Source organism: Haliaeetus leucocephalus, unplaced genomic scaffold (genome assembly GCF_000737465.1).
Source record: "Haliaeetus leucocephalus isolate CR32 unplaced genomic scaffold, Haliaeetus_leucocephalus-4.0 Scaffold830, whole genome shotgun sequence".
In the NCBI taxonomy this organism is placed as follows: Eukaryota; Metazoa; Chordata; class Aves; order Accipitriformes; family Accipitridae; genus Haliaeetus; species Haliaeetus leucocephalus.
In genome coordinates, this window is record NW_010973266.1 from 3,470,331 (window position 1) to 3,614,509 (window position 144,179).

A 144,179-nucleotide genomic window follows, 5' to 3' on the forward strand; every position below is an offset into this window, starting at 1 on the left:
GGGCTCCCTGCCCTAATTAGTTTAGAGTGGCCTGCAGATAAATCAAGGCTGAAAATTCATAGCTTGCCTTAGCTTTGAAATTACATCTGAGGCACATAGTTATCCCGCGGCTTTTCTACCGGGCTCCAGCAGCGCTATCTTATGGCAAGAGCACATTCTCCCGGTTCCCACTGAATGGCCGTTCACCTGAGCCTGACACTGGTGGCAGCCCTGGAAGCAGCAGGCTGGGGACCTGCTGCAAGATTAATTCCCTTATCAAGGGCCTTACGAGGTGAAGGAGAATCCCAGACGGCTGCTGGCCTCTCGTAGCATCTCCGCGGTCCAGGGGAGATGTTGCACCAGCACCCGGACAGATTTGTGACTGATTTCAGCTTTCCCCGGACCATAAAGGACATAGATGTGGAACCCCAACCTACAAGGAGAATTGGGCTATAACACACACGGTGAGACAGGGCATGAGGGGCTGGGGGGGTTTAATGTATGTTTTGTCAGATTTTGTTTTCTTTGAGAACTGGGGATAATTTTGCATTTTGACCAGTACGGTGTAGTTTCGTGCTGTGTTGTGGTAGCAGAGAGATGCCAACCAAAAGCAAGACTGTGTTCATAAGTGTCCAGTATCGGACCTGGAGACTTCTCAGCTGATCCCTCCAGCACCCTAACACAACAAAGCATAAGCACAGGTAATTCTGCAAAATTTGATTTCTCAAATTGTCCTTCAAAACTGACAAATTGTCCTCATTTAATTTTGCATTTAACTGCAATTGCAACAGTTGACTCTTTCGTATTAGTGATATTGGATTAAAAAGGCTTCTGTCTACACAAATTGGGTAACACATCCTGCCACCTTATTTATGCCCACAAAAAGGCAAAAATTCAAGATCTCTGTACACACATTTAAAGTGAAGTTGGAGGTGGTGAAGCTGTGACAGAGATATTGTAAAGATAGGGGCACCGAGTGGAAAAGGCATATGCGTAAATAAAATAATTAGGGAAAAAGTGTCAGCATACAAAGCAGGGGAGGGACAGAATAAGAGAAGCAAAGCAAAATGCAGCTTCATTGGGATGGGAACACACAGCAGGTGTTTGGACAGCAAACAGGCAATAGTAGATGATTTTATGGCAACCCTACAGTGAAATGAGGTCATGCTGCAGACGGAGGCAAACTAATGGACAAAGATGGAGGCCTTTAAAAATTAAGATGTACAGAAAGAGGTTATTGGAGGTAGAGCTGGCATAAAACTGCAGAGGTGGACGGAGAGGTATCAACAAAGAGGCAAATGGTAGGAAAGAAGGAGAGGCAGTGTATCACGTACTCCCTGTAGAGAAAACGATTATCACTTTTAGATAACTTTAATAGTCCAAATCCTTGAGATACTGTTATCAGGAGAAGGAGCTTGAAATACAGCACTAGATAAAAGCAAATCGGAGCTCTGACACAACTTCTGTAATAGCATCTCACCTCTGTAAGGCGATGCTGAGGAAGTTCAGATTTTGATCTGCTGCTGCACTGCGCTGGGTGTGATCCAGCACTCCAGAAGTCAACACAGTTTGATGCTCAGCGTACAATTTTCATTGCACTTTATGTCTAAAGCAAGGCAACTTTTCTGGGTTAACAGCTTTTCTCTGAAAAAGAGAAGTTGGGGCAGGTCACCTGGAAGTGGTTCGAGGACAGAAATTGAGGGGTTTTGTTCTGATTTGCTATGAAGTGGGTGTGCTTCTTTTTTTCCCCATTTGGGAACCAAAATCCAAACTGTTTGCAGAGGTCTCTTTGAGGCGGTTTTCCTCACTTTGCATAGTTTATTTCTGTATCTCTATATTTGCATGTAGGCGGATTACATATATAATATAGGTATAACTTTATAAATTATACTGCTATAAACTATACTTCAGTACTTCTGCCCTACCTTTTTAGCCTTTGTTGCCTCTCACACATTTATTGTTTATTTTCCCTTTCTTTTCTCACTACATGGTGATCCCAGCTATCTTCTAACCTGTAATAGCATTCATTTTTTCTCCCCTACCTAGGGCATTGGAAACAAAAAAGCTATTGTCTGAGAAGCAATCACAGAAAATGCACTCTATGAGTTAAATGTATGGCTCTGTCTAATAACCGTGTTATCCCTTCTGTTCTGAGCACTGAGCCAATATTTGATGTCCTGCAGGTTGTTTCCATTAGGGAGAGAAAGTGATGATAGTGTCGTGTGGTCCTCTGATGAGCCCCTGTTTGTTTGTAGGGCACGTTCACACTCCTGTTTCCCGGAGCGCAGCAGGGCTCGAGCTGTCGGAGACCATTTCCTCGCCCGCCGCACCGATCCCCCTCTACTCAATGTTCAGTACCAGTGATGTTTCCTTAGTTTTATCTCTGGGCAAGTCCGCAGCTCTTCTGTGGCCCTGGGTAATGCCCCTTTGCTGCCTTTTCTTGGTGTTTCTCCACTTTTTTATCTCTTTTTTTTTTTTTTCCCCCAGTGCACAGAACATCCCAAAGCAACCTCAGAAATCTTTGCACCTGTGTGTGCTTGGCACACAGTGGCGGTTTGCATGGAGGCTGCTGCTGTTCACCCATTAACCCAGGTACTCGTATTACTGAGAGAGCTTACTGCGTGAAATATTTTTCTAAAAGATAGGGTGGGTTTTTTCAGCTAGTGAGTTAAACCAAATTTAATCCAACCTACAAGAATAATCTCTCTGATTTGATACCTGACCAGGCCTGGCTATCATTGCTCCTTGTTACAGGTATGCTCCTAATAATAGTAAGGGCAGGGTTATTACTTCTTTCTTTAATTTATATATTTCTAGTTTCTATGCTATCAGTCTGAGTAGCCAAAAAGAAATGTCTTCTGAAAGCTAGCTTGTACTGTGGGCTCTTCCCTAAGCAAGGTGGAAAATCCCTCTTGCAAATCATGGCTGAGTATGTAATAAATGTCACCTCAGTGTTTGCTTTGCCATAAAAGGTTGCAAACTCACCTATGAAACCATCTACCAAAGCAATCCGCTATGGCAAATGCTCATAATTCACACCAAGGGTATGTTTAAAATAACACAAAAAGCTGAAGATTTGCGATTGCGGTGAGATGCTGCAAGGTTGCAAAGAGAACAGCTAGCTGCTCGTATCTCACAGCCAAATCCTATGGCTCTGATGTGGCCATAGGACCACTCTTTATGGGAATCTGTGCTTTATCAGAGATATTGAAAACCCCCTCAGGTATTCAGATAGAACAATAACTCTGTATCTCCCTTCTTCCCAGTTGCTGGCTGAAATGGCTTGATTACTTTGTAGTTTTTGTGCTGTCTTTTTGTGTAAGAGTTTGACAGTTGTAGTAAGGGAAAATCAACTTGAGGAGATAGGCGTTGCAGTCAGTTGTGAATGCGATGAGGTCAACGGTGAGGTCATTCTCACCTAGTTGTAATGTGTGCCACGCTCCTACCGTGGTATTTGCTTGGGTTGTCTCCTGTTCTCACAGGCCTCCTGGTCTTTGGCATAGTTCTTTAAAAAAAAAAAAAAAAAAAAAAAATTGCTGAAAAACCCCAACATTAAGTAGCTAATAAGCTAAAATGCTCATTTTTAAAAAGTGGTTCATGTTTATTGTATAATGAAGAGGAAAAAGTCCTTTAATTAATATTAACAATTGAGAGAAGATTAGACCACAAATACCCTATTACCACTTTCCCTAATCCACCTATAATTGTGTACCAAGCTATCAGGGAAGCATTTAAAACCTGAAAAAACCTTAGTGAGAACCAGAAGGTAATTGTCCGCTTCAGGATCTCCAACAGTTGGATGTGGATGTAATCCAGCTACTATTGTCTTTTTTTCTGTACTTGCAATGCTCTTCACAGTCCTGCAACAGTTTGGGCTGTTAAACGGAGCTCGTGTGGTGGAGTCGAGCACCTAAAATGCAGAAGCTGCCACTGAGGGGGAAATTTACTCCAGAGTGATAGGAAAAAGGTTGTCCTTCTCTGGATTTTTGCAGTAGAGAGCTATCCTGTCTCCCGTGATTTGCCCCTCTGTATTAGAACAAGTACATGTTTCAGTGTTATTAAAATAATTTAGATCACTTTGCCTGGAAAAATGTGGATCTGATTACTGCTAGTTTGCATCACTTTTTACTTAAGTTTGGAGAAGGCAAAGCTCTCCAGTGAATTAATTAATTTCAATTTTGACAGACCGCTTAAATCAGCTTAGAAAGGCCACAGTTGAGTAAACCCAGCTAGCAGTTTATGATTGCTTCTTTTGGAAGGACCTGCTCAATACCGACAGCAACTGAAACAGTGCATTAAGGAGAACCACTTAATTAAATAACTGTTACAAGAGCAGACAATGGTAAAATGTGTACAATTCCTATAAGAAATTGATACGAAGTTTTAAAGAGCTATAAGGAATTTTTTTTACATACATACGTTTACCTTCACGATCTAATGGAAGATGTGCCACTGTGTCACTGATCTGATCGCGCTTTAGCTTTCCAACTCTGTGTGTATACACAGTAGGCTCGCATCCTGCAGACAGAAGTTTGCAGCTGTCTTTTTGCAAGACTGGAAGATATTTTGTTGGTATGTAATTAAATATATATATGTATTTAACATACAAGTTTTGAAAACTTCAGGTTAATTAAATATTTTATCTCACTCTTTAGCCCTCTGATATATATTTCACTCTTTAAAGGTCCATCAGCCTTTCATGTGACAGTCTGGCATGAACTCTGTCCCAAAGAAAATATACATAAAACATCTACATAACTATGAGGATGAGCCAGCAGACCTCTACACCAAAAGTGTCTTTCCATACTGGTCTCAGTGGACACAATCTGTGGACTGTCTTCTGTAAAATATGGATTCCGTCCTTGCCTGCCATTTAATTGTATTTTTAAGTGCAGCAAAATTTTAAGATGGAGTCACGGCATAGTTTCTTAAGCTAACAGACCCCTCTGCCTTTAATTTCTGCAGAAAATATTTTCACATTCTTTTTTTTATTGGGAGAAAAAAAATTAAAATGCAGTCACCTACAACTTAGAGATGGCAATAGCATTTGCGTTGTCCTTAATCACTGTTGTTTTTTCCCGAGTTCCAGTGCATAACCATAGCCATCAACCTCATTGACCTGTTTAATTTTTAATTTACTAGAGGCCTGCCACTAATGTGACCTCTTCAGAAATGACACCCCTCCTCGGAACAGTTGCGGTCAGATAAACTTTTGTCTTCTCCTGGTTCACTCTTCTCTTTTGAATTATTTACAAAGGTCATGAATTTCTTAGGAAATCAGGCAACAAGATGCTGAGAAGTGAAGAAAGCCCTTTGTAAGTTTATATCTGGGAATTAATTTACTTACTTGAATTGGGAGGCAGCGCTATGGCCAAAGGGAAAATGTGAAACTCCATACACTACACAATGAAATTACTTCTTGTTGCTCATTGTTTCAGGTCAAGCAGGTTACTGTGCCCGTAAATTTCTTTTATATGAGACCCAGTTGCTGCAGACGACAAAGTCATCAGAACCTATACACCTCGGGGAGCCTTAGCAATTTACATGGCAAAGCAAAGATGATATAGGATCATACTTCATAGCAGCCGATGGGAGATTTTTCCATCTGCTCCAATGAGGCCAAGATTTCATCCAGGATGGCTTTGAAGGGCTCCTGACTAAAACAGACCCAAAGAAAAGGTACAGCAGTAGGAAATGGTGATCAGTAGATGAGAGTGCAGGATACGGTCCTGGGCTTGCTCTGATGCTTCGTGGTAGCATGTACATTTTCATAATCTTATTCGAAAAAAAAATAATTTCTGGCTTTAAACTATAATAAGAGAACTGAACAGCCCAGGTAATACTAAAATTGTGGTCTAATCCTATTCCATTATTGAAGCAATTCCAAGGTTGTAGTGGGCAAGCAGGATGTTTTTTTTCTCCTCTGTCTTTTTGTATCGTGTAGATTTCTGTTAGAAATCAGTGCAGCTGCTCAGGCTGCGAATCTGCATGTTCCTGAGCAAGCCAGCTAGATCTGCGGATTTACCACGACGGAGGGCAGAGGAGCGGGGGGACGGGCTCCCCGGGGAGGCTGTGCCATCCTCATCCTCGCAGGTTTCAAGACTCGACGGCGAAAGCCCTGAGCAGCCGGGTCTGACCCCGGAGCTGGGGCAGGGGTTGGACCTGAACCCTTCTGAGTCCTTTCCCACCGGGATTATTCCAGGATCCTGTGAACTATGTGGAGAAGACAAGTTGCTATACATCAACTGAGAAATTTTATAGATATTGTAAAGGCTTGCTCCTGATTCACATGTACCACTTTTTTTTTTCTGCTGACCTCTCTTGTGAGCCCTGAATGAAGCCAGGAAAATATGAAAGGGAAAGCGTTAAATTGATCCGGTCTGAAATGATCTATTTATTTTGGTGTGGCTGCCAAACTGAGAATCACGGTCCCATCTGTACTGCAGTACGGGCCAGGCGTCTCAGCTCATTGGGATAGGCACTTAACAGAAACTGAAATGTGGTAACGGTGCCAGAGAATTTACTGTCAAAGTAAAAGCTGGGAAAATATGGGTGGCTCTCACAAAAACTGGGAGAAATACAAGGTTACCATGAGGATCACAAGCACTGTCCTGGGACTTCAGTTCCTTGACAGTTATCAGGTTGTTTGTTTTTTTTTTTTTCTCTGCAGGAGTCGCAGCAGAGGTGACCTTTAAGGGAGAGTTTGAAAGAGGAAAATCGGGTCTCCTTTTAGCTTTTGAGAGGGGAATTCTTTCAGGCCATTAAGATTGGCATGAAATGCAATTCAGAACGGAGAGGTATGACACAGCGGCAGCCAAGCCTGTGTTAGTGTCAGAGCAGAGGCAGGGATCGACGTCTCCGTAATTGTTTGAAGCAACAGGGAAGAGCAGCCAGTGGAGGCTGCGAACAGAGGAGTCATTTGGCTGAAGCAATGAGCCAGCAAAATTATCTGCGAAGAAGGATGGCTGTAAGTGAGGTGGTTTGGGATTTGTCAGGGTCAGAGAGATATTTCTAATAGTCCAAGGCAGAGGTTAATCAAGACCAATATGAGCACTTTGCAATGTGCAGTTAAAAAGCAAAACTCTTACATTTGCTGTCTAAGAAAGACCTTAGAAATGTTGTGCAGGAAAAAGCACAGAATTTGACTCCAGTGGAGCTTACATCAAATTATGTGAACTAATGGTAGGACTCGTCTCTTCATAAACCTGGATAATATTGCTTCTGGGAAGCAGAGGCAATATTAAATTGTTGCATCTATGTAACAGATCGTAACTTCATCTCCCTCTTTATTCTCATTTAAGTGTTTAGGATTCTTTAAAACTGTTGGTGATACAATGATGAAGATATAATCCAAGTCCAGCAGCACTGCTGATCAGGACCCATGAACAGCACAGCCAGTTACCGAACACAGTTTTATTTTACTGCTTGAACCCAATTAATATCAAATGGTTTATTAGCAATTAAATAGCTTATGTTTAAATTTTAAAAATGTTTGGGAGATAAATATTTGAGGAAATAGAGGCTGTTACAGGCACTTTCTCAGTTTAGATACTTGGCACATCAGTTTATTATTCTATTTATTGCGAGAAACTAAAATGAGTCAAAAAAACAAATGCTTCCTCTTTGTACAAATTGCCCATGAAGCGAATCATTAAGTGGTGCGCTGTATCTATTGTACAGAAGAGCTGCTCTGTGCAGCTGATTGCTACGGTCCAGGCAGTGCAATATAGACAGTTCTTCATAATAGTCTGTGCTGCAATAACAAAGAAGTATAATGAAGAATTTAGGTGGCATTATTTTTTTAATAACAAAAAGGAAGGCATGTTTCACTCCAAGTTTTAAGGACACTTGTAAACAAAGCCTCTTGTTTCTGTCTTGTGTCTGTGAATATGATGTTGTCCTTTAGCAGAGTTCGCAGTAAATTTAATATGAGACACCCTCCCTGATTCCTTGTCCCACTCCAGTGGTTCCACTGGGTCTTCCCTGGCCATCAGGATTTTTGGCAGTGGGTGTCGGACGAGGCGTGGGGCGTGTGTCTCTCCCATACTGCTGATCTCAGGTCCTACTTCTGCAGCTGAAGGCAACTGCAACTTCTCTTGCCTCTTATCTACCACCAGGTCTGAAGTTTTGTTCCTTAGCTGAGGTGGCGGTGATTAATGATTTATTCAATAAGTGCTAAACAAAGAATGAGGGCCCATAGGGATGGGCATTGTGGAGGTCTGTAACAGAAAGATATCCCTTCTATCGAACTGAAGAGTCGATGGCATTAAAAGGATGGGGCAAGTAAAGCTTCTGGTATAGTCTGGGCAAAGGTGTGGGCAGATCCGCTATTGCCTCTGGAAGAGCCAAGACTTCACCTGCTTTGTAGCAGACCTTTGGGAAAGTAATTCTTAACTGCAATAAAATACTTTGCTGATGTTTAGAATTTTAAAGTCCATGAGAAAGGTATTCGAAGATACCAATTGCTATTTATATTCTTAAAATAATGGTATTCACAGAATGATATCTAAATGAAGTTTAGAGAAGTAACTTAATGAATAATGATGGGAAGAAACCATTGCGGGAGCAATTGCTACAGAATTGCGGAGGACAAATAATGCACAGTTAGCTTGCTGTTGCTATATGAATGTTTATCAGGAGGACATTTGCCATCCACATTTTCTTGGTGATTTTGCAAAATTGCATTGCCTCTCCCTTCTTCTTTTACCATCAATCCAATTTTTGGATTGTCTATTGATAAGTTAAAGAAACTTCATCATCTCTTGAGATGGCTACAAAAGGCTGTGGGAATTTAGGCTCCCCAATTGAGTCCACTAATGAGAATTCTGAGCCCTTTCTCTTGAAAAACTACTGCCTGAGACTGCCTGTGACAAAGGGGGCTTGCGAGAGATCCAATGCTGGACTGCAGCCAAAAGGGCTCTGACTTGTATTGTGAAAAATACTGGGTCTCTTCGTTTCCCACTGATTTTAATGTACTTGAATGTGCTCAGTATTTTGTAATGCCATGTTCTACTATAGGGGAAAAAAAGTTAATTACACTCCATACAAATATTTAGCCACTCTATGTAATGCATCTGAAATGTGAGGCAGCAAGCTATCCCCTCAGTCCACTTATCAGTATTTTTTCCTGACTTTCTAACTTCAGTTATTTTCTCATTATTGCACTGTCCTTCCTTAATGCATGGATTACATGATAGAACAGAAAATATGTTCTTGTTTATCCAAGGGAAAAATTAACACAAGTACTTTTATTGCACGTCTTTATAAGCAAAGCAACTTGCTTTCTAAAGTGTCTTCATACATTAGAAACAGAGGAATTATACAAAAAGAGTACTATGGTATTTATGAACAGATGATATTTTCTTTCCCTTTACTCAGTGCTGATGCAAAAACAACCTTGCTCTTAGGTTTAATTTATGCTTTAATTAGGTTGTTATAAAATCACCTGTGACTTTATTAATCTTGCAAAAATAATAGTTTTTGCATGTACGTGGTGGCTGGAGAATAGTAGTTTGTATTTGTTTAAACTGCTTGTCTTGTTAAATTAAGTGCTTAAACTAATTAAAGATATTTTTGGGGATGTCTCAGCTTTAGCCTAATAAATGAGAGGCACAAGAAGGTACACATAGATACTTCCTTATTGCCCATAAATCTGTACTTATTACAACTGTAAACTCTGGAATGGAGTTCTATGACTCCCATTTCATTGAAAACTATATAGGCTATTACTGATGCTAGATATTTGAATAAGAGCAATTTTGAATTTTGGGCTTGATTGCTTTTAATTGTGAATTATGCTGAAGCTGCTGTAGTCATTATCTTAAAAACTATTTAATTAAATGTAAGTATCCAGCTGTGTGTATTTTCAAAGAGCCAAAATGCTCTAAGATCTTGAACAGAAGAGCAATGTATATGTATGTATCACAGGGTTTGCAAAAGCCTTCCCTCCTCAGTTTTCTTAGAATTTCCTTTCTTTGGGGTGTTTCATTTGCAGCCTTAATGATTGTTTTAGTCTGTATTTCTTGTGTGTAATTTGAATTTTTGAAAAAAAATAAGCAGAAATTAAGGATAGCACCCAGCTAGCAGGATCAATATGCAAAGTGTCCTGGACAGAGAGAGGAATGGAGACTTGAATCCTGTTCCTTCCTGACTACCAAAGAGGAAAAATCTAATATGCCCTGACTCTTCTGTCCACTGCCACCAAATGTGAGCTTTTTTTTACCTCTTGACTTTTCTTCTTCCGTCTCTCACAGTCCTAATTATATTCCTTCCCCTCAGAGATTGTTGCCCTCCTTCCATTTTTAGTCCAGTCCCCATCTTTGTGCCAGGTCGATACCAGTTGCTCTCCTCTCACTCTCTGATTTTTGGTTTTGGTTTTTTTTGTTGGTTTTTTTTTCCCCCCAGAATTATTCCCTGTCTTTCCTGTCTGAACTTCTTTCTTCCCCTGGTTACCTTTTAACTCATGTCTTCTCTCTCAGGTTTCTCATTTGTCAGTGTCCTTAATCTTTTTTTTTTCTGCCAGTCTCTGGGATGAGCTTATCTCTTCTGTCCCCTCCCTCCCCCTACCTAATTTCTCAGGAAATCTGTCTCCTGATTGCCCCTCTTTTTCCCCATACCAGTGGCATCCAGCCTCTTATCTCAGCCAGTCCCGGTTCCCCTCCTATATTCATGGACGAATCTGTGCCCCCTCAGATGTGCGAATCCTCAGCCGGTTACACAAACCAGCGCGAGTTCAGCTAAGGCTTCTGCCCAGACTTCACGCATGCCTCCGAGTTAATGACTTGAGTTAAAGAATCAGCATTAACTTTGAATTTTCTGGCTTTTGACTTTTCTTTTCACAGCTTGATGTTTTTGTAATGCTTTGTTTTTGTGGTACTTCAAAAAAAAAACCCCCAAAACACAGATGGGGAATAATGTCACAGCAGAATGCATAACCCTGGCTTTGGCAAGCCTGCCACCCCATTACCGTGGCTCTCCAGGGCTGGTTAATGATGTTGTCCTCGGTCGTCCTGGAGCCGTGTGCCAGAACAGCCACCGTTCGGTGTCTCGTCCCAAAGCCAGCTTGGCCACCTTGGAGAGGTGCCACCTTGGGTAGGTGGCAGCTGTAGACTGGCCTCCCAGCAGGGAACACGTGGCCTGCCACTGGTGCCAAGGACAACAACAAGAAAAAAAACCCCCAAATAACTGAGGTGACACGCTGAAAGACAGCCAACAGGGAAGGGTCAGCCCATGGGCAGAACAGAGAATTGATTTACTAACCTCCTAGATGCATCTCACTGATTTTCTGCAATACCTTGACAGAAACCAGATGCTACAGTGATAGCTAATTTAAAGGTATCAATAGACAGTCACACTCCAATCTCCTGCATCCCAAATCTTTTCCGTAGTTGCACCATCACCCTGTCCCTCCCCAGCTACACAATATGCTTAATCTGTGTGATATTATACATGTTGTCTTTGAACTGTGACAGATTGGGGCCGTCAAACCGTTTCAAAGGTGTGATGCAACTTAGTATATTCTAGGAATGATTTCAAGTAATTACATACATGGATGCAACTTTGCACAGAGGCATTTTTTTTTTATTTTACAAGCAGTGGAGATTTACTAAAGGGTTGTAGCTCTGATGGTCACCACTGGAGCACTACGCGCTGTATCTCACAGGTAAGTGGGAGGCTGTGTAGCTCCCCCATATCCACATCCCATCTCAGCTGCCCAGGGGAAACAAATGGAATTAAAAGTGCTTGATTTGAACTGAATGCCACCATCTGCATGTTTAAAATGGAATGGAATCTATTTGATCTGAAAAAGTAAATGATAACAGAATTGGGGATTAAAGTGTTATTGGGTCCTCCTGAAATGCAATTAGAGAGATACTATTCATGTTGTGAACAGCACACCTTTAATCTTAAACTATTTCAGAAGCTCCATTTGTGTGGGTTTTTTTTGCTCTGCATTTGCAGCAAAGTTCCAGCCTAGGTTAATAATATAGTGGCAGAACTTCACAATGCTCTCCAACGTACAGAAGTAGCTATTAAACTGTCAACAGCACTAAAAGATGATATTTTGATGGCAATGGATAGGAACCCCATCTTCCTGCTCATGCTACTCAACATTTCTGTAGCTTTCAAGCACAGTCAACTATAATTTGTCACTGACTTGCATATGTGACGTTGGCTGAATAGGTAGTCTGAGCTACAACTGTGTCAATCAACTTTTCAGGCAAAACTCACATAGCATCAATAGACAGCTATTCCCTTTTCTTTCTCTGTACCTCTTGCACTCCTTCCTGTTCACCATCTACCTGGAGACCTCTAGAGAAGTCGCAGGACATGTCAGCTTCATTGCTGAAGCTGTTCTGCTGATACTGACCTGCATAATCCCCTTCCGCAGCTGCAGCCAGAGATACCATTATATATACAGAATGAAGAGCAAATTCGGTCTCGGTACATCCTGCGGGGAAATGTTTCCCAGGACTGAGCTGGCCAGTATCTGTCAGGCTATCTTCTCCCTTTCTGCCTAACCTTTCCTTTAATGTTGCATGTATCCTAAAGGATGTATGTTCAGCCACCTCCAGGACAGCAGGGCTCCGTCACGCATAACAATTACTTGGGAAGACACTTGCCATCGCTCCAAGCATCCCTCTTTGTTCTTCTTCCCCCAGTTTTATATGCTGAGCAGGACGTCCTATGGTCTGGGATGTCCCTTGGGTCCGTTGGGGTCAGCTGTCCTGACTGTGTCCCCCCCCAACTCCTTGTGCCCCCCCAGCCTCCTCGCTGGTGGGGTGAGGAGCAGAAAAGCCCTTGGCTCTGGGTAAGCACTGCCCAGCAGTAACCAAAACATCCCTGAATTATCCACACTGTTTCCAGCACAAACCCCAAACCTAGCTCCATACCAGCTCCTATGAAGAGAATTAACTCTCTCCCAGCACACAACATTCAGTGCAGGTGAAGAAATAGCATTATTTCAGGTGAAAACATATGTTTTGGCCATTTTTAGAAGTCCACCATAGGAGGGGGTGACCTCAGCAGTGGTCTCTGTAGTCACCACCTCGAAACCCTGCCTCACCTGCAATCTGGAAGAAACAGCAAATTCTAGTTTCTGCCAAAATCTAGCAGATTATCACAAACTCTTCTGTCCCTGCTGCAGTTTTAAGCTGGTGATCAAAGTCCTGAAAGCCATTCAATTCCATTTACATCAAACACTGAATAAAGTTGTGCTTTTCTCAGTCTAAAACAGTCTAGAATAAGAATATTAAAGGCAGAAGTAAGCTTTACGTGTAAGTTCTCAGGCAAAATCAAATTATTTCATATCCTTGTGCTCTGAGTTGTTTTTCTTTCTTGCCTTAATTGGAATGATGAGAAACTGATGGGAGGAAAAGTGCATCCACCTGGGTTATTCTAGAAAGGCTCAGCAGCAAACATTATGAAGTCTGCCATGAAACATTCATCAGCCTAATTTGCACTACAATGTAATGGTTCTCTGGATGAAATCTTGACATCATTGCAAAATTTCTTGATTTAAAGATTACCAAAATCACTATAAGCAACTGATAGGCAGCTCTGTATTATAGACTTCAGTGAACTACATGAACACAATAAAATGCTAAAAGGATTTTAAGGACTTTGTTCTTATGTTCTCTACATTTTAAGTCTTTAAACCTGTTCTGAGTCTAGTAACTTTTTGTTGTTTGTTTGGCAAAGCCATATCTTCTAGAAAGGTATCTAGGAAATGTAGAAGTCACTAGAGTACTCAGAAGATTTTTGTAGTAGGTAAGTAATCACCTTCTCCATTACAAATATGTACCTCAGAAGTACTTCTATTGGAGGTGTTTTCTCCTTGTAAAGCCCTTTGTACACTGTAGTTAACTCTCAATATCCTTTTTGACAGCAAACCAGCTTGAATCACATATTTTTAAGACCTTTTTCCTTAGAGTTCAAATAATTTCTGCAGCAATTTTCTATACTCTCTTATTTGCCAGTGTCCTATTTAGCATATGGATACAAAACCTAATACAATAATCCAATGCTCTTCTTAACAGTATCAGATAAAATGATAAAAATCTGTGTTTATGTCTCAATAATGCATTATATAACCACATAGGTAATTGATTAAAAAATCTTTCATTGCATTCAATTATTAGTTTCATGGCCAATTAATCAGAATTATGATTATTTGGTTGTTATTATTTTCAGTTATTGTAGATTTCTAGATGGTAAATGTTGAAGAAAACAGTGGTGCTGCTGCTATTTATTTAAAAAAAAAACAACAAAAAACCATTAAAATACCACATTGAAAAATATCACCACCACAAGCTTCTTTTAAAAACAGCACTGCAATGTATGACTATTTTTTAAAAAAAGTAAATCATAAATTTGCTGGTTTTCATTGCAGGTTTGGTTTTTTTCCCCCATATCTTGCACTTAGAACACAAACATTTTGGAATCCAGGTGTTAGCTATTTAGCAGTCCAAGAGGTCATTACAGAAATAGGCGCAAAACCACATGCGAGCAGCATACTTGGGGATTTCCTCTTAACTTTGCTCAAGAAGCACTCGGAAACAAAGAGCCCAGCTTCAATATTTAAGTCAAGAAAATGAAACATTCATGTGCTGTAGCTAGATATTGTTGCTGGAGCCGAACAACCCGCGCCTGCCTTAAGGTTGAGGATGCACAACTGAATTTATACTCTGGCTGTAAAACCTGCATTTAGGGACACAAATTCCAACCAATCAGACTAAATAAATCAGCGGGCCCAGGTTTTATCATCACAGATAACCCTCGCTAATCCAGCAAGCTTTTCCCGAAGACAAAGGACAAAATGAATTGCTTCATTGGAGCTGCCTGAGCAGCATGCTAATGCGGGGAGGTGGAAGGCATGAATTATTCATGCCCTTACAGCTTGGGCAGGCAGATCCTGGCTTTCCCTGTTACCATTGCAACAAGTGGTGGCTGGCCTGGCCGCGCTCGGGCCGTCGCGCGTCCCCGCGGAGCCCCGAAATGCCTTCTGGAGAGGGAAAACCTCCGTGCCTCCGCTGCGCCCGACACAGCCGGCTGGGTTTTCAGGTTAAGCCTTGTGCAAAATGGACCCAGGAAACTCAGTCTTTCGTGACTCAGATGTGTTTGACCATAAACTACTCTTCTTGGAAGAAGATGGGTCGCTTCGGTAAGTTTGTGCAACTTTTGACGCTTTCCGAATCCGCCGTAAGCTCTTTTCGGGTTACAGTAACTGTGATGTGCGGCGTTTTACCAGTCTTTCTAAAAACAGTCTGCGTTCTTTTTGCTTTTAAAATGGGTTAAAGCAGCCTAAAAAGGCATGCAATATCTTTATTTTTAACTCTACAAAATATGTAAACACTATCTACAGTACTGACACTAAAGTTACTATCAAGCCTTCTTATATTGACTTGTATTATTTAAATTTTCAAGTCCCTGTAGCACACTACTAAAACCAAATATATTTATGACCCAGGTCTGATTTCTTGCAACCAAAACTCAGACTAATGTAATTCAGTGTCAAACTGGAGAATCTGAAAGAAATTGTGTTATTTTTCATGAGATATGTTGTTTTCCTCTTGTAAGTGTAACTTGTGTTGCTCGTTATTCAGCTAAACACATTTCTGACTGGGTTGGGAACAGGAACTGGCACCTGCACAACATTCCTACCGTGCATTAACTATTTTGCTGCATCATAAAGTAGTTGAAAGGCATTGGTAACTTACCCGATTTTCCTAAGGATAAGAAGGACATCTATTTCGTATGTAAAGCATATGGAAGTGATGAACTAAGGCTAGATTTACCACCTCTTTGTGAGGTGAAAAGCCTCAAAATGTTTTGCTTTATTATTCATTAGCAGTATACCTACCTAAAATATTTGTTTCAATTGTTTGTCTGATTTTTCTTATTTTCCAGTAGTGATACTGTCATTGCCTGAGAACTCTCAGGTAACTCGCTACTTGGCACAGTTATAAAAATTGATATAAATAATCAGCTCCCAAGAGCAGAAGCCATGGATAGGAGCATGAATATGAAATGAATCATGAATAAGTTTTGATTGTGGATAACAAGGTCTCTTTCTTTTTCTTTGTTTTTAATTACATAGTCCAGAATCTGCTGCTTCTACTTTATTTTCTTTGTTTTGATCATAAAAGCATTTTATTTGACATCCAAAAGACAGCCAAATTTTGAAGGGATAAAAGTACAGCATAATGATATCTAGTGCTAACAGTAATTAAATGCCTTATGTTTTAAGAAAAAAAACAAGAGGTGAAAATAGGGATGTGTAAATAAGAGGAGATATGCAAACAATGGATGTAATCCTGCTCTCCTTAATCATGGGAGTAATCCTTATTCACCTAAGTAATCCTGTTGGTTTCAGTAGACTCACATCAGTAGGTGCTGTAGCATAAGGCCCATATTTTTCAAGGAGATAACAGTGTCTGTTTTACCTGTTTTTTCTGTAATGCAATTTTAGCAACACAGTTTTTAGTGATGTGTTTGAATGCATTAGCGATAATATTAAATTAGACTTTACCAAATGTCTATTTTGCTTCTAAAAGTATAAAAGAGAAAAATGGAATAATGTATTAGATGTGTCAGTAAGAAGGTACAAACCCCACATATGTTATTAGAGTTGTGCTTGCAGTGGAGTAGCACTGCTCACCCTGTTGACCGTGTTTGTAGATTACTTTTTGGTACCTGAGGTATAGAAGCTTTGCTTCTTTTAGGACAGGATGCAACTCTACCAAAGAACCACTATGTCACCCAATGTCTCAAAAAGTACATTGGGGTCTCCATAAAAGTGATGTTGATAAATATTGTTCCTCTCTCTGATTTAAATACGTGGGGTTTGTGGTAATGTCCGGTGAATATTTTTATTGCTGTTATGGTCTCTGATCTTGCCAAAATAACACCTGCAGTTCTGCCTTGGGAATAATGCGTTTGTGTAAATATTGCAGTTGTGTTACCCTCCTTGGCAGCCCAGCTTGGCATTTCTGAGCTTTCCAGTCCAAGACCACATAGGGCTGCCCTGTAATCCAGGATGGGGCTTGGCAGCACCTGTGTGCCCTTCCCCAGGCAGTGCATCTGTTAATGAGGGAAAACTAATTACTTAAAAGCTTTTGGTACAATGGGGTTGAGAAGTATAAATAGTCATGAACTGTTCCTGGTGCTCTGCAAGCCACCAGCCTGTGTTTGCGCTGGCTGCCAGCAGTGGTAGTGTGGATAGGAACGTTACCCTGTAACTATTGCAGTCGTTGCTGTGTTAAGATGCTTCCTCTGTGGAAATATTCTCTTGTGTGCACCCTGAAGGGGCTGAAATAGAAATGATGTAAAAATGCAATTTTCCAGATGGCGTACAAAACTTGCACTTCAGTGTAGCTGGTATTAAGTACCCGTCGGCTTTTTGTTGGTTGCATTGAGATACCGAGAATGAACGGATTGTTCTTTAACTAGCTTCGTTACACGGCAAAGATTTTGGTGGTTTGTATTTGCAAATGAGGTATACGACGTCACTAGTATCTATTTGCACAGAGATATCGTATGGGGGCAGTTTAATGCTGAGGCTACATGGCTCTTATGGCCAGTAGAGTGCTGGAGGCAATAACAGGACCAGTGCCAAGAGGCTGGAAGGGCGGACTGGCCGCTGCTGCCAGGGGAGAGACTGGAGCGGCTCTTGGCAGCAGCATTTCTTTTCACTTCATGCATTACTTTCACTTACTGGGTCCCAGCAAAAGCCTTAAGTCTCTCCAGGTAAGTCGCTTTCTGTCCCCTGCCCCCTGGCCATGGGGTCAATTCCTACTCCTTGGAGAACTCCACAAGCGTTGGTTGCACATTAACGTCAACTTTATAACCACAGTTTTGAGGGTACTTTTTTCTACATCTGTTCTCCTTTGCTGAATTATAAAAACAAATCATGTGCAGCTATTTTTGGTTAAGGATCTCCTTCCGGCAATGGGCAAAGGTCAGGTGTCCATTTTAATTTTTACTACCTTTTGTGAATTTTAGAAGTGGCGGTTCACACAAATTTATTGAAGTATTTTTAAAACTTGGCCAAAAAAAGTGCTCTAGTATGGCTCAGCTCATTCTGTATCAAAAGTCATGCGTGTGGCAATTTGGAGCGGTCTAGGTTTTTGTTTTTCTTTTTCTTTGTGCATACAAACTACGTACAGTAAGAGGTGTTTTCTGTAATCCCTGACATGTCATTCTCATGTCTCTTCTCATATGAGGATACCCGTGTCTCCTTGCTTCCCACCCAAGGCAGAGGGCAGGGGGATGCGTAGTCTCCGCTATTTCCCCAGGTATAGAAACTCTGCGAGAGCAAAGCTATGGGTGTGCGTGCTGCGAGCGATAGTAAGAGCAGGTTCTTCGTGGTTTGGCGGCATTCCCTCCTTTGTGTAAGACGTGTTTTGCTGTTCTCTGGGGTTGGTGCCACAAAGGCGGTGCATTGTGGCTGTTCTGCCTGGCTGTGGGCACTGCTGCGGTTGATGGACTTTGCTGCATCAAGGTGGAAGCGTGCTGAGGTTTCCTACTCAGGGCTTGCATTGCAAAGCTTTTATAAATAGTAGCTATGCTGGGCTAAGATACTTGAAACAATACCAACCTCTAGTTCTAAGCCCAAGTAATGCGCAAAATAAAAGGCAAGTTTTAAAGTACGGGTAAAGGAAATTTTCTAGCTGTTGTTTTGCAGCTGTGGCAGAGAAAGCAGAAAGACTGGAAAAGCCAGCGTGCCGATTGAGCAAGGTCTGGGAGTATGGCCCTGGGAAAGCCGAGTGCTGGCTGAACACCAGCCACTTTACTGGTGCCCCAGGTCGGAGGCATGTAGAAAACTTAAGCTAATGTAGCATGATGTGGTCGCTGGCTACGGAGCAGAGCCTGGAGCAGCAGAGCTGGTCCATGGTCCAGAACGTCCTCGTGACGGGACTTGCCACCTTTGTTGTGTAGGACCTTGGCGACAGCAGTGCCGCCTGCGTGACTGGGGAACAGTCTCCAGCAGAAGGGAACCACAAGACATAGTGGATGAGTCAGTTTGATCTTTGACCTTAAAAAAAGACTAAACCAACATAACTACCTTAATTATATGCTTATTAGTAGCTGCCTGGTGGCTTCTAAGTGGAAAAGCTGAGTTGGTATGACTATACATATTAAATACGGCAGCAGCACAGATAAAATTGCAATGCAGATGAACTTCTTTTTACTTGTTCTCCGTGTGTTCCTTTGCTGTAAATCCCGTACTGTGTCTGAGAACAGCCAGGCCTGGAGGAGCAGCACTCCTTAAGCCCTTTGCGGTCCAGCCCAGCTCCAAGCTGGTATCTCCCCAGCGCATTTTTCAAGAGTGTTCTTCTTTCATACAACGTTGCTCTTGTTTCATGTGACATTTCTGTCCCTCTGTCTCTCCAGAGAGGGAGAGGTGAGCAGAGGACAGTCACACTCAATCCTCTGTGTGTGGTCCCAAGCCCAAACCTATCTCAGATTTCCATCGGTCGTGTGCAACATGCATTAATCATGGTTGTGTAATGGTGTAACACGTCAGTCACACACCTGACAGTCCACCAGGAGCAACTGGAAAAGTTCAGCGTGAACTACTGTCGGCCATACGGCAATGACCACTGTGGATTTTGAAGATGCATAATCTTTCCTCCACTCTCTGCAAAGTATACACAGCCTCTTGCTGAGTGTTGTATCCTGGCTTGTTGATGGTGTGTTACCATTAATATTTGGGGTCCTGCATAGGGATGTATCACAAACAAATGAAAATATGTCTTTGCTGCCTTTATATAAACCTTTCCTGGTGATTAAAGACCATCAGTGGAGGCTTTATAAGGGACAGAGGATGTAAAGTTGTGGAATAAATATGCAATAAACAGTGATGAAATTAGCTATTGCCAGCTATTTTGGCCATCTTTTGGAAGATGAGTAACTGAGTCAAGAGCATATAGATACAATTTCCCTTGTATCTGTAGTATAGCCCAGCATAAACATATGGAAAAAAAGTGTTTTTAACAGCAGAAGACTGAGCGGAAGATAACGCTAGCTGCAGTCCTCGTGGTTGGTGTGGAGCATCTCTGGGACTGCATTTCAAATCTATCTGTTTGAATTCCATTGCTTGCATTTATTTTTATACTTCTATTGATCTAGACTTCTAGTGTCTCTTACAGCCGCATACATGTAAAATAAAGCTGGGAGGTCAAGTACACAACAACCGGGCAGGTTGGAGAGATATCTTGCACAGCTTGGCTCAGAAGTCCTGATGGGGAAGCGAGGGCAAGGCAGGGCCCGTGGGCACACACAGACAGGTACTCTGCAATTCTTCTGCCTACTGTCTCTTCTGAATCCACCAGCTGCTGCTTTTTGGATGCTGAGAAGGACCCTGCTCTCCTCTCCATGTCAGCAGCGCAGTGCTGGTGCGGCTCTCCTCGCATCCAGCATTTCGGCCACGTAGATGAAACAAATACATTCACAGCTGTCAGATGATTGTACGTGTAAATCAATCCTACCCATAGCTCTTCTGCGTAGTGAGGGCTATTTTGGAAATGCATTTAAAATGATTTTGTTTAATGGTTTTTTTTCAATAATATCAGGCTTTAAAAGGCAAAATTGCCCTGCAAAGTCTTACAGAAGGAGGGCTTTTTTTTCCCTGTGTAGACACTTTTTGTTAACAGGTCCCCTTTAGGCTAAATTATACTGAAAACGAGATTTTATCAACAACCATGTGGCTGGCTCTCACTTTGCTAAAATTTCATTCAACCATCTTTTTGCTCATGTGATTGAGTGAATGAAAATGAGACACTCATTAAATTGAAAGTGGGTGCTCACCTTCATTAATAATATTGTGCAGTATTGCAAAACCAGAAGAGCAGTCTGCAGCAAGGTTCCGTGCTAACCTGCAGATAAAATTTCTTAGCACAATTTTAAAAAAGGAATTGAAGCAGTGTGATTTCATTCCCGCTTTCTACATCTAGAATTGGATGTGGATAATACAATGTGCATTGTCACACTGAGTATGATATACCACAGGGTGCATTGTGGAGATATATGTCTCATACAGTCCTTTCCATACAGAATAAAACGGTTGGATGGAGATACAGAACTTAACGGGAGAAAAGAAAAGCTGCATACCAAAATGGACATAGATTTAGGAGGGTTGCTATGGTTTCTTTTAAAAAAATCTCCCAGCCACAGAAATGACTCCTGCAAACAATGCTGTATGTAGGTGTAAAGGAACATATCACACACACAGCACCAGCCCATGTGTACAGGGGCAAGCACACCAGCGAGCGTTCGGTGCTTGGCGGGTGCTGAACATCGCCAGTTCAGCCATTCCCTGTCCTCTCCTTAAAATTAAGTTGTCATAACGCAAACTGCCTAGTGGTAACAGCCTTTGCTTGGTGAAAAGGTGAGCGTGTAGCTAAATCACCCTATCTGTTATTTTCCTATTGTATCCTCCTCTTTTTGCTATCTCATATTTCTGAATTTCTCAATGCTGAAATTTTTAGGGCAAATGCTGCTTGCTTCCTTTTCTTTTTTTTTTTTCTTTCTTTGCCTGCGTATTGCCTTGAACAACAGCTCATGACCTAGTTCTGTCTCTTAATTGCTACTGCAATATGAATTTTAATTCCAGCTGGAGTCCAGATGTATTGAGGATATGCAGCACGTGTCAAGGCCAGTGGCATTTATCTTACAGGCCAGTGTTTCCCAGCCCTTTGAATTCAGGGAGCCCTTAACCTTTTTGGAAAAAATCTTAAACAATCATCAGTATTTCACTGTTGTCTGGTGATGGGAAATGGAGATAATAACTGTTAATCTAAATGCTAATATGTATTTTCTCTTATAGCTTAGTTTGTTTTACTGCTCTTTAAGCTTTGACTGAAAATACTAATGAAGATGAATGTTAGCCTTGTGCTTGCATCCTCCAGTGCCCAAGTGAACCTGGCCATGGGTACTGACAGTTTCTAGGAGCCCATCTCTGCTTACAGAAACTTAAAATTTGCTTCTTTTCATCACCTTTTTTAGGTGACTTATGGTCATTGGTGGTAGAAGATGAGTGGGCCATCAAGAACTGTAGGTATTCTGCATCTGGTGGAGATCATAACTTGATGAACAAGGTATTAGATTTAGCATGCTGCAAAAGAGCACACTTTTTGGAACAATGTAAACTTTGTTCACAGAAAATATCTTTATTTACTTCTCTGCACTTTAGAAGAAACACTAACTATGTTTACTGCATTTTGAGCATCCCACAGGTTTCCTCTACCAGTTGACATTTAGCTGTTTTGCTTAGCTAAGATTTCCCTCTTTTGCTCCACTGAAATGGGTAGTGAAGGCAAGTTATCAATATGCTTTCTACTGACTGCTCCAGAAAGGGCTTAATTTTAATCATTCTATGATTGCAGCTTGTGAAAGACACTGGCATCCTTTGGCAGGAAAAAAAAAAAAGCATGTATAAAAACATAAGCTGTTTTAGGTTAGATTAGATCTTGAAATGCTGGGATACACTAGTATTCAATCAGCATAGAGCTTTAATTGTTCATATTAAGGAAGCTGGAAAATGGAGAAAAAATAGCAGTTTCTGATGTACACATAAGCATGCCCTATCCAAAACATACTGATATAAGGCACACGCGAGCCGAGTTTTGCTTTATATTATACCAGGTGATGTAGAATGCAGAAAAGGGGAGTCGATAATACTCTGGAGAGCCAGAGGAGGAGCAGAAAGCTGAGGGGACAGCCTCCTACAAGCACTGGGAATGTGGCTGGGAGGAGAAACCCGGAGAAGGACGGCACATGGGTGCGTTTGAGTTGAGTGCTGGTGAAAGCTGGACCTCGGAGCAGAGCAGCCGCCTGGGCTGTGGCTCCATGGGCTCCTCCATAGGCAGCCAAGGCTTTGCATCATCTTGGGGAAGGTGCATGGAGGAAGGATCCTTGTCTTCATCACTACAGTATCCTCTTTCCCCAAAACTACTTGCCAGACCCTCGTGCTTGCTAGTGACTCTGCCAAGCAAAGCTTTAAAAGCACAGCTGCATCAAATTGTTATCACAGTGCTATATTACAGGTACGGTGTATACTGCAACTTGTTCTCACAGTAGACATAACGTTACTGCCTTGTATTATTACTGATATTTGATACACGATACAACTATATTTAATTAGCTAACTAAAATGCTTTTTCTGCCAAAGATACGGTGAGCAGGAGGGAAAATCACCTTCTTGGAGATATGCCTCATAGCAGGATGACTAATAAAAGCAGAAAATATCATCAGAGAAACAGAAATTTAGTACGTTAATCCCAAAGACCCCCCAAAGCTGTGGATTCTTGTACTGAGATTTCAGAATACAAATGAGCTGTAAAATATATCTCTTCAAAAGAAAACTGTCACGATATCACCTAAAAACATTTTAGAATAACAAATGGAATCTAAAGGTTACAATTAAGATAGCAGAAAGACGCTTCTGTGCTCAAAGGATAAGTACTTTTCTGTTGGGGAAAAAAGACCTGTTCCTCACCCAAAGGGCTGAAGCCTTGCCTTAAGTGCAAAATTCAGCCATGGCCCGGGGAGTCATCCCTAATACAACCACGCTTACATCGTCTCCTTGATACCCACATTCTCGGTGGCAACACGAGATCATTAAATAAGGTTTGATCTTCTTTTTGCATCCTCCGTGGAGGCAGGAGACCAAGTTTGTTGGCCAGCAATCTGCGCCGGTCTCTCGACTCGTCTTTGTGCGGTTGATGGCAATTTCTACTCTGCCGTGCTGCCCAAAGCCAAAACCTCCGTCGGCAGCGTGCAGAGCCTTCCACCAGCAGCTGAGCTATTAGCAATTGCTTTCATGTACTTGTCTCCTGTGGGATGTGTGGGCTGAGTCGGTTATTGTACGTGGGAGGAGGATGCGAGAGCGTGAGCCAAACACCACTGCCGGTCCCTTTTCTCTTGCAGGTGGAAAGCGAAAAGGGCTGGTTAATGGGTCTCTGAGCCCTCTTCCATAAAACCGGGGGGTCTTTTCTTGCTCGGGGCTCATCAGGGGGCTGTGAGGAGGGCCCCCTCTTGCATAGCCTCTGCGGTTTTCCCCCCGCGAGCTTGGCATAGGGTGCAAGGGCTGCAACCACAGGTCCTGCAGCGCCTGGTTGGGGCGAGTCTTGGATTCCAAAACCGTGTTGTTATCTGCAAACCTCTCCCTGAACAAACGGGACGGCACAGGGAAGGCTTGCGGGAAGCATCCAAGGAAAGAGGGCTGGGGGAGCAAAAAGATCCAAAAAAGCAGCCAAGGAAAGGGTGAGCAAGGGGTCTTTCCTCATGTGCTGGGACTGCCTTTCCAACCCTTCAGCCGATAGATCATCACAGGAGGTTACTGTGTAATGACTTAGTCTTAATCATCTGTGCTCATTTACTGTCTGGATCTTCAGTGAGCTGCTCTGCCTCTTACATCCAAATTCTGCTTTATTACTTTTAACGTTTTTTTCTCTTCCCCTTTGTGCTCCTCAGGTAGCAACTGCATTTTAGCTTGTTTTCAGAAACCAGCAATAATATTTCCTGAGACGATTACTTTCTTGAATTTGTTGTTCTGGTGTCTGACACTTCCCGCTTGTGTAGAGCTCTCCCTGGACTCCAGAGTCTCTCTGCAGTACATGTATCTTGAACGCAGTTTATTTTAATCAGGGTTCCCAGAATTCGGCAATACTTCAGGCCAATTTCTACGGTAAACCCGAACACATTCAGCAAACCCGTGTGCAGCCAGTGATCAGACATAATTGCCAACAATTTCGCACCCACAGAATCCTTGCTTGACTAACATTCCTGGAGCCCCATCTTTCCCATCACCATTTCAAGCAGGAATCTCACAGTTGCTAGGGGATGGAATTTTTTATGCACTTATATATGAAATATTTTTAGCATGAAGTAGAGAATTACCCATACAGTTTTCTGGCTAATATTTGCTGTATTAAAATGGAAGGACCAAAATGCAGTGAGAAGCAAATCTCTAGAGGTCTGGAGGCCAGGTTTGATACAGGTACTATCCAGGCATTCAAAATATTACTTGAATCTGTGTCTGCTGAATTTAACTGGAGCTCTGACAATTACAGGCTGTCACAGGAGACTTCCACTTCTACTCCTGACTCAATTACCAAGTCTCATGCTTCTCATAATATTACCATTGCTGTAAATAAAGTCAAGTTCATTCTCCTTTTTCTTTACTATTCTAAGGAAAAAGCATGTGGCTGACTTCTACCACCCAGCATCGAATTGAGCCCAAGCCTCAGAGGAACTCTTGGTTGAATTTGAATTAAAAATATTTTTTCAGCAAAGTTGTGGTTATTGATGCACTGAATTTAAAAAACAAAGCCTCCCCTATTTATTCCCCATTCCCAAATTCTCACTATAAGAGCACTTAATACATAAAGGCTAAAAATAACAGATAGACCTAAACAGCTTAGGTCCCCTTAAAGTTTTACAGATGAGAATCAGTAGTAGACACGGTACTTTAGCATACCACTAGATTATGTTTAGTGCTACTGTATTTTCCATAATACATTCTGTTCCTTATGCAGCCTAATACTTGTTTTCCTTTTTTGCCTATTCTTGCATGCTGAAAAGATGTTTACTTTAGGCTGTTCGTGACTCTTGGTCTTTTTCCTAAGTGATTAGTTGATTGCAGCTCAATAATGTTTGAGTAGTTCAAATTATTTCTTGCACTTCATGTTTGTAGTGATCTGAGTCTGTCTATATACAACTTCTGAACTGTGTCCAATTCTGGGACTCATTAAATGTGCATGTGTCAGGCAGGCTCCACTTCCAGTGTAAGTGTTTTCCTTCTCTTGCTTCGCTCCTTTTCCAACTGGGGTTGCACAGGCTGATTGCAAGAAAGAGTATCAGCAGAGGATCATCCCTGGAAATGCTTTCCTGTTGAAATGAAATTCTCTAAACCTGGGATTCCCAAACTGTGAAGGGCACACCATAGTGCTACTAGAATATTGAATGGGTTGCTCCCAAATGCCTTCGTAGAAGTACTTAACCGAGCTATATGAGATGAATGCCTCTATACAGGCAGTATCTCAAAAAAAATACCCATATCTTGTAGAGGTCCTTGCTGCACCCTTATGACTCTACCCCTCTTCCAGCTCAGGTGAGCTCCCCCTCAGACACTTACCCCAATTAGCTGCAAGGCATTCAGGCTGATGCATGAAGAAGTGGGATTGGATTTGACTGCTGGATGTCAGGAGTGGTATCGAGGATTGAGGTATATGAGAAGTGGTAGGAAGGTTGGGAGATGGGAAATATTTTGAGGTCCTAGGTAGATGTGTAAGGTTTTGATATGGTTTAATAGCAGAAGCAGCAATTGATGCATATCTTGCACTTGTGCACACATGCGTCTCTGGTACAGAACATATATCTTTAATCAGTTTAACCAAGGAAAATAACACAATGTTAAGAAACAGGCGGTAGTAGGATGGAAACCCCATGGAAGAAATGTGGTTTAGCAAACAAGTGTGTATTCCGTGTTACAGAGCTTAGTGCCACCTATGTTGGTTTTACAGCAGCAGAAGGGAATGTCTGGGCTGCATTTCTGGGTTCTTATTTTTTAATGTACTTTATTAAAGTACTTTTTGTAGTGCAAAATGCATGAGCAGTCCCTGGAGCAAAGAATTCCTTTTAGCAGTGGATTGCCTTCCCTATTCCTTTATGTGCTTTCTTTTATCCCATGTACCCTCTATTGTTTTACCTGGCCCACCCTCCCACCTGGATAATGGGTTTGTTCTGGGAACTGGGAAAATACACTTCTGAATTTCAGGTCTGGAGTCCATCTCCTGTTTCTTTAGCCCTTTCATGAGCCATTTACTTATCACTAGAGAAACTAGCTGGGACACCTGACATGAAGGAGTGGGTTTGAGCTGTGGATCCCAGCATCTGGGAAGAAGGTGGGAGTTGAGATATGCCCTCCCTCTTAGCCCATCAGCTGGTTTGAGCCCTGTCCCCTCCGCCTCCTCTCTGAATCCTCAGACCTCTTGTCTCTAAAGTGTGAGAGCTTTTCCATTGGTTTATGGGACCAGGGCACCTCAGAGGATTCCCCTGGCTCGGTGTTGAAGCCCAGTGAGTAGGGAGAAAGTCTTCAGCACAACGCCTTGGGTGGAAGACTGAGGCATGGTGGTAAAAGGGGACTGTCCGTGCAAGAGGACAACTGCTACATGAAAATGAAGCTCCTCCAAAAACCATAGCTCAGCATAGACGTCCAACCTCCGCCGTGCACCACCACGGACTGCGCATCCATGTGCCCAAAGACACCATCACCCACAAAATGTCAGCAGAAAGAAAATGCCGTACTCACGTACTTATTTCACGCAGATTCTGCCGCTTTCTGGTAGGTGCTGCTGGGCAGAGGTGAAGTCTCTGTCTTTGAGAAAATAGTGCCATCACGGATGCTTTGTATTAAGAGGGCTCATTAACTCCACAGTGCTGTTTCTGAAGATGAAAAGTCTTCTTTTCACAGTGCAGGAGTTTTAACTGTGCCCTGGCTAAAGATTACCTCAACCTGCTATAAACGGAGATGTTTCACTAATTGGTTTCTTGGTTCATTAGCCAAATTGTGTGTATGAGGGAAATGGAAAAAGCTCAGAATGAATTTCCCTTGCAATTCTTAATTTAAATGGTGAATAATAATTTTGTGTTGAACAAAACATGTTATGTGATATGCAGTGGTGGAGTTAACTTTTTACTTTGGGATCATTTGCCACCCTTAAAGCTTTGTGGGAAAATGATCCTCAGCTGTGCCTTATTCTGGCACAGCGTGACACCAGGTAGGAAACTATAATCATTGTAGTATAATGTAATAATCTCAAATTTTACACAGAAACACTTAGTCATGTCCGCCTCATAGCTTTAAGTACTAAGATAACAGAGCTAAATAGCAAAAATCTTTGAAAGTCAGCTTTACTGCAATGGATGCCGTGGCTCTATTTCCATTACAGCCATGTAAGTAACAAAAATACGATGTGTTCCTAGTTTACTCTTTCCAATGCAGTGCACTCAGCTAAAAATCAAAGATTAACTCTGAGCAGCTAAAGGGAACAAATTCCACTAATTCATCAAAGCAAATGCTGTAGAATTTAATCTGTTTTATGAATTTTCTACCATTGATTGTTATGGCATGACTGGGGCACAGGAGGTCATTTGTGAGCACTGAATTGCTAGTTGTGTGACAGCAAAAAAAGAAGGCTAAAAGAAAGGTTAAATTAAAGAAGCGGCTAGAAGCTGTTTTTTGTGAGATGAATGTATATTATCTAAATTAATGACAGTAAACCTCCAATTAGCTGAATGTTGATGCAGAATTACAGCTTTATTAGGTAAATACATGTTTTCTCAAGCCAAAGGGTTGGGTAAGGAGTTGTTTAGCCTGCAAGTGTAATAGGGTTACAGGTAGATGAACATTTTCTGTCTGTTGGGGTATGATGACCTCACTGCTGTTGCTGACAAATCTTTACAATAAATCTGTCATTGCTTCCTAACAGCAATACAGACTATGAAACTTATGACCTTGTTCTTTAGCGTATCCTCCCATAATATGGGATGGGCAAAAGCCTGGAATGTGCTGCTTTGTTTTTCAATAAACAGCTTAGCTTTTATTTTAGAACAGAGATTTCTTCTTTGGCCCAGTGCATGTTGTTTTGGCACAAATAAGTTTGAAGTGGAACCTCTAAACTTGTTTCTGTTTTGTTAATTTATTGAATTCTCCTGTAAATATACATCAAAGAGAACAGCAGCTATGAGCAACTTTTGGTGTGGTTTTTGCAATTTGTACATACTAAAATAATTGCATAATGGAGTTATTTGAACAATTTTCTCCTTGGAAAGGGTAGAATTTTCTTGCAGATTGTCTTGATGTGAAAGGTGGGTTAATCTCCTAGATGTGTCATCTCACAGTAAAACACTGCAGTTACATTCATGAATACTTGCAGTATACCACTTAGCTGTGTATAGGAGTTTACTGTCATTATGGCTTTGAATATCAGCAAAATTTACTGGTCAGTAAAAAAACCAAACAAAAAATTCCTAACAAACAAAATCCTACCCCAACTCCCCAAAACAACAAAAAAACCCCATCCCAAAACCACCTTTACATTATTTCTTAAGGTCTTATTTTCCTAAATATTTCTAAAGGATGCCCACAGTGTCTTTTATATACATGCTGGGAACATAATAGCAACACTGGGTCAGAGCAAGGATTCAGTTACATCATTATCCCGCTTCTGGTCATTTAGGTTCACAATTTAATTAGTCATTGTGCAGAAAAAATACCTTCAAATGGGCGTGTATTTACCCAGTAGTTTCACATCTCCCCATACGTCCTCCTATGCATTTTATGAAAGCTGTTTGTGATTTCTGTAGATCTCTCCCATATTGCTTCTTTTTTGACTTTTGCTGACAAGTGCCAACTTCTTTAGTGTCAGTATGTTGCAGTAATGGTCTCCTTTCTGGGCCATTCTGGGAAAATATCAGTTCTTGGTGTACTTCTGCTGGTTTAGGATGAAAATTGAGTTTAAGGAGATTTTGAGGTACTGCTGTGTGTATTTTGTTTATTTACCTAGTTTACTGTATATTTTCCTTGGTTCTTGGCTCTGCTCCTTTGTCAGCCTGTCATTTTTATATAATTTATACTGGTTTTTTTTCACATCCACTGATTTATCTTAATCCCATCATATTTCTGAGATGCCTGTGATATCACTATCCCTTTTTTAAAAATAAGCAAGCATTCAGGTTTACTCAGCGCTTCTACGCTACGTATTCTCATTCAGACCCACACAGTTAGTATTGCTTCGGTTGCTATTTTTACGCTCCATGTATAAATGCAGTCTTCCTTGTCTTGACTGTTCTTTGCAATTTTTTTTTTTTTTTTTTAACCTGAGACTCTCCCTCTCTACTCTGTCCAAAGATACAGAGGCTTTTATAACCAACTTTTCTTTAGCTTTTAGTTGGAGAAAAAAACCCAAGGCAAAAAAAAACCAACCAAGAAGACTCTCAGCTTTAAAAGCATTAACTGTGCTGTTCTATTCTGGTGTAGATGGAGCCAGGCTCTCTTTGCAGGCCTCCTCCTTAGTCCCCAGGGTTTTCCCAGTAAAGCTCTCCTCTTCCCTTCCCTCCATTGCATTTTCCTGCACAGGGACTGCTCTGTTAGGGTGGGACTACTTTTTCCTGTGAGGGTTTCCCTTTTTTTCCCTCTGTGCACCTCTGTCTTTCCCAGTTTGTCTAACTGACTATATGAGGCGAGATTGCTCTCCTGCTGAAAGCCGAGTGGTATTTCCAACACACGTAATCAAAGACAAATAGTTACGTATATATTACTTGACCCAGATCACCGGCTGGACACCAGCCCACCTTTTCCTTAATTCATTTTTTCCTAGCTTTGATCCCCACTGTTGTTTATTTTACATTTCTAGCAATCTCTAAGAGACATTTAGCAAAGGCTTTGTATATAAGATGAATTCCAAAATCCATAGCTTTTCCTCATATTGTATTTTCAAACTGAAATCCTCTTGAAAGGTCACTTGAAGGCTTGAAATACTGGAGCATTTAGATTGTTGTTGATTTTTCTCGTGGTGATTGACTAGCCATCAAGCTCATCGTGCTCTTCTACTAAAAACAAAGTGGTTACATTTTCTTTTCTTGTAAGGAAGGAGTCCACTGAACTTCTTCGATACAGCTGCTGGTGGAATTGCATTATGCACAGATGGATATCCACAGAAACGACATAAGGAACAGACCAAACAGTGTAGACCCTACTGTGCAGAGGAGAAACCGTTTCGTATGTGTGCGCTGTAGTTAAAGGAAAACACTAATTAGTTTTGAAATGCCGGTGGTGGCTGGTTCGTTTTCAGAGACCAGCATGGCAGCCTTTGCGTTACGACAGCTCTGTACATCCCCAAGGAGATGCCATGGGGACTTCTTTATTGTCAGTGGTTGGTTTGTATGGGGCTCTTTTTGTTAAGTGAATGGTCTTGGTCATCCTGTTAATAACATGTTTTTAGTTGTTGTACAGTTGACTGTGGATGTGTTGTATGGGATAATGTATTTGTAGCTGGAGGCTTGGTTTGATATCCTTTCACCAAGTCTGGCTGAAGTAAGAATTATTGAGTTCACAATTCTACAGGCAATCCCAAACAGTGTATAATTTTACAGACGTTTTATGGTAGATTAAAATACTGAATTGACTCAGGAATGGCTGAAGATGGTTCTTTTATAAAATAAATAAATTAAAAATATAGCCCCACCACCATCATAAGTGCAAGGATCCAATTGTTTCTAAGACTTTTTTACAAATGTAGGAAAAAAAAATCACCTGAAGTTTTTGGCTAGGTGGTAACTTCTTTCAGCGTTGACCTGCCTACATATGAATTTGATGCCGTTTTAATTAGTCTTTTTTCAGCAGCATGATGAAGCGTATAAACCTACATGTGTCATCTCGGTACTCTTTTCTCCTTGAGATCAGTACATTTCTGTTGATCCACTCTTTGTTCATGGCCTTAAAATACTTTTCCATTTAGCTTCCAAGCTTTAACGATTCAGCTCTGCATTGACAAAATGCAGAGTATTGAGTTATGGTAGAAAAATATTAATATCATAGAGTGTGGGTTTTTTTTTTTTTCCTTGGGAGAAGATAGATCATGTAAATGAGGCAATCATTGCTGAGAAGCTAACTTAAAATTTTTCCTTTCTCCGGTACAAAGTGCCAAGCCTTTTTAAGAAAATGGAGGATGGTAAGTGCTTTATGGAACTCAGTAGCAAAAATATAATAGCTCTGTGTATCCCTATTTGAAAAGCTGCAAGTGTGTTTTTTTGTAATGAGTGAAAAAGTAAATTGTATATTATTTCTGCAAGAGAATTAGCTTTTATTTATTTAAGGCAATCAGTGTTTATTATAACATGCATTTTGAGAAACCGATTTAAAAAAAACATACTCTCTTGGATTTACGATGGGGGTTGTGTGTTTGGTTTTCACCACAATTAAATAAAACCTTATCCTTCCGAAAAGAACTATTAAATATTCTTCAGTTCTTATTAAATGTTCTTCAATTCTGTATAATCCTGTATCATCCTCTATTTGGCAGCTGCACAGCAGCTGTTTGCTCACTGTCTTTTGATTAATTCTCTTACTGTTCCGGAGTGTAATACACCTAGTTTGTTTAGAGAAAGGGAATATGTTCATATTTAAAAATCCCTTTTACTGCAGTTACTGCATCTTTGCAGATTTAATTAGGTCTCAGTCCCCTTCAAATCATGTAAGTCAAAGGTCCCATCTTACTTGTCCCTGAGGCATCATTACAAAAAGTCCCCAGATGGAGTCTAGTTTCTAACTGATGACTTTACCATATAGGGGCTAATTACTTCTAATCTTACACATTGATGAGACTGTATTTTATGTCTCTGAGCCACTGAAACTGTAACTGCCAAATTATCCTCTCCTGTAATATGCGGGTTATTTCTCCATTAAATGGACTGGCTTCACAAATGACAATCCCTTCCTGCCAGGCTCTTGCATTTTAAACCATAATTATTTCTGGCACACGGTTCCAGCCGATGAGCCCATGTTAATCCATGGTATGATCTCGGCTAAGCTGCTAGTGCCCGGTTGATTTAAGCCGGGAAAGGGCGAGCAGAGCGAAAGAGAGGAGCTGGGAGCCCGAGTCCCGGGGAATTTGGGGAGATGCTCTCTGGGGCCGTGGCCGGCCGACCGTGTTTCTCTTAGCCCTACCTTGATCCTCCAGCATTTTCTTTTTCTAAGCAGTAACGTCCATCAGATCTTTAAAAGAAATGACTCAACATTTTCACCTTCTGAGAGGGAAAAAATGTGTTTGGAAGTCTATAATGCATGAAGGTGTTGGAAGCCTAATCTAGTATAAACTGCCTTCAGTCAGCCCTCTTAAGCACCGGGGAAGAGAAATGAATATCTAAAAAGCAGCAAATAACTACAATTGCACTCTGATTTCATGGCTATATGTGATAGAGGTCAGTAACACAAGGCTGTTTATTTCTTCATACAAAGCAGCGGCTGTTATCATAACTTGCTGTAGGCAAAGGTATTGGAAAATCCTCATTCGGGGAAATACTGTATTTTATTACAGCATTACTTCATACCATGTAGGCTTTCTTCCCTCCTTCTTTCTCCATTAGTTTTGACCCAGCCTGATGGAGCTAACCTTGGGGTTGGCTCCCCAAAGGAGGAGTTTATTCCAAGAATCCGAGCCTGAAGTTATAATAATTTGGGGTTAGTATATTCCAGATCTTAATCCAGCTCTGCCGATAAGTAACTGCTAACTGGAAGCTTTGGTAGAAGAGCAGGGGTTTTGGAAGAACAAATTTTGGACATGGTGGAACTTTCCCTTGGCTTCCATAGTTTCAGGGAAGTCAATAGCACCTTATTGATTTAGCTATTACTTTTTAAAAGCAACAGGGAACTAAGTTGGCAGTGCTGTCTGGGGGGAAAAAAACCACCAAAAACCAACACCAAAAAACCAAAACAACAACAAAAACCCCAACCTTGAAAATCCTAGTGTTACCACCATGGCTACCACAGCCAGAAACACTAACTTATACCCAAAGTACAGAAACATTTTGTGCTCAGTTTCAGTACTTTATTTAAATTTTTAAAAACCAGCAACAACCCACCACCACCTAATTGTGGATTAATAAACTTTCCTTAAATGGTGAATGAAATATATAAATCTGTATTTATATACTTATCAGCATTAACATTCTGGCCGAGGCGTTAATCCCAATATTACTGTAACTACTGCAGTAATACATTTAGAGTAATAAGATGGTCCTAAATCAGTATGACATAGACTAAACTGATCTTCCAAAATAATGCTTTCAGTTTAGGATATGAGAAAAATTTTTGCCCTTTTATTTAAAATACCATGAATGACTTGCTGAAAATTTTGTTTCTTTTTTTTTTTTTACATCATTGATGACTTCTATCCCACTAAGCATCCAAATAGTGTACTTACTTACAAGCATATTTTAATTTTATTCTTTTTAAAAAGGGCACTATCCTGAAAGCCTGTTTTTTGATCTGTTTAAGGAGGCCAAAACCTTTAACCCAAGTGAGCGTAAGATTAAGCATGCTGTTGTGCCTGCCGTTGCAGGTATCCCTGCAGTGGCTGTCTGTGTGTAACATCAGTATGAGCTATAGGATTGTGATTACCAGAATATATGAAGCAATGTACAAAAAAGGACCCCCTGAATTTGCTTTTTCTTTCTTACCATTATTTGAGCTTAGTCTTTTGAGTGATTAAGGCAGCACATGAGTCTTGGCCTAATCCTCTAAAGTTGGCTTCAGCTGGTAGGATTTTAATTTACAGTAAATACTTCTGTTGTAAAAATTGGCCTTTTATTCTCAACTCTCCTGAATAATGCAGTACTGTATAGATTGATACCTGTGTATACACATCTGATTATCATTCTCACTAACCAAATTGCAGGTAAGTATCACAAGAAACAAAATACAGGATCTCCAAGCTCCAACAGGAGAATAGACATCCACAGTTTAAAATAAAACGTTACTGGCTTGTGACCCTGTTTGCCTCCTCGTGGTGGGGCAGCTGTCGGAGTGCTCTCAGCACACATTTCGATGTGCCCCAGCAAAGGCCAAGCTCTTCTCCATTTTGTCTTTGGACGTAAAAGTTACCAAGGTAACTTTTTTGAGTGGATGTAAAAAATGTCCATTACAAACCAAAAAAAGCAAACAGCAGAACAGCCAAAACGCCATGCCATCCTAAAAAAAACATTGGAAGTTAACCAAAGTAACTTCAAGTAATCCCATAAAGATCTACCTGAGCATATCAGTCCAAGAAAATTAGGATAAAAAGATGTAGTTGTACTGTGAGAAAGGAGGAGAGAGGGTACATGCCAATCAGAGGGGAAGTGAAATTGTTATTTCTGGAAGGAGGGACAGCATAGTTGGTGGAAACGAAGTACTTCACTGGCCTGTCACAGCTACCTGCAGTGGTTTTGTGGCAGGGAATTTAGCCAAAACACCATTCTAAACTGGGAAAGTGTGGGCCCAGCAGTAGAGTGACAGACAAGAGTGTCCCCTCAGTAATGCGTTCGTTACCTGAGGCTACCCCAGGGCTATGGGTGTGGGGTGAAAAAGGGTGGGAGTTGTATTTTCACAAGGATTCAGAAGCTGGGTAGAACTAGTTATTGTAGTTTGCCAATACGCATATTAACTAAATCAGTTAATGCAACTGGCAGTGAGTAATCCACTGTGCCGGTGTATGTGCAAGTCCATCGCAAGGAGGTTGGGTTAATAATTACAACCTGTTCCATAAAATGCTGACTGTTTCCAAGGAATTTTTCTTTGGTGCTTTTGCTTGGGTTAGAGAGGGTGAGGGGGGAGAGTTGTGTTGCATCGCGAGAGAGTTCAGCTGGGAGCCAGCCCAAAATGGAGAGTGGAGACCTCAAAATACAGCTTGCACAAGGGCTGTAGCAATGCAGATAGGGTGTAGAGTTTTATGTCTACACTAAATTTCCAGCTGAAACTTTCTAAAAAGAAAATTCCACATGAACTTCTCCTTTGCCAAAACGTTCAGGCTTGCACTGCCTCTCTGCACAAGGATGAATCTCCCCCACTCCTAATGCAAAGTTCATTGCTCTCAGCTTCAGACAGATCATCCCCTGGTCACGTCCCACCTGAGCATCGGTGTCACCAGCACGGGGTTGCGAGCTCTTAGCATACTCCTTGTTAAGCTTGAAAATTCTCGGTAATGTCCTATAGGTCATTCTGCAGCTTCTAGCTGAAGGATTTAATGGTGGTTAATGTTAGAGAGAGTACCGATAATGACTGAAGAGGTTTTTGAAAGCACATTCGGCAAAGTCTGTCTCCTGTAACTGGTGGACCTGAAGAGACCTTTGGGATCAATTCTTGTCCCAAAGCACCCAGTGGAAAGACCAAAATTGAGAGGTGCCAGAATCTGGCTGGGGGAGCTGTGCTGGATGAAGAGTGCAGCTAAATTATTTAATGGCTTATGCGTTGGCTCTGGATCAGAGATCGTCACTGAACAGAACAACTGTAGGACAAACAAGGTGGTGGTGGTGGTAAACATCCATAACTACTTAATTTTGCCTTCGATAGATAGTTACTTCAGCATTTCATTATACCAACCCAAGCTGTTCAGTTATTACTTTACAATGCATTATTCCAGGCATTCTCTGTAGTAAAATCTGGATATCCAATGCTGTTTCTATCATAGCAGGCACATTTAAGAAGGTAACTACTCCAGTAATGATTTGCTATGTGACTTTAAACAGGACAGATGTTGTACATGCTTATGTCTAAGGTACAGCAATACTGGGGTCAAGCAGTTACAGCATCATTAGACTGGCCTCCAGCACTTAACGTTTCTTTACGCCTCTCAATTTCCATAATCTTAGCATGAGATATCCGTATTTTTTTTAGAGAACGAAGACAAAAAGATGAAAATAGAGGCTAACAAGAAAGAGGCCATTTCACGAGCAGCAGAGCTGATGAAGCCTATGAGTTGGTACCCCAAGACCCAAGTATCGCCCTGGTTCTCCTCCCTCCTCCTCGCATCTCCTTGCCCACCCCCTCTTCTATCTGCCCACCCCATGCCTCCTTGCTGCCCCCAGGACAAGGAGCAGCACCCGTCACGAGCGATGCGGCACTGTGGATGTCCTGCCCGGCTGGTAAACTTGTCCACGGATCATACAGGGGAGAGCCGGTGAACTTCTCTCCGTGGCAGCCTCTCGTTTCTACAAAGCCATTGATTTCTGCAGTAAGCTTGTCGGAGATCAGCTATCGACCCTTCTGTCATGTTGCTTGAAACAGCCCACAAGCTCAAAAGCCCCAGGTTGGACAGAGAGAAGGTTAGGGCATAAATCAAATTACTTCTGGAAATCAGGCTAAAAATTTGATCCAAGTAGAGAGCATAGTGCAAAAGGGTTGTGGGGTTTTTTGTTGTTGTTTCTTTAATTGTTTCACATGCAGTAACTAATAATTAGGAAGAAATCAGGACTTCTAAAACACAGGGACAACTGTCCTGCAAGCATAGTTGTGTCATGCTATCCAGCATACTCATGCCCACGGGAACATGACCCTTTGTGTTTGGCCCTAAATCAGTCTTAGTGACCTCATCATTAAAATGTATAGGTATGTGAATGACTTTATTCATAGAAGTAGCCCTTCTAGGGGACAACTATTGTGAAAATAACTATTCACATACTGAAATAACTTTAAGATTGGTCTCGCATCAAAATGTGTTGGGGGATGTGTGTATGTTTTACGAACGCAACGCTGTAGAGCAAGGAAGTCTTGCAGCAAGTAAAGGAAAATGCGTTTTCTTATCGATCTGTTGCAGCTCTGATGTTGCCAAATGCAATAATTTGGGATCTGAGCTTTTAGTTTTGCACGAGAGATGGAATATACAATCATGAGTTTTGGGTTGTTGCTAGGCAGCAGGTTATTGCTTCTTGGAAAAGCGGCCACGGCTGCCGGGTCCGGCCAGGCTGCTCGGCCAGTGGGACCGGGTGGGTGCTGACAGCTCCCAGCCCTGCTCCTTCTCATCCAGGTGACATCTGCAGCCAAAAGAGAGCTTGAGAACTCCAAATTTCACTCCTTGCCAACCAGTATTTCAAAGGTGCCAAAAGTTGAGGTTTTGAGGGCTTTAACACTCGATCATCAATTCCAAGCTTTTCTGCACCCTCCATTTCTGAATTGAAAGCCTGAGTGATTAAAAAAAAAAAAAAAGGCAATTACCAATTATCTTTTGTTGAATCTGGTGATGAAACCAAAATCCACCATGCCCTGTTTTATGTTGGTATTATTACGTTTTTGTTTTAATCTCTAGCATGATCTGTGTTTCTAAACCTGTTGCAATGGAATTCAAAAGAGCTCATTCCAAGATCAAACAAATCATGGCTGCGTGGTAAAAGCACGCTATGAATAGAGATTTGGTTTTTACTTTCCCTTCAAAAGGCAAACGTAGGTGATATTTCACCAACCAAAAAGTTTTACATGGTAGAATAATTACTAAGTTCAGCTGCGTGGAGAGTTGTTAGACTTAGAATCGAAGCAGGTCAGTGGCAACCGAAATTAGTGGGAACTGCATAGTATTCTTCGATTCTGCAAAATAGAACTGTTTACTTTGTGATCAAACTAGTGACCTAGAAACTTAACTTTTTAGGCTTCATACTTATTTAAATCTGAGCTATTGTGTTTTTATCCTGTGAACACCGATTCTTTCTCTTGGTTTTAGCTGACTGCATCCCCTATTATCAAGCAGTTTCTGATGTCTGTAATCACAGCAGTTAATGTGAAAGACTTTCCAGAAAGAAATAATATCCCAAGTATTACACAAAAAATGAATGCTTCTATTATACAAAAGTAACATGAAAAGACTATATTAAATCTGGCATGACTGCTGCTCCACTGAGTTTAGTTCCGTTGTACAAATCGTTCAGTGTCAAATTTGGCTCATGTGAACATCCTGTTTCTTTGTTTTGGAAACAAAATTGGACTAACAGAGATGTGTTTTGGAATCACTACTTTGATGTCTTGACAAAAGCATCTGTACCCACAGCACACATCATTTTCTGGAGCCACCACTATATTAAGAGTATTAAAAGGGGGGGGAGATCGATAAAGCAGATACCACAGTTAAGCAAAAGCATGGTGAAAAATCCCTGCAGCAGGATATATATTGAGTCATGAAATGCATGCATAACAGACAGTGCACAGGTTTTCTCCTGTCCTCTCTACAGCTTCTTGTCTTAAAGTTATGCTCTTACAAAAGCAGATAAATGTAAGAAATATTGAACTGCTGAAGCCAAACAATTACCTCTAGCTCTTATTATGCATAAGCAGCTTTAGGCAAATGTGCACATTTTGTAATTGCTACCAGTTCTGAGTAACACGGGTGGAATTTTTATTTACAAAACCCATTTGTACCATCAAATTCTGTGCATGTTATGACCTTTACATGAATACACGTAATAGCAGTAAAATAACTCTTCATAAATATACTTTTTGGCTGCAGAACTGCTTTTCCTTTGTTTGCTTATGCATAGTATTTGTCATGTTTACAGTCACTTAAGAATTTTTTGGCTATCTCAAACATTCTTGTACTTTCAGAAATGGACGTGGTCACTAAAATGTGGATGTCTTAATAACATGCTGTGAAGGGAACTCTGAGAGTGGTGGAGGATCCCTTCCAATAGCTCATTCTGTATGAAATGTTTCTATTAGTTACGTCTTTATTTTGAGAGCACCTTAGGTGCTCAGTGGTCAGTAAGCCAAATAATGTTACAATAGGTCCTAATGCATCTTAGTGCAAGGATCTGAACCAGGAATAGTACTCAGAATGCCATAAAATTAGAGATAAGTGGAACCTGAAAAATTTAATTGTTGATGCTGCTTGGACTCGCCTCCTTTCTTTGTCTCTGTCTCCTGTCTACCTTCTTTTCTGTACAAACGTCTGGCACATCTAGTGTTCATATTTCAATGTTTTATTCAAGTTTGTCTAACCCAAAAGTCAGTGCTACATATTTCTACATGAAACAGCCTCCAGCAGCCGCGTTGCTCTTGGCTTTTCTCCTCTCCTGCCTCCTGTGCCATGCCAGTGACAGACTTTCAGAGCCTGTCACCCTTTCATCTCCATCTTTGGTTGCCATCGATCTGCCTTTTCTCGCATGGTCCCAAACGTCACCTTCAGGACAAAGCCCCTCCCGGTGATTCCTCTGCAGATGCTGCAGAGCTGCTGAGACCTCACAGGAGGACTTGTTTAAAAAATCCCAAATAACTTTTCGGTATCAGCAGCTTTCCAAAAGAGTAAGCTGGCCACCAAACAGGAACTTGGACAAGAAACCAAACGTGTCATCTCCCCTGTGCTGCCCTTTGCCTTGGTGTGAGGACAGAGCATCTCATACAGGAATCAGAATTTGCCAGGATTACCTACAGAGGAGACCTCTTCTCCAAGGAGAGTTTGGTTTTTTGCTACTCGTGCATGATGTCTCACTGTTTTGGAAAATCCTCCTAGGAAAATGTGTCCCAATGATACAAAAGTATTTATGTCCCAGAATCATGGTGAAGTATATGGACAATTTAGCATTGCTTTTAGCAGTGCAAAGAGGTGGGTGGGAGGCAGTCCTACCAAAGTGGGGGGAACCATGGAGCTTCAAGACCTCTGTCATTTGACTCATCAGCATTGGGGAGATTGATGGCTTGCTCCTTGGCTCCAGTTCTTCCTCTCACTGCCACAGGAATAGGAACCTGTAACATTTATGGCATCTCTTCCATTTCTACAATGAAACTACTGGAGAAAAATTATGAAAGGGTATGATTTGGCTATTAAACCTTATTATCCCTCGTGATCTACCCCAATTCTCCATGTCTTACAGATAACCTCCCCCTAACACCCTGTTTTTGAGCTCCCCATTCTGCTCCTACTACAATTTATAAAGATCTCAGAAGAGCTCCAGCAGGGAGCTCCAGTGACAGACCATGTTATTTGGGCTGAAGAAATCAAACCTATGTCAGTTAAATCTTCCAGTGTACTCCCATTTGAGTCCTTGGCCTGAGTTATGTCCACACAGCTGGGCTTCAGCAGTTTTGGTGAGTTAGTCACTGCTTCTAGGGACTGAGATTTGTTAGTGTAAGCTTATGCTGCCTAGAGAAACCTACGAATGTGTTCCTCCCCAAACTACTGAAAATTTAAAAAAAAAAAAAGAAATAGAACTTGGAGAAGGAGCAGAAAGGGGAAAAGGAGAAAGTGAAGAATCTACTTAATTTTGTCTCTGTGTGTGTGAAAGATATGCTGGAGGTGATTCTCCACTTTATTTTATTAAGTGAAGATAAAGAATAATAGCGGTGCATAATGAAAACACAATATTTTTTTCTCTTATGCATGGGTTTCAAGATATAATTCCTGTGCTCTTTCTAGCCCCCTGATGAGCACCTTGCTTCTAATGGCACGGATAATGAGAGATTTACGACTTCTGGCTTTTCGATTGCAGACCAGAACTCATTTGTCCATTCCATGGCGGATCCTGTAATCATCTCTGCAGGCAGCCAGCTACAGCTTCAAGGTGTGCAAGCAGGGAAAGATAATTCAGTTAACAAATCTCATGATGCTACTTGTAATAGAAGAAAATCCATCCTGACATCTTAAAAAAATATTTTTCTATTTTGTTTACATAATGAATCCTGTTCAGTCCGAAATGATTTCAGCCTGTTCTGCATACTCTGATTTGAAAATCTTCCCAACAAAGCTGCCTTAAAATAATGTTATCTTTGTGCAACTGTGTTCAAGTACTTCCTTTTGTGGCAAAGTACTTGTTTGTATTGGTTTGGGTTTTTTTCATGACAAGAAAGATTTCAAGTAAAGAGTTGGCAGTTGCTTTCTCCTCCTTTAAATCTATATTGCTGTTTGACCCCCATTGTAGGTAGGGGCACGCTACTTCTTAAAAGGAGTTCAGCAAAGATGCTTTAACAGGACTGATGCGCTCTCCCTCTGTCATCCTCTCTTGATGGCTAAGTACAGCGTGGTTTCTAGCTGTGTTCGAGCTATCAGGATGACATCATGTGCTCCTTAAGTATCTCGGCGAAAGCTACTGTCTAGTCTTACATGAAGGTTGCTGAATGTCAAATCCTGCAGAGATGAAAGTCAGGTGTGTTTTTATGAGACCATAAGAGATTAAAATCCACCTGTGGCTGTGGGGCTGCCTTCCTGCCCTGCCTGTGCCCCATCTTCACTGGGACGCTGCCTTCAGACCGCTGCCAACACACCACCTCACCTCTTCCTTGAACTTAACATCACTTCTGAAGGCTCGGGAAAACGTCCTTGAAGGATGGCAAGGCTGTGCCTGTGCCAAGGCTTTCTGGAGATGCATCGCTCTCCCCGTTAACAAGTAAACACAACATTCACCAGCAGATTCCCAATAAATCAATTTAATATCAGCAGGGACTTCGGTGTAAGGTGGGATTTTCAGCATTCGTCTGTCTCTGCTTTTAGTACCGGGCATGTGAACTTTAGATTTATTGTTCAGTTTTATTTTAGATGACAATAGTCTCTGCAATTTTATGATATTCTTTCTTTATGACACATGAAGAAGACCAGAAGACGTGGATTTGATTCTGGTGTTCATTCTGACTTAGCTTTCATCTTAGATGTGTCTGTAGTGTCCGGATGGTTTTTCTGGATGACTCACTTCAGATCTGAAGAAGTGAATTATGATCTCTCCCAGCCTTACTGAGAGGGAGCATGGTGAATCTTTAATGATGGTACTCTTTTCCTCAAGGCTTCCTTAGATATTTGAATTTAAAAAGTCACAAGCAAATTTAAACAAATCTAATGTTTTAAACAGAATAAAGTATCAATTACTTCCTCCAAGTTGGTTTTAATAATATAGTTTATCTGCTGATAATTTAGATAGGAATAATGCATAGAAGGAGAAAAAGGCTTAAAAAAAAGTTTTAAGTGATGCCAAAGACATTGTATTAGCTGAGTGACTGCTCTGATGCCTGACCCTGCAGCCAAGCCATTAACGTCCTTTAGCTACCAGGTCCCACGTGGGGAATTTGAGCATTTTTGGATAATCAACAGTGCTGACCTGGGGGCTGTAGGGACCCTGGCTGCCATGGACCTGAGAGGGAGCCTGACTCCCCTCACAGGTCTCTTAGTGGGCTAAAGATCAACAAAAAAGATCTTTTTTTGGTAAAGTGGGGAAATTTCCCCCTTTCATACCGGCGTATTTGTTCTGCGATGCTGTTTATGGTGTTTTGAGGGAAGCGCTGGAGGTTCCTGGAGCCTCTGGAGGAGTTCGTTTTGAGGTGACGCTGGTGGGTCGGGGAGGATGGCAGACGCGGTCAGTGCAGAGTAAGCAGGGCTTGGAGCAGAGCGGAGGAGATCAGAAGTGCTGACATTGCGTTTGAAGTTTGTCAGCATATGAATAGCAAATGAATGCAACTTGCATGACAAAACCTGGAGACAAGGCCAGGGCCCATGGTCTAAAGTCATCCCAGCTCTGCCCAGTGTCACTCTGGGTGTCATCGAACAACCCCCCCAGCATGGCAGTCTGGATGTGTCTAGCAAAGACCTGAAACACTGGCAGAATAGCATTATCCATGGACTGTTTTCATGTGCGTCTCAAGTTTTGTACAAAACCTCAGCTGGCTACAAACTGGGCTGTCCTGTGCATGCCAAACACTCGCACTCCGCTATTTTTCACCAGCACCCTCACCTTTGCAATCTATCTGTGTTTTAGCAAGCTGATTTACAAGTACATCTTTTCTGAATCATTATCTGAGCCGGCTGCCAGTTGGCCCGAGGCAGACATCCAGGCACTCGAGACTGGGAGAATCGGTTCCAGCTGCACTCCGTAATTAGGAAAACCCTGGTCTGTAGCCGGATGTCCAGATGCCTTGCCAAGGAGCGTATCATTTGGTTCAACAAACAGTATTTGTGAGGAAAAAAATAAAAAGGGCAAAGATGTAATAGGACAAAATTCATATGCCAGCAATTGCTCCTCTATTCCTCATCGCATCTCCCGTTCGTAAGCTGGAGAGGTGCTTCACGGTGGGAAGGGAAGGTCCGGGGAGGGTAAACAAATCCTTGGGATTTCAACTTGCATAAAAATAAGTTTCTCATACTCCCCACAGAGATGGAAAGTACTTGAAATGCCATTTCTTTCATGCTTTCGCACCAGGCAAAAACTGAACTTTGCATTTCATTGTGTAACAAGAGTAACAGCGCGATGTGTTTTGTCAGCAATGAGAATTTGTATGAAAACTCTGTATGTGACATATCTCAGCTAAACCCTTGTGCTCTCTGAAGTGTCTTCATTTCAAGCACGGATTCAAGCTCATTTTAAAGGTTTGGGGTTTTTTTGCTTGTTCTGTTGACATGAATTAACAAATGTGAAGCTTCCAAGAATAGATTTAATAATATCATGAAAAATACCAGAGCTTTTGCCACCAATGCCATTTAATCTATCTTAGCAACTAGATTAAATGACTTGGCAAAAGTTTGAGGGTTTTCCAACAATAGGATTACCATAGTAATATGAGAATGTCATTGCACGGGATATGGTACAAAATGCAATGCAAAACTCCACTCTGGATGATCTAGCAAAGAAAATAAACATTTCCTCCTCTTCTTCTTCTTCCCACCTCACTTCTTTCTATCTCTCCTGCTGCAGAAACAGCTACTTTTTAAAGCTAGACAAGCAAGAATTAACCAATCTATTCCAAGGGATCTGTGGGAAATTGGAAGGTCCTACCTACAGATTATTGCTAATCACAGGAGGTTACTCTGATAAGAATAACTTGTATGTAATCTACGGCATGGACTTTGACAACTTGTTCTTGTCTGACCCTGTAGTACTCAGTCTTTCTCTTGTGCCGAAAATACATTTGAATGAAATTCATGAAAGGCCATCTGGCAAAACATGCCTCTCTGGATCTGATTTATCTCCGGCCAGCCTTCTGGATTTCCTCGTGCAATGGTTGACATTCACAAGCTGATGTTCTCCTGTTGTAGCTTTCCAGCTCGATCTGAGACAACTGTGGTTTTCTTACTGTAAAGCATTTGAGGGAAATATTGATAACTTAGTTGAAGTCGCTTTAATTACATATTTTTTTTTATCAAACATTTGGATTTTTTGAGGTCTTGCCTTAACTCAGTCCAAGAATTTCTCCTTTATCCTTCTCTGCAAGTTATTCCCTGTTCAGTTGTTTTAAAAAGTAAATAAGACAGCATATGTAGCAGCTCTTCATTGTGAGGGTATTCACGTGTAATTCATCGCACTACTGATACACTGAAAATAACCTTTCCGTAGGGCTCACCCAGCAGTTACCCCATCCCACTGCTTGTGGATGCAGGTGGATTTTGTCCTTCACAGAAAGCACAGCACCTCCTTCTCTCCGTGTACCACCACAGGGTGAGGAGCAGGCGCCAAGGGCATCCCACCCCTGGTTTGTGCCAGCAGTTACCACGATCCAGTGCTAGATCAGGTTCATTGCATTTTCACTGATTGCAACCGTGCATTATTTCTTTGCCAAAAAATGTCTAGTGGGCCCCCTGCTCTGGCTATTTTCTGGATTCTCTTTTTTTTTTTCCGTACTGTGGCTAATGAGTCCAGCTGTTTTCTCTGTTGCTCAGGACTTTCTGTTGCTCAATGACAAAAGCAAACAGCTATGCCAGCTATGAATATACGCAGTGGCCTTGGCATCTTGGAGCTGTGCCAGTAAAGCATTAAAGTATACTTTATTAAAGTAGAAGGTTTGTCAAACCTCCCGTGAGTGTTTTGTGATTTCTGTGCTGTGGTGGGACTCAAGGAGATCTCTCGCTGGGGGATAGACCTGATACCTTCCTCTTCCTCTCCTACTCCTTAGCTGCACCCACGGAGATGAAGCCAGGAAGCCTGCTATGGTGGATATGCTTTAATGAACACTTCTTAAAGTGGAGCTGATTTATGTTCCTTTGTTAATATAATGTTACATGGAAACTGAAATTCCACTTAGTAAAAAATTATCAACTTCTGTGGCAGGCTGCCTAAGTGAAAGAAACAAAATACAAAAGGTCTTACTAGTGGTGTGACTTGTTGCTATAAAGCAACAGCCAGTAATGTCAAGAGATTTCAGCCCAAACAGAGAATTTTTGAAAATTAATTTTGGACACTTACTACAAAATAGAAAGTAATGTAATTTCTGGCAAAACTGTTGACAGCAGATGTAATGCATCACTGCAATAGCCCAGACTCCATGTTGTATGGAAATTAGCTCTGTGTAAAAAGCTGCAGGCAGGCTAGTGCTCACAGAAGACAAAAGATGACAAAATCAGAGCGCGATGTACTGATGTAATAGTATCACTGAACTAGAAAAGTTATGATGTAATAGAATTTGTGAATATGATTTAAAATTACTGTAGTTCTTTAAATGTGAAGGTGGCTTAGCTCAAATGAAAACAAACTCGTAGCATGCAGCCCATTAATGCGCTCATTTGTGCTCCCAGTTCTGCAGACTAGACAAAAGTGACATTTGTCGAAATCCGCATTTCCCATCTTCCCCGAATCCTCCACACTCACACCTGAAGCCACGGAAGACAAAAGCAGACATATTCAAGTTTTGGATCAGCCCTGAACACACTGTGAGGCAGTCCACACACACATTTTCACAACAGGGTCCCAGGCGTGTTTTGAGGGAAGAGGGAGAAACAGGATCATCCCTCCAATAACCAGGTCCTAGGGCAATCAGATCATTTACAGTAGCTCTTTCCTTCCTGCTTGGTCTCCATTTAAACCCACGTTTTCTAACTCATCGCCTCCAGGACACTGAAAATAATATTTCTTTCTCTGCATTTTTTCCCCAGGAGTGACACAAAAGCAATGGGGCACTGACGGTCAGAGGACATGCACAGGCCTTCAGCGGGAGAGTGCTGGGGAGAGAAAATCAAGCTCTACCAAGGTAAAATAAATAAATTGTGTTTAGATAGCAGTCAGCAGAATGCATTCAGGTTTAAAAAACAGTCGCTGATTGCTGAGCAGGGTATTTGATTTGGTTTTGTTTAGCTAGGCTTAGCTTAAGCAGCAGAAAAGCCTAATAAAATGATGGCTAAATGTTGTGATTCTGTGAGCTCTTGGTAAAGGGGAAAAAACTGCATGTTTTGTGGGGGGAAAAAAGTTGTTAAAAACACGCCAGGAGACTAAATCAAGTGGTATCCCAAATATCACTACACTCTGTCTAATGTTCTCAAGATAAAGCCTGAGGTTTTCAGTTCACCACAATTACTTTGTGTAAGTGCATATTTTTTTTCACAAGATGCAGTGAAGCTTGAAAGATCCCAATGAGTATAGGATCAGCAGGTCAAACCTTAAAGATACATTTCTTTGCCAAAGATTGGGAGGAGGGAAGAATGAATACATATATTCAAGCAGAAAAAGGAAAAGTAAATTATTTAAAATATTGGTGCTTGAGTTTGAAGCTAATCAGGAGCATTTTTGACATGCCTTTGGACTCTTGCAGAATGTCTCCATCTGTGCAGCCCTTAACAAAAGAAATAAATGTCAAATTAACTACTGGAGTATGAGAGATGCATCCAAAATAAAGTATTTCAAAGAACATTCTTTTTTGGTGTGCTGTTGAAATCTTGGGGAAGTTGAGAGTTTTGGAAGGCATGCAAAGGTCTTAAACCTGTAGGTAGAAGTAAATGCAGTGCAGAAAATATGAGGCAAATGTTGTTACAAAGCATGAAAGAAACAAAGAAGGAAGAAAATGCTTTCCCTGGGGCTGTGAAATTATTGAATTGTCAAAACCACAGGCAGCTGGTTTAAAGAATTGATAAAATTTACTTGGCATTTCACCTCGTTAATAAACTCTTGATCTACCTCTACCTGTTTGGGTCCCCAAATCAGCCTTCCCAAGAGTCACAAAGGAGCCTGTTTTCTGTGTTGTTTCCATGCATGGAGCCCAGGAGACCAGGAATGGTTTTGGTTTTCCCCATGGGCTTTGGTGCCGTGTCCCGACTCCAGCACCCAAGCCGTAAGAAGGATGACCATGGCACCCAGGAGGTCACAACTCTGTCACTCACATAGTCTTCCTAGAGGAAGATGAATATTATGTTTTGTGAAATGCTTGTCAAGTACTGGCATTGATTATCGGATGATAGACACCCAGAGATGACTGAGATGAATTTGTAACAAGCAGGAGCAGTACAGCTAGCAAATGGCACCTAAACCCCAAATGAACTTGGATGAGCTTTCATTATGAAGCTAATCCTCAGATTTTTGCATGCCAGTTCAGTGGTTTTTTTTTTCTATTAGAATTGGGAGATCTAGGAACACAGGGCAGGAGCAATCTAATCAGCCAATTTACAGCAGCAATGAGATTAGGCCAGATGCTTTATTGCATGTGACTTATGTGACCAGCCATGTGGATAATAATAGCAGGAGATTTTAAACTCAGGTTAGCTTTAACGTAAAAGCACCTCCTTTGTCACATCGAGTGAAGTAATGTACGGTCTATCAAGATAGATGTTTCCTGTCACGGTTGGAAAAATGAATCTGGGCCACTGTCAATCACTCTTGGACATATGTAGTTTTACATCATTGATAGATGCCACCAAGTAATCACAAGTAAGAGGGAACTAATGAATTAAAACAGTACCTGGAGCCCTTATAGGTAATTATATCACTTTTGTGGGAGAGAACATGGAGAAGTTTTTCCATGCTTTATAACCGGTGAAGTTGTAGAGCAGTCATGACCCTGGTGCCCACATGTCCTCTGCAGCATGTGATGGCACATGTGGACCTTCAGGATAATGATCTGTAGTATATTTAAATGCATTTTAAATTCCAGCAGTCCATCATGAAAGAGCACTTTAGAGTCTGCAACTGGCAATTGCCTTTGACATGTCCATTTTTAAACAAACATAGCAGCCACAAATCCCAGCTGCGACAATGGGTTAAATACTGAAATAATTGTATAGAATACACATTTTTAAATTTTTTTGCGCCAGAGTGATAAGGTTTTCATTGAAGTCTCCCAGACATTTCAGAGCTGATTTCAAGAGCCTGTGTTTTTAAGTGACAAAACAGTTAGTATGAATAGAAAGTTAACATGAAATCTCAAACAAAACTGTCTGGTGTGATAGACGGTACATGAGAAACAGTTACATATATTATAATAGAGTACGTAGACAATATGAATCTTTTCCTTTGCAGGAATCTCTGTCATCACAAAATACAACATTGATTTCACCGATGATAGTCATTTCACAGATGACTGATGAGAATAAATCAAAAGAAAATTGGCCCGCTTTGCCTATGCAGTCCATGATCCCCCAGCCCAGAGCTTATCACACGAAGCAATCTTTGGCTAACCATGGTTCAGTCGGCATTAACAGAGTATTTATGGTACTTCCCAGCAGATTAGAAATTCAAGCATCTTTAGACAATGCCACTTCTCCATTGGACTCTCCCATCGCAGAGGAAAAACAGTGTCAAAACCAGCAGAAAGGGTTTGCCTCCATAACTATTACTGCCAGGCGTGTTGCTGTGGGCTCCAGCGACCCAGCACGTGGACCCGGGGCTGTGCAAGAGCCCAGCACCGTGTCCCCAACCTCAAGCAAAGTCCCTGCTGCCTTCCGTTGCTGGCCTCCACCCGGCAAAGCAAACCAGTGTGCCTCTCCATTAAAGATTTCTGAATCCTGCTCACAATTAGGCGAAGAGCCACGAAAACAGCTTTTTGACCCTGGAAACAAGGAGAACGGCGTGGGTCTTCAAAGCAGTGATGGGAGAGAGGGAGTACCACCTTCTTTCACCTCGTGTGTCCACCTTCAGGTTTCTCAGCAGTGTCCAAATACCATCTATTATTTAGACAAGTCGCTCAATGTATGCATTGACCAACCTCGAATTAACTACCAAAAAATTCATAGATCAGTGTTGTCCTTCCATATAAATTGCAGTTCGTCTAGATTAACAGCAGATGGAGTAGATGGCATAGCTAATGGAGAGCCAATAGAGGTGATATTTCAAACAAAGCTCCTAGGAGAAAACGAGACTCCACTCAGATCAAACTTGAGTGCCCACTTAACAGAAAATAATGTGATTAATAAAGAGAAAACAAATGAAGGCTATTTGGGTAGTAAATACCCTTTGCAAAGTGTCTTTGTTTCTGAACTTCCAGCATTTGTGGATATACCCAGAGGACCTAATAATGTAGCAACAACAGAGAAAGATGATGGTAAGCAGTCTGGCAGCTATCACGCTACATTTTCTCTCCAGCTTCCTAATTCAAGCGATGAGGCAGGTAAGTAATTTCCACAAACCTCAGTCTGGTGGAGCAGAGGTTCAGGCTGGAACAGACCCACCACAGTGATTTTATGTGAGCAGATAACAGTAATCCTTGCTTCTGCAAAGGCACGGTGAGTCAGAGCACAACCCAGACATTTTCAGTTCCAGGACTACCATGAATATATTTGCCATGTTAGTGTTGCATGCTGCTCATCAGATGATAGAGAAAGCTCTGCCTGTGTTTTCTGCATTAAACCTCTACTTTTAACCATTTATAATTATAATTTATTTTTCTTTCTCCCAGCAACATGCAAGCACTTAGCCTCTGAAAATAATTAGGTCTTTCTTTGTATAAGGGCTGAATTTCTTTTTTAAGAAGGAGATGGCTGCACTGAGCTTGGCTTCGTGCTCCTTGCAATTAAAAATGATCTTCTTTTCAGCTTTTATTTAGAAGGCTATAGTAATAAGCCTAGGCTTTTATAACTAATGGCTCCAGGTAAATGGTTTGCAAATCTTTAACGCATTTGTTTCAGACATCTCCAAGCATTTTGCAAACATAAGATTTTCTTTGCAACATTGCGCCCGGGGAAGGGAAAGGTACCGTGGGGATTGCTTCATGCCCAGAGTGGTACAGCTTCTGCTGCACTGGGCTGTAGCAGCTATTTTACAGTGCACTTGAATAACCACAGTGAAGTTTATCGACTCTCCAGGAAGGGAGTGTGGATGGGAAGAATGTCAATGAGTGAGTCTGGTTTTTACCAAAAGCACTAAGGTTAAAACTTACCCCCCATGTATCTCTGTGACCTTGGGCTACATTTAATTGCAATTACCCCGTTCTGATGTGGGCGGTTTGATCTAAGGGTCAGTATATGAACATAAGCTACTTCCTAAGATTCATTTGTACCTTCATTTTCCCAGTGTGCAAATGGGAAAAAAGCAAAGGATGAGAAGCCGCGTGCTGTCTCAGGGGCAGGACAAGGTACAAAAACCCAGGCTGCCCCATTCTTTTGCACCTTGGTGTTACCCCACTGCCATCAGTGGGACTGCTCCTGCGGTTGTTGAGGTGCAAATGGTGAGAAGGTGTAATCCAGGTTGTCTGTTGTTGAAGGGGAGATGGCACAGTGGAGAGCAGGAGAGGGGAGATGCCAACCGGTGCTAAAGGGTTTAGGGGGAGAAAGGTAAAGGGGTGAGGGTTGGTGAGGACCTTCCACTGACTGGCACCAGCAAATTAAGCATTTCAGCTTTGGACTTCATTGCATACCGTCCTAATTTCAAATAACAATGTCTTCCTGAAGTTTCTGTAGGAAGAACTTATGTATTCAAGGCTTTGTCCAACACCATCTAAGGTCTCTCTGTGATGTACCGCAGAAACAAGGATTAGAATAATATCGAGCCTTCCCTGGGCTTGGTGATACAGTGGTGGCCATGAAGGAATCACTTTTACTAGAAGTAATTAGAAAGTGAAATAGGACACTGCTCTTGGTTTCACAGTTTTACTAAAAAGAGGAAATAAGTGAGGTAACCAGCTCAGAAATACTGGTTTTTGAAAAAGGACTTCCACCATTTGTATACACAAGAATACAGGTGTAAATAAACATGGGAAGTGTTACCTTTTTAACTGCTTCCACCTTTTGTGTAAGCAATAATGTAGAACGTAAAGATATACATTTCTCTTGATCACACCCTTTGTAATATATATGAAGGTGTTTATCAGCTTACTACAACTTTCCTGTGTGAAATTTGTATAAACAGCCAGAATAATGCTTCAAAACAACAGTCTTTGTCTCCAGGATCCCCAAAGTAATGAGCTCTTGCATAGCCATCAGCCATTAAATGTGACAAATTATAAGAAACTTAGTTAAATGCATGAGACATCCTCACTGCTCATTAAAATGAAAGGCAGTTGCTATGATTTTAACCTGGGAGAAAATGAAAAAGTGAGTTCCCTTGGGTTCCGAAAAAGGGTGAAGAGAGGCAGAGAAGTGATCTCTAAGGTCCAATACTCCATTCTGGTGCAAACCTGCTACAGCCTGTTATATGGTTTTTTTCCTGGACTAGTTTTAAATATCTAAAGAAAGTTATAATGGGACACTGTTTCCTTCCTGCTTTTTGCTGTGGCGCTTCTGTGTATACAGCTGAATATTACAAGACCTGTATTGCAAGATGCTGCTTTATGAACACCGCAAAATAACTACCCCATCAGCAAAGTTGTTTATACCATTACAGATTCCCAATTCTTTTAGATATTTTTTCCTCCAGTGTATGCTAGCTCAAATCCATTCATATTAAGCTTTGGTGCGCTATATGTTTATGCAATAAAATGTTTGTGAGATGAAATGTTTAAGAAGAAGGAAGAACTAGCAAAGAAGGGGCAGTGAACAACTTTTGACACTGTGTAAATACTTTAACATAGTTATCTTATGGATGAAGGAACTGCGGACAGCACTTTGTCCATCACATTTCTGATGACCCAGAAAGTTTGAGTTTATATTAGTTTGCAGCTGTAGGCAATAGCTTCCTGCCAGCAGAAATACAAGTGGTAATAACATCACCATGGCAAGGAAAAAAAAAAAAAAGAAAAATTACTTTCGAGGCTAGACTTTTCTGTATGAAATCTGTAAATGTAGTTTCCAGGATGTATAGGCTGCCTTTTTAGGATCTGAAGTGGAATGGGCACCCAAATACTTCTCTGCTTTACAGGTACTGGGGCCAGGTTTGCTGTTTCCTTCCTATAGGGCCAGTTGAGTTATGGCCTCTTTGGAGTGTCTTTTTACTAATTTTTCACGTGGCTTCACTAAAGTAATGATGACTCTACTTATAGCATTACTCATACTACTTCATGTTCAAATCCAAGTATTCAAGACTTGGCTTTACGTGGACCTGGATAACCTAATCTAAGGCCCTGCTTTCAGCAGGAGGTTGGTCCAGATAATCTCCAGAGGTATATATTTCCACAATGTGCCACATATGAAAAGGATATTTTAGGAATATTAATGAAAAGTAAATGTTGGGCTATGCTCCGAATGGTAATTATACTTAGAAATCCAAATCTCTCAGACTCAGTTAGCGTTCAAAGCCATGTTTCATGCTATAGCATCCCAAGGATGGAATATGATCTTGTGATTTCACCGCTATGGACTGTATCTTCTACTGGCTCCTTTGCTTTGGGTATTTTGCTTCCATTATCTGGCAAGAAATTGGACTGTAAGTGCTGGAAAATCTATGTTACATGTGAAGTCAGACTTGAAATGTGGGAGGACATAGAGTGGTAGGACATAATTGTGCTTATTTTTAATGAGTGGACAGTATTTCAATCCCTTGGGCAGCTTAAGGAACGTGTACCCGTTAATGTGAAACAGCCCACTGAGAGCCACACGACCTACCTCAGAGGTATGACCAAGGGTAAGCCCAGGCCAAGCTCCATGAAGTCCTTGTCACAGGTGATGGATGTGCATCACCCTGCCTTCGGTCATGGCTTTTAACAAGCTGTCAGAACTTGCTAACGCTGCTTTTAAGTGAATGCTGCAATTTCCTTTACTGTCTGTAGCTGATGTCTCATAAATACAAGTTAAGTTAAAAATGAAGAGATTAGTCTTGTTTCTGCTGAAGACAGGAGCATTTTTAATCCCAATTTCTCTCCTACCTTTCATGAAGAATATATTCCACATGAACATCTAGTTTTCCATCCATCTTTTACAATCTATTACCTACTGGGCTCTACGCTGAATTATTAAAAAGGGGCAAAGAGAAGAAAATGGGACAACTTTATATTCATTTTGACCTCTTGATTAAACATTATCATCACTTTACTATGAAAGATTATAAATGCTAACATCTAAATTTATCTGTATAAGCTTAGATAATCGTAAACGCCTTGATGCCTGAGCACCTTCACAAACCTCAGCTATATTATAAACCTGAATAATTTCTGCTAACACTTCAACTTTTATAGCATCTACACTTTTGTTTTTCTTTTGTTGTCCTGCCCAAAACTGCTGTGCAGGGTTATTAAGGAAGAATAGCTGAGGTGGAGACAAATGTAAATCCTGTTTTGACAGTAGGTGCCCTGCTTGTTCCTGCAGCCCTGCATTGCGATGGAGAGGATGCGGAGGATGCGGCACTCAGTGCGAGGAGGGTGGAGGGAGATGGCAAAAGGGCGTCTTGTGAATCGCAGTTGTACGTAAACTACCCAAAAGTAGGGAAATCGGGATTATGAGGTATGCATGAGTCAGCAAAGGAAGGTGAATATGACGCGACGGTGATGGGCGTGAGCAGGGGCGGCAGTAAGCGCGGGCGCTGGGAACCAGCCCTGGCACAGGGGGGTTTGGGGGGACTGTATTGCCAGCATCACTTCTCCTGCAGAAGTCAGGAATGAAGCACTCAAGATGGAGAAGAACACACTTAAAGCAGTGAACAAGACAGATCAGAGAGCTGGTATTGTAGTTGCTTATACTTTTTTCCCAAAGAGAGTGGCAGGTGACTTGAAAGCATAATTTACTTAATTAAAGAAGCCCAAGACAGTGAATGGGAAAAACTGAGATGGGATCTGGGCTTTTGGGATGTTGAATGGCCCCAGATGATTATAGGCTTCTGTGTCCTTCTCAAACAAGAGTTTTATTAACAAGTGCTGAAAGGGTAAATAACTAAACTTTAATTTGTTTCAAGAGCTATTTTAATTTTTTTATGTAGTGTGCATGTCTATATATATATATATATACACACACACACTTGTACTGGATTAAAATCAGAACAGCTGGCACTGTGGGATTTCGATATGCTGCTACCTGCAAAGCAAAAAAATGTTTTTGTTTTAAATACCCATTGAAAAGCCCCTGGTATTTGAGGTGTTTGTATATCAAGGAAATATTTTTAGGTCACCTTTAAACTAATATATACTCATGGTAATCAGGATGGGCTAATGTAGGCTATCTTAAGACTGAAGACTATTAATAGTATTTACTTTCAGTTATTAAATAGTATTTGAAATATTGCAATGAATGAATGTGGCCTATCTGGTGTTCTCACCTCATCTTCTGTTTATGGGAAAGTCACCACTCAATGACCCAGAGTACAAGATTAGTGTGTGTGGGAAATATATATATAATGTATACATGAACAAGATATAATTAGACAAAAGCTGTTCCTTACAATATGGAATTTATTGTATAGAAACTTGAGTAGCTACAGCTGATGCTAATTAACTCTCCATCCTGAGAATGTGTACAGCAGTAGTGATGGTGAAGACAGCAGAAATGTGAAATATGGCACAGAAGATTTTACTTTAGCTTGCACCTGCTAAGGATGAGGAGCCAAATCTTCAGCTGATGTCAACCAATAGAAATATCTGCCTTCAGAGGAGTGACACTGATTTACATCAGCCAAGAATCTGGCCAGGGACGTTACTGACTTGGCATTATGGACATAGCAGCTGGTGCCGACTTGTTAAGAACAAAGGACCACATGCCAAAAAGCCCATTAAAAGGAGCTCCTTTGATGTTTCACTTCATCTGGTATAAATTTAAAATGGAGGAGGCTGTCAATTTTCCTTAGTCTAGACGTTTTGTGTCGTTGGGTCTGTGTCACACTGCAATGTGACCTTCATGTACTGTATCAGATGCTGAGAAATTGAGGAGTTGGTCCTTACAGATGCTGAAAACTCAGTGAGGAATTGGCAGTCCTCAGTTACGAGTGACTCTGGAAGATGCTGCCAGCCTTCGAGACAGACCCCAACCTGTGTGATGGGCAATAGGAGTTGCCTCTCCTTCTCTTGGAGCTTCTTTATTCATTTTTAGAAGGGGGGGATGCCTTCTCTTCTCTGGAGGGCCCTGGAGACAGAAGGATGTCTGCCCTGCTAATGATGTTATGGATAATATTTCTATGAGTTTCACTCATAAATTAGAATCATTTTCCCAGAGATGATCATATTGTCTGCTGAAGATCCAAATTAAAGTTCAGCTCTCTTTGTTTTGGCATGTGAAAATTAAGGGTTTGCTTTTTCTGCTGTTTTCCATCTTGTTCAGGGTGGACGTTTCTATCTTGAGCTGTCAAGAGTTGGTAAGAATGTGAGACAATTTGAAGTGAAAGACTCTGGAGGGGGCAAGTCACTCATTAGCACTCAGGGCAAGCAGTGGAGGACTGAATACTAGAAACATTAGAATAATGATTAAGAGAAAGAGATGGGCTATGTGGATTCAGTGACCGCATAATGCCACTGGAGTAAAGGGCCTCATTTTCCCCTTATTCACACTTGGTTTAAACGAGGAGCAACTCTTCTGCAGTCTGTGAAATGAGTACTTGGCTCAGGCTGGCTGCGGTAAATTATCAGAAAGAGCTGAACACCTAGGTGTCTTTTGACATGATGAGAATACCAAGTGGTCGATACATTTCTTACCCTGCAAATCACCATTTAAATGTTCTGAATCATCCTGATTTTTTTTTTAAAGCCACACTGCACCAAATTACTCCTTGAGTCACTGCAATAGTGCCTGATAGCTTCCAGCATGACATCCTTGAAATGCAAACATGGATGTCTAACTCTGAGATTTTTGTTATGTGGATGTTACAGAGAATGTCTCAAAAGCGCAGCAGCAAATTTCAAAGTATTTTCAATAACCACTTCCATGGTTCTTAACAATATGAACAGAGATCATCTCAGTCTAAGGACTAATTGTCTGAGAGTGTTGGGTTTGTTAAAGATGCGGCTTTGGTATAGCACGGCCAAAAAGGCATGACAAGAAAAACAATGATGATTTGAGACATGAGTCTGAAATCTAAGACTGATTATCTTCAATGAGAAAATAATTACCAGGTGCTTGACCAACCTCCAAATTATGAAAGGTTTAATGAAAAGGGAATATTTTTCCTTTTAACCTGTCCCAGCACATAGGAAGCAAAGGGGAAAAATGTTAGCAAAATATACAAATGCTATTGTCGACCAGCTGGGTATTGGGAACCCACTGGTGCAAGCAGGCAAATCAAATCATGTGGGTGGATTCTTTCCTGACCACTAAAATATTCTGCAGCGATAATACATTCTCGTGATCAGCGTGTAAGATGATCTCCTGCAGGTGCCAGGCAGGAACATTTCCTTTTTGTTCGTGCCCTCATTGCAAATTACGGTCTTCTTCCACCAAGCGTCTTCATGCGCAGTTGGCGTCGGTGCGTCACATCCTGTCCCGAGTAGCACGTTGCTACCCATTAGCTCCCTGAAATAAGTGGCGTTCCCTTATTTAACACCAAGAGAGAAGTTTGATTAATTATTTGCAAAATGTTTTGAGAAAATAAATTGGCAGTCACCACTGAGAGACTTATTGTTAGGTGCCGTTGATTAGCTGCATTATGGGATTGTTTGCTCTGAAGCCAAGTGTCGGACTACACTAATTTTGCCAAAAGCCTTCTGTAAACAAGCTGTTTCTTGACATCAAGAAGCTCTTCCTACTTTGGACTGATTATAGGTTTGGAGCCTAATAGCTCTTAGGTACACTTGATAAGCTTTCTCTTTCAAACGTGTACAACTTTCTACAGTCAAATATTAGCTTTTGCAAAAAGAAAGCATCATCCTTCTGAGAAATGTGTTCACAGCTGTCAACACCATTAAAAACAAAACCAAAAAAAACAACAAAAGAGCTAGCTAGAAAAAAACCCAACCTTTTTTGTTAGAGATAATTTTTTAATCTAGACTCTTAGCTTGAGGTGTTATTGATATAGCAAAGATAATTAAGCCTTAGCTTCACCAGGCAGGGCTGTTTGAAGAAGCATTAGTATAGGTACAGTGACATGTTCGTCAGGAGTAACAGTCTGGCTGATTCTCTCAGTTCAAGCTTGCAAACTTGCCTCGACTTTGGGTCTTGACAATTCTGGGAATGGAGCTAAGGACGTGGCCCAGCCCTGTCCTTCAGGATCCAGCCCCAGGTTTTTTTATTGAAAGGTAAATCCAAGACCTCATTAAGCATTGCATTTGGATCAGGGAGCATGGGAAGAGCTACACTACTGTCAGGATTTTTTGCAATTCGGAGAGTTTCTATGGGTGCTAATGCTGAACAGCGGCTGACACTGCGTCTTGCAAACGAGTCATTTGACAAACATCAGAAGGCGGTTAGCGACAGAGGTTTCACTGCTGGTCAGCAGAAATTTTAGTAAAAACATCTGAATTTTGTAGTACTCCTTGCTGACTGCAGCTTGTTGACTGATCAAAAGTGATGTCTTTTCCTTGGCAGTGATCTGAACAATAAATTATCCATCCTATCTTCCATCCCTTGACAAACACTGAAATAACTAATAATATTGTCAATGCTCTCAGTGTTTCCATTTTTCTGTGTTACCAGGCTGTTGAGATGATGTGGCCTGTTTACTTACATCTGAGATCGTATGGCTTAGGAGTGGTAATACTTGATTCATGATAGGAATTGAGTCATCAGTCTTTGTCATCAGGAGGCTGGAGTCTTGGTTGGGATTATGGATCGCTGCCTGCCTGCTTGAGCCGTGTGTGGGCTCTGTACAACCTACGCCTACATACACCTGGGTCTAAATCTCGAAGAAGGTAGAAGTTTCTTACAGTAAAAGACTGTTAATTGCTGCTCCTCTCTGCTTGGGGTATTGGCAGCGTTAGCTCCCCTCACGGAGGTCTGGGAGAGCTCAGCAGCCCAGGGCATGGGGCTTTTATGAAATTAAAAAAAAAATAAATCCCAAAACCCAAACCAGCAGGTGGTCTATAACGTAAAGCCTACCTACAGTGGGGATGTCTGATCTCGTTAATGACACACAGTGAATCAACGCTGTGTGTCTCCTTCCCCAGCCACCTCTTGTCAGGCTTGCTTGGTGGTCGCGGAGGATTTGTGGTGCTGCGCATCTGTTAAAATGAGCTTTGGCCAATTCCAAAGCAGCACTTTGTCATGAATTGTTGAAAACCCACGCTGAAACGCTAGGAAGAGTGTTATGCGAAAGTATGAAAAGCTGCATTATCCCGCTGTAAAGTGAAAAAAAAAAAAAGAAGTAACAACGGAAAAGGGTATGTTTGCCTGAATTGTCCGTGTTTCAAGGAAAAGCAGGTTTAACCTGCTGTAATGCAGGGTCACTTCCTGTTAGCAAAACCCCCTGAAGGGAGAGGGAGGAAAATGTAAAAAGATACTTTACAGTAAAACAATATACTTATTTTGCTCAGAGATCAAGGACTCTTTAAAAAAAAGAGCTTTTGAAAACCTACTCCTGGTTTTACAGAATATTTTTAACTCCTCCAATATCATATGGTTTTCACTAAGGCATTATTTAAAAACTGAACTGTTGTCTTTTTCTTTCTTGCATAGGGCAATAATGACTTTTCTCTAAATGTAATTATGATGTTCTTCCTTAACTTTTTCTCCTATATGCAGCTGAATTTTTACAGCTAGGGTCTATATTCACTGAATTTTATTAACAGAGTCATTCAGCTTTCTGTTTCGTCAAGTTTTGTTCTCCTGTATCTCCCAAAGCATTACACTTGCATGTCTTTGTTCATTAGTTTTAAAGTCTTTCTTCAGCTGCGATAATAGAAAAAACATATATTGCTAGTCATCCAGTTGCAATTCTAGCTGTTCTCAGAGGGGCATATATATTTCAAGTTTGGTGCGTGGGGATTTAGATATACAATTCCAGATAGTCTTAATGAGAGTAACAGTCCTAATTCCCCACACAGTATATTAAAAACGATTCCAGAATGTACAGAGTGAAACTCTGTGATCTTACCTTTAAGTACCTTTGCCTTTTTCTTTTTTTCTAAATATCATTTGCATCTGCATTTGTTAGTTAAGGTAATTGACAGCTGCTCTGAGGATGAGGGAGTTGATCTTTGGAGCCCATGTCTGGTTTGCTTTGCTGTGTTTTCCTGGGGATTGGCTGCACCTGGGTGTACCTTTGGAAGTGAAAGGTTAATTCAAGAGGGAGTTAGAGGAAAGAATTTACCAAATTGGCTCCATTATTATTCTGATTGCCTTCCATGTTAGACAAGAACAAAGCTGCACCTTTTCTTATTGCCTTAATTAACTACAAAAAAAAAAAAAAAATCCCCACCATACTGTGAATCTAATAAGGATTCAGATTTAGTTATAATATTAGTACAAGATCTAAGGAAGACACTTTTCATGCAGAAAGGATGCAGTGGGTTTATACCTGAATTTCATAAGGAATCTTGCTTTAATTCTTTCTTAGACATCCTTTTGTTGTCATGAAATGCTAAGAAGTAGCCATCATCTTTTTTTTTAATCTTAGACCCCATTCCTAGTTTTGTTCATGGCTTGCTTTTCTTTCTCTCCAATCCACATCTTTGCGGGAATCCCCAGTCCTTACGGGCAGAATGTCACTGGTGGCATTTCTTTTGGCAGGGAAGGGGTGCAGTGCAGGAAGGAAGGCTGTCTCCATTTGCACTATATGTAAGAAAATTCCTGGGGCTTAATTCTCAGTTCTTGAAGGTTACTGTACTTACACTTGGAAGCCAATATCCACAAATAGCTAGTTTGGTAGTTAGGAGTAAATGGAGTGTGAATACTCCAGGCAACTCTTCTTTCTTTTGTTCAGATCCATATTCTAAGACGTTAGAGAGGAGAAATGTGACTTACAGACAACTCCTTCACTCACTCCGGTCTCCACTGTTTTATTCTGGTACCTTGCAGCCCATTTTCACCACCCTGTCGATGCATTCTGTAGTTTTGGATACCAATGCCCAGCCATAGCAAATAACCTCTCTGGGGACACAACAGTGGTTTGAGCGGTCTAACAATCTCAGCGAAGAAGCTGTTTGGCTTCACAACACACACATTTGTTGCACAGACCGTTTCTTGATATGAAAGCAAATTATCTCCTAGTGTGATGCTGCCTTGGCTGAGCAGAAACTCTTTTCTCCTTTCCACTTTCTTTTCTTCTCCTCTCTGCTTTCTGCTGGCCAGTAAACTACTTTAATTTAAAAGATGATTTAAAGAGATAATCTGTTTTCCATTCAAGTTCTTTCTGTGGCTTAGCTCCCCTCTTTTTTTTTCCCCTCTATCCTTCTAGTATCTTGGCTGCCTTTGTGAAAAGACTTCCTTCTCTGCCGCTCTGCAGTTACTTAATGCTACCTGCTGCTTTCTTCATCTTCTACCATGCTGCCTGTTTCTACCTCCTCCCACAAACACTCTTTGATGCCCATGACCACATTAATCCGTCCCAAGGTTTTTTCCCTCTATATGTCACAAAGCATTTGTAGAAACACAGCGTGTAACTGCATGTATGGGATGGGTGAGGGAATGAGGGAACAGGTCACTGTATACGCATGAACTCCAGCTAAGTGTATGTGCAGGGTAGGGTCTCTCCAGTTTGTTGAGAGTATTTGCATCAAAACTAATTTCATCTGAGAAGAGAGCTAAGTTTTGACAAAAGATAAGGCAAATATTTGCAATGTGTGAAAAGTGAGGAGAAAAATAAGTTATACCAGAGAGAAGAGGGAGAGCTTGGATGCTAGCCTAGAATTTGGGAGCTCTGTGTGAACTTCCTTGCTTTGACCAGATTTTCTGTATGCCTGTGGAATTGCTTAGGATGGGAGTTATCTCAGTGAAGTTAATTAGAAAAAAGTTAATTTTTCTGTCTATGCTGATCTTTAGGGATCCCTCACTAGAGAATCCCCTGAGAAGTTGACTCCTGTCTGTATGGTCAGTCCAGTTTACAGAAAGAAACGTAAGATGTTAAAAGCTTTCTAATCTGAACAGAAAGGGAAAACACTAGATGTTGTACCTTAATGCCTCTGATTTCCCCAGAAATACCAAAAGGATGACCAAAAAGAAATATAAGTCATTCAGATCACTAAAATGCATACTAAAATAATTTTGTGGCAAAGAATATTTCTCATCTATTGTGAGTGGACTAAGGACTGGGAAAGTGAACTGAAAACTTCCCGCACCGCACTGCAGGATCCAATTTTACTTAATGACTATGAGATAAGGAAGTGTCTAGCGTGATGTGCCATCTCACCCTTTCTCATGGATTGGATCAAAGGAGAAAAATACTTCTAATCTTCCTTCTGTCCTCAGCCAAGACACTGGAAAGAAGTGTTTAGAGAGGGGCAGCTGCTGAGAATGAGTCAGCAGAGAAAAGAATTATGTGGCTGCTTTTTAAAAAGTGTTTCCCATGAAACACCAGTCATTTATTAAACATTTTATGTCCACAATATCAAACGGGACAATCCCTGCCTGGTTTGTTTAGGTTTATGGTTAGGTCTGAAACCAGTTGGTTTTTTTTTCCTTCTTTCAGAATTTTTTAATAGCTGTTGAATATTTCCATCTACATAAATCTTTAGGTCCCGGGTCAGCCTGCGACTAGGACTGCTAATAGGCAATTTATGCACGATTAAGAAGACAGAGCAGAGTCATGCTGTGTGCATGGCCTTGTGGGTGCCTGCCTACTGGGAACCACTGCCAAGTGGTTTATAGGGACATAAAATAATTCCCATCTGCTCCTTCTTTCTCTCCCGCTTCCTGATCCTGATGCCCTTTCTGTGCTGTCCGTATTTCTTTGGATTTCATTTCCTGATTTTTTTTAATTTTTTTTTATTTTTTTTTACTGTTCTACCTCTTCTCCCTTCAAAACTCTGTCTAAAATGTGCCTTGAAAAATGGACACTTCTGTGCGCTTATTTGCCCACACTCTCAGTTTTCTAGGGTTTTGCTGGCAGTAGCGGTGGTCAGCTTGAATCATCTGTCAAGGTGTGCAGAGCACAGAGCTTACCCAGCCAGCTCTGTCACCTTTGACATGGCAGGGTCCTGCAGTTGTAGCTGCTGTGCAACATCCTTCTCAGCACAACGATTTCAGGGGAAAGCGTACCTTGTACAAATCGGACCTTTTTGCTGCTGGTTCGTGCTGCAGCTTTGCACAGAGGTAGAACAGGGACTAGAAAGGTTGGAGATGGGTGATGCTTCTGAGGCAGCCACTCCGCTACCGAGAGGTGAAAACCCTGATCCGAAACTACTTGGACCTCAGTTTTCATCATAGCCACTCTTGGATCTGTAATTATAATCTTGACCAGGTTTAACCAACCTAAAATGTTCCTTTCAAGTGAATAAGAGACAAGACAAAGACACATAGCATACCTTTTATGTCAGAGGTATCTTGACTCCTTCCATGCTGCCCATCGGAGCGTGTATATATTATTTAGAACGGCAGTTTATTTTTATGAAGAGTATCCTCTGTGATTATTTCTATCGGTAACATTTTGTTGCAGTACAGCTGCATGGCAGCCATGATAAAATTTGTATCAGTTACAACTTTTAAAATATACGACTGAAAGCAGTTTTGCAGGAAATAAAAATTATGAGGACTAGAGGACTGAGAAGAAAAATGTTCCCGTGTTACAGAATTTGGGCTTGTTTTTTCTGTCTTTCACAGAAATGCTGTCAGGAAGCAAGAAGAAGCAACGGACCATGGGCAGGAGCAGCGGAACGGCCTCTGGCTCTCTTCCAGATACAGCATCCAGAAAGGCAATCGTTGCTGCTACCGATGGCTCATCGAAAAAGAGAGATCCCTGCAAAGACACCTCCAGATCCAAAGAGATCCAAGCACAGGGCATCCTGAAACCAAAAAAATCTGTCTCCAGTAGTATGTGCAATATAAAAGCTTCATCAAGGATCCTCTCGGAAGAAAATGTTCACAGGCAAAACCAGCTCCTAAAAAGTAAGGTACAAATCCTACTGTGGTTGTTAGGAATATGGTTTCAATAATAAGATGAGATCAGTCTCAAAGAAAAAAGTGAAATAATGGAAAGTCAGTCCATTTTTGTCCAGCTTTAAGTGCTGAGTATGAGTCATCTGGTGAGAGATCAATCAACTAATCTGACTGTATACATTGCTATGGTTAATAGAAAACAAGATTAAAATGAGAAAGATAGGCTTACTTTGTAAGAAGATTCAATAAAATCTTGAAAAAACATTAAAATTGCAGAGTCAAGCATTCCCAGTCCAACCAAGAAACACCAGAAGTGAGGTTATTTTTACAACCTTGTTCTGGTACCTTTCTTTCACTACTGCAAACTTTTTTTTTTTTTGACACAACAGCCTGAACTATGTGGTGCACAGGCATAGCACGAAATACCTTGTTTGGAGAGGTTGTCATGAAGAAAAAAAAAAAGAAAAGGTTTAACAATTGATTATCAACAAGGTTTCAGCATGTAAAACATAATTTCTTCTAGTTCAGCACTGGTTGGGATGTCTTACTTCCAACATTTATTGACATAGCTAAAATGGAGATGGCACAAGCAGCTGTATTCATGCATAATGTATTTTTGCAGAAGACAACTGCTAATATACTATAGATTAATTTAGCTTTAGTTTCAATAGGTTTGTGAGAAATTTACTCCAAGAATAACTTAAAAATTCTATAGTGGTCATATAGCCTTTTTTTTTTTTTTCTTACAGCATTTTGTCTTACAGGTTTTTTGTAGGCAGGTAGGCAAAACTTTTTCATTACTGACTATAAAGCTACTGAATATAACACCCGTTTAGATGAGAGAAGCCTACATTCTGCTTTCAGTGCCTGAAGTTAAATCATGCCATTTCACTAACTGGAAGTGACTTAATTTTACAAAAGTAAAGCAGCCACCGAGATCTATCAAAGATAAAGTTAATTGACATCTCTGTAAACCTGGCTTATCGAGCGGTTTAATTTCATGTTCACAGGTTTCACGTTTTTTTCCAAAATGGTAACAAGAACAGTATTAGGGAGGAAATACAGTTCAAACTTTTATAAGGCAAATGTACCCAATGCAGATCATTTTAATATTTTTTATAAGTACAATATAATATGTACAATATGTCATAAAGAGGAAAATATTTTAAGTTTATTGTAACCAAAAATTGAAATAAAACAGTAATGGGCTTTATTCCCAGATATTTAGTTCTAGAAATCAAATTATTTGGCAAGGAAGAAGTACTCCAGTATGACTTTTCAAAATAGTTCACATGGAGCTCTTCCGAAGTTCCTTTGTTATTTTGGATTAATTCTGTCCTCTAAATGAGAATCTGTCAACTCTGATTTTTGAACACATAGCCTCTTTTGGTCCTAATTTGTGCAGGGAGTATAAGTCATAGAGCATTAAAGCTTAATTATAAGTGTAGAAAATCTTTTTTTCTCAATGTGAATTGACAGCTTTCATAATAATATGCTATAATGCACATTAACCTTTTGTTTATGTTTTTTTTCATGGACTCTTTCCACTGGCTAATGAATATATAGAAATGATAGAAAGCAAACCGTATTATCAGCAAATAAAAAAACAAGACTAGTGTTTATGAAAGTCTCAGTATGGTCAAAGAGAGACGATATGTGATTAAGGTCCATAACAAGATGTTATTTCCTACAATACGTGCAATAAATTGAAATGAACTCAAACTGCAAGTCGCAGCATGATATCCTTTGGTTTCCATGATGCAACTGTGTTACAGAAGTGTCTTGCTTTTGGGAAGTGAATACCCGTGGAGTTAAGCATCCGAGCGCTTTAATTATGCTTCAGTGTGATGTCTGGCTTAATGTGAAAGATACTCTTGGTGTCACAGGGCAGTGAGTAGCACCTATGATTAGATTTGATCTATTCTGCTTAATGAGGCCTATTAATAATACCTTGGCATTCTTATTTCAGAAATTGCCCTCTATGTCTAATGAGGTGGAGAACCCAATAAAAAATTAACCATGCACTCTTAATGAACTTTTAAATCTCTCAAAGGTGATTATGAATTCTGCGGTTCAAGTGACAAAATAAAGGAGCACAAGGAGGAGGATGAGCGGGAGCGAGCCAGCAGGGTAACACTATCCACAGCTCGCTCGCCAGATGTTACTCGAGAGAAAAACGATGCGCTCACCCGGCCAGAAACTGGCTCCCAGACTGAGAAAACTCCACCAACCCCACAGACGCTGCGGGTAAAATATCAATTTGTTGTTATTGCTGCTGTTAATATGGGGATTGATTTTTATTTTTTAATTTTTTCCCTTTTTTCTTTTTTCTTTTTTCCTTTTTTTTTTTTTTTTTTTTAATGGATGGTGTTTGTTCCCTGGGAAGTGGCTGAGGCCAGAAGTTCACATTTCCTTGATTTTTCTCCTTTCCAACGAAGTTTTGGTAGCTTGCATTAGCTGCCAAGACTTGTTTGGCTGTCTGGTTGTAAAAGCTCCCCATTCTAAGCCCCACCTGCCCATCCTGTAGAGGAACCTGGTAAAAGTTTGGCGATTCACAAATTTCCCAAAGGCACTTTTGAAATTGTACCTTGAAACTGCCAATTTCCCCAACGCGCACGACATCCCGCGCCACGAGTGGTGGATGTGGTGTGGATGTGACCCCAGGTTGATACGAAGCCCCAGCAGCAGATGTGTTTTCGTGCCTTCTCCTCTGGCCCGTGTTGCAGACCAATCTCCGTTCCTGTCTTCTGTCCTAAGACATTCCTAAATGTTGAAGCAGCCTTTGACTGGAAAGCATTTTCTTTCTGGATCATTCATGAATAGATCTGCATGACAATCTAAATAAACAGGAAAGTTTGTGAACTGTCAGTGACAAGCTGCTTCGGAGATGGGGTGAGACAAGGAAATAGGCAAAACATCAAGGACTTGAATTTGGATAACTTCTAAAAATACGTAATTCAAAACCTTTTGGATAGGTTTTCTGAAAGTTGGGGGGGGGGGGTTCAGAAATTCTCAGTTGTCTGATCTGGAAATTTCACACCAAGGCAGCTTTCTAACAGTAAAAGGAAGTCAAGACAGACGGGAAGGCAGATTGCTAACTTTCATACGGACAAGCAATCATTTTCTTTGATAATCTCTTACTGAACCCAGTTAGTTGCATACCTCATTTTTTCCTTCTTTTTAATTCTTTTAAAACCAAGAAGCGGTTTCTCTGTTTCATTTAGGAAGCGCTAGAAACCCATAAGCCTCAGTTCATCTCTCGTTCCCAAGAAAGGCTGAAGAGACTTGAAAATATGGTCCGGCTGAGGAAAGCCCAGCAGAGCAACGCTCCTGCAAGCAACCAAGGAGCGCTTGTTTGCAAGCTGTCCTCAACATCCACTGCAAGCAAAAAAAAGCAATACACCATTCCTCACCCTCTCAGCGGTAAGTTGAATGGTGACCAGCACCAGGTCTGCAGCTGTCTTTGAAATCTTGCCACGTGTATCGCATTTCCATATTAACTTTGTGAAAAAATATGAGACCCGCTGCTCCTGTTTCACCCTGCTCCAGCATCCATCCTAATGCTCAAAGCAGAAAGTCTCTGAAGCACAGAGACGGGTTAGTGGGGATGAGGTGTTGTCCATGGCAGTGGTAGAAGACTTTCTTGGGGACTTTTTGTCATTCTCACGTGCAGTGGTGTTCTTCGGCATGACACAACTTACTGCTAGTTATGGAGGTGATAGCAATAAATGGCATTTCATACCTCTCACAGCTCACAGAAAGACCAGTTTGGGGAGAGAAGTGACAGGTAGGGGGACGGGTGGAATTTGGGAGTAGAAGCCCCAGTCCGGTCTTCTCAGCAGCTTCAGGTGTGGACTTGCCACTTGACTCCTGAAGCCCTCAGCAGTGAGGTAGCTGTGAGACAATGCTTGTCTGCCCAGCAGCTCTATGCAAGGCTGCTAAATCAATGGATCTAAACTCTGTGATTCCCTAATTCAGGTTGATTAGGTTGTTTTATTACCCTAGTGGTAAACAGACTCGATATCCAGTGAGTAAAGCAGTTCTCTCTGAGAAGTTCCCTCGCAGCTCCCTCCCAATAGCACCTCTGTAAATATTACCTAGCCGCAAGACGTTAAACAAATTACTTCTGTTTTTATTTTCTTTTTTTTTTTTTAATTGCCATCTGGCTGTTATTTAATTCAGTTGACTAAAGAAAAAGATTTATTTGTTTGGTTGGCATTCCTTTTTATATTTTCCTTTTAAATCCCTGGCTGTTTGAAGCCATCTTATTCTACTGAAAAGTAAATCAATTGAAAACATTAAACAACTAGATGGGTCACCTGGAGGGAGCAGGAAAGAAAATCTTTGATGTCCTCAACACTGGGAAACATGTATATGTTTTTTTGCTCCCTGGGGAATGAGACTGGGTGCAGGAAAGCTGGGCGCAGTCCCCATCTGGGGGCTCTTGGCATGCTTTGCATTGGAGAGTACCAATTTCTATCACTACAGCTGTGCCGTTTATTGTGGTATGACAGAGTCTACCTTCCATCAGATACGTAATAGGTTGTACAGTAAGAGCTAAAGAAGCATAAGTAAACAAAGCACAAAACATGAATTATATTTTAAAGAGCTGATAAAATTCATTCACCACTTCAATTATCCAAGTTAATTTACTTGGGTTCGGATCTCTCAAGGCTGGGCTGCCCTGGGCTGTTGGGGGTTCCGCGCCAGCTCTCCCAGCAGGCAGTGGCACAGGCCAAGGCTTTGTCATATATCTCAGAAGAAGTGGTAAGTATCTCCCCCTTTGTTTGGTCATCTTCGAAAGTCCCCCAAACCACTCTGCAAATACTTTACGAAACAAAAAAATGAAGGCTTAAACCTATTTCTCCTTATATTATAATTAAAGATTAATCTTTATGCTTGTTTAATGAGTAATAAAAGCATAATATTGAAATATATTCATTAATTATTCAAGTAAATTACCATTTCCCTCTTTTAGTGCTTGGTCATTAAGGATAAATTTGTCTAAAGAGAATCTTTAGTTTCTGTAACTCATCTGCCTTCACGTAGCCACATGTAATATTCTGTTTGTGAGATCTTACTATTTTTATAATGACAGAAGTGTCACATGTCTGTTATTTAAGCAGAACTGTAATTAATATTGGAAATCCTAGATCCCTGATAAAGCACAACTGTGTAGGCTGTTGTTCAGAGGGCTCTGTAGGAGTGTACTGAGTATATTTAATTTGCTCTGAGTCCTGACAATTGGTATTTTAGGACTTCTCCTGGTGGATGCTATTGTGCAGAAGGATTACTATCATTAATGAGTCCCAGAGTGGGGGATCTTTGTTTCCTACAGATGCTCCCAAGCTTTTCTAGTTGCAATGCCTCTTGCAGAAGAGGCGAGAGCTTTCCCCTCGTGCTCGCCAGGAGCACTGGCTTCCTTCTGATGTCTCTGCGGATCACAGCGGGGTCACAGCCTTCTCCTTCCCTTCTGCCTGCCCCCAAAGCTGGAAGCAAGAGAAGTTATCGTTTGTTGTCATCATTATTCTGTATTCTCTGGAAAAGCCAGTTTAGCCTGTAAAATGTGCTTTTAAAGCAAGGATTTTGTGTTGTGTTTTAGAAAACAAAAGTAAAATGAAAGGAAAACGTAGCTGTAGTCCAGGTAGGGATGCAAGCACAGTTTCATTTACTGAGATGGGAAGTGGACATCAAAATCCCAGTGATTTAAAGATGCCATTTCACATTACGACCTGGTGTGAGGGAGGCTGTGGGCACCAGCAGCAGTGTCACCGCCTGCTCGGTCGCTGTGCGTGGCCCATCTGCGCCCCCATATTTCAGCTGGATCTAGCAGACGCTGCTTTTTAAATTAACTTTTTTTTTAAATTAGGATTCCCTCTTTGAGTTTTTATCAGATCAAACGACCGATCCAGCTCGTCAAACCGTTGTGATGGGATGAGCGGGCGCGGGGGAGGCGAGAGGGAGGGTGGGAGATGGCGAGGGAGGAGAGCAGCACCGATTCCCTTGGGACCAGCCTCCCATTTTTATGGGTGTACCGAGACCATACCCTTCCCAAACAGAGCTCCAGGGCTGCTCGTGTACCACACCCATGCACAGATGACACCAAAAGCTGTCTGCCAGCCAAAGCCAGCTGAGCAAAGGAAACATGGCAGGGTTCATCCCTGACCGTGTATTTCAAAGCCAGCTTTTCAACAGGTAGAGACCCTAGGATCACAAAGTGCCCAGAAAAGGAAAAATATCCTCAGTTGTGTCTGTAGGTCCAAACACAGAAAGTCCTGAATGCCACCTCCATCTCCGGCTATGCCTGGTCGTGAGTTGGTCGTGGTCCAAGAGCAGCTGACTGTGACACCAAAGCCGGGGACAGGGGCTGGTGGCTGAGGCTCAGTGTTGTGTTATCCCAACCAGTGCTTTCCAGCATGGTCCAGCTGCCTGGGGTGCACTGGGTGACATCAGAGGGCACAGACCTGCCGTACATCCTCCCTATGTCACCATGGATATTCCTGTGGTCATCTGAAAGCCTGTGTCTGTTGCAGTCACTTATAAAGGCCAGAACAGATATTAGACCTCAGCCGTCATTAGAAGTCAAGGGAACTGGGCACCTCACACTTCTGTGCACGCAGGGCAGTTGCTTTGCCATGTCCTCATAGCCGCTGGTATTTTATTTGGTACTAGTATTACTGGTTCTCCTGTTCTCCCTGCTAGTCTTAAAAAATCTCTGCCAAATGCAGCCTGCCTGCAGGTTTCTTGGTCTCAGGACGCCAGCTGCTCTTACACAACATCACACATTGAAACAACATCTGAAATTAAGAACCCAGGAGGGTAAAATGATAACCTGGAAACTTGCTTAAGTATACAGCATTGTATTGATGGCACCACTAGGCTTCAGGGTATGATCTTGTGGTTGGTTTTTTTTCAGTCTGATAGTTTCCTCCTTTCTCTTTTTTTCTCTTTCCTTATGTCTTTGGGATTTGAGGAGGTAGAGGTCTTTATGGCTCTGAGGTTCATAGGGCTCATTGCCAGCACACCCTCATACGTTTTCCAATGGTCTTTTTTGTAAGAGGAGGTTGTTCTGATGAGTTTAATTTCCACTGACCCCGACACAGTGACCCCAAGGATGGATTATAAGCGCATTTGTGGCCGGGCAGGAGTCGAGTGTCTCTGTGCAACCCCGAGGTGCTCGCAGAGCAAGTCGCTGCAGCATCCTTGCTGCAAGCACTGGCAATAACATTAGTTATCCGATTAGTTTTCCACCACCGGAGGATATTCCCTGACCCAGTTCCCCACGTACGCATCCGTGCCCGCACGGGAAGGTGGCACAAGAAGGGGAGAGGTGGGACTGCCTCCTCGGGTGGCAGCCTGTCTTTATGCAGGCATAAATGGGGGTTAAACCGCAGCCCAAGATATTTGCTGCAATATCTCTCTGAAATAAGCTTGTTACATGCACTTCACTGTGGACTTGCAGCTTTTATTTCAACAAAATAATTTCCAGCCAGAGCAATGACCTTCAGAGATTTTTCTTCCCCTGAGATTATTCTGACTAAAGTGTCTTTATTGATAATATGAAATTATTAGCTAGCACGGTTTTCCAATGTTTTGACAGTGTTGTTGCAACTTTCGTTTCTTGTAGGAGAAAGAAATAATCGCTATTCAACATCATTTCTATATAAATACCAACATCTGTGCAGTTTCCATTTACCTTCTCATCCGCCAAAAAAAAAAAAAAAGTTGTTTACCATTTTTAGTTGTAATTCCTGAGCAGGATTTTACAAATTCTGAAAGTAATCTTAGAAAAACAAAAATGTTTATCCGGCAGAAGATTTTATCATCACAAGAGCACTTTGAAGGCGGAGAACCTGCAACTCTCACGCTAGCCTTTGTGCTGTGTAATGTGTACTGCTAAATTTCGAGAGTGCTAATTAGTCCAAGATAGACTACTCTGCTGTTGACTATGTCGAACAAATTAGAGATCCCACTGTGACGAACTGAATAGAAACAATGTTCAAATAACTGGATTTAAATCTCTAAAACCGTAATGTAATTACTTCAGTGACAGGACTACCAGCTGTTTATAGGCCCTTAAATCTGCATAATGAACAGCCTTGTGATCTTAGTGTACACAAGCACTTTCCGAGGTTTAAAAAAATTTCTCAGGCACATATGGTTTTTTCGTACCTTCCATTTTCCTTTCCTTTGAGAGGGTGGTGGTTCATTGGAAATGGCAATATAAGTTGAATGTTACCATTCAACCCCTACCGCGGTGCCTGCTGTGTTTCTCTGGATTTGTATCCAAATCCTGTATCTTTAGTAATATTTTGGAAACAATTTTATACCTCCTCAGTGGTGCTTCTAAACCTTTCCAAAAAGCTTTATTGTAACTGCAAAAGCCTGGAGGGCGAGGATTGCTGTTTGTTTGTTTGTGTTTTCAAGGGGTTGGTTTCTTGAGAAGCTCTACGCCAGGGAGGTTTTTATTGGGACTGTAGAGAGAGGAGAAAACGGCAATCAGAGAATTTGCAATAAGCGTGCAGCCGGCAAATCCTGCAGCTGCTAACGTGCATCCTCCTGGTCTTCGGACGCCATTGGCGGCTGAGGAGATGTTTGCAGCCACCAGCCCATCGCTGTTCATGTGTGACTTTAGTTGTGCCATTTCTCGGGTTCCTTTTCCCCATCAAAACTCATAGTGCCACTGATCCTGGAGGCACCTGGCCTCTTGGTTAAGGCTGACAGCTCTGAATAAAGACTAAGCTGCAGTCAGGTAATTGAATTAGGAAGAGGAATGACCTATTTTTATGATATTATTATTCATCACGTTGATTAGAGCAGTGCCCATGAGTCAGCTAAACAGGGCAGCACATTGCAGGTCACTGGGAGTGGGTGACACGGTCCCTCGGGAGCCTGATGCTCGGACTCCCTGGGACGACAGGGGAGGAGGTGATGCTGTGAATGGGGTGACCAGCATGTCCCTCCCTGCCCTCATCCTTGTGAAGGAGGGAGATAGCCAGCCTCTGTGCAAGAAAGGTGGCAATAAATTGGAAAACCTTCAAATAAGAAGATTTTTCTGGGTGGATGACGACAGCATTGAAACAATATGCCTTATAATGGGTGACTCAGGAAGTTCGGTCAATTTGCTGGGTGATCATTTCATTGGAGTCTTGAAGCAGCCAAACAGAAAAATGAAATTTTGATGATGGTCTTTTTAATCCAGGAGTAAAAGCTCTGATTTCGCCCATGATTAGAAATTGAAACTAAAGAAGTGGGGATTAAGAAGCTGGTGGAAATTTTACCAAAGATTAAATTAATCTTTTGATGAATTTACCAAGATCTGTCACACCTTCTACATTAATTGCTATTTTTTGAAAGAAATTTTATGCTTTTTAAGACTACATGCTCTAATCAAACAAGAATGATTTAGGAAGGCCAGGTGAGATGCTAATTCATTTTTTTCTGGAGGAAATCCATGAATCTTCAAGTACCATTTAGTCAGAGGCGACTGAAATCTCCTGCATCATGCCCCAAATTAATTTAGTATGAAAATATTTTCATAAACCTGTAAACTTTACAGCTTTTTTAGAGATACTAGTGATGTTTTCCATTGTTAAGACTGAAATATTAAGGAGGATCAGAAGTCTCAATGGCCACAGTGTAGGACAGACCTGAACGGCTGGAAAGCCCATGAACCACCTTCCTGTAGGTTCTCTTGGGTGAAGGACCACTTTTGAGCTTCAGCATTTCTCTGAGATGAACAGAAAGTCCAGACAGTCTTACCATCAAACCTTTAACTAATGGGTTATTGCATTTTTTATAAATAACACCAAAACCTCATCTGTTGACTGCAGCTGAAGTAATTCATTGCATGAAGTCATTGACATACAATGTGCAAAAGTTGGGCAGCACCCCTGGGTGTAGGCACTAGTTTATATTCTCTGGATGAATTCCCAGCCAAGTGCTATGGACATGCTAAGCTGAATGCCACCTAGACATTTATCTTAGATTCAAGGCTAATTTATTTTTTAGGGGACTGTTGATTTAAAAAAGCAGTGTTTAAAAACATCTTTTAAATCTTAGGACTTCTCTGGGTGAATGGGTTTTTGGTGAATTATTTTTTCAGTTCAGTAAAAAAAAGCAGTTTAATTAGAGAACCACCACTACCAGTGCTTTGCTTTTCGGGGACTAGAAACACATCCTCAAAGGCACGTTTGAGCTCCTAACAAACTTTGAGAATTTGCATTCATGTTAGGGGAAAATGTATGTATATTCTGACAGGCAGAGTTTAGCCTTTGATACATTTTACCACTCTTTTTCTTTTTTAAGTGTTTCAGTGATTCAGTGGTAAATAGTAAGTCAGGGGACGGTTCCAACACAATCATTTTATCTGTTCTCTGTCTAAACATTTACTAACTTCCCGAGCAGGAAAGTTACTCATCCTGCCTGAGGTGCAGTTTAGCATTAGCTAAAATATATTACAGTGATGACCCATTTACCTTCATTTACAACTTGCTGAAATGGCTTCTTTCTCCCACTGTGGAGATGTCAGACCACTGTTGCACACAGTGCTGGTATAAATACCAGAAGCTCAGTAGTTTCACAAGGTTTGAATAAAACACCAATGAAGTGTTTCATGCCTATCTGTCCAGACCTTCTTCTAAGTAACTGTGGCACATCACTGGAAATGCTGAATGTCTGCTTTGAAGTCCCTTCTTTTCTATACTCCAGAATACTTTTCTCCAAAAGTAATACAAGGCTATAAAATTTGATAAGGAACTTTGATAAGTGCAATTTGGAAGACTATCAGCCTGGGGAATTGTCCACCTTATGCCCCACTTTGATCTTCACTTGGTAGGGGAGAATGTTAATTCAGGTCTTCGTGATGTGTTTGGCAGGTTATTATAGCTCTGAATGTGTGCTGCTCCTCCACTTTGAAATATACCTTCTTGTCAGTATTGAATATTAACAAAATTTAAATGCATGTATGATTTTTATTTTCTCATTTAGACCAGTTTTTATTTATTTTTCAGTTAATTTTTGAATTCTAATCCTAAAATCCATCAAGGATTAGCCTTCTTTCTGCTTGATGCTTGCATGTGATTTTTTTTTCTTATACATAGTGACCTGAGAGTGAGCTGAGAGATAGTACACCAATGTTTACCCCTAAGTGTTAACCTTTTGACTCCAAGCTGCTTCACAAAGGGTATTTTTATAACCAAGGTAGATTCTTTTTTTCTTGGAGGATTTTCCCCAGAGTCTCTTTTTAATCCTTCCCTCAAAGCCACCCGCACAGCCACATTCCAGTTCCAGGCAGGATCACGGGCAGTGATGGGTCTGACGCCCTTCAAGACCATTTTTGTGCCATCAGGAGAGGAATATTCTGGAAGAACAGCCGTACGCTCCGGTACCCGCACAGCTCTCGACCTCTGCGGTTCTTCCCACCGACTCAAACACAGAGGCCAGCCTGTCTTAGCGTCTCAGAAAAAATACAGATTAGCTTGTCATGCTGTTTACAAGATAGGTCGCAGGCCTGCAGGTCCCCAGCTGGGTTTTTCATCCCTCGCGTGTTCTGGTGGCTACGCACGGGGGTCTGGAAATGTTGATGTGTCATTAACAGCTTTTATTTAGGAGAAAGGCAGGGGGATCCCTAAAACAATTAGTTTTATTCCAGAAATCCTACATCTGAGAATTCCTGGAATAAAAGCTCATAAATTTGAGCAGATGTCACTCGCAGTACATAGGAAATCCCATAAAACCCAGGCGCTGTGCTGGCCGGTCACGCTGTCTGACCGTATCGCACCTCGGGAGAGGTCCGCCTCGACTTACCGTGTGAGGGCTTGGGGCAGGTAGTGCAGGTCTCTGCTGGGGGGTTATTTCCAGTGCCCTCAGCTGCTTTTCTGTGCCCAAGGACGTGGGAACACGCAAGGAACTGGTTGTGGCACCAGGGATCTCGTACTGAGGACCGTATTAGCACACAGACAAAAAAGATGCCCGAATTTGCCGTGCAGCAAGAAGTGCCTCCTGTTTTTGTTTTAGCACTGCAGAGAGCCCATAGTGATGGTTTTACATGATTTCAGACTGATACAGTGCTGTTCTCCAGGTTAGAGGACATGCCTTGCGGGAGGGGATGCATCCTGCAATCAGGAGCTGTCAGAATGAGGTGTGCAACCTCCAGCAGCAAGGGTCTGTGCTGAGGCTGCTCTGGAGTGTGCTGGGATCCACACTGGTCCCAGAAAATCAATGACCCTGGACCCTCATCTTTCGCCAGGACTGTTCAGGCCACGGGCAATCTGCTCTCTTAAGTTTCAGGGTTATTTGGACAGCAATAGCATCCAAGTGTTTATTCCTTTTAAGTTAATCACCATGTAAACGAACATAAAACCGCTAATAAATAAAAGGCAAATTATATTTTCCTAGCAAATTGAGCATGTTGCTTGTGTGTGCTGAAGATTTAATAAGCATGAATAAGTGTAGACAACCGCTGAGTGGAGAAAAGTTAGTCCTCATGCAGAGGAGGCTTCTCAGCCTCCCTTCCTTTCTCGATCTGTGTTTTGAAAACTGTACCAGTTCAGAACAGGAACCGCTGCAAAGCTCCCTTTTGTTTTTACATCGAGGTACAACAGTGATCTTAAAGGACATGCAGCGTTTTCCTGAGAAACTCGGTAATCTGAGTATGACTTTGCCTCTAGGTGTAGCCCCGTAAGCTGCTCGAGGCTGTTTGGTTGCTGAGACCTCTCCCATAAATATCCCTGAAACATTTGGTGTCTTAAACAGCGGGGAAACAAAGCTGGTGGGGAAAGGGTCTTTTTTTGGGCAGTGGTTGCTGGGTCCGTTCAGGGCCAGTGTCTACACTGGGCAGTTCTGGAACGAATTATTCTCTGTATTTACTTCTCTGCCTTTGTTGTATTTTGTCTCTTCAGTGAGATGGCAGAAAGAGGCCGGCGTGGTGCCTGCTGTGATATATATTATCTCTTCTAAACTTCCTTGGAAAATGGAAGGGCTTAAAAGTTTGCACATATATTTATCTTCTGCAACGATACTGGCAAATACCTTTGGTATTCAGATTAGTGTGACTACGCAGGGCACCATACCCCTGTCCTCAGTGCCCAGACCTGGCTGGGCATAGGCAACGCTCTGGTCATCCTTGTGTTCAGAGACCAGAACGTAAAACCATTTCTTCCCTACACCTGGACTGGGAAGCTGAAGTTACAACTATCCACGTCACCTGTGTGCATCAGGGCAGCAGCTCGTGCACCGCAGGGATGTTCCTTCCCCTCCTCTGGATGTGTTGTGCCGTACGGAGAGGGGACCCTGCCCCGTCTCCCCACTTTTTCTTTCATCGTCCTGGTGCAAATCTAAATAACGTAGCTGTGCAGGCAGCAGTCCTCTGCTCCCTCATCTCCCTGATAAATGTGGTTAGGCACAGTCTCCTTCATCAAAAATCAGTTCTGATTACGGATTTACTGGCTTCCCACCTTGTACAAACACCATCCCTTCCCGTTCAGAGGCCATTTTTGCAAGGAAGGTGTTAAAATTACCTATTCCTGAGACTCACCGACTGCTAAGATTGGTAATTATTTTCCCATATCCAGGGAAATGCTGATTGGAATTATTGCAGATATCTTCATATTTGATCAGGAAAGAGTAATATAATTTTCCTCCTCCTAATGCTTGGCATAATTATTCATAGCCCTGCAAAACAGGTGTAAATTGAATCAGAAATGATCATACCAGGCCAGGTTCCCAACACGCATCAGCTGAGAATGCAACCAGTGTGCACGGGTGCAATTGCTTGCATGAGTATGTCGGGAAAATGGGTCACTTGATACAGCAGTAATCTTCGCTGGCTCGTGATCTGAATAAAGGGTGTACACAGCTGCATGCGACAATGAAAAAAGTCACATCCATTGAAATAAATGAACTTTGCAACGAAGCTGGTTGCTATGGGTCTTCTCCATCCTTCCCTTTCTGTAGGGCAGCTTCAGAAACCAATTCAGCTCCAGATGAAGATGTTAAATGTCTTTTTGTTGAAATATGGAGATTTGGATCCAGCCTTGTCATCAAAAATTAATCAGAAATATTGTATCATGACTACATGGAACGTGACATTTAAAATTTGAGTAAACGCAGATTCCTCCAATATTAACTTTATTTTCCCTCTGCTAGATAACCTCTTCAAACCAAAGGAAAGATTCATTCCAGAGAAGGAGATGCATATGAGATCCAAAAGGTACAAATCATTTCGGTTTAGAGTTCACTGCAAATCACTGCCATCTCACGCCTAAGGCACTGTATTTCCATGTTGTCTTCATACGCTGGAGGGCTGGTCTGTCACGCTGCTTACCACGTGTTTGTGCAATGCTCATGGTTTTCTTCCACTGTACCAGTTTGATAGATTTGGGGCATCCCTGCCCATTGAGCACCTCTTTTCTAGCAGTTTCAGACATCAAGGGGTACCCATGGCGTGCAAACTAAGTCCCTGACAGATACCTCATGTTGGATATTCGAAAATGTAAGCAGTACAGTCACTTTGGGTGGTTTTTTTTTCCACCCTGGTTATGGCAGATAGTATGGGAATTACAGCAAACTATTAGGAACGTGGTATCTGATCTTTAAGGACATTGCATGTCATGCCATCATTTACAAGGAAAGCTGCAAATGGCTACCATGCAGAATTCATCCTGGTTTTAAGAGTGCTCAAGATGTGTCCCATTTCTCTTCTCCAAAATACAATCTCCAGCCAAACCAGGCTGCTTCAAGAACTCAGTATTGCAAAACATTATGAAGAAAAATCAGAACTAAACAGGCTTTTTATGCAGGCAAAAAAACCAGGACTGCTGCCAAGGAAGGTCTGACTTTCTTTTCAGACCCCTGGGAATTTTATCATTGATTTCTATGGTAAAAGATCAGACCAGAATTCTCTGTTTTGAGGGCAACTCACGTTATTTTTAAAATGGACATATTATGTTCTCCTTGGTAAAAAGAGTTCCTAATGACAGTGAAAAAATATTAACAGTCTACAGTCTAATAATGATGGTTTTCTTGTATTTTAGAAAAAAACCTGAAAATTATTGCTTGGTATTAATTTTGTGACATAAATACAAAAAAGTGGACAGGCCAGATTCTGGTTTGAATTATGTTGCTATAAATTGAAACCAACTCCCCTGAGCTCATTAGAAGCTAAACCAGAATTACGCTGCTGCATTGAGATAACCTGATCCCATCTCTTTCTTTACTTTTTGGTTCAAAATTAGGAGTGTTTTTCAACAAGTCAGATTTTATATAAAAACATTATTGTAATCATTTATAATTCCCATGTCATAAATCTAATTCATGTACTTAGAGATGCCCATTAATGACAAGTATTGCATTGAAGGCAAACATTTCCTATAGGAAAAACAAATTATTTGAGTCCCAGAGATGACACATGAAGTCAACTTTTTAAATTCATTCCAGGATTTATGACAATTTACCTGAAGTAAAGAAGAAACAAGAAGAAAAACAGAAACGGATCATCATCCAGAGTAACAGAATGCGTGTTGAGATCTTTAAAAAGGTACGGATTTACCGTGAATGCCAAGTATAGTTTTGTAACCCTTCTTTACCTGGGAATGGGTCCACAGAGGCAGCACCTGCCTGAGGAGCCGGTGCTAATCATGTGCAAACCTGAGAGCAAAGGATATTTTTTCAGTCTTGTCCTTGGGGTTAGGAACTTCTTTAAACTTGAATTAACAGCTGAGCCTTGTGTTGGAATAAGCACCCTCGACTTTTGTTTTTTTAAATATGAGTCATTACTTGTGGTAGAAAGCTGCATCAGCGCAGTTAATCCAGGTGCAGGTCTGAGGCATTCCCAGATAATCCCACTCCACGTTGCACACAAGTACCAGTTCTTCCTTAAGTGCTCTATTCCTGCAATTGCACCCTTCCTGTCCAAGTAGGAAAAGCTTTCAGTGCCTTTTTTTTTTTTTTTGAGCAACGTAGCCAGTAGATTTGAAGTCTGAGAATGCTAATACCATCTCACCTACAGTATCACTGAAGATTTCTACAGTTAGAGCCACCTCATGTATTTTAACGGTATCTTAAGGCTGTTTTGCATTGTTTTTTTCCTAGCAATTACTGGACCAGCTCCTTCAAAGAAACACAGAGTGACAAAGGATACTCTTGCCCATCATCCTAATTGGATCTTGAATGCCTTTGACTGCTAGATAAGCCATAAAATTCACTGTTATCTCAATTACCGGGAGGTATTTTTCTTATCTTTGGCTCTTTATATGAAGAAAGATCATTTATATTTCAACTGAAATTTTAGGGCAACTTTCAAGTAATCGGAAACAGTCTGAAAGGGAACACAGCTGTTTCAGAGCATCACCTTTTGGTCAGTTTACCCAGAGGAAATAATTTTAAGAATTTTTAATGCAAATACTGAAATAAGGTGGTATTATTTATCTTAATCTTTTAAAAAGTATTTGTCTCTGTAGCAATAGGACTGGGTTTATAAGATCTGGAAAACTTATTTCTCTGAAGTATTCTATTAATTGATTTCCTGTGAGTTAAATCCTTGAAGTAAAGAAAAATGAATATCATTATTTGTTATGTTTAGAAACTAGCTGAAATAGCATGACCACATAATCATAGCAGCAGCAGTTTCACATTAATACTTAACATACCAAAAGGGACCAATATTTTAGCTCTCTGAAGAACTCTATTCCTGTTTATATAGTGAATCCGCATAGCAAGCTTACCTGTTCAAGAGCAATATTTAAAAATCTGATTATAACACTGTTTTTTGTGTTTTTCATTGTAATATATATTTTACTCCAATTCTGTGAGCATTAAGTATTTATAGAAATGGCATATTAAGAAGTGGTGCCAAGAAGTATGTTTGCATCAAAACTGCAGAACTAAAACCATCTGTAGTGTTTCCTCCAAAAAATATTTAAATCTTTATTTGTACATTTTGGAAGTAAAAACAACCAGCTTACAAACCAATGAAGTTTATTTATGGAATAAAATATGAATATAATATTGATCCAACTGCTATGTTTTTATTTGGTACTGTTAAATATAACACAATTATTGAAACTGCTTGAGAAGTCATGCCTTTGTATGCCACAAATCCTATGGTAAAAAATATTGCCCATAAAAATCACTGCAAGTGTTAACCTCTGTTGCATGAACACTCAGTTGAGTGTGTTTGAACGAGGCTGGAATTTGGCCTTTGATATCTATGCTTTATTTTTCTAATCCAGCCTGCGATGTAAGGTCAGGTTTTTTGGAAGAGGGATGTTTGTTAGTTGGGCTTTGGCCACTGCGATAGCCTCCAGCTGTGTGACCTGTGCTGGACACAGGGAACCCAGTTATATTTTGTACTCTGGCTGTCTCTGCTAGATTACTTTGCCTCTTTGTGTTTCAGCTTCCCAGTTTGTAAAGTAGGATTAATGATGTTAACTTCTGCTCGCAGACAAGATAGCGATTTGTTGAACAAATATATTGCATTCCAGATAGGTATCTTTAAAAACTCGTCAATTAGTTCAATGCATTTTGAGAGGACATGTAAGGTAAGGTAATGCTGGCTGTAAGGAAGAAACCGCCAGGGTTCTTCCCCCAGAAAAGTCTTTTTAACCAAGCAAGTAAAGCTGTACTGGAAACCGAAGTCGGGGCTGGACCACAAATGGCTCCAAGTAGAATTTGTAAAAGGGGCTGCAAGAAGGAGCATCCTCCAAGCTTCGCAGCTCAGCTGCGTGGTAGATCTGCTCTCCTGTGGGTTCATCGATCCCTCTTGCTGCTCTCCAGGAAAAACATGTGGCCTGCCTTAAACAGGAGGGCCTTTCTCTCTCTGGTGGACTTCTGGGTCTCCACCACAGAGTGATAAATTATAGCCATAAACACCCCCACACACACAGTCTCCTAGACTGAATCTGAAGGAATATCTTTCAAGCTTTCGTCCAGTTATAGCTCACTACAACTACTAGAGACATTTCCTATAGAAGTCAGTGCCAAAATCCCCTTTGAGTTCAGTAGGAACCTAGCATTTTTCCCCGCTGGTTCCTTAGTCCCTAGTTTCTTGACTTCAGAGAAATGCAGCTTTGGTTCATCAACCTTGTACCCTTCAGGAGCATTATTTCCTGCACACATCCATAGAGAAATACTATATACTTTTAAGCCTGCTTTACTGTACACATTTAAGCCTGCTTGTAGTCTTACCCTAGAGCCACGGCAAGACATTTTGGTATGGAGACAAGACATTTGGTATTCAGTATCCATGGAGCACACAGCAAGATACCCACAGCCTGGGGCTGGGATGTCCCCTGGTGTGGGACTGGCACCTAGTGCCACCAGGAGAAGAGAGCCCCAAAACTTTTCCCACTTCTTCTCTGGCAGAGTGGAAGAGCCGGAGTCTTCCTCGCTGAGAGTGAAAGAGTATTTTACATGGAAATCAGATATTTGTCCTGCAGGATGCCTGGGAACTGAAGGGAGATGGCTTAATCTAACTGCCATAATATATGCCTCCTCCACGCCCATACAATTTTATATGCATCTGTAAATGCAGGTAAATATATATACATATTTGACATGCTTCTCACCATATAGCTGGGAATATCAAACAGAGGAGCTGATCCTCCTTAGAAATCACGGCACTTAAGTCCTCTTGAGGAAATGAACCGCACGAGCAACTGGGATGAATGGCACGGGCTTGGTGTGACACGGTTCAGCCTAGTTTCTGCCCCTCGGCACCCCCATGGGCACATTGACCGGGGCAGGACACGTCTCAACTGACCTGGTTTCCTCTCGTTTCTGCTGGCCATCCTCGGAGGCAGGGTACCACGCTGGCCTGCTGCATCTTCACCGCCCCTGGCTCATGAGGAACTCCACCTTCTCACAGACTTAGAGCCGGTGCCTGGTTCACAAATTCTTTTGGGTTTGTAGAAGGGTTATTTCCAAATGCTTTTATTTTCTCTAAATGTAATTTTCAAAATCTGCAGGAAAAATATGTGGCAATTTGAGGTGGAAATTCTCTTGTATACATAAGCTTGGGAGTATACCTAATGAGCAAAATGCATAATGCAAATCACTGTCTGGGAATGTTTTATATGATATGAAACCTTTGCTTCAGAAAACCAAAAATGATCTCTGTTGCAAACCTAATTTCTTTTTCTGGGCCTCAGAAAAGAAGGTATCTGGTAATGTATCCAGCAAACAATTCTGACATTCATTTCAGCTCTACAATCCAGTCATTGTAATAGAAAATAGACTGTACAGGAAAATGTTACTTCAGAAAAACATGAGCCGTGCAGGCTTAGTCCTATACAAGCAGGCATCAACTTAATGAAGTTTAGAGTTAGGAAAAAAATTGGCGTAATTTCACTTTGGACTTGCAGGCGTTTCAAAGTAAAGAGCACATTTGCCATCGGATAGTATTTGACACCGAAAACTCCCCAGCCTAAATTAGAGATCACCCACACTTGTCAAATACTGGAATTTTCCTTCTTGTTGGATGCTGTTCGAGTTCGGGTTCTCTGGCTGTCAGTCCGTGCCCCGTGTCTTCAGGAGGGACACATTTTCCTGCTGGTACAACTCCACAAGGATTAACACTTCTGGTAATAGGCATTGCCGTTCATTCCCCATCTCCCTCGTTGGGTCATCTCTTTTCCCGCTGCTGATTTGTATGTGCCCGCAGAACTGTATTTAGTAACAAATGTTGGTTGGGGTGACATGTTGAGATGGTTTTGGGGCGTTAAGGCACGGAGCCTGCGTAGGCTTGCCAACACGTTGACTTGGCATTCTCCTTCTGAAACAAAAAGCCTCTCATTAGGGTTGACATTTTGCATTATTCAAAATGGAGCCCACACGGGGAATGCACAGTGTTTTAGGTGTGCAAGACATGGTGTTTGTTTGCTTGCTGGCATCATTAATTTCATCTGACAGAAATACCTCATTAAGGGTTGAAAGTCATTGCAACGTAACGCACTGAGGGTTACGGTATTCTGGGGATTTATTTTAAACCCAAATACTTTCCTGTGTATGTGTACGCAAGTCATTAGTTACTTCTTCGAGTTTACTCAGCTGGTCAGATAGATGGGGAGACTGTCTGGGTAAGACTTTTTAGGAGTTTTGTTGTTGAGTATCTGGGATTGGTCATGTTAGTGTAATGTTTTCTGTGAGAGAGCTGATTTACAAGGAAAACAACACAGAAAAGCAGGGATAAAGTTTCTGGCAGCTCTCTCCAGAGGAAACCATTCCCCGATACAGGCATCGCAGTAAGAGCTCCACGGCTAAAAATACCCCAGCTTGCCTCGTCTGTAGAGAATTTTGCCCCTTTGACTTCAGGGACAAAAATGCCTGTGTGCTTTGATGGGTGGGTAATTATCTTTCCAGGAGCATTGACTGGCCACTTGTTCACTGATGGAGTAGATCAGTCCACAGGGTTGTTCCACAGGGTCATATTTCATCAAGCACTATGACTTAAGCCTGTGTAGTTTATTACTCGGTATGCTTCTCGCTGAGCTGGGTTACGGCCGGCTGGATGCCTGTGAGATGCCCTCACTGTGCTCCCCCGCTGGCACGGCCACAGGTCAGCACGAGGCACTGGGGGCTCGAGAAGACCCCACCCCAGCTGAGACCATTCCCAGTTTGCCGTCTTCTGAATAAGAGGTGATTAGAAAGCAGTGGCACCAACTAAAATGCAAAGACACCTGAGCATAAAAATGGATTAGGATAAAAGAAGATACAGAAAATCTTTCATATATACCGTAGGTAGAGACGCTTAATGCGCAGATGGAAATATTTATTAAGCTTTGATTTAAATGTGTGTCTACTGATATCACAATCACAAAAATCCTTGCCCAAAATCCTTGTTCGGAGGGAGGAGGCTGTGTTGCTCGTTGAGTGGTGCTAGTCTGCCTATTGATAAAGGCAGCGTGTTGGGCTCTGGAAGCGAAACTTGTCTCCCAGCTGAACTACCTGGAGGAGTTTTGGGAGGTCATGATTTTCTCTCTTGAATCTCTGTTTAGCTGTGGCAAAACTGTTGAAAGAAGCATGTCATGTGAAAACACATTTCTATGTTGAAAATAAGAAGCATCCTCTTTTTTAAGTCAGGCATCTTATTTTCCTAGTTCTCCTTGGCTCCGTACCAAAGCTGTAGGAGGCAGAATTACTTAATATCCATTTTAGATGACCCACAGAATAAGATAATGAGGTGTATCATCTCCTTACCAGCTGCAGAGTGATTTTAAAAAAAAAAGAGGAAATTGCACAAATGTGCTTATGGTACACAAAATTACATAAAATTAGTAAATAGGAAAAGTGCAATGAAATGCTTGAGGTTCGTGTTGCATAGATAGGAATATGTAAAAGAGACCCTAATTGCAGATTATTTTTTTTTAATTGGTCACAGTGATGCATTTTTAGACTTCATGTGTTAAATACTTTTATCTTCTACAGTATCTTACAATGACTAATCTTTAGTTAATATACGATTATAGAAAGATACTTATGCAAGCGCCTATTACATGGGAGCTGCTCCGTGGCTCTAGAGTTACTGCAGGTCTGCAATTGGCTTGAGAAATTGCCAGTAGAAAATGGCAAAGACCCTTTTGAAACCATTTTAGCTTCCCCTTCTCACTCAGGCCATCTGTTAATACACCCTTTAATATGCTTTTGCAGCTCTTGAAGCTGTGCTTGAAGAATGGGGAGACTTCCATTTTTATTTCCTGTTTCTGTGGGCTTTTTAGAACTTTTCATTCCCTAAGGTAAGTGAGCACCTTGTATCCCCTTCTGGGGTAATGTGGGGAAAGTCAATAAAGATTGGGACCAAAGGGTGGTCTTGAGAATGGTGTCCAGTCTGAACTTGGACTAATCTTCTGATGGTGTCTGAAAGAAAGGTCCCTCAGCAAACATTGTAATGAATTGTAATATATAACTATGGCCAAGGAGTTAAAAAAAAAACATATTCAGGACAGAAGTCTGGTTTTGTAACTGGGCTGTCCTGTGAAATTGTGTCACTGCAGGAGGAGGCAGGGAAATAGGCTGGAGACGGACACGTGCCGTGATTTAGGGAAGAAATGATGAGGAAAGGACAATGCTCTTCTCCACGCATAGATAACGGGCTGGATGCACGGCGCAGCCGCCTGAGGACTGCCCCGCCAGGGCTGCTGAACCCATTGCCCTCCGCGACAATAACACAGTGTATTTTGAAGAATGCCCCAATGACAGCGGTGTGGTCTTCAACAGCACTGCAGTGATGTCAGGGAAAGGGCATTACCAGTGTATTCTAGACTGCTGATTTATAGACAAATAAACCAGTGCTCAAATATTATATCCACATTAGTTCTTCGTGACTAATGTTGTTACAATGAATACCAGAGGAATTAGTAATGAATACCCACTTACTGTAAAGTGTCGCCAAATCTATACTTAACTTGTAATGCTACTGGGAGCGCATATATAATTTTTGTGTTTGTTATTATGTAAAAATATAACTTTGAGGGCTCATTGGTCTAAATTTAATTATGTAATGGCATGAGTTAAACTGCATGAAAGATATATAATTATGGGCTGACTGTTCTATCTAATACTATTAGCTGATGTTACAAAACCAACATTTTACTTCTGTTTTGGTTTTGAGAGGTTTCACTTGCTGTGTTTGTGACCCAAAGCAAATGAAATTTTGCAACAGAATCTAACAATCAGAAAATGCCTATAAATGCTTCTTTTAAAGCTCTGTTTCACCCTTCCTTTCATAAATAATACGAGATTAAGACCTAATTGATTTCATTCTCCCATGATGTATACCACAGTACTTTTTAATGATTTCTCTCAAGTTTCCCATTAAGAATATTTATTTTTCTTTAAAAACAAAAATATGCTGTCCTCCTAATTTACTGTCCCAGCGTTTATGATGATGGATGTTGCATTGTTTTGTGGTTTGCAGAGGGCTAGACAGGAATGTTAAAAATATATGACTTCATAATTTTTAGTCTGAGTTGAATACTGTCCTCTTGTGAGACATGTAAAAGCTTGTGGGTTTTTTTCTTTCTTTTGTTTTCAGGGAGACAGTGAAATTTGTAGCAACAGATCAAAGTGCTTATTCTCAGTGTCTGGTCTGAAGTTAAAAAAACCATATTTAATGGATTATTTGTCATATTTAAAGGGATTTTAGCACAGGACACCTTCCTGCCATGCTCTCAGAAATGTCTTGTCCAATATAAGGATCCTGCTGGAGAATCATCACTTCTCAGAATGAGTATTGAAATTAGTAGCAAAGCTTAAAATGACGTTTCTTCCGCCATGGAAAAATAAGGATCTATTCAGGTGGTCTGAAAAATAAGGAGCTATCCAAGTCCTCAGGGAGAGGATACAGGATGTCCAGACCATCAGCCCAAATTACTCTGGTTTGGACACTTTCAGGATTTTTCTGTAGCAGGCTGTTGGGCAGGAAAACCTTGGTGCTTCTTCCTACGTGGCAGAATTCCTTCTCGCTGCAGTAAATAAGGGTTGATCAACAACAGAGCACCAAATGGGAAGAGAGTGCAACCATTTTTTTAATTTTCTTTTACAGAATATTAATCCCTGTCTGGTAGCATTACCCAAGCTGGCTTGCCACGGGTCCTTGCTGGGCACTGCAAGGGAGAGCGGGGCTCATCAGTTACCGCAATAGGTTTGAGTAAGAAAATGGCAACACCAAGACGAAAAGCGGAGTTTTAGGGCTGCACAGACATGCTGAAGAAGATCGTTTATTTATTTATTTATTATTTACAAAGATAAGTATTTGCCCATGCATTACTAAACCAGAAGAAAGCTTAGCTAGTGTGTTTGTTTTTTTTTTTCTCTTCCTGGAGAAAGGCTGGAAGAAGAAGGAGATGTCAATGGCTGCTTCGGTGTGGGGTGAAGCCAGGAGCTGAGCCCTACATCCCACCCGGGGTCTTAAGGCTGTTGGGTCAGGGTGCTGGGGGCCATGGGGGGGTTCCCACCAGCAGGGAGGGTGCCCCAAGGTGGGGAGGGTGCCCCAAAGGAGGTTCAGCTGCTGGTGGTGGCTGTGCTCATGGAGAGCTCTGTGTTTGCATGACCGAGGGTTTATGCTACAGGAAAAGAATGTAACCAGGGACCGTGTGAGGTTTGGGTTTTTGTGTTTTAACTGCTGAAGAATTTAGGGGGTTGCTGTTGTTGTTGTTAAGGTCCTGTATCCTTGGAGCGGTGGGTTTCTTTGTTTGCTCTTGCTTGAGCTCCTCCTGGCTTTTTCACCCTTGGCCCTGTTACAGCAGCCTGCAACAGTCTCTGTGTCGTTTCCCTATAAAGTAGTATATAGAGCTTAATCAGCATTAAAGCAGAGCTTACTCCCCTGCTTTGTTAGAGGAAAGGAGCTGTTTTCCAAAATGATGTTGCAGTGGAGGGGTAGGATGAACTGGGCAGAGCAGGCAGGGGGAGAGGAATGTGATGAGCACGTACCACTCGCCACCAGCCCTGCTATCCTTCCTCCAGGTAGAAAAGATGCTAGCAAGCTGTGATCTCCGAACACCGTTTAATGGAAGGGGCTTGTTCCCTCAGATTACAGTTCATCCCTGAGATAGAGCAAAAATACTGCATCTCATTTATTAAATGTATAAATAACTTCAGGATGACTGGGTCAATTTTACGTCTCTTTGAATATAATAGCGCTTTATCATTCAAACAAGGTAGGGGTTGGTTTAGTTTCTTCTCTATCAAAAAAAAGGTATCCAGAAACATTTCAATTTGGGAGTTCTGCGTTCCATGATAAAATTAATTCAGTATTATATCCTGTCAATCAGCTGTAGCAGTTCAAGGTTCTCTACCAGTACAAAGGACCATGTTACTTCAAATAGCTCACAGATAGGTCTCGGAAAGAAACAGTCTCCACTCAACAAAAACCCAACTTTATAAGCGTGTCCCTTGCATGTGTGCAGCAAGGGAGAGAAACTATGTAAATCCTTGGTTCCCAAAGTCAGGAGAAGTCTATCGCCCTAATTAAACTGAGCTCAGTTGAAACTCATGGGGCACCAGCTGGGCACTAGGAATCCATCGACTTGGACAACTGGGCAGACCACGGCTTCGTGGCCGGCGGAGAGGAGACACGAGGTCTGGCTGAAGCACGGCGCTGGCTGGTTTGCCTTCTGCTTACGGCTCCAGCTGCACTGCCTAATTCAAACTTTGGGACAGAAATGTCGGATGAATTCGATATTATGGTACCTTTAGGACAGGAAGAGAAAAAGGTCATAACCAAAGCAGGGAGCTGCAAGGGGAGTAGAGGGGAAGGTAGGACTATATTTATTGGTAACAGAAAGGTAAGATTGCTGACCTTGCATTGCATTTTATGGGCTTAACGACTTGGTTCGGACTCGCTGTGCCGCTCAGGACAGCATGCCGGCCGGCTCGGCACGGTGTGCTGGAGCGTACGCTCATTAAAGATACGGAGGATGGGAACTTGCCCGCGTAGACTAGGAAATCTACAGAATGCAACTTCTCTCAAGTATGTGCAGTAAACAATATTTACAGCCAGTATTTTACTTCAGTGTGCAGAGCTGATGGATGCTATTCTCGGGAGCATGCTATTTTATGTCTGAGTGTTGTGACAGAGGTCTATAGCAAAGCTCTGTGGCTAAAGGTCACGCTGTATTATGCTATATCTATGCCTGTTAATTATAGAGGACTGTAATCTGCCACTGCAGTCACAGTTCAGCAGGATCTTGATTTTGCAGAGAGTTAATGAAGTGAGGGAGGACTGGAGACACAAAGTCTCAGCAGCTGACTAGGGGACACACAGATTTCAAAGGGAAAAGCTTTTTTGTTTTGTTTTGTTTACTCTAAGAAGCAAAAACTTCAGCCTGGAGGCCCCAAAAGTGGAGATCCCTGTAGCTAAGCCCAGACAAGTCTTCATGCATTTTGGCACATATGGGAATAAAAGGACTTGGATTTCTGGATAACACTCGATGCTGTGATTACAGTGAGGTTCCCTGGATATCCAAAAGGAGATCACGGCTGATCTGGGAAGATGTGAGAGCAGTGTTACAGAGGTGCTTTCTCCCCACCAGAACCTCTTATCTTGAAATTGTTCAGCTATCTGAGGCGGTTTATCCTCTCTTCATTTAACTCAGGCTGTAACACAGGGATGCAATTCCTGCTCTAGCAAAGAAGGGTAGCAGACACAGCTTTTCCTCTTTTCCTTTTCTTATACTCCATACCCTATAGCATACCCTGATTCATCTCACAAGTGCCATACAGTTTGTTACAGTGCCTTCCATCTAATGTCACAAAAGCATACAGTATCATAGTCTGGAGGTTTTAAGCTTAATATATGTTCTCTCTACTCCTCTTTTTCTTTTCTTTTTTTTTTTTTCCCCCATATTGTCTCCATCAGTCACTAATTCCTTCTCAAAACTCCTTCTTTAACCAAGGGGAAACTAATGGAAGTTGATGTTTCCCTCAGCACATCGTCCTCCTTTCTGGTGTCTGTACTAACCCATATGTCAAGCTTGTTTCAGGGTAAGTTATTCCACACTGCTCTCTTCCTTATCATTCTCTTCTGAATTGACCTTTTCAGTGCCATGTGAACTAAAGCTCCTGCATGAATTAGTAATTTGATTAACTAGAGTCCAAGCCAACTGCCTGTATTGTCATACAGTCAAATATTAACTGTTAAAAATCACGAGTGCTCTTTCCGTCAAATTATTTTCATATGTAACTGCAAACTGAATGTTAAGCTACTTCAACTTGACCTATTAAAGTGACACAGTGACACAAGTCAGAGGCAGGTATAAGAGTTGGAGACAAAAGGATGCGTAGCTGTAGCCCCGCTTTGTGAATGACGAGAGGTAACGATTAATGCAGGACACATTCCTGAGCACCCTGTAAGCATTATCAATTCTCAGTGTCCTGCTGAAAGAGGCATGTTAAATGTTTCCAAACCACTTCGCGGGTAAGTGGGGGTGATGCAGTTGAAAGACGTGCCCGAAGAGGGGTCCTGATAGGATCTCAGAGATCCTTGTCACTTCATTCCTTCAGCTTTCCTCCAGCCACAGGTGACCCAGAGCCGCGGGGTGAGATATTTCATCCGCGCATTTCAAAGTACAGAGATGCTACAGCAGTGGGATCTGTGCTCTTCAGTTTGTAGCTAGTGGTTGGCTCGCTTTCCCTGCAGAGACTGAGGCTTAAAGCCAAGTGCAAACCAAGCTACCAGCATGTGCCACCCTCTCTCTATAGTAATAGAGAAGAAACAGCAAAGTGTTAGGTTTCCCTTTCCCGAGGAGATAAAAATTAAGAGCAAAAAGACCATTTAGCTGTTCATGTGCTATTTCTATCGCAGGGTAGCCCTAAACTAGTGTAGAGTGGAGTGCATGCTTTGGAAAGAAAAGCTACTTGTAGTTGAAGTAAAGAAAAACTAAATACATAGAGTATGGAGGATGAAAATTGGGGGGGGAATAAAGAAGCAGTAGCAACAGATGCAAAGGTGAAGAAAACCCCAGAAGCAGTGAGACCCCTCAACGCAACACCCTCTACCCCCCCTTTCCTCTCCCCCCTGGCAGAGCTAAAGAACAAAGCTGGGAAGGGTGGATGGAGAGCCATCGCCCGCGGGAATAACCTGGAGAATCGGGATTGTGGCCCCCTTTGAAGCAGCCACACAACCTGGATGCAATTTTCATTTCCTGCAGGGAAATTCAGCCTTGTTCTTCTGAAGTGGATAAAGCAAGCCTCGTAAAACTAATTGTGGGAGGTGGTTTGACATGAGAAATTAAAAGTCAAGGTTTGGCCTCTCTTATGCATATAGTAGTGAAGCAGGGGCACTTCAGATTATTTTCCCTTTTCCTTGAGGTTTTTTTTCCAAAAGAGTTTTGAAACTGCTGTGAAATTGCACTGTTGTTGTAGCCAAAGGTAACTAATTCAGTAACATTCCTACGTGGATACTGTTAATAAAATATTTGGGGCTCTTTTGTGATAAACTATCAATTTATCAACTTCAAGTCCATAAAATTAGTGTGGTTAAATGCAAGTGTTATTTTCTGGTTAAGTTGGGGGGGAGGAGGAGGAACTCTGATAATATCTAGTTCATTCATGCTAGTGAATGACCAAGATATAATTGGCTCCACATTCTCTGTTAGCAAATATTGTTACTCAAAATAAAAATACTACCATTTATGTGAAAAGCCGTATAGGATTACCAAAACTCTATTTAGAAGTCTTTAGTTCCCTTTGACTGAATTTTTTAATGGGGAAAATACTTTCAAAGAACAAAGATGTCTACATGGCTTTTACGGTGGCCTTCCACAAACGAGTCTTCTGTTTTAATTTTAACGTTTTTAACCAATGTGCTGTGTGAAGCACGTATGTCCTTAATGAGATAGTCGATAGAGTTCATTAGTTTACATTTTAAGGGATGAAATGTTGCTGACTATAGCTGTTAAAATGTACTTGATAATGGTTGAGCAGGGAGAAATTAGCATTTGGGTATTTAAAGCTATACACAGGATAATCCCCAACTGCTCGCAAGGATATGAGATTTCCTGGGAAGGGGCATGATGAAGAAAACGCATGCTGCAAGGTGAGACTTGAGGGGTAAAATGTAGAGAGTGTTCGAAATTCAGAGCAACCGGCACTGAGTCCATGGGTCTAGTTTTGGGTGGAGGGGTAAAGGGAGAAAATGTACTTTTTAGCTGTGAAGCAGCCGATAAGAGGCCCTTCTGCATATGCTTCCCGATCCCAGCTCTTTTCCAGGTTTATTTGTGCTGAGACGACCTGACATCACCACTGTGACCCTGGGGATGCGAGCGTCCCGCCGGGCTGTTCAGAGACGCTGTCAACGGCACGAAGCGGGCACGGTGCAGGGCTCCCGCTTGGGAACTGCAGCATTTTGCACCCCTTGAATTTCTGCTGGCTCATTTATCCTCCGAGCCGGGGAAAGGCGTAGTCGGGATCACCGTGACCAGCTACCAGCCTCTGCTCCAGAACAGACCCAAATCCATAGTTCCAAAATCAATTTTTTAAGTGGGATTGCATGGCTGTTGTGTGTGCTGGCGTGCGGATGCATATTAGGCCAGTTTTGCCAACTGTTTCATGCACAAAGAACATGGGGCCAGTTTGCAGAATTAAGTGTCGATATCCAAATGGTGAAATTTGGGAAGAATCTTAATAAATTAAAAATAAAACCGCACGATATAAGTCCATGAGGATCTACAGGATCAGGTTCTTTCTTTCTACTGCTCTGCAGCATTCTGTGCAACATGTAGGCATTGTATGTATTTCAGTGGTAGGTTAAGGAATAGATGATCTGTATTTGGTTATTCTCCCAGACAGTCAGTAATAATAATTTGAATGAGGAAGATTTTAAAAAATGCATCTGGCAACTCTGTGGGTGTGTTGTGTTTTTTTTTTTTATTTTTTTCTTAAAAAAAAAAACCTACCCAACAATATAAAATAAGTCGGAGGCACCAGAAACAACTCCGAAATAATTATGAAACCAATAAATACTCCCCAAGCTCTAACGTACGCAGATGACTTTCCAGAGGCAGCAGCCAGGGCTGCGTGTGCAGCAAAAAATGGGGGAAACCTTGGCAGAGGAGGGGGGGGGGGGGGGGCTCCAGCGCCCCCCCCCCGCCCCCCTCCATCCCTGCGCGGTGCTCGGCGCTGCCTGCGCGGCGGCGGGCGGCAGGCACACGCGGGGCTCATTTGTTCCACGGTAAAGGAGCGCGGTGAGCGCAAGCCAGCACGGACGGGCTGCTCGTTTATTGCAACGGTCAACGGAATTTTCCTTGCCAAAAAAAGGAAAAAAAACCCAAAAACCAAAAAAAAACCACCCAAAAACAACCCCCACCACCAACCCAAACCTCTTTAAGAAAAAAAAAAACTTTTTTTTTTTTTTTTTTTTTTCCCCCTAGGAAAGCAAAGCCCAACTCATCAGCAGCTCATGCAGGAGGAGCAGGAGGGGTTTTGGAGTTAACTGCATGCAGGAAATCTCTCACATCCTGAGTCCCAGCTCGCTCCTCTCTGTAACTGTATATTATGGTGCTGCTCTCCAGCCCCAGCTGATGAAAGTTTGTCTCCCTCAGTCTGGGCTAAGATGTCAAAGCGTCTCCATGCAGAGCAGCAGCGCTTCCCTCCTCCGCACCCCCCAGCCCAGATTTCCATGCTGCTGCTGAGCCTCAGCTGGCTCTTCTTAGCATCCCCCAGAGCTCAAGGTAAGTTAGCGAGATCTAAAAAGAGCTGCTTTTTTCTTTTTTAAATTTAATTTCATTTTTTTTCCTGCACTACTTCCTCACCCCACGCTCCATTTTAAGGGCGCTAGCAGCAGAGAAACGCTTTTTTTTTTAACCAAGTCAGCGCACCCAGCAGCGGCCCCCGCTTCCCCCCCCGCCGCTGACTTTGCGCCCCCCGCCGCGTTTCTTCCGCCCCCCCCGTCCCCGCTTCGCTCCGCGGTTGCGGGGGGGGGGAAGCTCGGCGTCCCGGCACCGGGCTGGGACCGCGTAACTCCCGCTCCTCTGCGCGGAGTGAGGATTTCCAAGGCTTTCCCGGAAAAAAACTCAGGTTTGCAGCCCCCGGACCCTCCCCCCCCAACCCCAACCCCACTCGTGTCCGTGCCCCGGGGGGGTCCCCGCTGCGGGGGGGGGAGCAGATATCCCCTAAAAAACACCCCCCCCTCCGCGGGCTGAGGCTGAATTCAGGGTTTGAGACGATTCTCAGAGTTTGGACTCTTGTTTTCAGCTGGGAAAAAATTGCCTGAAAAAAGCCAAATACTGATGGTAAAAGCGTTCCTGCTGGGTAAAAGTTGAGTCGCCGCTACGTTCATTCAAAGGGAAGGCAAGTCAGGGATCGGTGGCTTCAGTTTTAGAGATGTTTTGCGGTACTGGCTCTGTGCTCTCCATGTTACAGATGGGGGAACAGCCTAGAAAAAGTGATTTGTCTCTTTGTACAGCAAGGCTGGGGCTTATTCAGGAATCACTGGAGGGCCCAGGCCCTGTCCTCTTCATTAAGCGGGAGCTGACAGTGCATATTTTATGTGAGAGAGGGAGGGAGATTCTCCTGTGTAAATATATGTAACGGCGCTGAAGAGTACGCGTGTCCCTATGTGTTACTACAAACTCTTGTCTTGAGGTTTTGTTTTTTTTTTCATTGTAACTTTAAACTTTGTAAATGTTTGCTTGGCTCCAAATTTATGCACAGCAACTTTCACTGGGACTTTGGCTCTGGACTTGCTAAGAGAAAGATAGAGATATACTTTATCATGTTAGCCAGCACGTTGAAATCCTAGGGTAGACAGAGCAAGCTGTTGCATTTAATTGAGCACCTAGGATTTATGCTAATGAATTAACAGGAGTCAAAGCTTTGCTTTGCCTTTGCGAGGGGGTCTTAATTTCTCTTTGTCAACGTTTGTATTTACACCAAATCGGCATAGTGGGGACCAAAGCTGCAGAAATTCTTAGGTAGGTGAAGAGAACTAGGTCCCCAGTTCCCTGGTGGCTGTTCCCTTTGCGTGGGTGGAGGGTGGGCTGGTTTGGGTGGAGGCAGCACGTCCCCCTCCTCTGAGGGTGGGAGCCACCGGGGCTGGCCAGGTCCCTCCACATCTTGGAGGTGTGCTAGGAGAGGGTAAACGTGAGTCCGCATCCAGGAAAATTTGAGATAAGATGCTTCAGGCATTCACGTACGACAGAAATGAAGAAATGAACATACCTCGAAGTAGTTGTCCCTACAATAAAATAAGAGGGCAGACTGTAGGTGGGTTAGATCTAGCAGAGAGATGAGAAAGCGGAATGGTATGTGGGGGTGGAAATCCCATTACCTGTGTTTGGGGATTCCCTAAGAGCCAAGCTGAAGCTCTGAGGTTACGTTTGCACTGAGGGACTAAGCTCTTTGTAAAGTTTGCGTCCGCTGCTCATCATTGTGGTGCCCGTCTTCAGATGTCTAAGCTTGAGCAACAGCGGTGCTTGCTCGCAGCTCAGCTGGATTTTGGGTTCGCTTTGCTACATCTTTCCTACCCCTTTCCATAATGCGCGTACAACTTGCTCTTTTGCATCTGCAGCCAGTGTGCTCAGCGAGCATCCTCTCCTTTAATTCCATTTTTTTTTCCTGTGGAAGTAGAGAACAGCTTTAGCTTTGCCAGAGCATGTGCTGCTTTCTTGGTCGCAGAGGTGCTGAAAGTTACAGCCGCGTGCTTCTAGACCCAGCAAAGCTGCTCGGTGACGAAAAGTCCTCTTAGCTGTGCTGGCACGTGTCTCAACTGGGCGTTTTGAAGCTTTGCAACTTCTACCTCAGCTGGCTTTACTGCTGCGACTGCTCTGGGCCCGGTGTTAGTGATTTGAGGTGCTGCCAGGACATCCTAGTTTTTACATAAACACATGCTTAGTGATTAAGACAGGAGTTCAAGTTATGATATGCCCTGAAAACCGGTTTTGAAACGTGGCAAGAGGCATGCATAATGTGGGACTGCCCTAGTAACAACTCTGATGTTAAACAGAAATTATCAGGTTATGAGCTAGACAACTTAAAAGCAGCCTTGCCACTCACTTTTAGTTTCCTTCCCAATTTTTATGGTTTTACAATTGCCTTTTCCCATTTCCAGTGTTGCTAGCTCTTGGTTGCTGGCTAAGGACCTCACGGACAAAAAGGAAAACTAGCTGAAGTAGCAGCCTCAATGGAGCAAAATGAGCTTTCCTATGCTGGTGGAGGATAATATCTAGTAGGATAAGCTCTGATCTTACAGATTTAGTCAAATGCCTTAAAGTCTATATCTGTATAAGCTTTTTGCAGAGTCAAGGCCTTCCTGTATCTGCAGGGCAGACAATGAAAGTGATGGTGTATAAAGGTAAACTCCAAATTAGTGTGTGTGTAGAAACTCTTAAATCTCTTTTGGATATTAGGTGTTAGCTAGAAGAGCAGCAGAAAAAACCAAAATCCTAAAATTGCTGTTGAAAATTCTGTACCTTCTATTAAAATAACTTTTCTGTCAGATTTTAGTTTTGTTACTGATTGCAACTGCATTGGCTGTAATGGAGATAAATTACAGAAGAAGAAATGGTTCCTTGTCTCTCGCTTTAAACCCGATCTCTCCAACGCATTCCGTGTTTTAGAGCTCACTTTCAAATATTGTCTTCTTTCAAACTGTTCCAGCGTTTGTGGCAGATATTTACGGTCTGTGCATAATCACCTTCTTGTCTGACGATTATCCCTATCAGGTCCCCTGCAGATAGCCTGGCATGAGCTGTCACTGTCCATGGGGCTCCACAGATCCATGCCAAAATCCACCAGCTGAGGATATTTTGCCCACTCTTCAAATCACATTCGCATCATTAACTCTCCCACTCGCTGGGGAGCTGCCGGGTTGCTCGCTGGTGTTTTGTCGGGCATCTCATGTCTTGCTTTCCTTGAGATTTTTGGAAAGGTCGCCAGCCAGCCACAAAGAGCATCCTTGAACTAATGATTGACAGGCTACGTTTTGGGCGGCTTTTCATCCTGCTTGCGGCGCAGAGGCTGCCCCGGTGGCACTTTTCTGGTGACACGGGAGTGACTGCAGCGGCTCAGGGCTGTGTTTATCTGTTACTTCCACTGAGGCTGTCAGCTGCTACCGCTGCTATTGATCTTGAAATTCTGTTTTTTAAAAGGCTGAATTCACGCAAAGGCTTTTTTGGTCCTCCACCGGCCTTGTTCAGACCTCGCACATCCTAATCCTGACAGATTTATCACCGGCGGTCCCTACGTTTCTAACACGTCTCACGCTGCCAGTGCAAATCACCCGAGGAGTCCAGCTGGGCAATTAGCATTCGCGTGCATCCTTTTGGGCAGCACCGTTTGCGCTCTGGGGCTGCGGTGTTGCATGCGAATGGCGAGCAGCAAGCTGCGTTTGCCAAGCAGGCAGCAGGATACGGCCGGCGCGGGATGGAGGAGCAAACCCCCACGCGTGTGTCCAGGGTGTTTTAACCCAGCTTCCGCGGAGGGTGCTGCCAAACCTCCCGTCCGAGAACCTGACTTTTGGAGACTGCGTGTCTGAGGGCTGACGAGGTGGGTTTTCTGTCGACTTTCGCTCTGAGAATTGTTGTAAACCAAGAAGCGACAGTTCTAGGGTGTTTGCAAATAGGTCCGAAATCCTGTTACGTTTATACAGCCAGGCTCTGCTACACCAGCAGGCTCTCCTCAGCTCCGTATCTCACGCAGCATCCAGTCCTGCTAGGGATGCCAGGCCCTTCATGCTAGTCGTATTGGAGGGATTTTTTATTTAATCCTTTTTTTCTGATGGCTTTTTTTCCTCTACAAGTTCTTGTGGTGTACTCCACATCATCTCAGATTTTGTTCTTCCTGTTGCATGCACATTGTACATGCATTTCAAGCAGATCTTCCGATCACTCGTAGGACAAAAGCACATCATCTCCAAAACTTTATGGCACTAAAGGCCTTAATCACACTTGCAGAGGCTTCTCCTAGGCCCTGCTGAGTCTCCAGGGCAAATCTATGACAAACTAAATTAATAATCCACGCCTTGAGTAAGTCTGTTAGAGGGTTGCAGTTGATTCTTGATAGGACGGTGCAGTCCGAAAGGACAATCCCTTTTGTTTCTGGCTAACACAGAGCAAAGTGCTTCAATTGTACTAAATTTTTACCTTTTTGATAAAAGGGTCACACTAACTGAGAAAAGGTGTTGTTTCTTAGGAGAGCCCTGCTCCAGGATGTTGACCCTTCTCTTTTTAGTGTCACGTAAGAGGGTGAGACTACGTTGATATCGAGTGTGATGTCGGCATCGGTGACAAGAACGTGACTTGATGAACTGCATCATCTAATCAGAAATGCTGACTCCTCTGCTGAAACACTTCATGTTGTTTCATTAATTTTTTACACCCCATATAAATTAGTTTGCTGCTTTCCATGACTTGGAGCTAGGATGACAAATATTTGGTTAGATTTGGGGGGGGGGATCGTGCATTCACAAGGTCAACATGATGAAACCGTTGATTAGATGAACACATTCTTTCTTGTCCAAAATATATGATCTAATAAGGCAAGAAATGAAATGTTTCATGACCTGTTAACCATGCTGGATGATAAACAGCAAGACATAAAAAGCTGGATGCAGAATTTGGCACAAAAGAATCTTTAACTAGTTTATTTTGAGACGTTTGTTAAGAGGAATTTTGTCAGTCCCTGTAAATTTAGTCTAATAGTACATGTCATATGCATTAAGTGAAAAACCTTCTTCTGACAATGGTGAAATTTCGCTGTTTTCTTACTTCTATTTAATGTGTTCTAATTCTGAAAACAGCTGATCAAGCAAGAGAAATAAACCTCATGTGTGACTGCTTACCTTTGAAGGAATACATTAGAATATAAACCACCAAATCCAAGTGTTTACGGGATTTCATTTTGATATAGGCATGTAAAGAAAAAAAATTAAAAAAATAAAAACCCTGGACTTTGTCATAATGCTACAATTAATAAGGTGAGCATATGGGCCTGAGCGTGCGTGGAGCTGAGCATCCCCAATATCTTTATTCAGCAGCACTGTCTGTGTGCAGCGATGGTAGTGTGCTAAAGATCCTCTGTTGCTTCAAGGATTAGAAGACGTGAGGAGGAGAACTATTCAGTCCAGGTTATTTAAGTCTATATTGCATCCCTTTTCTGCCATTGAGAGCACTGCAGTGACAGAGCCACAGCTGAGAATAAAATGTGGCCTCTGCAGCTTCTAGGGAAGGATACAGCATCTCACTTCTGATTCACGTTCCTTTTTGAATTGGAAGGCATAAAACTGTATCCAGGTTAAAAACCGCTCTTGCATTTTGACAGGGTTTTTAAAGCATGAGGTAAGCATTCCAAGTGAAAGAGTATTTATTTCTTCATCTATTGCCTCTTAAGTGAGGAAAATGCACCCCACTGAAGATACACTTTGGGTGAACACTTGTGGCTGAGGGGAAAGGGCAGGGTCATTGCAGAAGAAATCTTCACACTTTAGAAAGAAGGAGCTTGTCTATTTATTTTGTGTCGTGTACGTTCCTTGTCTGTGGGTCTGATCCTCAGCTGGGATCGGTACAACCTGGTGCTGATGTTCTGTGCTATTCATTTAAAATCTGCTTGACAGGATCAGACGCTAGATGAGCAAAGCTGTCTTAGTGACCCAGGGAGATATCTTGCCCTGAGGAAACAATAAAAATAAATGTTCATTGCTCCTGTAGCTTATCTCCTGAAGAAGCCTGTGAAAGTCAGGAGTTATGGACCGATCCAGTGCTTATGGTGACATTTGTTGTAAGGTCACACACATAAACCTGAGCAGGATAGGTGTCTTCAAGAACATTAAGTAACTCTAAGTTTTCTGTTCATTCACGTTTCAAAAAATAGGAAGGCAAACTTCAGTGACAGCTTATGTTAGTACAGGTGCAGTTAATTTTTCTTTTTCTGCTGTTGTGTAATGCGAGTAGCAGGTATTCCCCATACAAACAAAAAAGCATGATGGATGATTAACTCCCCAGCCCAGTAGATCATTTGCTAGGCTTGGGAAAGAACTACAAATCATTTCCCATGCACGTTTACCTAAATTAATACTGAAATTTGCTTCAGCTGGATTTGCTGGGTTTTCGGTGTGATTTCCCAGAGAACATCTGAACGAAGGATTTGTGTGCATGTGACGAGCACAACTCAAACTCCCACTCAATAGTTTTTTTTCACCGATGATTGTATATGGGAAGGAACATCCCTCAATACAGCTATGCTAAAGGTTCCTTGTACTCAGTGAGGGAGGCTAGTAAATCATTGGAGAAAAGGATTGTACTGTACCTTTTAAAAGACCAAGAGGAAATTGTATTTTGGGGAGTAATTTTGAATTTTGTTCAGTGGAAAGCGGCCTTTCTCAAGGGTTTGAGGAGCAGAGCTGGAGACGAACTCTGGATCTGGATGTCAGTTTACTTATGTGGACTCATTGCTGAAAAGTGAATATATTCTGTACTTTTTTCTTTGACATTGGAGCTCTATGGATTAGTTGTGTCTGTGCTTGTAAAGCACAGGTTACTTTTTCTCTTCCTGAGTAAGTGTTTTTGTTAGGTGCTGCCTTGCTGATGCTGGCGGGTGTGAGGCTGAGTTTATAATCCACATGAGAATCTCTGGGACTGGGATCCTTTGGGGAAGGAGCAGCTGTTTAGAAAGAACCAGATGTGCCCCAGTAGTGCCTATGCTAGGACGATGCTGGGGTGATGCTGGGTTAAGATGAGACATCCTTCACTATGGCATCCTGGAAATACCTGTGGGAAAGGCATTGTGAAACCCTTGGTATTTTTCACCTGTTATTAGTCCTGTCCTGCTAGTTTTCACGAGAAACATTGGTGCAGTCGTTGTATATGGTGTGCATCATGACTTGGAAAAGAAGCAAGCTTCAAACAGGTTCTGCTGCAAGAGGACAGAAGTTCTCCAAAGCCCTTATGTCATTTACTTTTCAAAGCTACTTTGGGTTTGAATCTTGCATTTACAACTCGCCCTCTTCCGTGAACTCCAAGCACTGAGCTCTTCCGTGGGGGGGAACCTCTCAATACGTACCCATGACCTGGTGTGCCGAAATGCCCTCCGGTTCAATGCTTCACAGCTTTCTCTCTCTCATATTTTGAAATGTTCTCTTCTAGGAAAAAAAGACAACGTTGTCTTTGGACTGGCCCTGAATAGTAATTCTTCAGTCAAACATAACAACATCACAAATGAGGCCGGACAGCTGTTTCCCAACTATAGTATATGTATATATTCTATACACGTAATAAAGCTTGGTTTTCACTATTTGAAATGTTCTGCAGTTTCCCTGCCCCCTCCTGCAGTCAATGGCAAATGTTGTTCTCAAAACTCCACTTGTCACATTTTGTTCTCGAGAACAGGGAGGATATTGAGATATACTGGCTTCTTTCCTTGAGTGCATTTCAATATGTATTTTGTATAATGAGAGCCCAAATCCTTCTCACATTACTTATGCTTTAATCACGCTGTGCTCTCCCAAGATTGCTTTAATCGCATTTGCATCAGCAGGAGTAACTCTGTACGATAAGCAATATTTCATCTGCAAACAGAGGGGACCGATCTCGGGCGCGTGATGAGGAAGGAACTGGCTGTCCTGGATTTGTTACAGCGCAGCTCTCTAGCAAAGAACGGTGTACCATCCTGATTCGGGAAATAGATACTCAAGAATTAGAATGAACAAAAGCTATTTTTACAGTTTTCTTGAGGACCTGTCAAGTGTGATAGTTCCCTTTTAATTTTCTAGTAAATGGCTTTTTGGCATGTGTTAACTCCCAAGAAGCGCGATGCTGCCTAGTGCAGCAGACATCATTTTGTACTTTAGCCATGACATTACCGTATATGAGAACTGAAAAGTTATATAGATATTACACCAATATATAAACCATGTGTGTTAGAAAGACAAGTTCAGTTTTGAAATATTTGACTTAGCTATGCTTTTCACTTTCAATCTGTGCCAAACATGTGCTTGAATGACTGATGGAGTCATATGGTTCCCTGAATAAAGCACTTTATTGTGCGCAGACTTAGAGCCTTCCAACAGTTGTATTACAGAAGCTTGAAGATTAAGATGATCCAACTGCTTAGGGGGTATGGTCCACAATGAACATTTTATTTTTCTTTTTTTCCCTCTCTCTCTCTATTTTTCGCCTTAAAATGTGTCATTAGTTTGTTCAGCTGGTCGCGCAGTGACACTGACCGCAGAGCCTTTGGTGGAGAAGAACAGCAAGTTACCTTCAAATTTAAGCTTTCACTCCCGTGTCCATATTAAAATGTTGAACACATGACTTTTTCCATGGAGTTTATGGGATTTTGTGGGGGAGGGGTGGGAGGGCTGTTTCCTGTCGCAGATTATTTCATCAGCAGAATTGGATTTAGGAAGGGAATAACTCATGCAAGAACAAGTGATGACAGGAGATAGTTCTTAGAATTATAAAACTGAAATATTAAAAAGCGTGTTTTTGATGCTGTTTAGTTAAGGGGGATCAGTGTGTCTCAAACTCCTATTTCTCATCCGAGCAGTCAGGGCTCGTGAAGCTGCTTAGTGTGAAAGATCAAGTGGACGCGCTGCAAAGTCGTACACAGATCAGTTCAAAGTTGACAGACCTGTCAAGCTGGAGAAAGGATCTTTTTCCATTAGAAGCAGAAAGAACAGAAAATTAAATTCAGAAATGCGTGGTCTTGCTGCTGCCTGTCCTCAGGCTCATCAAAGACCTTTGCTGACTTTTGATGTTTTAAAAATTTTGTACATGAGTAGTAATTTTGCAATGTGAAGGAAAAGACAAGATTCGAGCCCAAGAAGATCCATGGAATTTGTTGCTTTCCAAAAGTTACTTGTGCTTAAATGCCTGAGGTCTTGGTTTTGGGAATGGGGGAGGAGTGAGAAACAAGTAAAACTTTGTGTTTAGTTAGGTGGCTTGCCTTTTTTTTTTTTTTTTTTTTTTAAAGAATTATTTTCCAGGCAGGCCATGAAAGGACTAACTTTACTAGATTTTGTAGAAAGACTCAATGTACTGCTTAGATGTGCAAAGGTTAGTTGGAAAAATAATTTATGATTTTGAACTAATAAAAACTTTACTGCAGGAGATAAGATTTTTATTTTATGCACAGTCAAATCTTGCCCAGACTTTTGTGCTTACACACAGATGAGGGCAGATTCTGGCATGTTATGTGCTTTTTTAAAGCTGTGTAAATGCTGTCAGTGGGATAATGGGATGTACCTTATCAGTGTGGTGGAGTTTCTGATTTTTGTCCCTTCTTTTGAGAGGGTGTCTGTGTTTTCAGCTGGTGGTTAGTGTAAAATTTAAGATGGATGGATGGTTGACTTTAAGGCAAGCTATTGCTTATTTGACCCTATGCAAGTTACTGGGCTTTCTTTCTTTAACCATTATGCACTGGAAGTTGTGTACTGCTTTATTTTGCAGCATTTTCATATTTCTTATCAGATATTATTATATTTTGCTTTTTTGTTGTGTTAATAAGTGGCAGTTTACTATTTTTCCTGTCAAATAGAATGGGTACCATTCTAGAAGGTGGTTTCAGCAAGATCTCTGCCTGGATAATGTTTAGCTTGGGTAATGTTTTGGCTTTTGCTAGAAGATGGAGTGAAATAGAGGACTGGAAGAACACGTCCCCACTCCTTGGCCAGATAGTTGGATAGTTGACACTTTTTTTTTTTTTTTTTTTTTGGCATGATATAATCTGAGTCCTAATGTTAACAATTTCCATTTAAAGCAAGTTGATGTTTAATTTTTTTTTCCCTTGATGCACAAGAGCTGGATGCGATCCTCTTTGCTCAGAAGTTCTATACTGCAATCCTATCTAACTCTATGTACAGCCACTTTATATTCTTTCCACCTATAAATATATCAGCACTGGCAAGATAAATACCAAGAGGTATATAAAGCTAAAGGACAACCGTGGGTCCTGTCATCTTTGGTTTTCTAGATTATGCAAAATAATTCTTCTAGTTCCTTTCTTGTATTTCAGTCTTTCCACTTCCCTGCTCACCCTGGCAGCCTTTCCAGTCCACCAGCTCCAGGCTGAATTAATCTTTCATGAATGTAGGTGAGGAGAAATGCCCGCGGTATTCCAGATGTGCTTCTATCGCTTACTCTCAGGAGTAACTTTAATATCTGATATTCACTGGAAAAACCTCTTTTGACTCATTGTTCCAGGACTGTCTTTGCTTCATGTGACATCAATGTTACACTGAATAGCATGTATGGGTCTTTCTGGTGTCGTTTGCCTTTGAAGATTGCTGCTTAGAGCAGAAAACTTACTAGTCCCTAAGGGTACGACCCTCCATTCTGTACTACTTGGTTTCAGCCCTTTGCTCCAGCCTGCAAGTTATTGGATTCTTTTGTAATATTCCTGTCCTTCTCCGTGCAGACATCGTCTCCTAACTTGGAGCACTGGATTTCAGGAGGACACTTGGGCACATCGAGTAAAGGTTGCTGACAGAAATACTAAGACTGATCCTAATACATTTTCTTACTGAACTTTGATGGAAACCTTCCTTTACCTGGTTGGTTAGCGATGTGCTTGGTGGGTAGTCTCTACTCCTTACCCAGTTTCACCCCCTTCTTAAATTTCCTGAGTTCACCCCCATCTTGAAGGGGCAAATGCTTGGTCCTCCTCTCTCAGTGTGTAAGCTTGATCATTTTGGATTAAAACTTTCTACTTTGAGTCTGGAGGTGATAAAAGAATTGTCCCGACTAAGACATGAGAGAAAAGTGACCGACGAGGGGGATAAAGCTCTTTCCCATCTGATGGGCATCCCTGCCGGTTCTATTGGGATTCCTGCCCAGCTTGCTAGGGCTGGTGGCACAGAGCAGAGCCAAGGTATCCTGGGCTATGGGGAAGCTGTCTGGCAGCAAAACTAATTGCCGATGGTCCAGTGAGTGCTGGATGCAGGCACGTATATTGCCCTTCCTCCATAGGAAGGAACCATCCAAATGACCCGTCCGAATCGTGGATCCCACTGACTGTGAATTAAGCTGAGGAAGCTGAAGACAACAAGGAGGGAAATGGATAAAGTACGCCCTTTCTGTCTTCCACGGCGTTGCCAAAGCCCTGCGATACTGAGCAGTGCCGTTAGCTGTTTTCAGTTTGCAGGAAGATTACTCAGTTCTATTATTCTTTTCTATCCTAAGATTATTCTGGTGCATTCGTGTTTTGTTGCAGAGGGAAAAGTAGATAGGCTGTGACTTACAATTTCGAGCCCATTTGTAATATGAAAGGTAACATAATGACAATATAATTTAATTTAATTTAGCCTTTTTTAGTCCGCCGCTAGTGTTATTTTCATAACTCGGCAGTAACTGCAGCGGGTGACGTGAAGGGTGTCTGGGCGCGATGTGCCGGGGAGAGGGCTGTGTCGGGGCTGGAGATGGGCATCCCACAGCATCGCTGGGGCTGGGGCCATCGGCCCTGGACTGGGCTTTAGTGGGGTGCTGGGGCTGTAAGAGCCCTTGGGTGCCTCGGGACCCTAAAAGAATCATGTTAATCATGTCCCACATGTGGGACAAGATGTGCGGATGGGACTCCCAGAAGGCGCACATCCACAATGGGAAGGAAGCACAGCATCATGCGTTGGCTTTGTTGTAAATCTGTACGTTCAGAGATGGATGGTATTTATAAAACTCCCCCAGGTCTGACTCCTCTCTCCTGTGCCGTGCCAGGGGAGCAAAACCAGCACTAGCAGGACAGCAGGGGTGTGCAGCTGGGGGGTCATTTTCTTTTTTTTCCTTCCACTTCAGCCTATTTTATCCAGATCCACTCAGTATTGAGAGCATTCACCTTTTTGTTTATCATAAGGACAAATAAATTGCACTGCCTGGCTAAAAGCTTATTAATTTTAAGTAAATGCAAATCTGAAGTGTGTCTGGGCTTCTTCAGGAGGCAGCAGCCGTTAAACAAAGATGTCACGTTGCATGCTTGGAGTTTATTTTGCACAGAGCTTGGAGGAACCGAAATACAAAGCAAAAAGATGAGAATTATTTTTAACTTCCTTGCCAACAAGTCCTTGTATGATACTGTGCAAAGAAGAAAAGTTGTAGAAGTACATGGCAGATGAAAAATATTTAAGCCGCACAAAAGTCACTGACAGATAACATCTACTCATCTCACCATTTGTACAAAGTATCTTTTATATTACTGAAAAAAAAAAAAAAAGAATAAAGGGCGCTACATCAGCTTGTGGGCTGCTTGTGGATCAAAAGCATTACCTTCAGTGCAGGCTGAAAATAGAAAACAGATAGACACAACTGTGAAGTTTTTCATGTGAAAAAGTGGGAGGCGAGCTTGCGTCAGGAAGAACTGGACAGAATTTCACTGAAATGGAAAATAAGTAGGTGAGTAAGTAGGTGCATGTGACACAAAAGATAGGAAACCTGGGTCTAATAAAAGTTTCTGGTAATACAGATGGCCTGATTTTCTTCCCCTCTCATGACACGTTACCAAAATTTAAATTCTCTGATTTCAATTATTACACTATTTATATTGCTGTAATACCAAGAGTCCCCGTAGAGAAGAGGCCTCATTATTAATGTAATGCAAACAACTCTAATGGTTCCAGCTTCAAAGAAATCATAATGAAAATGGGTAAAGGAGATGAAGAGTGGCAGAGAGGAAATACCAGCACGTCTACGCACATGAAGAACTGCAGCACTGGGAGCTCGCTGGATGTGATCAAGGTGATGGAAACCCTTCATTAGGGCAGATGTCCAGTCCCATCCCGTCGCGTTCCTCTCGCGGTGCCCCTCGGATGCTCTTTGGGAGGGCTGGGCTTACGCTCAGAGATAGGTGGCCCGAAACCAGCAGAAGAAAACTGGGACCGCGTTTGGTTCAGCCATTGTGCGAGAGACTGGGTGAAGTATCCCTCACTGGGGTAAATTCTGCGGTGTTTCCGACTTTGTCCGAGGTGAGGGCCGTGCGTGCCGAAGGCTCTCTGAGGTTGCCAGCAGCCTTTATACGTACCCAGAAGCCCACACCGCTGCTCAGACTCAGGGCTGCTCTGGGGCTGCACATCTGTTTGTCCCATTTTTATAAAGTTCCCTGCACACTTCAACTTCAGTTTCTATACCTATGGTTTTTTGGCCTGAATCTCTTATGGGTTTTGTGTTGGTTTTTTTTCTCCTGACTTAGAGTCTTCCTCTACCCATGTCTCTTATGTCTGCGTCCCATTGTTCGGTGAGGGTCAGTGGCCCTTTAGATGCCAACATCTTTCCCATCTCAGATGGAGACGTGTGGGTTGCTCTTCGTTGGCTGTGATCCCTTATTTTCTGCAATGTGTTCTTTGAAGCTTTGCAATCAGCTGCAGAATCCTATTTAAAGGATTTACCTTTTTATCTTCCCCCTGCTTTTATATTTAAAGACTTATCTAGAGTTTACCTGCCAGTTATACAGGTTTCTTCATTTTGTAGTCTTTCAGAAATATACACAGGATGTAAATATAATGACGTTAAATCAGAAAAAACGTCATTATTTGATTTACAAAAGAAACTGTGATGTGCATATATCACACTGAGGACAGTTGGGAGTTAAGCAAGTGCATAACATTAAGCATGTGCCCAAGTGCTCCTCAGCATGAGGCCCCGTGACTGGCTTGCAGTGCTTTCTCTGCCTTCTGCAGGAAGCTGTGATTTTTATCACACCCAATAATTTAAATAAAAACATTCAGATAAGCAGCAAAATATTTGGCTGAAGGAAAGCAACTAGACAGAAATTGATCTTGTGTTTTATAAATACTATGGCTTCAGAAGAGTTTGCAAACCCTAAAGCTTGTCTGTTTTGTTTCCCCTAAATAAATTATCTTTTCCAATAAAGATATAACTGCTGCCTATAAACCTGTCTTGATGTCTGTCTCCAGACTATCAACACTTCTGCACAATATGCATTTTCAGTGTGCAGATAAATAAGCATGTGTGTAAGATTAAATTTGCTCATTGTAACCTTGCTTTGTTATGCACAGCAAGCATCACTTTGTCGTGATGGAACAGAAGTAGGAATGGCAAAACTGATCTGCACTTTGTGTAGATATTGTTCCCTTTTCCCATGATATTTTTATAGTAGTTGCACTTTCTGTACCATGCCATGTAATGAGGGAATAACACATCTGCGCACAAATGCTGATCCCTCCTCCTCCCCTTTTTCTTCTGTTTTGGGTAATGTTGTGATGTTAATGCTTTTCAGAATTAATAAGAAAGGCAACTTGCACATGTAGGAATACCAGAATGACTTTGATGTTTCCTGATATCTAGCTGCAGCTCCATGGTGTAAGACTGTGTGGAAGAGATGTAGACAATGCATCTGTGGGAGGAAAAGTACGCTCATAGGCTTTCTTAAAACTTACATCTCATGAAACTTAAGGAATGCAAATCCTAGAAAATAATAGAAGGGCCTGAGTCATTTAATTCATATAGCTGAGACTGCTCTAGTGAGCCAAGAAAAAAAAAATCAGGGCTAGAGCCAAACTTTTCTCATTTCTCTGAGATATGCTTCATAAATTTCTGTTCTGTGCAGGGAGCTTCATGCCTGATAATCAGAATAAAGAGCTGTGAGGTTCTGTCTAGACCCTCCTAGGCAGATGAGATGGTATCTCATACGCCTCCGCAGGGGTGAACCCAATCGTGTGCAGGATTTGGAGCATCCCTTTCAAGGGCTGCCACTGCGTCCTCCCAGACCTCTGGCGCTTGGGCTTGGGCTGCGCTGAAGGTGGGTTGAGAACCCTTTCTCTACAGGAACACACATATAACAGGCAACTTTCCTCTCCCCAATATACTTTACCATTTTATCTTGGTCTTTTTTTGGTGTCTTAGGGAAAGTGTCATATTTTTAAAAGCACACTGGAAAATACTGAACTTGTCTTCCTCTCATGTCGGCTTAACCGTAATGACTGCACAGATGTTTTTAAATTCATTCTAACGGTGACTAAATTGGGGTCATTTTGCTCAAAACGTACCTCTTGGTCCTCAGAGCGTGTTAAGTGACCAAAGAGGGTAGGTCAGGTTGCTGGGATGGCAGTACCGAGCACTGGGCGGTGTGGGCAGGTCTGACCCTACCACTCTTCTCCCACTCCCACACGTAGTTCAGCCCTGAGCCATGGTTTAGGTGCTAAAACACTGCCCCGTCGCCTTCCCTCTGCACCTCCTAGCACAAAGGCAATGGGGAGAAGGAGGAAGAAAGGTAACGCTGGACTTTCTCCATCTTAATGGATGGACACGTCTCTAGAGCAGCAGCAGCGAAGACGCAGGTGTCATCCTCGTGGGGTCCCAGTGCACCAGAAAGTTCAGTGTGATGGTAGGTCCAGAGTGTGGCGAATCCCACTGGCATTTTGGCTGTCCCACGGCACCTGGAGCCATCCCTATCTTCTCTTTAAGATTTATTCTCAATACCATTTCCAGCTCTTGTACTATGATACTGGGTTTTAGGACTCCGCTTTGACAGGTGCAATACCATTAGTATGTTTAGTGAGAGGAAAAACACTTGATAAATGTTGCATGCAAGTAGCTTTTTGACATTGTAGTATGAATTGAAGTCATCTGACTGTGTGGGAGTAGAGCATTATTTCAATGAGAGTTTATATTCTCTTCCAGACTTTTTTTTTTTTCTCACTAATGAGAATGTGCATCCTTGATGTTATGGGGTTCTCGGTACTTTGTGACCTTGTTGCATGTCCGTATAGAAATGCTGAGGCTGCTACGTAAATATTCAGGTTTTTGTTGTACACAGTTCAGACTAGTTAAAATGGAGTACAACCGTACATACCTGTGTTTAGCAGAGTAAGATGGTGCATTGAGTGTTTGGGGGATAACAAAATACCGAGGATTAAACATGGTAAATCTGTTGCGTACAATAAACCTGGAGCTTTCAGGAACCCCAGACAGGGTTGCTACATGACTATGCTGTGACTCCAACTAGCAAAGCGTGAGGACCAGCTGACCCCATCACAGAAATGGGAAGGACATAAGGGAAAATCTGGGGTCACTCCCTGCCCTTAGGGAGCCCGTGTCATGCAGCTGCAGGGTTTGCTCAGGGAGAGCAGGGCTCCCGTAACACTCCCGGGGGCACTGTCCCCCCCTCCTACCACCTCTGATTTGAATCTGATCCAGTGCGACTGTATCTGGGAAGAGCGATGGGGAGAAGAGGGATTGGGGAGTGGAATGATCAAGGCTAATTTCTTACCTTAATTATGGAAAAATAGTCCTGATAAAATATTATCTCTTTTAAATCCCTGCAGCTTGCTTACCCTCTTAATGATGACACTGAAAAGATAGCCACCTACTGCATTCCCCCCGTTATCATCTTCAGTGGAAAACAAAATCCAAACTCTAGTATGGTTATTAATTTAACACTTTAAATAGCGGTGCCGATACCTCTCCAAATTTTTTTTATTTAAGTCTTGCATCCCAACTCTTTAGCTTTCCATCCTGGTATCTCTACTCCTTATATGCAGCCTTTGTCTTCTGCTGCTACAGAAATGCACCATGTAATCAACAGTGGAAATCACCTCGACACTTCTCTCCCAGAACCCCAGCTCTCTTAGAAATTTGTGTAGGTTTTGACACCGACAGTACAATCCCACAATGGTTTAATGTTTAATTCTTTTCCTGAACTATTTCCTTTTGAAATATGCTGCCAGGTCCCTTAAATAACAAGGTTCGCGTTGTCAGATGCTGTTCCCGACTAACACGAAGTGCTTCTCCCTGTCCCTAGGCGAGAATGTGGACAGCAAAGTGGAGTCCTCGAGACAGCAGATGCCAAAGGACCAGTCAAAAGATTATGAGATAACAGTTCCCTTCCTTTTGAATGGAGAACAGTGGAGACCAGTAAATGGCATTTATTCAAAGGTTAGTCTTCATTTTGCCTATTATTTTATTGTAAGATGTGTAACAATTGGAAGGCGTTACAGGAAAGTAAATGCACAGTGGGTTTTTTTTGTATTTTTGTACAGTCTGCTGTCTAAAATTGTTACTTACCTAATTTAAGAAAATGGATAAAGTCTTTGCTTGAAATGAATACCTTTCTACTGTAAAGTGACATTCTTATTTCTGATGGCATAAATGGAAGCTTGAAGTGAAATATTTTTTTTTAAAGAGGCTAACATCCATTGCTTGAGATTGTATCACACTCAACAGCAAAACAGCCCCAAAACTGAGGGAGAGGCAAGTATAACAAGCACATTTGTTTGATTAAACACAGTCTGACAGCAAGAACTTTAAGGAAAAGTGTAATTAATGTTGTTTTGTTGACTGCAGCCTGAGGCATTACCTGGAGCCCATCATGGGAGATGGCCCCCAAATGCAATTGAGGGCAAGTCTCCCTTCACACTTTGCTTTCCTTTTGCCTAACAAGGGGATAATCTGTCACTGGCTCTGACTAAACTGGGATTGTTACTCCCTCTTGACAGGCTCTGATAAGCTTTCCTCTTTTTTTTCCCTCAGACATTGGCTGATAATACAGGTAGCTGGTTTTAGGAGAAAAGGGCTGTTTTCTGTCTCCTTGGTCTCCTGCTTGAAGTATGAAGACAGGTTGTTGTCGTTTATCACCAAAGATATCATGGGAATCTCTTACCCAACCTTTTTAACTCAGGTCCTGTTTTGTTCCAGCTTACTTTTTGTATTGTTCTTTTAATTGTCAGAATGAGGAGAAAAAAGTTAAATTTTTAAATAGTTTAAAAAAACACACAACCAAGCAAAAAACATCACACACAAACAATGCAAACAGCCCAGACAACCCATTAGAAACAGCTTTATTTACTGCATTGGAAAGTGTTTCATGGAGAAATCCTACTTGACTACTGCCACCGTTTGCAGGACACATTTTTGAACCATGCTGCTGATTGACAGAAGTAGGTGTGAAAAGAGATTTCAAAACAAGGGATCTGACTTAAAAAAAACACATTGTCTGGATTAAAATTTTCCTTCCTTTTTCTTTTTCCCTTCCCAAATGGGAAAGAAGGGCCAGTTCTAGGTTTGAATATCTGCAGTGATGAAAGGGATATCATTGTGGGTGTATAATGGCTTATCTTAGAGAGATAACACAGATGGCTTTGTCCTAGATGTATGTGCAACTCTATTTTTAGATCATTTAATTAGAAACAGGCATTCTCCATATAGAGTTCTTCTAGCTACTCACTGTAGCTTTCTGAAAGACTTACAACAGAGTATCTTTATGTGAGTAATGATAATGTGATTTATATCATTAATTTGTTTCCCAGAATTGCTTTCAGTTTAAGATGAACATTAGAAAAGATTTGTGGTTTGGTAGAAAGATCCACGTGCTGTATCAGCACTTCTTTTCTTTGAATACTTCTTTTCCATGGAAACTGTTATAAATTAAATACACAAAAGTGCAGATCAGGCTGTGGGAAGAACAACAGCATTAAACTGGTAGAGGAGAAGAGTAATGAATAGCTTGTCACATAAATATTGATCAAAAGCACAAAAGTTAAATACTGTTGTATTTGACGGTTAAATAGGACCTATTTTTCTTCAACTCATTTCCAAGTGTTCCTCTGTTTTATTTTAATTTTATATGAAGTAAAAAAAAGTATGAAGTACTGTGTACTTGTAACCAGGGGAATGGTATTGCAATAGAATACATAGTAAAATAAATAATATGGTGGTTATAAAAATGCCAAAGTATTAAAGTTATTTGTGTATAGATAATTGCCTCACAATGATAGTCCCATTCTCCAATCCATTGATCGTAAATACTCCTGCTTAACAATTAGTCCCTGAGAAACCCTGCTAGTCATTTAGTGCAGCCTACTCTTTCTTTTCCATCCTGAAGATAAAGCTGTCCTTTTATCTACCCCAGGAGTCACTGCAGTATCTGTTGGAATATCTCGTTCAGAATCTGTCAGGAATTATTATTAAGCTAATGACTTTCTTGTTGAGGGCTGTCTATGCAGTACATTGTGCAGAGCAGAAGCAAAAAAGCTGAAACTAGTCACACTGTCTGGTGGCACAAACACACAGGCCTGCTATTTCAGCAGCAATAAAATTACATTTACTGAGAAGAAAAAAATAAAAAAGTTACTTAACTTTAACCTGGTTTTACTTTAATACAGTTAGGGTGTACTTTTTCCAGGACATCTAATGATTTATGTACTTCCTAAGAATGACAGTCAAATAAATGGTAAGAAAAATCCAATTTTAAAATCAGACATGTAATCAAATTATATTTAAAGAATTTGGGTTTCCCTAAGTATAAATGTAGGGTTTTGTTTCTGGAGAGAACCTATCATTTACCGGACAGATCAATTTTCTCCCCACCCCAGGTCAAAGCTATAAGAGACTAAGACCAGGATCTCATTGTGGTAATATGATTTCAGAAATGCTGTTGCTTCTTTCTTGTTTAAAAAGGTGCGTATGCTTATGCGAACACTTTATATAGTGAAGCACATGTAAAAAATAAAATATGTATACTTAAGAGACGTTACTATGGAAATGCATGTGTGTTTTTGCAACTGTACGATGCTGATCATTGACTTAGTATTTGTTAACATTTCTCCTGGCATCCTTTGTTGCGTTCAGAAAACTTAGATCATTTTCAGTTGGAATATTTCAATGGTGCCCAGTTACATTCTTTTATTAACTGCGTATAATATTCTGTTGCTAATCCTGAAAATGCTGCTAGAATTAGTGGCTACTATTTTGAGTACCCGGCTGTTGCTAGTCAGGACTACTGATGAGTAACTGTATTTGTGGGTGTGTGACAGCGAAATCAGGACCCTGAAGTGTTGTGCAACGTTGCTCTGTGCTTTCAAACAATAGCTGCCCATATTTGGTGCAGATGGGGTTTCTGTCTTCGCTGAAATTTTGTGGGCATTATAGAATGTGTTGATAGGTCATTATACATTACAGCTCCGGTTCTCCTTCCACTTCTCTTTTTCATTTGTTCATCACTTTGCATTCTGTGTCGATTTTTTTCACCAGTGCTTGGTTTAAACCCAAGAGGGTTGGGTTCTATTTTTCTTAGATTTTTTTCTAAGGCTTGAACAAAATTGTTTCATTTTTATATTATTCAAGTGCAGGAAAAAGACTCTTTTCCCCGCATGTTTCCAGCTAAATATTTTTCTTCAAACTTGGCTTGAGACTTGCAAATCAAGCCAAGTTTGATGAGAGTTGGGTAAGTGATGTTTTAGTACACAGAACACTTTAGGGAAGATTTTTAGAAGACCATCTGTTTGGCTTCAGCTTTTATCCTCACACCCTGTTAGGGACACACACTGGTTAATGTGTGCCAGATCCCTGCATCGCAGGAGCTGTAGGTCAGGTAACGTTGGTCGTGTTAGACCGGAGCCTGAAGCACGTGCCTTCTCTTGGAGAGACAAGCGCTAGGCAGGAAGCATTTCACATGGGCATTAAGGGTTTCTTGGCTCCATTTCTACGCTGAAAAGGTTGTAACTGTGGGGAAACGCTGCCTGCCAGAGACCATCCAGGGCAGACAGGACATAGCGGGAATGCTGGGGGGGATCCCAGCGTGGCATTGCGCTAAGCTGACATTCATTCTCCCGGAGTGACACGCTCATTAATGAAGTTGGCTTGGTACCCAGGGTTTAGTCCAGGTCTTAAAATGCATTAAGTTTCTGGGAAATTGAAAGCGTTTTGTGCATACATGATATGATCAATTATGCAAGTAAACACAGAGTCCTCAGATTGTGGCATCTGTCACTCAGGTGTGGGGTTTTTCTCTAGTCCTGGCTGTGCTGGCATCTATAATGCCATGCCATGGCACCTGCAAGGACTCAGATAGAAACGTGAGGCTGATCAAGTGCTTTGAAAGATTTAATCCTCTTTGGTTTCTAAAAGCGTACGAGCAAGTTAGGTGCAACTCTTCCTACTGGGTGATGCTTTGCCTCTTTTGATGCTGATGCACATACTTTTGTAATTCCGATCTCTGTATCCATCTGAGTGCAACATTAAACTGCTCCATACATAGGTGTATGCTCCAGTCAGGCCACGATTGCCATTCGTAAAGACAAATTTGAATGTAGCTGAACCTGGGCAGGTATTGAAGGACCTGTAGCCAGGCAGCATGGGGCTCAGCACGGTTTCCCAAGAGCCACATGAGAAGCTGGAAAGCCCCGAAATGCTTCAGGTTGCTTTGAGTTTGCAAGTCCAAATTGCTTTCAAATGGTGCAGAGAATTTTGGTTTTTAACATTAAATTTGGGTGATGTATGGAGGACAAGGAGCCAATCTTGCTGTGTAACTTCTTAAAAATAATTAACCATGAGAAAGTAAATGTAGACAATATACCTGTCAATGGGTTAGACCCTTAATCCATGTGAATCATAGTGAGTCTCACCTGACTCTTTTAAAGTACTGCCACCGACCTCAATATATAAAAAGTATATTGGAAAAGCAACCACTGCCCCACCTTGCTGAGAGTTAGAGCTCTTGTTTGGTGGCAGATGCTGGATGGCTTTCCACACACCAGCAGATTCGGATCTGTTGCTGTTGGGGTTAGAGACAACCGAAGGAAAAGAAAGATGCCCGTGGTGGGCAGACCTGCAGAGGGTTCCCTGATTAAGAACACCTATGACTCCAACACCGATGACTTTTAAATCCAAATAAATCAGAAATTTGTTTCCCCTGGGGGGAGGGGGGGGGCTGGATTCAGAAAACATTAAAACTGCTGCACCAAGTTTAAGATTTCAAGGCCAGATTCTGAGGTAGTGTGAATCAGTTTCCTTCCTTTGGCTGGGCTGGTATAAATCAGGTTTGCAAATCGAAATCTTAAAGAAGTGTTTTCAAAAAAAGGAGAAAAGAAAGATGAGAAGACAGTTCCTTTTCATGTAGCACACTCTTTTTTTCTTTCTTGGTGTTATGTTATACTTTGAATATAAACTTTAGCAATGAAATGCAAAGATAAAGATGAAGGCCAGCTATAAATATATACTTAGACCATATTTCTTCTGGTTTTTAACTCTACGCTTGTCACAGCTCAAAAGATTCTGCATGTAAAGTGGCAGAAGATTACCATTTTCTACTGCTTAGCATGCATTGCATCTCACTGAGCTTGCAAAGAAGTAGCTTTTGCATTTCTGCCCGCCTCATTCATGAAGTATTGTGTTATGGATTGCGTTCATAAACAAACATCAGAATCTTGATTATCTGTATGTCATTCTGGACACTGATTGCTTGAATCTCAATGTGAAGTTCTCCACTATCTGTAAAAGTACTGTGTGCTCTGACAGTTGTTAGTTATCTTTATGGTTCTCCAGATTTATCAAATGTATCAGATATTACAGTGATTCTTTTCAACTTTTTGCATTTTTTTTCATGCCTTCAATGTAAGGCCCAATTCAATAGCTACTGAAATAGGGATTTTTGCTATCAGAACAAAATTCATTGGGAGGAACAAGAAATAACTTTAAATTTATTAAAAAGTCACAGGGCTAATGCTGGAGATTCAAGAACATATTCGAAGCTGCCAGGCGGGGATGAGCCTTACCCATTTGATGCTATCTTTATGCTCTTGCATTACTGCATTTCTCTTGCAAACTGGCAGAATAGGCACAGTCTATCATAGTCCAGTCTATCATCCGGAGCCAGGGTGTGCACGCCAGCTTCAGTATTATTGTGAAGTTATTGGTGCAGCCATTAGAAAGACCCCAATTTAACAAGATCTCGGTGGCGGTTCACATTTCCCCTCTTTGCTGCACCTCTCGGCGTTCTCGCGTGACTCTAAGATAGGATTTGATGCATGGAGTACAGCTGAGAGGCCTGCTATGTCAGATAATTAATTTAGTGCTCAGTGTTTTCAAGAGCAAACCCATTCAAGTTTATTTCATAACTGGCATAGCCTTCGTGCAAGTGATAATTGTTTATATTCCCTTCAACAGAGCCTCCTGCTGTTCTTTTTCATTTGAAATAATTACCAAAGTTTAGACTTCCAGACAATTGTATTAAGGGGAATCATACAACGCTGCTTAAACAAGTCTTTGAAGACCAAGAGGACAGCTTTCGTAGCTCTTTTACATAGTTGTTTTACATATCTTAAGAGAGAGAGGCATAAACAGAATTTATAGTCCTCTCCATATTTTTATGACTCATGAGTATCAAATATAAGAGGCAGAGCTGTGCATGCTGTTAAGGCTGTGTCATCAGCTGGGAATGTAGCTTGGCACAGACAGCCTCAGCGGTGTGAGAAACTGCACTAATCCTCGATAAAATTCTCTGGGAGATCTGCTCCTTGAGCCTTTAATTAGTAACCTGGTAGTCATTAATTTAATAGCCTAGTAAACAATCTGTTATTTCTTTTGCTTTTTATTATACCTATACCCCTGCCTTGTAAGGCCACTGTGAGGGCTAATTAGTTCAAATATGCTCTATTATTTAATAACTCTTCTGCATTTATTTAATTCGGAAATAGTGTAATTTTTGCATCGAAGCTATTAGGAAAGGGAGTGTGTCACCTCGTCTGGTACTCGGTTGAATTTCTGTTGACTGTGCTAGTAGGGCTGGGTTGCTTCACTGGGTGAGCAAAAGCAGCTTAAAGTCATCCCTCTCACCTTGTCTTGTGCAAGAGGAGGTCCTCACGGCAGAAGACATGTTCCCCTCTTCTCAGCCAGCCCCATACCTGTGTTTAACCAATCGATCAATCTGATAATTTCATTTATGAAGTTTTGTAGAAATGTCGGTAGGTATATCCTGGTTCTAGGGACTTGCTGGATCTTACATAGAGGCTACAGGCTTGAGAAATTCCTGGAGTTGGGACCACCAATAAAAACTTTGTGTTGGGGATTGAGTAGGGGAAATTCTTTTCTCTGTCTGCGCTGAATCAGTGCCCTAGTTTCAACTAGATATACTAGTATTCATTTCCTGCCTGAAACGCTTGGGCATACTGGGAAGTGTTAAGCAATTGGGATTCATCCCAGAAAACGGCCCATTTCATTTTTAGCTTAAGTGATACAGTGTGTTAAGTTTGTAAAGTTTTGTGCGATAGTTTATGCACGATATAAATAGCGGATATTATTGAGCGAGATTGCTATTTCAATAAACAGAAAATGTAGAGTTTTATATTAACCATCCACCAGACGCTCCCCCCCGCCCCCGCCTTCCCTTAGCATCTTGGAGCCCTCAATAGGGTGAAAGTCCCTTTCATGAGCTTGTATCACGCTGAGCTGTTGGGAGGAATTTTGTCATACTTGGCCAGTAAAGATCGCCAGTGATATAATAGTCTTGGGCGAGCTCTGTCTCCCCGTACCACCCGGCCTCCCTCTGCCAGCAATTGTATACGATGGGATTCTGCAGAAGTGCTTTGTTGCATTTGCTGCCTGCGACCCACCGGCTATGAGGTAGTGTCTCAGATTTGAGCTTGAGGAATCCGTTCATATGTTCCTCTGTAAGGTGATGGGGCTGAAGCGATGCTCTTTGACATGAGTTTGCAGACTGGTATTTAAAAAAAAACCCAACAAAACACCCAAACAAGCACATCATACTTTCCGTAATAAAATGGAAAAGATATTTTGATCTTAATGATGTGATTAATGCTAGCAACCCTTTAACGTGGTATTAAAATCTAAAACTAAGTTCTTGCAATTATGCAGCATTATGCTGGGTTTGTAAAGTGCTTGTACGGAGGCATTTCCATATTGAATTAATTTAGCTTATACTTGGCTATTTCATGTCTCTTGCAACAGATCTTGCAAGCGTAAGGTATGAATTTCAGTGTTGGATTAAAATAATACTTTGCTTTCCAGCTATGAACATGTGATCATTTTTTTACAGGCAAAAAGCGAATCTCCCTTGTTCTTAATTCTTACTGTGATTGCCTCGAGTCAAACTGAACACAACGCAATTCCTACGGCAGGGGAGTGTTCGGCTCCGGCAAGGAGTCGTTTGAGGGCTTGCAGGTAACAGCAGAAGCACTTGGGGCCCCTCCAAGGACTACAGTCCTCTGAGCAGGGCAAGACCGTGGAAACTAAGAGCTGCTGACATACGCTGTGATGAAGGCCCTTATCTCAGGAAGCCATAGTAAATTGAATTGTACTCAGTGTATGTTTCAGGGATGAAGAGGTAAATTTAGCTGGTCGATCCGCTGAGTCCTATTGTTAACAAGCCTGACGCCTTTGTTGTTGAATTATAATTCTATTTCAATATGATTTACTCAAACCCCAGTTGATTTACCTCTTCTATAGGACTACTTCTCATTTCTCAGAATTCTAATGAGAAATCATAGAGGTTATATGCAGTTTAAAGCTTGATAAGAAAAAAATAATTAGGATTGATTTAATAAGCTTTTTTTAAAACGCAAAAGTAATATCTTGACAATAAAAGGGTTTCAAAGTGTTGCTATTTTTCTAGAAATAAAATGACTGCCAAAAAATCTGCCAATTGTTTTTGAAAAGCTCGTGTAGATGAGGAAAAAATGATCTGTATCATTTTGATATCATAGCAGAAAGTTTGCGTTCCATTTGTCTCTTGAGGAAATTGTGTGTCCCTTTTGTGCACTGTCTTTCCTCAAGGACACAGTTTTAAAGTATAATTGAGCTTTCGAAGCTTAATTTAACAAAACGATTGCAATTTATGGCATTGTAGACGCGGCGGAGTGATGAAGCTTAGTGAGACTGCAGAAGAAATGCATTCGGTGATAATTTGTGCGACGCGTTTCCATTTGTATGATGAGTGGCGGGGATGCTGCCAGACTCTGCCGGCGTTTTGCTGGACTTGATCTCATCCCTGTCCTGCAAGGATGTGCCGGCGGTATTTCTGGTCAGTGTAACGACGAATCTGCTAGCGATGCTGGTGGCACTGGAGTATGTGTCTGCTCACCCTGATACAGCAGTTAGACACACGCGGTCGCTTTGACGGGGCCGCTGAATCCAAGGAGGGGTCTTGTCACCTCTTGTTGCTCCTCAGCAAACCGGAATGCATAAAGCCCCGTTTAGCTCGGACTTTGTCATTGCCTTTTCATCCTCCGCCTCAAGTCCCAGGACGCTAATATGTTGTTTCCTCTGAAGTTTGAATCACTCTCAGGAAATGAAGTGCTCGTAGGTCCTGCCCTCATTCCTTGGCCCTTACTGTGTCTCCTGTCTTAGGATCAACTTAATTTTGCTTCTGCTGAATGAATTTGGTCCCCTTTCCTCTTCTGGCCATCTCCCTCCACCGGGATCTACTGGGCGGTTTCTTGGCAGGCTTCATCTCCTCGTTTGCTCCTTCTCTCCCCACTGACCGTATCCTTTGAGGAGCGCTTCAGCAGACCCGCGCAAAAATGGTCTTTTTGGGGCGAACCTGCCAAACCCTTCCCAGCCAGTCATCACCGTCTGGAGCGATTTGCCTTCTTCTGAGGTGGCAGCATTTTACATTGTGTGTTTAAAGTGAAGCTTATAGATAATTTTAATATTCAGGGGAATTGTATTTGTTACCTGAGCCACTTAAATGGGCAAAGGAGCAGCCGTTTTTAGTCAGAGCTGCTGCCTAGCTAGGGGAGGGTCAGATCTTCGTTGAGATGCCTAATTTTTGCACGTTGTTGGATGCTATTTTCTGGCACACTTCATTTGCGTGAGTGATGGAGATGGCAGGCTCCTTTGGGCAGCAATCTTGGATGAAATCCTACACTGGTGTCTCTCAGATGACATTATTTACTTTAGTTTCACCCATTCCATCATCTTTTGCTAGATGTTTTCACATTGAGTACAGCTTGTACTGAAAAAGAAATGCTGCTGAAGGAGGTCTGCTTCAACTCCTGGCAAGTGGTGATGAGACAAAAGCTCTTAGATGTGTTAATCTAAACAGCCACAGTATCCCTGCCCCAGAAAGGACTGTTTCCTTGGCAGGTACTGAATCTGCCTTTTTCAAAGGAGAGGGGAGTTTCTGGAAACGAATCTGTTGCGGGAAAGGCCAATAAGAGGAACTGTGTAATTTTGTCCTCAAAGCAACTTCTAGCATATTACTCCTTCAACATTGCACACTCCCTTCTGCCTACGCTGACACGCTCAGGGTGCGTTTTCAGCAGCAGAAGAAAAAGTGGGATCCCTAAATCGAGTATCACCAACAGAAACTGCCTTTCTCCTGGTCTCAACAGACAGAAACATTGTCTAAACCAGACTTTTTTTGGCATTTACTGGCATTACTAAGAAAGAGTTGGCAAGGAAAGCTGGCAGGAGGAGATGAGTTGGATAAGCTTTAAAGATTTTTTTTTTTTTCTATAAAATGAATATCCAGAAGCTGCGTAAATGTATTTTTTCAGTTTAAAAAGTGTATGGAAGGACAACATATACACATTTTTGACTGAAATAACATCTAAGCTGGCTGTGCCCTCCAAATTCTTTTCCCTCAATTAAAAAGATGGGGGGGGGGGGGGAAAAAAAAAAAGAACACCTCAGGAAATCCCTAGAATGTTTATTCGGGAACAGACCAGCCTGTTACAGTCATTAGTTTGCAAAGGTATTTCTGTTATAGTCAGAGGGCAAAGTGAATTTTAACCTTTTATTGCCAAGAGATGTCATGTTTGTTAGTGAAGTAGCTATTGAGATACATTGAAGCATGTAACTTACTGTGAATAAGTGAGTGGCATGTGTAAGAAACAAAACCAAACCCGCAAAGTACGCCCTGCAGAGAGAAATTAAAATCAGCTTAAATGCCCATAATTAAACATAAATTACTGTATTTCATACTTTACTGAGTTTCTATTTTTTACTTTAACATTTCTGGTTGTAAAAGGCTTCAATTGCAACAAAAAGATATTTCAGAATATTGACCTCCTTTTTTCATTGCAAGTTTAGTGCAGAATTGCTTACTGCCATAGATTATAAAGGAAAAAAGGGAATAGGGCTGGCCTGGTTTAAACTGTGATCTGTGGGAGCCCTCCAGACCAAAGTGGTTGTTTCCCAGGATCCCCATAGGAGGGAGAGAGGAAAGGAAACCGCTAGCCCATGGAGACCAAGCATCAAGAGCCTGGGAACACTGCAAGTCACAGAGGGCAAATTTAAGATACGGATAGAAACAGTTGGGGGTTTTTTGAGATGGAAACCTAAATTGTTTTCTTTGTACAGTCAAACATCTCCCCTTTCATTGTCTTGCCCTTTTCCATTTATAAAATGGGAATAAAGTTTAATCCAAGCCATGGGACATCAGTTTGAGTTTGGTAGTGGCCTTTTCAGATTAGAAGCGTTATTTGTATTTGTACTCTTGCTGTACAACTTTTAGGGAGCAAGGATTTGCTGCTCTGGGGGTAAGAGGGATGTCTTGCATGTGTGGATAAATCACGCATGTGTTGTCAGAACAAGGGAACAAATATTTTCAAGATTTTAGTTCTCAAAGAATTAAAGAGGAGGAGTGTTTGCAATGCTGCGTACATGGATTTTCACTGTTGCAATCTTGGAGGCACTTTAAGAGCAGCTTGTAAGTACTATGAAGAACATTAATTGGGATTTTTATAGTGCGTGATGAGCCGTATTGATCTCCCAAGTTTAGCGTGATCACCTTTCTTTGAAGGAGATTAACACTGACGTGAAAACATTTTATTTTAAACAACATTTTGAGAAATAGTATTTTAGTGTATTATGTATTTTTCTTTCATGGGAACATTTTTACTGCTCTCAAATATGCAAGTTAATCATCAAGCATCAATTTATTTTAAAAATTGAATGTATTAGTTTTTAACGCACTTCCATCCATCTTTTTATTAACTAATTTAAAAAGAAATCTCTATGTGTAGTATTGAAATCAACTCTATTTTCAGCCTTCACAGAATTAGTATTTAGCAATTTCTCCAAATCTGTGTGTTTGAGATGGAGAGAATGACAGCTAGCTTTGTGCCATTTCTTTAAAAGGGATTCCTGAGGCCTCCCCACCGCATTGCTGAATTTCTCAGTAGGTATATCTGTATCAATATAGTAGGTATATCGATATCTATATTGCTATCTATATCTAAATCATCTGTATCTACACATACATACAGATACTCTGTTTCCAACCTTGTCTCAGAATTCAGCTGTTAAATCATGGTTTGAAAATTTTTTGCGACAATATGTGAGGAAAAAATGGCTGAATAAGGTTACAGCAAGATTGTGTGTTGAAATCAAACCATAAAACCAAGTATTTGAGAGGGAAGATATATACCATTGAGTGAAATTCCTATCAATGTTTCCGCTTTGCTAGGACGTGTTATTAGGAAGGAATTACATTTAGAAGCAGCGAGCTTATCAGTGTGTCCTTGTAACATACTTGCCAATGTCATGAACTTCATACATGTAGATAGTGTCGTTCTAATTTTAGGACTAGCCAGTGGGGAAAAAAAAAAAAAAAAAATTTAAAAAAAAAAAAAAAAAAAAAAAACCAACAAAACCCACCAGTATTCAGTCATTGGAAGTGTGGATATTTTCTGTGTCATCATTAAAGAGCTTAAAAATTGCAACAGGATCAGCTGCCACAGACATTTTGGCTGATGTATGTGAAATAAGTGCCTTGTGGGGGTCCTCCATTATTGTGTGTTAGAGCTGAACAGTATTTCCTATAATTCTAATAATATGGGGCAAGTAACAGAGGGAAATTGAATTTTTTTTTTTCACAGAAAAATAACAAAAATTCTTTACAGCCTTCATTACTAAACAATTTAGATGAAGAGTTGAGTCTCTGCTTCAAGTCTTCAAAGGCAATGTTGGTTTGTTTTTCCAGCAAAATCTTTATCTTTCTCAGTGAAAGACGAATCACTATATCACTGGTAAAACACAAAGCTGTGTCTCGCCAAGGTATATTACTTAAGCTGAATGCGAATTCTTACATTAGCCATCACAATCAAGCCAAATGATTTGGAAATACCAGGGTATGCTTTGTTTTTTCAGCAGCCACCATGCCATTTTCCATTTTGACATTCTATATTTTTATATTTTATGTGTATATTTTCTTGTCATAGCAGTGAGAGTTTCAAAAGTTCCTCAAGAGCAATAGTGAAACTACTTTCATGGTCTGTTCTTTTGGTGTGCTGTCTGGCACCTGACAGTCTACCATGAGTTAGTGAGAAATTTATTCAGCATAAAATAAAGTCATATGGCAATTTATTGCTGTCTTTACCTACCCCACAAAATCATTCCTCTGCATCTCTTGGAATGTGCAAATTTGCATCTTCAATTTTAGGGAGCTGTATCTTGTCTGTTGATGCAATGTCACCGTCACAGCCTTAATACATGGAAAGGAAATAACTTTATTTCCCACATATTTAGCCTAAGGTAAAGTTTGTATGTGCAAGGGATTCTTATCTGTGAATTTTGATTTGCAAACTAAAATTTGATTGAGTTGGGGGGGGGCAGTTGATATATACTTTCTTTATCAAAGGTATCATGAAATTTAGGGGGTTTTAAAAGCAGTCTCTATGTAAAAGCTAATAACTGTTGTCTGAGGGAATAATGCAGCATCCCTCAGCTAAGGCAGTCCAGAGTCGGTTGCTCAGGCGTCCGTCAGGGGACAAGTACACACGTGGCATCTTTGCTCTTCCTAATTCTTTGTCCAAGTGTAAGCAGTTCATTCAGTCCTTAAGTGTTATTTTCTTGTGCATCTCGAGTTGTCCACCCGAGTTCCTCTCTGAACCTCTTCAGTCTTCTGGTGAGCAGGACTTCGCGTTTAAGCTTTGTGATAAGGCTCTAAACTGCTTCTTCCCGCGTCATCTCGGGCAATCAGCACAGTAGGGGGAACCCCTGCAGAGCCCTTCTCTATTTATACGTTGATAAGCCTGGGTGAAAATTTCCAAAAAGACTATATATACTTTTAAACATGCCAGAAGACTCTGGCTTGTTCCTGTGCTTCAAAGTCCCGCTCTAACTGTACTGTGTTTGCTGACACTTGGCGATACAATGGAGTGGTACCCATATCTGGCAAACACTCGCTATTTATAGAGACACTAATGAACCTTTCAAGAAGCCTTCGTCTTTGCGTTCTGCTAACTTGTATGACTCAAGAGTACAAACCCCAGAAGTCTGGTGCAATATGTCATGTTTTAACAGGCAAAGTTTCATGCACTCGTGTTGTTGAATTTCATTTAAATATGAAACACTGTGCAGCATTAAGACTTTTTTTTTTTTTTAAAGGGCTGTAAAGGAGTGGTAATTCAGTAGTTTAGGTGCATACCTCAATGAAAGGTTGGACTTCTCGCTTTCTGAAAAAAAAAACCAAAAGTGTTGAATGGCTCAAGTGCAAGAGTGGGGTTCAACTAATAATCTAGTGGTTGGAGTACTCATGAGTGTGGGCAGGAGGCTGTGGATGGGGATCAGACCACTGAGGCATTGAACCTCACTGGACACAGCAGCCCTGGAGACTGTACGTGTTTCGTACTAGATCCTCACGGAATGATTGCCGGGAAGGAGAACGGCCATTAAAATAAATGAGGGGAGAACGCAGGAAGGAGAGCAGGGAGTGGTTGGAGGTGTGAAACCGTGGCCCACGGTGGGGACCCAAGAACTGGGACCATCAGTCGAGGGAGGAAGAGGCTGGGAGGAGACATGATAAATCTTCCAGTATGTAAACGGCTGCAGGAAAGTAAGAGGGAGTAATTAGTTTCTGTGTCACTGTTAGATATGCTCCCTGTCTCGCAGGGACAAGAAGAATGGCCTTACAAGGCAGCAAGTAAGAGCTCAGTAATGAAGATAATGAGAAAAGGATGTATTTACATGCATATAGTGAGGAAGGGAAGCTTTGAAGTCTCTCAGAGTGCGCTTGATTTTCAGAAAAGCCAGAGAAACAGCTGCTAATGAGAGAGGTAGAATTGATCCTGACATGGGGCAGGAACCTCTGAGGTCCCATAAGCCCCATTTTCTATGATTTGATGTACAGTGGAGACCATTATTTCTCCTTTATAAAGACCTGCTTCGCAAACTTTTGCCATCTCTACTTTTCAAAGTATAAGATTATTTTTTTTCTTCTGAGTTTTTGAATACCTAAAACTTCAGAGGGAACACTTGGATTTCTTGCCTAGGACTTTGTTGCCCCATAGCTTTTCTTTCTCTTCTAATTTTTAGTTTTGCACAACTTAGAATCTGACTCTAAATAATACATAGACAACTAAAACATAAACTATAATCCTGTCTCAACTGGGCAAAGAGAAAATGCCCTCACAGAAGTTGAGCCTTCTGTTTGTTCTTTTAAATTTTATTATTAATTCAAGGATGGACACTGAAATCACGGAGGCGGATCAGGATGCCATGGAGATTGGGATATTTATAACCTGAAGAGGTTTGGTTTAGGGAGGAAGTAGTTACGGCTCTGGAAAGACTTGTTAAATTTTGTGCTGTGCTGCAGAGTTCCCATGTAATCATGGACAAATCAATTAGCTTCTCCGTGCTGTAGCTGCTCACCTGCAAATGGAGATAGTGGCACATCTCTGCCTCATATGTCCTTGTCTGTAGCAGTGAGAGAGGCTCTTGTGAAAATGCAAGATGGTTTTAGAAAACAGTAGTAGACAGCCTGAGGAAATCCTTTCTTTGAGGAATTTTGGAGGCTCAAGAAGGAGATGTATAAGCCATTCTGTTGAGACAGGTTATGAAAAAAGACAGTGTCCATGTGAACTGTTGACTGTGTCCTGTAGTAGCACTTTCCTTATCGCCTCTTTCCAAAGTGTATGCTATAAAATGATGCAAACAAACCTTGCATGGGGAGATTAATCTTTTGAAAGCTGGGTGAAGTCCCTTTTGTATCTCTTTCTGGATTTTATGGAAAACTTATTACACAAAAATAATCGGGCTTCACCAGAGATCCTTCCATGGTTTTCTGGGAGTCTAGTGCCATAAACAGTGTTGGGTGGCAGCAGCAGACTCGGATCTGTGTCATCTGCTACTTTGAGAAGCATCAAAGCTTCAAAAGATTTTCAGGAAGGGGGAAGGGAGGAGAGGATTTAACTGCCATGCATCATAAATAGACCAAATCCTGAGATGACAATTTCAACTGTTTACAATAAGCATGAAGTAATTCAAAACATATTCTGGGACATTCGGGTAGTAAAGTCCTGGTAGATCACTTGGGCTGTGTTGCAGAGCTGTCTTATTTTTAATTGGCAGTGAACAGAGACATGGTGATGGATCTGGGGTTTTTTTGGTGTTTGTTTTTTTTTTGAAGGATCATCTGAATGAAAACATGTTCCGTCCAGAACTGGTTGTGAGTCTTTTTTTTTTCCTTTCAGTACCTTTTCTGCAGTTTTGTGTCAGTAGCTATGAAGGAAGTAGACGGGATGCAGAGCCTGATGTGTTTGGGGCAGATAATGCTGTGGTTGGCTTATTGTTAGAAATTTTCAGGTGTTCAACAGATTTTTTCACTCAGTGCTCCTCAGTAATATATCTGTTTTGTGGTTACCCACTCTTCCCAATGCTAAGCTGGAAAATATGATTTTTCTGTTTCCATTTTATCTTTCCTTTTTTTTTTTTTTTTTTTTCCCCAAAAAGGATAGTTTGTTTGTAGGTCTAGGTCTAAAAGGAAGGCTCCCCTGTGTCTAAAAGTGAGAATTTTCCCTCAGAAGACAATAAATCTCCAAAGCTGATGGGAATTCAACAGCATATGGCACACAATTCATCTAGTGCAAATACCTAAATACTCTCTGTATCATAGACCATCCCTGGGGAAACTCTTGTATTTAAATATCCATTGGGGTCTAGTCCTGGGGGAAAAAAATTCTCTGAAACTGAAATAAGAAACAGAGAATTTGAGATTATCACCAACATTTAAATCAGTGTGTTGTCAGAGCTTTACTGTGTTTGCTCAGGCAAAACCACATAAAACAGACTTGCTCAGACAATCTTTATTATTCTATCTTACCTGTGCTAATCCACTGGCTTCTGCTGTTGGGGAAGGCATGCAAAATAGAGCAGGACTCATACCAGTAATGGAGTGACAAGAAGAGAGGGAAACATTGTAAAAACATGCTGGAATGGTATGTTAACATAAAAGCAACTGAAAGCTGTCCAGAAAGGCAGATAGACAGTCTTCTCCCGTGATGGGATGCTCTGGCAGCCTGGGGTTTGCACAGGCAGATCCTGGGAAGAGGTTCAAGATCTTGGAAGATCTTGAAATAGAGTTTGCAGCATATAACTCCACTTGTTCCTCATCTTTCAGCTGGACAAACAACTGCTGCTTTCCTCCATACTTTCAAAGCTACCTAGATAAGGTCTATTTTCCCACAGTCCGTATGGGTATTTGACTCCAGCATCCACTAGCTGAACTGAAAAATATTCTTGCTTGTTCTGTTTTGCTGCATTGGTCCATGAGACTGAAGCTGGGTAATTGCAATATTTTACGAGCCTTCTGCAAAATTTTCGTTTTTCTGTTTTCTAACCCTGTGCAGTCAGTTCAGCAAAGAAACAGGAATATTTTTGTTCATTTACAATGTATGGTAGAGCAGCTGAAGGTGACAGCAGACTTTTCTTTATGCTTTTATCACACGTTGCAAATGCCTTTGAGATGTTTCTTTCTTTGTTATCTCAAAATACTGTGCTATATTGATTTTTGTTTTTTTCTCTAAGGGGCTGAAAATTTCAGCACTAAACCTGAAGCCAACTGAAATAATTGATTATCTGTTTTTACCTCCTCTTCAGTTATTTACCTCATGCCCTTCAATGGAGAAAGGGTGTGCTATTTCTAGACAATTTAGTGTAAAGCAGATCTTTGCTGAGCTTTAATATCAGTTTCTACAACCTCGATACAGGGGTTATTTTTTAGACCCACAAGTTTATCTGATATGTCATGAGAGAGCTTGTTCTAGAAATATAATTTTATAGCTTGTTCTTACTGAACCTATGAGTAAGAAGAAATGAGACAGATTTTCTATAAGCTCAGTTAGCAATTGAAAATACTTCAGCAAATTATCTGCAGGAGGAATTAGATGCGTATTGGCCTTCTATAATCTAGTTAGATATCTTTTAATATGCATTTTATAATTAATAGATACATTTTGTTTACAAGGTTTTGTTTATATATTAACGGCAATGGCATTTTCATTTGTGTTTTGTCTTTGCCTTTGTGGCAGGAAATAATGCTGGTCATTAAAACTTTGAACCTCTGGGTATCATTCAGAATAAAACATATGTTTTTGTTCTAGGGAGTACTTTCTTAGATAAGTTTTCTGAGCTTTCCACACTACTTTTTGTCATTTATTTTGTATGAGAATGTAAATGTATAGATGGGGTATCTGTAAGTAAGTCTCTAATTAAGCAGAAAAATGTGAGATGCTGCACACAGGTTTGCAATATCATTTGCTTTACTAGGAAATCTTCAGATCCTTCTTTCTCTTAGGGCACATTCCAGAATATAAAAATGATTCATGTGTCTTGGAAGTACAGCTTTGGAAAGTTTGTCAAGTTATCTTGAGTAGCCCAAGAGTGGGGTGAAATCGCCCCTTCCATTAGTTTAAAAAGTATTAATATTTTATCTGTCTTTGTATAACTCATTCATCATCTTCAAAAGATCATCAGAGACAAATTACAGTTTGAAAGACTGGAAATTAGATACCGACTCCTCACTTCTGGTTTGCATTCCAGTATTTGTGATGCAAAAGGGAACTTGAATCCAGAAGCACATCTGTGATTGCAATAACAAATTAGCGAAGAAGATTTAATCTGAGCCACATAATATGAAAAGATGTTTAGAGAGAATGAAGTCTGAGCTCAGAGATCTTGGCACAGGCCTGGTGCAGTGGAGCACTGTGATTAGAGGGGAGCGGGAAGGATCTGAAAGTGAAGAACAGCATGTGAATTAAGCCAAATAATTAAGTGATTTAAGCATTAATCTAGCCAACCCTCCGAGTTCATTCAGAGAAGCAAAACATATATCATTGCTTCTCTGGAGATTGTTGCGTTGTCAAGGATTCGGTTCAGCCAGGACATTTAGACCTAGCCTTTACTTGCATTAAAAAAAATTCTTAAATTTCTCATTGTCTGAAACTGATTGTATCTTTTTGCCTTTCAATAAGTTTCATTTAGTTGCAATTACTCTGGCTTCAAAATCTTGAAATCAAATGAATTAATGAAAATGGAAAATCAGAACTCTTTCCTAATTAAGAACTGAGCTTTTCAAGGAATATGAAAGGATCTAATTTAGAGAAAGATGTTTGGAGAGCATGAAATGTGGCTTGAAGGAGATACATGTGCATTTAATATAATTTACTGAGCCCAGCCAGATTTGTATTGACGGGAAACAAAAAGCATCTGAAATCCTCTTTCAGTGATAGAATAATTTATGGGCTTTCTTGAAGCATTCTGAGTTGACTTTCAGTTCAGTGAAATGGGTGGCCACCTCAGTTTGCTTCTTGGTGGACACAGTCACTACTGTATTTTTCATTATTTCTTTCCATGTTACTTAGCTGAACCATGGAAATACTGGGAGGGAGCTGACTATGGTTTTCGTTTTTGCTCTTCAAGGGCTTTGTAACCCTTCTGTATGGATGTGGAGAAACCTCCATCCTGGGACTGTTGCAGTCGCAGGGTGCTCTGAGGATGCAGGTGACGCTGAAGGGACGTAAGGAGTAGGCAGGTGGCTCAGATAATGTCTCTAATGGGCACGGTTCAGAATGGACTTAATTTGCTATTGGCCCTGAAACACAGTTCTTTTGACCTGCTGCTTCCCCAGCACACACAAATATGTTGTGCAGACAGTCCCCATGCAGAATCCGTGGAGCTCATCTGCTTGCGTCCTCCTCAGCATGCCAGACAACTCCCACTGTGGAGAACATATTCAGATATGATCTGGAGGACGTGTCATTTCTTATCATTGGGAACTTAGAAGTAATTATCATCATAATTCTTATCTCCCACAGCGCACAGCACATTGTGGGTTCCCCGCAAATGTACGCTGCAATAATTACGTGCACAGAAGAAGAGATGTTTCTGGAGGGTCATGTTTGCTGCTCAGCTCCAGTTCTGTTGTAACACAGTGGATGTGTGAGTGGTAAAATGTAGAGCTATGAGATGGGAATACTCACAGAAAGTATAGCAGGAAAAAGGGAATAAGGTACGTAAAATATAATGACAGTGGGTAGCCAGTTGACCTGCAGTCTTTGACACAGTCCACGCTTGACCTTGATTTTTTGAGTACATGGGAAGAATATGATGTTGTAATCAAACTTCCAGTAAAAGGAGGTCACAGTCCCCAGTGTCCTTACATGAGCAGGAATTTTACTTTTAAAGCTATGCGTAGTTTTAAACCCAAATGGCTTCTACTAAATTTACATGGCATAGCCCTCAAAGAAGTTTACGTACATTTTTAAATTGGCAAATATCAACAGCTGTTCATTCATATTATAATTACCCAAATTGCAAAGGACCGTCTGCAATGAGTTCTGTTCAACAACTAAGACTACCCAGACCCACTGCAATTGCTTCCTAGCTGCCAGCTCTATTAAGTTTTGTTTTGTAACACTTTACTACGGAACAGACATGTTTGTTTTCTTTGCACAGCCTTCCACGAAGCATTGTTTAAGCAGCACATAATGTATTCCAACAATGAGGTACGTTTTGCTCCCATCTGTTTGATAGCAAAATGAACAGTTGTGATTCGTACGTACAGTGTAAATACTGTATAATGACTATGGGTTTACTTTGAGCAAATTCCAGATTATTTCATTCCTGTGCCAGGTTTTAGTCCATTTTCGAGTCAGGCAAAAATTTCTGATGTTGGGTCTGAACTTTTCAGGTGTTAAACATCCCGCTAACAGAGTGACCCACCATCGTCCAGAGGTGTTAGTAAAAGGCTGCCACGAGCAGACCTGACAGGGCAGCAGATACCGGGAGAATGAGCTGCCACGTGCTCCTCGGACCTCCAAAGCTGTGTGGTATCTAGTTGCCTTTTCTGAATATAAGGCCACGCAGACACTCCCCCAGAGACTTACAGGGCTGTGGGTATTTCTATTTTAACCTTTTTGGGCAACACAGTAAGGAAAAACGATGTAGGGAAGGATTTTTTTTTTTTTTTAACCACTCTTTTAACCAGACTCTTCAACAAGTCTTTTTTTACTATTAAAAAGACCTTTATATTTGCAGGTCTTTCAAAAAGCTAAAATCTGCATTGGTGCAATCAACCTTCTGGCTGACCTCTTTGGCGAGGTCGCGGTGTGTCGGAGGACAGGCAGGGCACGGTCTTTCCAGTTTAGGGAACGGGTTGTGATAGCAAACAACACACCCCTCCATCAAACTTGGATTAAAAAGCACTACTGCTCTTGACCTGCTTCCAAGCTAAGCGCCTACCAATCGTACTGACGGTCTGGGTGGGAAGTCCCGTGCTCCATGAAGTCAGAAGCTCCATTCAGTACCTGAATGACAAAATTGGGTGGCCTTGGATAGCTTTGCGGACATAGTCCTTCAAAGGGATGGCAGGCAGCACCTTAGGCAGGGGTCTGCTTGGGATACATCACAATAAATAAGAGCTGGCTAAAAGCATACGTATTTTTTTATTATTTTTATTAGTTGTTCTTAATACAAAATTGAGTTCACAGTTTGGTGCAGTCATTTCCATTTGGTCAAAACCATATGTTGTTGCATTTTCCTTTCTTCTTTCCTTTGTGATTCGTGTATCTACGAATGACCCGCTCCCAGATGCGGAACAGACTCCTTGCAGGTCATCAGGCACGCAGGGAAGTGTAATAAATACACACCAAGTGTTGGTTTATGTTGGTTTGCATCCACCCTGCTGCAAAGATACAGGAAGGGCTTCAATACCTCGCGTTGGCTGGTTTGTGTTACAGCACGCATCCTTCTCCCAAACCACATCCTGAGACAGAGGATAGCGGAGCTCGCTCCCGATCGGCTCTTTCAAAGTGTTGGCAACACCAGTCCCCTTTTTCATAATTCACTCGTGTTTGTTCTCTGAACTTGTTTTTAGGAATCTTTGAAAGATTTTTGTTTCAAAGTTTGTCCTGAAAAGGGAGTATTGATTTTGACCTATTTTTACCGAATATCGTTGAGCAGATAATTGGATAGCTGCTTTGAAAACCAAGGCTGCCCTATTTGCAGTGCTTAGATTTAATTAAAAAGAAAGAAAGAACACATTTTACATTTCTCTTTTTAATGTGTAAAGTTGGGAATTTTCTGTTAATCCCTGTTTAGCTGGCCAAGTGCACATAAACGTGTTTTAGTGCAGCTTCAGTGCCTGATAATGAAAATATGGTGTAAATGTTGAATTCAGCTTTCATGCCTGACTTTTTACTGACACCAAATAAATTCATAGCATAACAACCCAGCCTCAGAAGATACAGATTTCTCTAAAACATCAAACTGGTTATTTTGGATTTGCTCCTGAAATATTTGATCCATAATGTTATGGCATTTTGAACATGTTTTAGCTAGGTTATTCTTTAATTTAAAAAAAATATAAATCAGGAATACCTCACAAAAAGGATGTAGCTAAATTGTAAGCATGCTTTCCCTTTCCCAGAGTAGTCATTAGCTTTGTATTTCTGCATGGAATCCAGGAAACTGTGCGCTAGAGCTGTGTAGTTTTATTGATTTTGGTCTGGCACAATTAACTTCTTAGTTTCCTCTTTCTTGAGCGTTGTTTGCTTGAAATTTTAACTCTGGATAGGGATCCTGGGACACCAACAGTGAGCAAGGAACTGTTAGTTTAAATAGTCCTTTATAGAGATTCATAGGAGCTTCAGCAGATGTTGCCAAATAACCTGATGGCCAGAGGCTGGGACTGCCAGTGGTATAGAGGCAGTGCACCAAAACTTTTTTTTTTTGGTCTATTTTAATTGAAAATCTTTTTGGCTTATGAAGACAAGTCTGCTAAATTTGGGTCATTCCCAAGGTTGTCCCGTTACTCCTATTTTATGCGTGTCACATGAGCTCCATGGGGAGGTTTTCTATTCCTGTAAGGAAGCCAGGGAAGGGGCAGAAGAGCTGCTGCCGTTGCTGTGTCCCTGCTTTAGGACCTCATGTGTGATGGTTTTGTTATGTCGTGTGGTGGCTGCATAGAGCTGACTGGCAGTGTAGGAAGCAGGAAAAGAAAGAGGGTGGAAAAGCCTGAGTACCTCCAAGCCGCAGATTGACTTGCTATATGCCAAGGTAAGAAAAAGGAGGGGAAAAAAAAAAAAGAAATTTAGATTAGAATTATACCTTCCTTTTGGAAGAATCTTGCATCTATTTGTACAGTCAGCAAAGACAGAGAAGAGTATGATCATGCTGTTTTCAAAGAATCACTTCATTTTAAAGTTGAGAACCAACTTGGAAGTTCTTTGGTTTCCTACATTATTGGAGTGGCTCAGCCAATTTGTTAAGGGGCTGTGATTCTTTGCTACACCATTAAAAAAAAAACCTGCAAAACACTCTGTTCTCTTTTGTTGCTACTCATTATATACAGCCACAGGGATACATGCTTGTCATCTGACAGTAAGGAAAGCACAGCTGAATTCACTGCCCTCAGGAACTTGCAAAACAATATGAATTAAATGTTTATACTTTTCAAGTCCGCATGAAATATCACTTGGTTTTGGAGGTGTTTGCAAGAAACATCTTGTGTTCACTTCTAAACTAAAGCCAAAAGAAAAGGAAGAAATACTTATTGATTTAAAAGCAATGCATGCAATTTATAGTATTCATTGCCGAATGTAATTATCTTAAATGAATATACTTTGTAGACAGCTTGCATTTGTTGGATTAAATTCCAGTTATCATGGTAAGATTCCCTAGGTGGCTTTATTTCTTATAGATTTCCCAGCTTTTCCCTCTTTGTGTATTACAGATAGTAGAGGAGTAATACCAGCCCAAAGATCTGATACCTATAAACATACCTTTCAGCTTGTGAAGGCACCAACACAGAATGTCAGTGTGTGATAAAGAAGGGGGGAAAAAGGTATTTTCATACAGATATCAGAAAATGGCATAGAATTTATCCCTACTGGAAATAATGTACTCTTTCCTCAGTTACGCAATTTCTAATTCCTGATGTTAGCTCTTCAGATACAAGAAAAAGCATCTAGATTTGTGTGGAATGTAACTATCTGATCTATCTCAAAAGTCCTTCATTTCCAAAGCTATGCTTAAGAGATAACATAAACTTCTGACCCTCACCTTTTTGTGTTGGAATTTCTGTTTCCAGGACCATAGAGGAGAAAGTAAATGGGTCTTATCCTTAGAGTAAATGCTGGTGGTTTTGCAGAGTTTAAGAACCTGGATTAAAAAATACCCCCAAATTATCCCCTGGTAGAGTGGTACTTTGACTATCATATCATGGAGTCTGGTTTGACATGTGTTAATGCCAGAGGAAACCAGTTAACCAAAAGGCAACAGTCCTCGTTGGCTGTCTTTGGCCTTTTGTGAGTGGGTAATTTCTGCATGGATGGGCTATGTATTTAGTTTCATTCTAAATACAAGCTGAAGTTTCAGAAACATACTCTGGTTTCTCCATGTTAAGGGGACGTCTCCTCGCTATTCCTCTCACTGTTTTCGTAAATGCACACTGATTTGCTTCTGCATCCAGCTGCCTTGTATAACACCACCGTGTTAAGCTACCATCCACAGCCATGTACATATCAGAGCCAGGCTGGCTCTGTGGTAGCTGGTCAAAATAAATGACGCTCGACTCTTGCATCTCTATGTTCTTTATGCATCCTGTGCGAAAATTATACTGTGTTCCCATGGTCTTCCACAGGGTTGACAAGCTTTGTGCAAGGCTGGAGTGGCTTCCAGGTTCTCCTGCGCTTGTCACTGATGACGTGATTTCTCTTACTTCAAACTAAAGCCCAGGCAACTAATTATTAAATGTGACAGTCTATGAGGTTTTGCTGCCTTTTCATTTTTGCTCCATGTTGAATGTCGGGACCCTTGTTGCATGCAACTAGTTGCACTCCATATTTCTCCCTATAATTATTTTTTCCCTTATCATCTTGCCAGTTTTGACCCATTTTTGACTAGGAGTGTCCCACCAGAGAGCTGTCAGGACAGTTCATGCAAACCGTGGCCTGGCACGTGACGGGCACTTCGTGGGTGTTGACCAACTTGACCGCACGTGCAAACTTGGCCCTGTCGCAAGGTTGGCTTTAGCAAAGTTAATAGCAGCTCTGGAGGGACTGGAAACCATTTTGTTGGATTAAACAAACCTGCCTATTTCAGTCTACCATGTTAGGATATAATTTAAAACTTTGAAACCAGAGAAGCAAAATCCTTCCTTTTTGTTCTATTTCTTGTGCTGACCTCTATTCTCAAATACTGGATTTGGACATCTGATACAGCTGAAAATGCATTTCTCTTTCCAAATGAATTAATGCTGCTGTTTTGAGTTTATTTACACTCTTTCCCTTGTCTATAGATATTTCCTTTTATTTCTATTATGTAATTGCTAGAATATTTTTTTTTTATTTAAGTCTGTACATGCTAGTCTAACTCATGTATCTTAATCCAATAAAATCCTTCCTCTCTTATAGGGAGGAAGCTGCAAAGATATATGCATTAGGACTGTCCACTTCATCAGTTTTATGTCTCTTCAAGTGTAATAAGAAATGACTTGAAGTATTCTATCCCAATCTCAGTAGTCAGTATCAAGGGAAAAGCTCACAGCACTGCAGTGTGATCACAGTGCGTGCCAACTCCACAGCCCAAAGGAAGAGATGATCCAGCAATGATTAAGACTTTTTCCTAGATTACTGTGCAGAAAAATATGCTCAGTGACAACTACTTTATATTCAAATTCCAGAATGGGCATCCCACCAAGGTGAACAAATCTACTCCAAATGGACAGCTACTAGTATTTCAGGCATAACAACTGATTTTTTTTAATTTTTTTTTTTTTTTACGCTGTCATACCATTATTACTAGAAAGTAGTCCCTGAAAGTATGAGGAGTTCAAAATCTGCTACTGAGAGTCTGTCTTGGTATTCATGGTGATGTGATAAAACATGAGCAGCTAAAGGAAAAAAAAAGTGTTATTGCTATTTTTGAACCACTGTTCTGGTAATGCCTTGATGCCTTCACCAGAAGGAAGGTGCCTATTCGCTCAAATCTGTGTTTAGGAATTTAAATCAGTTTATGTCTAAGTAGACAAAGACAGGAGGATGAAAACTATACCTATGTCTGTTTTGCAGAGTTGGAGGAAAGAGGTAGAAGGGGTAAGTGAAGCACAAAAAGAGTCGAGGTGTGACAGGTTGGCTCAACTGGAGGGTTTGGCTATTTCCCATAATGAAACGCAGTTGTCCCAGCCAAGACGTAAATCCGTGGTGGAGCTGGGCTCCCAACACCATCTCCAGGTTCACTGGGGAAGCCCTTAATCCCCAAACCATCCTTTCTTTTCTCTTTCTGTATGAAGATCTGGAGATCAATGGGATTTAAAAGGGCGGAAAAAAATTAATAGTACTTGAAAAAGATGTACTAGTTAAACTAGTTTTACCAGTGCATAGTGATTTTAATTCCATTGTAAGAAAACAAAAGAACTTTTCTGACTCAGAAATAGGCTACTGTCTCACCAGCTTCCAGTTGTTCAGGTAGTGCTTTATTCTTTTTTTTTTATCTGCTTTATCAGAGAGAATTCTTCCTTGGCCTTAACTTATTGTTTCACTAATTTCCTTCAGAATATTAAGTTTCACTAATGCCAATTCAAACCAACGTCTCTGAGCAAGCAAACAAGTGAGGAGCAAATTAAGGGAGGAAATACTTTTCCTTTTCTGCTGATATAATTTGATGTAGATTTTGAAAGTAAATCCTCTAAATAAGAGGGAAAGGTTACAGAGAGTACTACTTCAATCATCCTGAAGTCAGTATTGCCTCTTAGAATGTCAGAGAACAGTTTGCATGCATTGATGAAATCTCTTATGCCACAAAAAACATTGCCAAAAGGAAAGCAGCAAATTGTAGTTTAAGAGTGGAAAGAACTAGAAAGCATAACTCTATAGAGAAAAGGTAGAACCATACAAAATTATTCATTATGGTTTAAATAATGCTACTTTCATAAGGTTCACGTTACCTTCACATTTGATAATTTTAAAGGGATCAATGTGGGAATAAGTTGTGGTATCAGCATGGAAATTATTTTTTGTGGTTCTTAAGAAAGGCTTATAACAAGTGGTTCTTTATGAAATGTTCTGAGCAGAAGAGTATGTGCTCTCACAACGTGCTTTTTCGATTATTCTAAGCAGAAAATATAAAACAGCGATCTAATATCTGTATAGTAATTCCCATTTCATCTTGCAACTCAGTTTTGAAAATATTGATTGTAAGGGGAGAGTATTACGGTGCTTCATGAGATTCAAAATGAGCTTTTAAGGTCTTGTAGCAGAACAGTGCAAATACTTTAGGGGAGACTCCACCACCGCTGCAAAAGAAGTAAAGTAAAAGATCCAAGTTCATTTCACAAGTGTATACATTTAAAAAAGGGAAAAAAAACCCCAAACAAAAACCCCACAAACCTAAACTGCCCTTTCTGAATATTGATATTTCTTTCACATTACAAATGTCTCATTTTAAGTGCTTATGTGTTTCCAATCACTATACCACCTGAGCAATGTGTAATTTTTACTGTATTTATGCTTATGATTGCCAGTCAGAATAAGAAAAAGTATAGTTTCATCTCCTCCCAGATGGCAAACAAGGAAATGAGCCATTCGTTTGAAAGAAAAATCTATGTTAAAGCAAGAATCTGAAGCTGGGTGTCATGCAACGCGGTCCACCACCCAAACTGGGGACATTGTTGTGCTTGATAATAAGAAGTTTCAGCTTTAGGAATTCTGTGAGAGATGTTTTTGTCTTGTAACAGTCTGTTTTATTCTGCAGCTGCTTTTTTAACTTTAGGACTCACTAACATCAATTGACTGTCAAATAAGTACCACTGTGAACTCATGAATAAACATAGTTATCATTTACATATTAGCAGAGGGCCTTTAGCTGAAAAGGATCCATTTGTGCTACTGCAATATCTTAATTATTTATTGTGTTATATCGTAATTAATTGTATTTTACTCTCTCAAAACTCTATAGTATGTATATCTTACAGGGTTTGGAACCAATGCACTAATATTAAAGTGGTAATCAACGCTGCTTCTAAATATTCATGCCAATAAATGACTCCCATGTGTTTGCTGAATGCCAAGGATAGTCTGAAGCATTTATTTAGCATTCTAGTGGGATATAGTTTCTGCAAAGTTCACATAGATGCAGAATTCCAGTATTGTAACTGTTTTGCGTGGGGAGAGGGAAAACATGTTTGAATTTGCACAAGCAGTGCGGCAGGACACTCAGAAGAAAGCAATGGCATCTCGCTCACAATCTGTGCTTAATAATGTCTGAGAGCACTGGGGAGTTGTCAGCTATTTTGTATTATAACAAAATTACAATATTGTTTAGTCTACGACAGCCTCCTCATAATTTCACTTTTTAATAAACTTCTACAATTTTCCAAATAATTTAAAAATCATTGCATTTCATGGGCGGGGTGCTCTGACTGGCACGCAGCCGGGACTTCATCAAGGCACTGCTGTAGCAATTCCTCAATTTCTCAATAAATCAATTAAATACTATAACCCTAAAATTATCCTGCTTCAGTACTGCAATTGGCTGACATAAATCTTCAGAAAAGCATATTGAGTGTACAGAGGAACAACTGATTTATTGAGCTACTGTCAGAATTTCAAAACAAGGAAATAGTGTCTCACAATCCAGTAAGTTTGTTTAATGAAACGTAAGTTAAGTGTAAACAGTCTTAAAATATATGTGAGTCCAGCCTTTTGGGTTAAGAGTAACTAGCATATCGTAAGCTGTGCTTTCTCGTTTGAAGTACAGTTTCAAGAGCCTGGATGGGTGCGCTGCCCCTTTCTGCAAACGAGTGTTTGAGCCTCCGCTCCATCCCACCTCCAAGGGAGAAAGGATCATCAGACCTTTCCAATGCTCTTTCACAGCTGCCAAAAACACCCGGTGGCTTTACCTTTGGATGCTTGAGATGAAAAAGAACTTGTTTTATAATCAGGGGGACGGCAATATGAAGATTGCATGCAGTCGTGATGGTGCTGAAAATGCAATCCAGATGTCCTGATCCCTGCTCCGTGCGGGAGTGCAATTGGGATTTCCGTGTGCTCTGCCGTTGATGTCTTGTTTAGAAAATTCTCTTAAATACTTGTATATGTACAAATACTTTGTCTATTATTCTCACAGAGATGCTGGTTGATACTGTTGACCATATTCCTAATTGCTTCAACACCAATTCTTTTTTTTTATAGCTAAAATTTAATTATTCCTTATGAAAAGTATAAAATTCGTATTCAAATATTTAGCTGTTTGTAGGCAAAAACATAGTTCAGCATGACTGTACTTTATGTTTAGTTTCCATGATGGTCTTAGATCACATGTGCAGTTCTATGTGTGAATATTTAGCGTATTCAGCCTGAAGGGAAAAAGCATTTCTGTTAGAGCCACCCTGCTGACTGTGATCACAGCACTGCAGGTCTGCTCTTAATGCAGGAGGTATTGGCTTTGAACGTGGATATCTTAAACTGAAAATGGTCGTGCAAGCCCAAACCTGACTATCTGTACCTCACTTTAAAAAATAGTTCAGCAAGATTGAGCATTAATAAGAGATTATATTAGTGTTTAATGTAGTTATGCTATTATATGGAGAGGAAAAAGAGAAAATTCAAAACTGTATCAGATGTCTCCTGGAACTGATGTGTACTGCATCACTACGCTTATCTTCGCAGGAAAGATGCACTCCAATGTGCAAAGTTGCAAGCGATGCAATTGCTTAAGGGCACACCGTGGGGTCCAGCAGACCCAGGTGTGAAATCCTGCGGCCGCCTCTCCGCGTTTGCTCGTGCTCAGCTGCGGCTCAAGAGCTGCGACGCCACAAACGCTTCTCCTTGTAGCTGCTTGCTTCTCCCAAGCAGGGCCTGATCCTGCAATGGCAGACGTGTGTCCAGCTCCCCGGCGGAGCGCGGTGCAGGACGATGGGTTTTGGGTTTGGACTCAGCCAAGTCTGTTTTCCTTTTTCAGAATCACCCAGCACTGCTGCAGTTTGTAATACAAGCTGAGAATAAACATCTAGTCATCAATCTGGAGAGGAATGAGTAAGTACCCTTGTTGCATGTTCACTTTGTACTGGAGGTTCTCAGAGGAGGGTTATAATTTTAAAATTGGTAGTTTAAGAGTAACCTGGAGCCAAGTCTGCTACTGGTCCTTCATGGAACAGGCCCCTAACAAGAGAGTTTTGTTCCAGTTTGGAGTGTGTGTATTTGCACACTGCTTATGGTGTGCAATAGAATCTCAATGGTCACCTGCATTGATGTGAGACTGAAAATGGACATGTTGCCTCTCAGTGTTTTCCTGTTGATTGTTATTTTTACTTGATTTGGGTTTGTCCTCCTTTCCTGTGGTAAGCCCTTTTATTTACAGTAATGTGCAAAATCCTACAGTCTTTGGAACTTTTTTTGGAGGACTCCTCCCTCCTAACACTGCCTGTGACCGTGGTTGCCTCCGTGTAGTGGCTGTTGGCGTCTGCTCGGGGAAGATGAGTCGAGCATTTGGGCTTAACCCCTGCTGGACTTGTGAAGAGGAGCTCTCTGGGTTTGCTGGCAAGGAGCTAATGATGGGATGTTGGTGCAGTTCATGAGGCCCATAATCAAAGCGGAGCTTGAACCCTCCTTTGTGGGTTGTAAATATTGCATCTTCTTCCATGGGCTCTTGACAGCTCCTGCTCATGTCCACAAGCTTTCGGAGAGGGATACCAGGGGCTGCTGTAGAGAGGATCCCATGGGCGGAAACCCAGCAGAGTTTTTACAGAGGGGTACAGACCCATACAGAGATGAAGTTACTTCTCTGGAAGTACATGACAAATGGAACCCCAGTCATCAAAGTCTTAGTCTACCTTCTCAACTCTCCAACCGCTTTCCCTCTAAAAGCATCTCAGGGATGTATTGTGGGAACCCAGATCAGGACAACTACGTGCTGCTTGTCAAAGGAAAACCAAAGATCACTTTCAACCCAGGGAAAACTTTTTATAAATCTTAGCAAGGATCTCTGTGTTCTGTAGGTTTCCCTGCTGTGAAATAAAAGCAGCAGAGGTATTTTTTTACTGTAATAGAGAGACCATAGATGTAAGCAGTGCAGCCTTATGTGTTAAGGGGAAGGAATGTGCATGTGAAAGCAAAAGTCCGAGGGAGGCCGGGTACATGCTGCCTCAGGCTGGTGATGGACAACTTCAATGGAAAACGACGGGGCACCTCTTCAGTCCTCTGTAGTAAAACAACACAAAGCTCTTTTTATTTCCAGTCATTTGGATGAACCCTAACATTACCCAGCTGTAATAAATCCAGTTCGCTTTATTATTCAACATCAGGCCCAAATCTTGAGGGGTTTTTTACATTATTTTTAATGCTCCTTAGTTGTTCATTTCCTATCCTTGAAGGGTATGTAGATCCCCCATGCATAGGTTGCTGTTTCAGTAACTAGAGGAGGATTTAACTCCTTTTGTAAACAGGGATTTAACTTTATATTCTCTTAATCTTTGTCAAAGGGTGTGCCTTCCTTCAGGAATGGGAAGTATGCAGCAATTGAGGAAACTATTTACATTCCATGTCAGCGATTAAAAGAACATAAAACTGCTAATACAGGCCTTGCTGAACATACCAAACTCTCTGTACCTGTAGTAAAGTCAGATTTAGAAAATTGTAAGATGCAATCTCCACCTCTTTTAGAAGTAGGACTTGAAAGTACAGTAAATTAACTCTGTGAGCATCTGTCTGACTAACCAGATTTAGAGATGTTGAGATCTGCTCCTTAAGAAATACAGTGTTTATCAATGATTATTTTTTAGTCTACCTACCTCTATGGTGGTGTATCCACCAGAAGATTTGCATTCTACAAGAGTTGCGTATGGTGTTAACAACATGAGGTTCCTCATCTTAGCAGGAGCTTCTACGTAGCATACAGGGCAGTTCATAGATCCCAAACCACAGAAAAAGTCAGTCATGGTTTTGCAAAATCATTTCTCCCTTTTCTCCAGTATTACTGACTTCGATTTTCAGAAGAAATAATGGTCTGAGTGTTGCAAGTCCGTGCAGAAGTTGCATTGGGGGGTGTGTGTAGGTCTATTTGTTACCTGTTTCTGTAAATAACACAGTGCATCAGTCGGGATGACTGGTCTGTGCCCCCCAGGGCAAACAATCTCAAGGCCTCTGTGTTTGTCCGTGGAAATTTTTGGTTGCATTTCTTTTGCCTGTAATGATGTTTTGGGGCGTGTTGTCGCTGGTGTGAAGAGGCAAATGGCAGCAGAGGAGGTGAGGCGTTTAGGGCACGAAGCAAGCAGCGTGGACGCGTTGCCGCTTCCAGGGGGTCCTGCAGGTTCATGGAGTTGAAAAATAACGTCCAGGAGAGAAATGAGAGAATGCATTTCTGCTGAGCAGAGAATGGGGAATAACAGCTGGTGGCAGCGGGCCAGATTGGTAGATTGTGGACTCCAGAGGTGCGAGAAGGTCCTTGCATACCTGGAGAAGGTTTCCACGCTGCAGCTCCTGCCCGTGAGTCTCCAGGGCTGCAGAGAGGACCAGCAGACGTGCATACAGACCCTGTCTCCTCCAGCCTGCTCCATCTTCCTGAGGTTGGCATGAAACATGCAGCTCAAATGCCTTGAAGGCATCGATGCTCAGCATTGGAGCAGCCATTAAATCGGCATGCTTTAGGTAGAAGTAGAGCTAAACACAAACATCTTTTCCTGACTAGTAAGTGACAACACATATCTGATGTGTGTGCTGTTATTTTACTGTAGTTTCATGTAAAGCATGTTATTCCTTGGAGAATGGTGGGGGTGGAGGTGGATGGGACCCCTAAATTACATAATTTCTGCATTGGGTTATGCAAAAAAAAACTGGATGTGATTTTCCATGGTTAGTAGAAACAGCTGCTTTGAGTAGTCTTGACATTAAACTCCATTTATTGAAAACCTTAGAGATTTTCCAAACCTTGAGTTGTATTTCAAAACATGATTCAGATGCATTAGGCAACCCCAAGTGGGGACTGATGTGTTAAACCATCTGTTATCTATGGAAATATTTAATGTCAGTTTGGTGCTTTCTGATATTTAGACTCAGCAAGATGTGTTCATATGTACTGGGCAAGATGTTAAAAGTTAGTTCTGGAAGAGTTACTGGTACCTAACTTCACAGCTTAGGGTTTAAAATCTTCTCTATGGTTTCCAGCTGTTAAGATTACTTTTGTACATATTCATTAAACGCTTTAGTGATTAATTTTCAGGCATCACACATTTGCAATTGCAAAACCAAAATGATTTGCTGTGAATTCAATCTGTCAATCATAGAAAACCTGTTAGCGAGCTTATGTTGCAAGTACATTTCTTACCATGATTTAGTTGCAAAATATGATTGCACTCTTGAGAACCTTAAGCTCTGTAGTA

At 41.4% G+C, this 144,179-nt stretch overlaps 2 protein-coding genes across 3 annotated transcripts in view; both read left to right on the top strand.

Annotated features, from left to right (window-relative positions):
* Positions 1-14,976: 14,976 nt before the first annotated feature.
* Positions 14,977-80,420, top strand: LOC104840765 (chromosome unknown open reading frame, human C10orf90). The gene is given in 10 exon segments (XM_010581958.1): positions 14,977-15,142; positions 46,344-46,438; positions 48,694-49,780; positions 53,097-53,102; positions 63,147-63,431; positions 65,476-65,669; positions 66,647-66,845; positions 77,571-77,634; positions 78,861-78,960; positions 79,515-80,420. Coding segments are annotated over 10 exon segments (2,235 nt in total). The 3' UTR covers positions 79,554-80,420.
* A 13,048-nt stretch (positions 80,421-93,468) lies between these two features.
* Positions 93,469-144,179, top strand: part of ADAM12 (ADAM metallopeptidase domain 12) — a 185,293-nt gene continuing 134,582 nt past the window's right edge. For both annotated transcript variants that reach the window (XM_010581959.1, XM_010581960.1), the window contains exons 1-3: positions 93,469-93,586; positions 110,592-110,725; positions 140,765-140,838. In XM_010581959.1, the coding sequence (XP_010580261.1) occupies positions 93,469-93,586; positions 110,592-110,725; positions 140,765-140,838 (326 nt within the window). The remainder of the gene's footprint in view (positions 93,587-110,591; positions 110,726-140,764; positions 140,839-144,179) is intronic.